General features: G+C 52.8%; 14 protein-coding genes across 19 annotated transcripts; 7 read left to right on the top strand and 7 right to left on the bottom strand.

Annotated features, from left to right (window-relative positions):
- The first annotated feature begins 3,854 nt into the window (after positions 1–3,854).
- ARL2 (ADP ribosylation factor like GTPase 2) lies at positions 3,855–9,946 on the top strand. Of its 2 annotated transcripts, XR_009404715.1 has the most exons (6): positions 3,855–3,991; positions 6,742–6,852; positions 6,955–7,117; positions 8,585–8,665; positions 9,146–9,299; positions 9,493–9,647. XR_009404715.1 is itself a non-coding variant. In XM_059401915.1 (5 exons), the coding sequence occupies exons 1-5, from the start codon at positions 3,927–3,929 to the stop codon at positions 9,625–9,627; spliced, it is 555 nt and encodes a 184-aa protein (XP_059257898.1). In that variant the 5' UTR covers positions 3,859–3,926; the 3' UTR covers positions 9,628–9,946. The 2 variants fall into 2 exon arrangements, 1 of the variants encoding a protein (XP_059257898.1); XM_059401915.1 differs by lacking the exon at positions 9,146–9,299 and having other exon boundaries at positions 3,859–3,991; positions 9,493–9,946.
- A 2,508-nt stretch (positions 9,947–12,454) lies between these two features.
- Positions 12,455–25,492, top strand: SNX15 (sorting nexin 15). 2 transcript variants are annotated; one of them, XM_059401892.1, is made up of 9 exons: positions 12,594–12,663; positions 16,020–16,089; positions 18,714–18,749; positions 19,003–19,123; positions 20,290–20,405; positions 20,524–20,671; positions 20,985–21,128; positions 24,358–24,609; positions 24,903–25,492. In XM_059401892.1, the coding sequence occupies exons 2-9, from the start codon at positions 16,042–16,044 to the stop codon at positions 25,007–25,009; spliced, it is 972 nt and encodes a 323-aa protein (XP_059257875.1). In that variant the 5' UTR covers positions 12,594–12,663; positions 16,020–16,041; the 3' UTR covers positions 25,010–25,492. The 2 variants fall into 2 exon arrangements, with proteins under 2 accessions (XP_059257866.1, XP_059257875.1); XM_059401883.1 differs by lacking the exon at positions 16,020–16,089 and having other exon boundaries at positions 12,455–12,663.
- A 429-nt stretch (positions 25,493–25,921) lies between these two features.
- On the top strand, positions 25,922–28,216 carry SAC3D1 (SAC3 domain containing 1). The gene is made up of 3 exons (XM_059401905.1): positions 25,922–26,015; positions 26,180–26,760; positions 27,610–28,216. The coding sequence occupies exons 2-3, from the start codon at positions 26,187–26,189 to the stop codon at positions 28,110–28,112; spliced, it is 1,077 nt and encodes a 358-aa protein (XP_059257888.1). The 5' UTR covers positions 25,922–26,015; positions 26,180–26,186; the 3' UTR covers positions 28,113–28,216.
- An 82-nt stretch (positions 28,217–28,298) lies between these two features.
- Positions 28,299–41,080, bottom strand: NAALADL1 (N-acetylated alpha-linked acidic dipeptidase like 1). Its single transcript, XM_059387025.1, has 18 exons — positions 40,887–41,080; positions 40,622–40,794; positions 40,411–40,532; positions 39,963–40,085; positions 37,941–38,224; positions 37,741–37,845; positions 35,788–35,873; positions 35,552–35,671; positions 32,572–32,657; positions 32,426–32,489; positions 32,274–32,341; positions 31,962–32,053; positions 31,790–31,880; positions 29,610–29,691; positions 29,350–29,523; positions 29,186–29,273; positions 28,985–29,077; positions 28,299–28,647 (listed from the first exon to the last, which is right to left on the bottom strand). Exons 1-18 carry the CDS (start codon positions 41,078–41,080, stop codon positions 28,461–28,463), a joined length of 2,232 nt encoding a protein of 743 aa, XP_059243008.1. The 3' UTR covers positions 28,299–28,460.
- A 5,907-nt stretch (positions 41,081–46,987) lies between these two features.
- Positions 46,988–49,108, bottom strand: LOC132008423 (glutamine synthetase-like). Its single transcript, XM_059387010.1, is given in 3 exon segments — positions 46,988–47,698; positions 47,701–48,573; positions 49,075–49,108. Coding segments are annotated over 3 exon segments (1,128 nt in total). The 3' UTR covers positions 46,988–47,477.
- A 6,986-nt stretch (positions 49,109–56,094) lies between these two features.
- Positions 56,095–62,591, bottom strand: CDCA5 (cell division cycle associated 5). The gene is made up of 6 exons (XM_059401858.1): positions 62,417–62,591; positions 62,117–62,211; positions 61,974–62,039; positions 61,859–61,894; positions 57,712–58,149; positions 56,095–57,542 (listed from the first exon to the last, which is right to left on the bottom strand). Exons 1-6 carry the CDS (start codon positions 62,460–62,462, stop codon positions 57,462–57,464), a joined length of 762 nt encoding a protein of 253 aa, XP_059257841.1. The 5' UTR covers positions 62,463–62,591; the 3' UTR covers positions 56,095–57,461.
- Positions 62,592–62,670: 79 nt separating this feature from the next.
- On the top strand, positions 62,671–66,750 carry ZFPL1 (zinc finger protein like 1). The gene is made up of 8 exons (XM_059401832.1): positions 62,671–62,834; positions 63,189–63,298; positions 63,590–63,701; positions 64,867–65,060; positions 65,177–65,249; positions 65,323–65,469; positions 65,674–65,797; positions 66,300–66,750. Exons 2-8 carry the CDS (start codon positions 63,197–63,199, stop codon positions 66,484–66,486), a joined length of 939 nt encoding a protein of 312 aa, XP_059257815.1. The 5' UTR covers positions 62,671–62,834; positions 63,189–63,196; the 3' UTR covers positions 66,487–66,750.
- A 45-nt stretch (positions 66,751–66,795) lies between these two features.
- Positions 66,796–70,067, bottom strand: TMEM262 (transmembrane protein 262). Its single transcript, XM_059401845.1, has 3 exons — positions 67,184–70,067; positions 66,979–67,078; positions 66,796–66,872 (listed from the first exon to the last, which is right to left on the bottom strand). The coding sequence occupies exons 1-3, from the start codon at positions 67,355–67,357 to the stop codon at positions 66,796–66,798; spliced, it is 351 nt and encodes a 116-aa protein (XP_059257828.1). The 5' UTR covers positions 67,358–70,067.
- Positions 70,068–70,933: 866 nt separating this feature from the next.
- On the top strand, positions 70,934–84,101 carry VPS51 (VPS51 subunit of GARP complex). The gene is made up of 10 exons (XM_059401730.1): positions 70,934–71,256; positions 71,738–71,867; positions 80,142–80,288; positions 80,410–80,629; positions 80,731–81,448; positions 81,835–82,050; positions 82,237–82,455; positions 82,810–82,931; positions 83,024–83,111; positions 83,714–84,101. The coding sequence occupies exons 1-10, from the start codon at positions 71,032–71,034 to the stop codon at positions 83,972–83,974; spliced, it is 2,346 nt and encodes a 781-aa protein (XP_059257713.1). The 5' UTR covers positions 70,934–71,031; the 3' UTR covers positions 83,975–84,101.
- A 131-nt stretch (positions 84,102–84,232) lies between these two features.
- On the top strand, positions 84,233–88,642 carry TM7SF2 (transmembrane 7 superfamily member 2). Its single transcript, XM_059401778.1, has 10 exons — positions 84,233–84,460; positions 84,844–85,040; positions 85,129–85,183; positions 85,619–85,813; positions 85,895–85,998; positions 87,212–87,331; positions 87,419–87,587; positions 87,826–87,906; positions 87,994–88,116; positions 88,394–88,642. The coding sequence occupies exons 1-10, from the start codon at positions 84,409–84,411 to the stop codon at positions 88,552–88,554; spliced, it is 1,257 nt and encodes a 418-aa protein (XP_059257761.1). The 5' UTR covers positions 84,233–84,408; the 3' UTR covers positions 88,555–88,642.
- Positions 88,643–88,926: 284 nt separating this feature from the next.
- On the bottom strand, positions 88,927–92,624 carry ZNHIT2 (zinc finger HIT-type containing 2). Its single transcript, XM_059401790.1, has one exon. It carries the CDS (start codon positions 90,167–90,169, stop codon positions 88,976–88,978), a length of 1,194 nt encoding a protein of 397 aa, XP_059257773.1. The 5' UTR covers positions 90,170–92,624; the 3' UTR covers positions 88,927–88,975.
- Positions 92,625–93,254: 630 nt separating this feature from the next.
- FAU (FAU ubiquitin like and ribosomal protein S30 fusion) lies at positions 93,255–94,784 on the bottom strand. The gene is made up of 5 exons (XM_059401818.1): positions 94,677–94,784; positions 94,332–94,414; positions 94,097–94,241; positions 93,603–93,658; positions 93,255–93,433 (listed from the first exon to the last, which is right to left on the bottom strand). The coding sequence occupies exons 2-5, from the start codon at positions 94,404–94,406 to the stop codon at positions 93,308–93,310; spliced, it is 402 nt and encodes a 133-aa protein (XP_059257801.1). The 5' UTR covers positions 94,407–94,414; positions 94,677–94,784; the 3' UTR covers positions 93,255–93,307.
- A 96-nt stretch (positions 94,785–94,880) lies between these two features.
- MRPL49 (mitochondrial ribosomal protein L49) lies at positions 94,881–99,136 on the top strand. The gene is made up of 4 exons (XM_059401805.1): positions 94,881–95,023; positions 96,626–96,776; positions 97,597–97,721; positions 97,840–99,136. The coding sequence occupies exons 1-4, from the start codon at positions 94,946–94,948 to the stop codon at positions 97,984–97,986; spliced, it is 501 nt and encodes a 166-aa protein (XP_059257788.1). The 5' UTR covers positions 94,881–94,945; the 3' UTR covers positions 97,987–99,136.
- SYVN1 (synoviolin 1) lies at positions 99,037–106,582 on the bottom strand. 4 transcript variants are annotated; one of them, XM_059401760.1, is made up of 16 exons: positions 106,260–106,574; positions 105,260–105,408; positions 104,932–105,024; positions 104,689–104,841; positions 104,498–104,546; positions 103,970–104,073; positions 103,031–103,157; positions 102,833–102,932; positions 102,683–102,748; positions 102,472–102,588; positions 102,197–102,360; positions 101,789–101,917; positions 101,543–101,695; positions 101,280–101,466; positions 100,364–100,515; positions 99,037–100,282 (listed from the first exon to the last, which is right to left on the bottom strand). In XM_059401760.1, exons 2-16 carry the CDS (start codon positions 105,389–105,391, stop codon positions 100,176–100,178), a joined length of 1,833 nt encoding a protein of 610 aa, XP_059257743.1. In that variant the 5' UTR covers positions 105,392–105,408; positions 106,260–106,574; the 3' UTR covers positions 99,037–100,175. The 4 variants fall into 4 exon arrangements, with proteins under 4 accessions (XP_059257743.1, XP_059257726.1, XP_059257736.1 ...); XM_059401743.1 differs by having other exon boundaries at positions 101,543–101,698; positions 106,260–106,572; XM_059401753.1 differs by lacking the exon at positions 106,260–106,574 and adding an exon at positions 106,064–106,253 and having other exon boundaries at positions 101,543–101,698.
- Positions 106,583–128,079: the final 21,497 nt, after the last annotated feature.

Here is a 128,079-nt window from a genome sequence, read left to right as displayed (position 1 = left end):
GTAGGACAAGACCTACACTTGGGTATGCTGCCACCAAGTGATAGTTGATGCTTCTGTCATTCGCCTGGGCTCAAAGATGACTCTCACCAGGGGAAAAAAAAATAGGCTTTCTCTTATCAAAACTATAGCTTTAAACAACGTCCATGAACGTTATACTTCATTATAGAAAATTCATCGAGGGCAAGCTTAAAAATAAATACTTATATACACAAATAAATAAATAAAATACTTAGGTACAGCTCTGGCCAGTGCTTCATGACTAGCAATTTAAGTAAGGCAGGATCTTTTCCCCCGGCTTGCTGTTGTTCCAGGATAAAAAGAGTTCTGTTACTTTTCTTTTATGATTCTAAAGGTGATACACGAAATGTATTGCCGACTCAGAAAGGGTGCACCTCTTACAATTAAAATAATACCAAAAATTTCCTCCCCAGACATTGGGTAAACACGTGTGCCTTTTTAAAAGGCATCTAGAGCTCCATCCTCAAGTTCTAATCCATTTACTGGGCCTCAAGAAACTCTCCCTCCAACAGCAGGTTTCACAGTTGTTAAGATTTGGTATTTCAGTTTCCCGATTCTCTCTTGTGAATATATATATATTCACAGTTTTATATATAGCGACAGCTATATAGATCTTTCCAGTTTTCTTCCAAAGGTATTCCCTAAAGATTTGACTTTCTTAAGAACACCCTTTCTTCCTTTCGATCAGGCAAATAAAAATACCGCCTGTCACTCTCGAGGCTCCTGACCTTGTCTTTAAAACCCGCTCTGCCCCTCCTCTCTACCCTCCCGTCTAGATCTCTAGCTACAGGTGATTGTTATTTTTCTAAGATTTATTATTTATTCCAGAGAGAGAGCGCGAGTGAGTGTGCATGTGCAGAATCTCAAGCAGACTCCATGCTGAGATCGGGACAGGAACCCAAACCAAGAATGCAATGCTTAACCCACTGAGCCCCCCAGGTGCCTCCCTAGGCAATTATTATTCAAAAGTTAAATATAGGACTGCCTGGGTGGCTCAGTGGGTTAAGCATCTGCCTTTGGCTCAGGTCATGATCCCGGGGTCTGGGGATGGAGTCCTGCATCGGGCTCTCTGCTCAGCGGGGAATCTGTTTCTTCCTCTGACCTCTCCCCTCTCCTGCTCGCTCTCTCTCTCTCAAAAAAATAAATAAAAGTAAAATCTTTCTTTTTTTTAAGAAAAATCTTTTAAAAAAAAGTTAAATACAGTTACATCCTGGACCACTATTTCACAGAGCCTTCAGATTTTTGTTTTTAAAGATTTATTTGACAGAAAGAGAGATCACAAGTAGGCAGAGCAACAGGCAGGCTGGGGGGTGGGGTGGGGTGGGTGGAGCAGGCTCCCTGCTGAGCAGAGCGCCTGATGGGCTTGATCCCAGCACCCTGGGATCATGACCTGAGTCAAAGGCAGAGGTTTAACCCACTGAGCCATCCAGGCGCCTGTTTTTTGTTTTGTTCTTTTTTTTTTTTGCTTTTTTAATTGCTATCCATTATAATCCTACCCTGTGGCCTGTGAGAGGCTACAACAGCTTGCACAGAGCACGGCTTTGATCCTGACATTTAAACAAGGGTTTGGATACTAGAGGTGGTCATAAAGTAAATCAATCCAGGTGTGCTTAAGGTAATTTTTTTTTTAGGATTTATTTATTTATTTGACAGACAGACAGAGGCTTTAATCCACTGAGCCACCCAGGCGCCCCTTAAGGTAATTTTTAAGTTTCCCTCAAACCCACTCGAGAGTTAACAGTTGAATGGCAGTGATTTTCAAACTTCCATGACTAGGACTCTCACTCAAAGAGATGTACGTACTCTCACGTACATATAAATATCCGGATTTTTCAACAAATGTGACTTACCTTTACTCCATGGGCAAAGGCAGCGATATGGTCTAGTCGGTTCATTCCACGTAATTTTTTTTAAAGATTTTATTTATTTATTTGACAGACACAGATCACAAGTAGGCAGAGAGGCAGGCAGAGAGAGAGAGAGCAGGAAGCAGGCTCCCAGCTGAGCAGAGAGCCTGACACCGGGCTCGATCCCAGAATCCCGAGACCATGACCCGAGCCAAAGGCAGAGGCTTTAACCCACTGAGCCACCCAGGTGCCCCCCCACATAATTTTTTTGCTAATGCTGCTGGGTTGAACCATACAAAACTGACATCTTTGTAGTCAAAACAGTCAGATCTGAGTGATTTCCTATGGTTCAACGAATTTGTGATCCTAAAGTAGTTTCTCATTCTGCTTAATGGGCTGCACCCCATAAGAAAACACTGTTTTGTGAGTCATTGTTATTACTGTTATTTTTTAAATTAAAATAGGATTGAAAATGGATTTTTCACTTAACGTGTCATAACATCTGCTCCATCTCATCCTTCTCAAAAGCTTCATGGGATCTACCACACCGGTACCCCAGCTTAGGTAACTGATTCCCCACTGGAGGCATTTTCTCCCCCGTTTCTTGTTGTTCCAAACCCTGTCACGGAGAACTTCCTTATCGTAACTGTTCACTCGCTGGTGCTGGAATTTCTGGAGCATAGACTCTCGGAGGCAGAGCGGTAGGCATCTTGTGATCTTAGTTGTGTGTCAAAGCCTTTGGATAAGAGTTAGGCTGCTGTCTCCCCTTTTGTGTGCCTGGTGGAGGGTACACAGTACTGACTGAGGGCACTCCCCCAGGCACCCTGTTCTGTCCAGCCCGCATCTGTCCACAACCTTCTTCTGCAGGACTGGAAGCTCGGGATTGCTCCAGACTTCTCCCTCTCTAGGCCAACACTATGGAGAGCCCCTGAAAAAACGGGGCATCTTCCTGTCAACCGGACCTGAGTTTCCCTGCTGCCCAAGCTCCTTCTAGATTCTCCCGAGGTCACTCTCACATGTACAATAAGGAAACAAAAAGGTTGCCAGGGGGATGAAGCAGAAAACGTAGAGTGCTTTATAAACAATTCACAGAAATCAGCCACTATCTTCAGCTCCGGTGGAACTGTTCTTTCCCAAGCAACAGAGAGCCTTCTACTTGCATTTTCCCTGCAGTGGGCTGGGGGAAGGGCTCAGCCTAAGACCACAAGCTTAGCTCCCCACTCTTGAGTTTACAATTTGCCTACTCCCTATCCTCGTTTTCTTCCCGTCTTCAGGACTTGAGAGCCGAGGTGAAGAACCAAACTCTTGAACAATTTCATTCGTTCAACAACTATTTATTGAGTACCTACTATATGCCAGTCAGGGTATAAGCATCATGTGAAAGGGCTTCTCAACGGAGAGACCACGGACGTCCTGGGCGGGACAGTGCTTCACGCGGGCCTGCTCCCCACCTTCAAAACGACAGGGGCTGTACCTTGCAATTGGGACACCCCCAAAATGCCCCCGCACATTTCGAAACGACCCCTAGGGGGCATTTTCGCCCGCGATGTAGAATCCTCCGCCCACCCTCGACAAACCCAGGAGACGGAGGAAGGGGGAAGCCCGCTAACTGGCAAGTGGAGGATGATGCCGAGGTCCAAGACGGGCAAGATCTGGACCTTGTTTCCGCGGAACGCGGCCAATAACGAGCTTGTCAACCTCCTTGGGGCTCTGAATTCCGACTCCTGGGTCACATCTCCTACTTCCTATGCAGCCAAGATACAACCCGGGTTTCCGTTCCCAACCGAGCCTGGGTTTCTGGGGAGGAGGATTGGCGGGGCCCTTGTACCCCAAGCCCTCGGGAAGCGAAGGGTTAACGCGGGCGGCCCCGCAGAAGCCCCCAGCGCCGCTAGAGGGACCAGCACTGCCCGGCGCCTTCGCGGTCACGTGGGAGCGAGGGCGGGACCAAACGAGAGGCCGACCAATAGACTGCGCTGTCGGTGGGCGTGATAGCCAATAGGAGCAGAGAGAGGAGTCCCGGGACTAGGAAGAAACGGCGGCCGGGAGGGGGCTACAGGGACCATGGGGCTCCTGACCATTCTGAAGAAGATGAAGCAGAAAGAGCGGGAGCTGCGACTGCTCATGCTGTATCCTCCCGGACGCCGGAGCCGCGAGGGTAGCGGGGTGGGGGAAGCCTCGCCGGGCGGGCGGGGCCAGGCGCCCCCTACCGGGCGCGGGGGGCGCGGCCGGCGCGCACCAACTGCCCATTGTGCGTCACGCACGTGGGCCCTACCAATCGCCCCGGCGGGGGGCCGGGAGGAGGCCGTACCACCGGCTCGGGGCGGGGGGGCTCCTTTCCCAAGGCCAAAGGTGAGGGCCTAAAGGCGCAGCGGCCGGGCCACATGTCCTTATGTAGGGGGGGAGGGGGGCTCGGAGGCGTCTCGGATGCCACCACCCGTTGGTCTGGCTCGAGCGTGAGGCCCCTGTCCCCCCTGGCTCTGACCTTCCTCCCCCCACGTCCGAGGGTGCCAGGCCCCGGCCCCGCCCTCAAGGTCGGAATCCCGGGGGTGTGCGGGCCCCGCCCTGCGCTCCTAGCGAGGTGGGTGTAGACCGCGAGGTTTGTTTTTTCCGTGTGGGCAGTATCTCGTCTTTGTGACCGCACGGCCGGTCAGTAACCACCCGCATCACTACCCCGACGTTTGTAGGCCCGAGGGCCCCGCCGACCTTCTGAGTCCGGTTAGCGGGCGCCTGCACTCGCGCCCTCTCCTCCGTTCCAGGCCCCGTTGCGAATCTGAAATCCCAGAGCTGGGCGGGTCTTACCCGGAGCTCCCCAATCCCGGCAGAGAAGACACTGAAGTGCGCAGATAACTTTATAATATTCACATCGTGTTTGTTATAAAGAGCTCAGAGAAAGGCACAGAGAATTCACTCATCCGATTATATTTATTGAGTGCCTACCCTGTGCTAGGCACTGTCGTAGGGCCTGGGGTAAAACAGCAAAACAAATCCTTAACGGCAGGGATGGTCTGTAATGCCGTGGGGAGAAAGATGTTGACAAAGAAAATAGGTAAAATGTCTAAGATGCGTGGAGACGAATGCAGTTTAAACAAGGTCAGCGAAGGCCACAGTGAGAAAATGACAGTAAAGACAGATGAGGGATGAACCATGTAGCTATCTGGGGAAATTTGTTTAAGCAAAAGGAACAACAAATGGAAGGTCTGGAAGGAGGCGCTCAGCTGGTGTGTCGAGGAGGGCCTGGTGGCTGGAGAGAGTGTGCAAGGAGATTAGGACAGAGGGGACAGAAGAGCCACTTCGTGTAAGGCCTTTTGGTTCTTGGCTTTTCCTTTAAATGAGAAGTGCCGGGGGAGTGTGATCTGAGCTAAAGTGTGAGCTTGCTGCACCACAGGCGCTGTAGCATGATGGCTTGGACCAATGGAATCTGTGAAGCGATGGGTGTTGGGGGACATTTTGACCGGAGGCCCTGCAGGCATTGCTACTGGATTGGACTCGGGTGTAAGCAGGGAGTGAAGTCAAATCCGACTTCTAGGTTTCTGGCCTGAGCAGTTCAGAGAATGAAGAACCACTCGCTGAGATGGGGAAGGGATAGGGAGCAGGTTCAGAAAGATGGGAACTCGGGGTGTGGCACTCCCGTGTAAGTGTCAGATGGGCAGCTGGATAGAGGGACTGAGTCCAGGGGAGGAGCTGGGTGGGATGTGTACATTTGGAAGCCATGAGCATAAAGATGGTATTTGAAGTCATGATCCTGGGTGAGAGCACTAAGGGATGAATGTGGACAGAGGAGCACTGAGGCATGCCTGGATTATAGGCTGGGGCAATGGGAACCAGGCAAGGGAATGGAGGTGGGAGATGGGGAGGAGGAGGGGGGCTGGGGACTGCCCAGCCGGAGAACAATGTGAGGTCTTCAGGGACTTTGGCCAGAGCAGTTTCAGGGAAGCAGTGGGAGCAAAAGTCTCACGGGTTCAAGAAAGAGCAGGGGGACAGAAATGGGAGAGGGTGAGTATGGACAGCATTTGGGGGGAGATTTGCTATAAAGGGAAAGAAATCAAGGAATAAGTAGAAGGAAGAGGGATCAAGAGCGGGTGTGGGGAGAGACTCCAGCTTGTCAGCTGATGGGAATGGTCCGGTGGAGGAAGGCGGTTCGGGGGGGCCGAAGGCTGAAGGCTGGGCCTCCAGACAGCTTTTCACACCGTCATTCTACTGGTTTGAGTCCCCTGGGCCCCCTCTTGGGTGCCAGCCCTCTTAAGTGTTGGAAGGATGGGATGGGGGGGTGGGGCTCCACTAGCTGCTGAACTCACCCATTCGTTTGCACACTCAACTTAGCAGCAAAGGGTTTGGAACAGTCTAGAAACAGGTGCAGGTGACTACCTTCAGATATTTGCTCGTGCCGTTCTCTCTGTATGGAAGGCTCTTCCCTAGTCCTCTGGAAAGCTGGCTCCTTGCAGTTTGGGCCTCAGGTCTAGAGGGGCCCCAGCTAAAGAAGGCTCCTGCGGTGGCCCTCTCTGAAAACTCCTTAGTTGTATTTCTTATGCTCCCCACGAGCTGACGGTGCCTCGTTTCTCATTTGTTTGCCCTCTGTCGACTGTCTCCATACTGGAGTAGGAGCTACCCAGGGTGGGGACTTTGGCTCTGGGGTACCCCCAGCACCGGAATAGGGCCCAGCACATAGTAAGCATTCATTAAATACTGTGGAGTAGCCTGAGCAGCCTTTGGTTAGGCGGAGGTGAGAAAGTCTTAAATGCTCCAACCTTTCCCACTTATCCTGGGCCAATTAATGTGTGTGTCAGGCATGGGCTCAACTAATATGCTACGTGGTGGGAAGCAGCATCTCCCCTAAAACAAGGGCCTGGGGACTTCTCCTTAACCTGCCGTGCCCCAGTGGCCTGGACAATGCTGGCAAAACAACCATCCTCAAGAAGTTCAATGGGGAAGACATTGACACCATCTCCCCGACGCTGGGCTTCAACATCAAGACCTTGGAACACCGAGGGTGAGCGGGGACCCTGCGGAGGGCTGGCCCTGGAGTGGGGCAGGGAGCATGGTTGAGGGGCCTGGCTGAGCCTTGCGCCACCACCACCCCCTTCCTGCCCAGGTTCAAGCTGAACATCTGGGACGTGGGTGGCCAGAAGTCCCTGCGGTCCTACTGGAGGAACTACTTCGAGAGCACGGATGGCCTCATCTGGGTGGTGGACAGCGCTGACCGCCAACGCATGCAGGACTGCCGGCGGGAGCTCCAGAGCCTGTTGGTGGAGGAGGTGGGCAGGGCACCTGCCAAGCCTGGGAAGCCAGGCTTCCAGTACCATCCAGCCCCCAAGACTCGGTGCCCAGGCGTGGATGCGCGAACCCCTTCCTCAGCGGATTCCCTGAGGGGCCCATGACCCCAGAGGAACACCTAGGGCGGGGTCTCTTTCTTCTCAGATCACCCTTTAGGAGACAGAGACCACCTGTATGCTTGGTCCCAGGAAGCCCCAAAGTGCTGTGGGCAGGACGTGCTATGAACTGAGACCTGGGTTCATGTCCCTTTGATGTCACTGCCCTGAGTTCAGGTTCTCCACCTGAATGGGGCTTTAAGGAGGATGACTCGAGGCCAGTGTGTGAAGCTTTGAGAGGCAGTGGAGCCTGGCTCAGGAGTTGGACTCTTTGCTGTGTGACCACAAGCAAGACACTTAGCCTCTCTGAACCTTCATGTCCTCATTTCTGAGATGGGCATTTGAATTAGGGGGATCATATAACTCATTATATGGCCCCATACACTTTTCTTTAAATAAAATTTTAGGTTTACAGAAAAGTTGCAAGGAGTTTGAAGAGATACCCTGTCTGCTGTTCACCCTGCTTCCCCTAGTGGTAATCTTGCACATAACAACCTGCATTTGGCAAAACAAAGAAATTAACATTGGCAAGTTAGTCTTGACTGTAGATTCTACTTAGATTTCACCAGTTTTTCTATTAAGCCCCTTTTTTCTGCCCCAGTACTTGATCCAGGTTACTGCACTGGCATTTAGTTGAAAACCAAGAGACTTTTAAGAATGAAAGAGGGACTTGTTCCTAATTATACAGGGACAACAGACATAAACAGGACCATTCTGGGCATACAGGGGCGCGGTCACCTGGTCTAGCACTAGCCACCTCCCGGGGGTGTCAGGCAGGTCCAGTGAGATCGTGGCTGTCCGTGCTCAGCCCTGGCCTGGCACCTTTTATCATGCCCAGATTCACCTACCTACCTGGAGGGACTCCCAGTCAGAAACACACGTGGAAGGAACTGGAAGCAGAGGCAGAGAGAGAGGCCCAGCAGGGTAGTGAACAGTGGAAGTGCTACATGACCTTGGAAGACAGAAAGGTCACTCCCAGCAGACCCCGTGGCCTTGGGATGATTGCATTCTTTGGGCAGCTCAGGTCATCACAGAGCAATCTAGAACAAAAGGCTCATTATCTTGTCCATCACCCCCTTCCCATTTATGGAGGAAGAAACGGAGGCATGGAGGAGAGAAGTGTCTGCTGGGCCCCCACCTAGGGCTCCTTCCTTCCCTGCCCCCTCCCCACACATGGCTGGACTCACAAGGCACCTCCACATTCATTACCCTGTTTGGGCCTCTCCAACCACCCTGAGGCATTACCCTAATTTTCCAGGTTGCTCTCTGACCCCGTCTGCTCTGGGTGATCAGAGGAGGGGGGGCTGCCCTCTGAGTCCCTACTCCCCACCCTCCCCATTTCTCTCCCCCCAGCGCCTGGCTGGAGCCACCCTCCTCATCTTTGCCAACAAGCAGGACCTGCCTGGAGCACTGTCCTCTAACGCCATCCGTGAGGTGAGTGTGGGCCTTGGCATAGGCCCATGGAGGAAAAGGGGCCTACATTTCTTGGTTAACTTATTTAAAAAGCATGTGTTAGCTCCTCTTCTGGGGCAGGATGTATGCAGGACACTAGAGATGGAGCGATTAACAAGAGTGAGCTGTTACACCCCAGGCTGGGGGAAGGCAGACATGCAAACCTTACCCTAAAGGGTAACAGCAGCTGGCCCAGTGGTGAATCCTCATTCTGTGCCAGATCTTGGCGTGGACGAACCCCTTCAGTCCTCACCCCCGGCTCGTGCAGGAGGAGCCATTACAATCCTTCTGCAGAGGGCGAAGCAGGTTTAGAGAAGCGAGGTCATGCAGAGCCAGGGTTTCCGTGCTGGCCCTTGGGACCCCAGATTGTATCCTGCCTTCTACTGTAGAACGTGAGCACCAGCATGAGAAAGAGTGAGGTTAGAATCTCGGTTCTGTCTCTTACGAGCTGTGTGACCTTAGGCAGGTTGCTTGACCTCTCTGAGGTGTTCTCCTCCATGAAATGGCCAGCAATCCCTGTGGCTCCTTGGGACTTGGAAGGAATGGATGGGAGGACGTTTGTGTGGCACAGAGCACAAGGCCTGGATCCTAGCAGGTGCTCCTGGAGCCGCAGCAGGTGCTGTGCTGTTACTGAGGGGTAGTGCTGGTCTGGGGGTGTACACAGGGGCCAGGGGGGTACTTCTGAGAGCCTTTGAGGGAGGCCCGGATTTCTCCTGGGCCAGGAGAGGGGAAGGGGCTGTGGGTGGCAGGGCCTGTGGTCACCGGGGGTCCCTCCCTGCTCTCTCCCTCCCCGACCCCCGCCTCTCCAGGCCCTGGAACTGGACTCCATCCACAGCCACCATTGGTGCATCCGGGGCTGTAGTGCCGTCACCGGCGAGAACCTCCTGCTCGGTGTTGACTGGCTCCTGGATGACATTTCCAGCCGCATATTCACAGCTGACTGAACCCCTCCGGATGCCCCCCACCTCACAATCCGGCCCTCCCCCACCCCCACCCCAGCCCTCCTCAGGCACCATCCGTGGGGGTATGGGAGTCAGCCAGCCTGACCAATGCCCTGACCCCCACCCTGTAACCTGCTGCTGCTGCTAATGCCGCCCACTGCTGCTCTGTGGCCCCAGGCTGTCACCCTGCCTCCCAACCCACCGCGGGCAGCTGCCACACTGAAGGGACAGGGCTGGGGCCGGGAGGGGGCTGCCTCTGCTGCTACCAAGGCTTGGGCCTCACCCTTAACTCCGCTGTGAGAATAAACTGTTCCTTGCCCCAGTTCCTCGTGGAGTCATTTGTTGCTTCCACAGCTCTGCAAGACCCCCAGGAGCCCACAGAGTAGCAGGGCACCGAAAGGAACAGGTCGTTCCAGTCAAAGGGTTCACTACTGCAGTGTCAGAGGGACACATGAAGAATTACAGGAGCACAGGCCGGGGGCCGAAACTAATTCCATTTGGAAGAGTCCAGGCAGGCTTCCTGGAGGAAGTGACATTAACGTTGGGCATGAAGGCCAAGTAGAAGTTCTCTATGTAGAGGAAGGGGAAGGGGCAGTTTACTGTAACAGTGAATAAGGAAAAGGGACACAGCCCCCCATCAGGGCTCAGCTGAATGGAATACGGGCTGAATTTCAGCTCCCAACTCCCCACCACAGCCAGGAACCCAGAGGCAGCAGACTGCCTGTACAGCTCTGCAGGCAGGTCTGGGTCAAGCACGTGACCGAGAAATGAAGCTCAAGGACTCTTGGAAGTGGGGAGGGGAGAGGACTCAGGTGTAAGAGGACAAGGTCAAACAGAGCTTGCTAAGCAAACAGAGCAGGGAAGGGTCTTCTGAAGACTAAGGCGCTCTCCGGAGCAGGGCTGCCCCACAGATGTCCGGACAGGTGGCTGTTTTCACAGGGCCCCCTGCCCTGGTCCTACCGGTGGCCGCTAACTCCACTGGGTTCTGTTCGAAGCTCTTCCCGGTATCATCACATTGAAGAACAGCCCTCAGCAGTACAGACTCTCCGGATCCCGTCTATAGGGCAACTGAGCCTCCAGGAGGGAGATAATGTGACTTGCTCAAAGCCACCCAGCGAGGAGGTGGGGGAGCTGGGATATGGACCCAGCACATTTAACGACTACACCATACTATTCCAGGTTTTTGTTTCTGCTCAAAGCTTAGTAAGCAGCATCCTTGGTTTAAAGCATGAATTCTGCATGGTTGGAGACAAGGAAATAACAAGGTTATACTCATTACCAAGGCCTGTGGAGGGGGGTGGGTGTCTGAGCCGTGGCAGCAAGTCTGCATCCTGTGGTCAGGCCCTCAAGGGTGGGGATGTGGGGAGCTAGGCTGGCAGCTGTGCCTTTGCAGCTTTCCTCTCTCCTGCCCAGGGAGAAAGCTCTTTTGTTTGCTTTTTCTGGTGATGGAAATGGTGGAGTTGGAGTCTGAAGGCGGGGTGGGGGGGGGTAGTGGGATTGGGGGGGACTGATCTAAATAGGAATGGGCTTGGAGGAGACAGAGCAAAAAAAGAGAAAAAGATGAGAATTGGGGAATTGGGAAATGCAATGCAGGGCCAGGAAGGGGAGAGAATAATGGGCAAGAAAGAGATTTGGGGCCAGTCCTGCTGGGAGAGCTTGAGAGAACAGAAGTGATGCTAAAAGGGGTTTCTAGAGGTGTGTGTTGTTCAAGGGGACACCACCCCATCTAAGCCTCCTCCCAAACAGCTCCTGGATAATCTACCCCATGTCCGAGTTTCCACGAGTCTCATTTGGGAGTTGGCTTTGTCTCTTTCTGGAAACTAGCCATACAGTGTCCCCTCTAAGAGTGGCCGTGAGCCTTAAATGCTTCACCCACACACTACCACTTTGAACCTTCACAACCTGGCTGTCCTGGTATTGGTCAGGGTCCCCAGCGACCTGCCCCAGACATGGATCACAACTGCCTTCCCCAGAAAGGATGGTTCCTGGAGGGATACTAAGAACTCACAGCATCCTGACGGCAGACTCCAGATGTCCAACATCAGGTTCAGAAAGCAGAGGGCCCAGAGGCTCAATCTGCACATGAGGAACACAGTGGTCCCTTGGCCCTGGTGTTGTGCCCTCTATCCCTCACTCAAGAAACTCAAGATTCAGACTTCAGAAGAGACCTGCCCCACACAAGACCTGGGGCAAGGACCTGGCACCTTTGGATTCTGGGGTAGGAAGCTGAAGGGCTACCTAGACAGAACCACCTCCAAACAAAGATACGGTTCTAATGGAGAGGTGGCAGTGAACGCTGGACAGACCAAGAAGGGGGAAAAAAAGTCATCCTCTGAAGTAGATTCTATTATAATATCTCCTATCATAAACACTATAAACATTCTAGAGATAAGAAACTTGGGCTCCAGTAGTTAAGGGAAACTCGCGCAGCCGGTAAGAAGTGTGACTTCGGAAACTGTGAAACCATTCTGCTGCTCTGGAGGTCAATTTTGCCCCCTCTACCCTTGCAGAAAACATGAGCTAGCGAATCCTATGGAAGGAGACAGGGAAATGATTGGCTACACCTCGCACGCACTGGACACGATAAAACTTCGGTGGGTAGCCAAAAGAAGGGAACCGGGAAGCAGAGGTGAAGTCTTTGGATACGTAGGCTTGGGCTGACTTAAACGTTGTTCGGAGCGGAGTGATCCAACCTTCCCAAGTCCTTAACTCTCAAATCACCTAGTTTACGCTTTACCAGCCACCGAGAACATTTTAGACGCTCCCTGGATGCACACCGCGGCCGAGAACTGCGCCGTCACTTGCGACCTGCTCCCTGGGACCGAGGAAGGCGGGCGCAGGCCCCGGAGCGGCGGCGGCTGGCGTAGACTGACCCGGAGGGGCGGGGGCGGCGTGGAGGAGGCAGAGGCCGGCGGTCAGCTCCACTCTCGCTCGGCTGCCATGTCCCGCCAGGCGAAGGACGACTTCCTGCGGCACTACACAGTCTCCGACCCCCGGACCCACCCCAAGGGCTACACCGAGTATAAAGTGACCGCGCAGGTGAGGTGGGGCCCGGAGGGGACCTTTACCCTTTTAACAAGGTGGGGGGCAGTGTTTTACTTTAAGGCAAGTCACTCCTGGACGCTCCCTTTCTAGATGGCAGAAATGCATTTCCCCTTTAAGAGGAGGCTGCGGTAGGAGCCTGCGTTTACTTCTTTAACGGGGTGGGAGGGGGTGCGGCTCTGGGAGGGCGCTGTCCTTTTAAAAGGGCGTGGACAGCAGCTCTTGGAGTGGGAGGGGTGGGTTCCCACGCCCGACGTGTGGTGTCTGCTCATCAGACTGTGAATTTCTTTAAATTAACGCCAAAACTCTGGCTCCGCCCAAATCTTCGTTATTTCTCCAGTCTCTTGGAGTAAGTTGTGTTAACTGGTTTGTTTGATATTTACATAAAAACCCCTTTGAAAAGAGTTTAATTAAAAAACAAAACAACAACAACAACAAAAAAAAAACAACCTATCTATGCCTAAAAATTCGTACAGCTCCGGAGAAATTTTCAAGTCTCTATCTTCACGGTCACAGCAGGAAGTCAATAAAGACTAAACTTGATTACGAAGCAGTAACAACGTTATAAGCAGATTTTATAGATACAGGGAGGAAACTATGAGGAATTTAAAAAAAGGAACGGTATAAAATTTATCTGCAGAATGATACCCGAGAACTGGTGGGGGGGGGGGGGGACTTTTCACTGTAAATTGTTTCGTACCTTTCAAAGTTTAAACTAGGCAACTATTAAACTGATGCATTAGTAACTATTAAAGGGAAGTGAAAACACAAAGACCCTCCTTCCAAAGCGATCTAAGTACAGAATCTTAGATGTTTAAAACAGCTTTCCCCATATTTTTTATGTCTCTCTTGCCTCTGCAAACACACACACACACACACACACACACAGTCCCTAGGAAGATCGGACTGGGGGTGGGAAAGGTGCGGCAAGGGACTTAAACCTTTTCCTATAAATCTTTCTGTTGGTTTTTAAGCAAGTAACATGCATTACATCGGTATGTTTTTATGACTTTGAAAGAGAAATAGTTTTCCCTCTTTTACTATCCCTGTTCGTCTGCCATTTTGGTGAGAACCAATGCTGCTAATTCCTTGTTTATCCTTGCACAGCAACCCTACATTTAAAAGCAGATATGAGTATCCAGTTTATCATTTACGCACAGCTCCGCAAGTCACATGCCGGTATTCCTCAGTGTCTTGTTGTTTCCCCTTGTAAAATTTTTAAAACGGAGACATAAGCTGTATACATAATGTGCATAAACCCTAAGTGTACAGCTCAGTAATTTTCTCATACCTATAGATCCGCGTAGGCAGTGCTCACATCAGGATACAAACATTTCCCTCACCCCAGAGACTTTCTTTGTATCTTTCCGTCTATAGTTCTTCTCCCACAGAGGTAACCGCTGTCCTGGCTTCTTTCACTATAAGAGTAGTTTTGTTGGTTCTTGAACCTCAACCGAATAAAATCAGCAAGTATTTGTATTTGGCATTTTACACTCTCTATATAATGTTTTTGGAATTCATCCATGTTGTTGCATGTGTAATTTTTTTTGCCATGTGATAGTAGTCCTTTCTAGAAATATACCACCATTTCTTTATTCATTCTCCTTTTGATGGACATTTGAGTTGTGTCTAAAAAATTTTTTAGTTGTTATGAGTAGAGTTGTGGGAATATTCATGTACAAGTCTTTTTAGGGACCTGTGCACCCATTTTTCCTTGGTGTGTACCTAGGAGTGGAATTGCTCAGTCATTTGATAGCTACGTATGTAGTTGTCCTAGAAATTACCAGTTTCCCATGTGCCCTTTGCTGTTCATCCTAGCTGAAACTGACAAAATATTTAAAAGAGTGTTTAAGTAGCTCTGTGGGTGGAAGTTGGCCAGATTAGTGGCTGATACTCAGAGCCTGATAAGAACTTGTTTCTTGTTGTCTTAGTTTTTGTTTTTTGGCCTTTACCCCTATGCTAAATGTACCCAAAGGGACAGAAGAACTTTCCAACAAAAATGGATCAGTCTTTTCATATCTTTTAATTCCCTGAAGAATTAAAAGCAGCTGTCCCTGTTTTACACCTTGAGTCTTTACAGAACCACAGGTGAGGCTCCGGAAAATTCAAAGCCAATTTTTTTTTTTTTTTTTTTACTGATCCCTAAACCTCCCCTGTTATCTCCAAAGGCTCCTCCTTGTGCCTCTGAGATGTTAAGTGTGCTACGATCTTCTCCAGGAGCTTTTATCTAGGTCATCTCTTTAAAGTACCAGCTTCTGGGGTGCCTGGCTGGCTCTGTTGGAGTGTGTGACTCTTTTTTTAAAAGATCTTATTTATTTATTTGACAGAGAGAAGGCACAAACGGGGAGTGGGAAGCAGAGGAAGGAGAAGCAGGCTTCCTACAGAGGAGGGAGAACCTGGTGGGGCTCAATCCCAGGACCCCAGGATCATGACCTGAGCCAAGGCAGTCGCTAAACCAACTGAGCCACCCAGGCGCCCTAGAGCATGCAACTCTTGATTTCAGGGTTGTGAGTTCAGGCCCCACATTGGATGTAGAGATTGCTTTAAAATCATTAAAAAATGAAGGAAGGGAAGGGAGTGGAGGAGAAGGAAGGGAAGGAAGGAAGGAATTTACCAGTTTTCCAAAGTGGTACAGTGCTTAAAGTACCGTTTTATACTCCCATTTCTCACGAATACTTCAGCATCTTCAATTTTAGGCATTTTAGGTGGGTGGGTATGTGATACCTCATTAGGGTATAATTTGCATTTCTCTGATGACTAATGATATCGAGCATATTCTCATCGTTTTTTCTTTTAAGATTTTATTTATTTATTTATTTGAGAGAGTGTGAAAGTGAGGGAGATCACAGAGGGGGAGAGGGAGAAGCAGGCTTCCTGCTGAGCAAGGAGCTCAAATCAGGGCTCAGTCCCAGGACCCTGGGATCATGACCTGAGCCAAAGACAGATGCTTAACTGACTGAGCCACCCAGGCACCCCCATATTTTCGTTATCTTACTGCCCATTCAAGCACCTTCTTTTGTGGGAGGTTCCTGCTCAAATATTTTGCCCAGTTTTTTTTTTTTTTTAAAGATTTTACTTATTTATTTGACAGACAGAGATCACAAGTAGGCAGAGAGGCAGGCAGAGAGAGAGAGGAGGAAGCAGGCTCCCTGAACCCTGGGATCATGACCTGAGCCGAAGGCAGAGGCTTTAACCCACTGAGCCACCCAGGCACCCCATATTTTGCCCAGTTTTGAAAGTCGAGTTGTTTGTCTTTAGTACTGATCTCTGGTTCTTTCTATATTCTAGATCTGACTCCTTTGTCAGGCATATATATTCCTGAGCAGTTTTTAAATCTAGTTTCTTTTACCCAGGATATTTCAGGCTGACTCGGGCATGAAAAGCAAAGGCCAGGGTTTTGATCCTAGCAGTCCCTCATACTTGGTATGTGATTTTTTTTCTTTCTAATTTTTATTTTCAACTGAGGTACAGTTGACATAGAATATTACAATATTATGTTAGTCTCAGGTGCACAACATAGTGATTCGACATTTATCGTCATTAGGAATTGCTCACCATGGTAAGTGTAGTTCACCATCAGTTGCCACACAAAGTTATTGCAGTATTATAAACTGTGTTCCCTGTGTTGTACTTTTCATCCCGATGACTTATTTATTGTCGAACTGGAAGTCTGTACCTCTTATCTGCTTCATCTATGTCACTGATTCCCTCCATCCGCATCCCCTCTGGCAACCACCAGTTCCTTGTCTGTATTTATGAGTCTGTTCCTGGTTTTGTTTATTTTGTTTTGTTTTTTAGATTCCACATATCCGTGAAATCCGTGAAATCCCGTAGTGTTTGTCTTTCTGGGTCTGACGTATTTCACGTAGTGTAGTATCTTCTCAGTCCATCCATGTTGGCACAAATGATAAGATTTTATTCTTTTTTATGGCTAAGTAATACTCCATTGTCTGTATCTACAACATTTTCTTTATCCATTCACCTATGGGTGGACACTTAGAGCGCTTCCATATCTTGGCTATTATAAATAATGCTGCAATAAACATAAGGGTGCATATATCTTTTCCAATTAGTGATTTCGTATTCTTTGGGTAAATACCCAGAAGTGGGATTACCAGCTCCAGTGGTATTTCTATTTTTTTTTAATTTTATTTATTTATTTGACAGAGAGAAATCACAAGTAGATGGAGAGGCAGGCAGAGAGAGAGAGAGAGAGAGAGAGGGAAGCAGGCTCCCTGCTGAGCAGAGAGCCCGATGCGGGACTCGATCCCAGGACCCTGAGATCATGACCTGAGCCGAAGGCAGCAGCTTAACCCACTGAGCCACCCAGGCGCCTGGTATTTCTATTTTTAATTTTTTGGGAAACGCCATACTGTTTTCCATAGTGGCGCACTGATTTACATCCCCACAGACAGTGCTTCAAAGTTTTTTTCTCTACATTTTCACCAACAGTTGTTATTTCTTACCTTTTTGTTCTGACTGGCATGAGGTGGTATCTCATTGTGACTTTGATTTGCATTTCCTTGGTGGTGAGTGATATGGATATCTTTTCATCTGTTTGTTGCTTATCTGTATATCTTCTTTGGAGAAACATCTATTCAGGTCCTCTGCCTCCCCCCCCCCTTTTTTTTAAAGATTTATTTATTTGGCAGACAGAGATCACACGTAGGCAGAGAGGCAGGCAGAGAGAGAGGAGGAAGCAAGCTCCCCGCTGAGCAGAGAGCCCCATGCAGGGCTCGATCCCAGGACCCTGAAATCTGACCCAAGCTGAAGGCAGCGGCTTTAACCCACTGAGCCACCCAGGCGCCCCTCTGCCCCCCCCTTTTGGGGATTGATTTAGTTACCTTTACTCGTGTCCTTCCTCTCTCTCTTCTTTACTTCCTTCCTTCCTTGACCCAGTGAGGGATACAGAAAGAGTGGGAGAGAGAGAGAGTCTTTAAGTAGGCTCCACACCCAGCACGGAGCCCTACATGAGACTCGATCTTACGACCCTGAGATCATGACCTAAGCCACCAGTCTCCTCTCTCTGCCCATTTTTAAATTGGATTGTTTTGGGTTTTTTGGTATTGAGTAGGAGTTCTTTATATATTTTGGATATCAGCTCATTATCAGATAGGTCATTTGCAAAATGTGCTGTGTAATCTTGCACTGGTAAATGGGCATGTTAATCCTATCTGCTGCCTCGGGATCTAGGATAATTAAAGGGGATTCTGGAAAACTATCAAATAGTCCACACTGTAGTGTTATTTTCTTTTTTTTTTTTTTTTAGATTTTATTTTTTATTTGAGAGACAGAGATCACAGGCAGGCAGAGAGAGAGAGGGAACCAAGCTCCCCGCTGAGCAGAGAGCCTGATGCAGGGCTAGATCCCAGGACCCTGGGATCATGACCTGAGCAAAAGGCAGAGGCTTTAACCCACTGAGCCACCCAGGCGCCCTTGGAGTGGTATTTTCTAATTATTATGAATATACCATAGTGAGTACAGAGTCTTCTCTCCAGCTCAGACCCCATTCTTCTCTTCCGGGGGTCACAACCCAGTGATGCTGTCTTCTGCATTCAGGAGTGTTTGCCCACAGAGACTTCCTCACTTAAGGAAGGAGTGGCTCCTGGGACAGAAGCTCACTTTTTAGAGAACTGGAGGGTCTCTAGTTTCAGAAGGAGATGCAGGGACTTGGGCCTTCAAAGGAAGGGCGATAGTGCTCGCTTCGGCAGCACACACAGAAGACGGGAACGATGCAGAGGTCAGCGTGGCCCCTTGTGCCAGGATGACATGCAGATTCGTGAAGGAACGGAGATGAAAGTTGGGCTGAGGACCAAGGGGTCTGGATGGGATTCTTCCATCAGGCAGATGAAGAAACTAGCACGTGATAGAAAAACTGCTTCAGGTGACACAAAGCCTTGAAGCCAGGATCCCTTGATACCAGTGGCCAACAGCCAAAGGCCACGATGAGGGCTGGGAGGTACCTGGGGCGTCGCTGGATTTTACTGGGAGATGGGGTGTCAGATGTCAGCCTCTGGTCTCATCTGCTTCTTGCCTTTCTTCCTCAGTTCATCTCAAAGAAGGATCCAGAGGATGTCAAAGAGGTGAGGCTCCTGGGAGGAAGGGGAACCGTTCCCCAGGTCCAGATGCAGGAGCAGCAAAGGAACAGCTGGTAACTCCTCAGCCCTGGGAGGAACTGGCCCTCTGCCCCAAGCCACACACGCATGCACACAGGCACACAGGCACGCACTCACACACGCACACAGGCACACATGTGCTGTTCCAGGCTGGGAATGGGGAAAGCCTCTTTCATCCGCCACCATTGCCAGCCTAGGTCAAGTCTTGCATCGTTGGCAGGTGGTGGTCTGGAAGCGGTACAGCGACTTCCGCAAGCTGCACGGGGACCTGGCCTACACCCACCGCAACCTCTTCCGCCGCCTGGAGGAGTTCCCGGCCTTCCCCCGCGCCCAAGTGTTTGGTGAGTGTTGATCTATGCATTCAGGCCAGAGATGGAGGAAGAGGTGGGCAGAGGGGACCCCTGCTGGTGGAGGGAGCCTGATGGGGGCCCAAAACCCCCAGCAGAAGCACTTCTTGGGGGGGGGGGGCTTAGAGACAGCCTCATTTCACACCTGGGGAAACTGAGGCAGGCTCAGAGCAGCCGAGCCTTCAGTGTGTGTGGAGCCCTTCAGCAGTCCATCTTCCTTAGCCCCATTTCCAGGACAAGGAAGCTGAGGCTCAGGGTCCTAAAGGGGCTTGGCCTGTCAGTGGCAGAACCAGAATTCCTCCCCAGGAGCTGGTCTCACCTCTAGACCCACACTGTCCAGAAGCAGCAGCTGTGAGCCAGATGTGGGGAGTCTGAGCCGAGGCTTGCCGTATGGGTCGAATGCCCACTGAAATGGACTGTAAACTGTGGCAATAATTTATATATCGATCACACGTGCAAATGAGACTATTTCGGATATACCGGGTTAAGTGGAATGTATTACTAAAGTTGAGTTAACCTGTTTCTTTTTAACGTGGCTAAGAGAAAATTAGTAATTGCACATGCCACTCGTGACGTATTTCTGGTGGACAGGAGTGAGCTGCTGTTTGGATCTCTAGACTCGCGGGAGATTCTCTTTCACAGCAAGGTGAAGGGTTGCTGCCGGAGGGTGGTGCCAGGCTGTGGGCACTGTAGCCGGCTGCTAGGTCCGAGGTAGCTAATTCCGCAGCATACCTAGAACAGAGCAGGGAGACTGGGAAAAAGCAGCTGCTAGCTGTGTGACCTTAGGCAAGTCACTTCTCCTCCCTGAGTCTTAACCTTCCTCTCTGTTGCATCAGAGCCATCCGAAATTATTTTGTTTCTTGTGGGTTGCCCGCCTCCCCCTGTCTGGGATGTGATCCTGTGACAGCGGACTCCGTGCCCTCCTCCCATTCACCTGCTGAACCTTGCACCATAGTAGGTGCTTGATAAACATCTGGTACATAGAGGACGAGGGAGCTTGGTCCCTGCCCCCTTGGGGGAGCCCCAGAAGGTTGCTCCCCCAGGAGCAAGGAGAATGGGCGGGAGAGCCATTGGCTGCTGGGATCCTCCGAGGCAGAAGAAGGAAAGCGACCCCTGTGGACCACTGCTTCTCTCCCCATTTCTCCTCCTGGGCGCTGCAGGCCGGTTCGAGGCCTCAGTGATTGAAGAGCGGCGGAAGGGGGCCGAGGACTTGCTTCGCTTCACTGTGCACATCCCTGCGCTCAACAACAGCCCGCAGCTCCAGGCCTTCTTCCGGGTATGTGTCGCTGCCTGTCCCTCCTCCCCAGTGCCTGAGAGAGCTCCCTGCCCCCTGGGCTGCACCCTGAGGCCACCCCCCCATCCCCGCTGCCCGTCCCTGTCTTTCTCTCCTGCAGGGTGGGGAGGTGACCCGGCCCTCCGACATGTCCAGAGACCTCCACATCCTGCCGCCCCCTCTGATCCCCACGCCGCCCCCTGAGGAGCCCTGGTTGCCCCAGCCGCTCCCTGCAGAGAGGCGAGGCCTGGAGGAACTGGAGGTGCCAGGTACATCTCTGTGTCGGGGTGGGAGCCAGGGCTGGAGGGTGTTGGAGAGGACACACTCCCTCCTTGGTGAGCTTAGAAAAAATTCTGGGGTCTGTCCCAGCTTCTCTGCTGCTAACGTGCTGAGAAGCTCTAGCCAGGCCATTTTCCTTCTCTTGGCTCTAGTTTCTTCATCTGTAAAAGCAGTACAACCCATATGAAGAGTGGGCTTGTCGATGCCCTTGGGCACCACAAGGCGTTAGTGAGAGGGTAATTGTATTTGAAAGCTGGGAATGTCAAGGACGGGCATGAATGTCCCCAATGATTGGTTCCACAGCGGATCCCCCACCGTCCAGCCCTGCCCAGGAGGCCCTGGATCTCCTCTTTAACTGCGGGAGCACCGAGGAGGCGTCCAGTTCCCCTGCCCGAGGCCCCCTCACAGAGGCCGAGCTCGCCCTCTTCGACCCCTTCTCCAGGGAAGGTAACAAGCTGGGACAAGCCGAGGGGGGGCTGCGGTAGGGGCAAGGAGAGGGGGGCAGCCGCTGACCAACATGCGTAGCACCTGTAAATCCTAGAAACACGCGGCAGTGGGCAGCCTCAGTGAGCAGTGGAAGCAGGCACCCTGCTGCCAGGGCCCATGAGTTAGATGCCCCTGGACAGTGAGCAACCACAGGGGAAAGGGAGGTCTGCTCAGGGAGAGCTGGCTCTTCTAAGAAAGCTTTGGAACAGTCAGGGGTCACACTGTCTTGGTAGTATTTGAGTTCCTTCCGTTGGAAGCCCAAGGTCAGGGTGTCCTGGCCGGCTGGGGGGTCTCACACCGCAGATCCGGAAGGCAGGACAGGCTTCTGGTCAGGGGGGTGAGGCTCGGACTCAGAGAACAGCACAGGATGCCCTCTTGCAGGAGGCGTAGGCATGGCGGGGGCACCCCAGACCTGCCGTGGAAGGAGAAGCCTCCCCACTTCCCGTGGAGGTCTGGGTCCTGGAGCTGAGAGTCCCCGGCTCCGAGACCCTGGACCTTTTCATTCTCAAAGTCTCCGACTCTGTGCGGTTCCTCCAGCTGGGGTGTGGAAGCGGCTCTTCTGCTTCGGGATCATTGTGAAAGGGTTTCAGTTTGGAATCCTGCCGTATTCTGAAGCCTGCTTTGTTGGTTTTTCTTCTTTGGCCTTTGGTGACCTGGGCAGACTGTCAGCTTTGTGATTGGTTTCAGGCATCTGGGTTCGCTCCCCGCCCCGGCTCCGATCCACATGGGGACCTCAGTCTTCCGCCCGGTTATTCAGCTCCATACCGCCGCCCCACTCACCTGGGAGGGGTGTCCTTTTACTCCTCTCGTTCTGCCCCCTCCAGGGGCTCCTTCAGCCCCTCCATAGCTGAGATAGGAGAGAAGGGGTTAGGGGGGAAGGAGGGATTGGTGTCACCGGGGCCTGCCTCCCTGCCCCAGTTGAACCCCCACGGGTGCCCGGTGGCCAGATGCTCTGACTGGAACTGTCAAGACTCCTGTCAGTAGCTCCCATCAGACATTCCCTTGCCCCATAAGAAAACTCCCGAACTCTGGAATGCCAGGGTTGTCTGCCAGAGGTGGGGATGGCAAAGGACTGTCCCCAGACAATTTCATACTCTTTCATTCCACTTTGTAAAGTGCTAGAATTTTTCCAGTTTGAAATTTTGCTTTTTATGCTGGCATTGGCAGAAAGAACGGTAGGAGGGAGGTTTTATGGAGCTGACTGGAATGCCAGGGTTGCTCAGTTGATTAAGCATCAGGGTCCTGGAATCGAGTCTCGGTAGGGCTCCTTTCTCAGTGGGGAACCTACTTCTCCCTCTTCCTCTGCCTACCGCTCCCCCTGCTTTTGCTCGCTCTCTCTCTCGCTCTCTCTCTCTCTCACAAATCAATAAAATCTTGGGGCGCCTGGGTGACTCAGTGGGTTAAGCTGCTGCCTTCGGCTCCGGTTGTGATCCCAGGGTCCTGGGATCGAGTCCCGTGTCGGGCTCTCTGCTCAGCGGGGAGCCTGCTTCCTCCTCTCTCTCTCTCTCTGCCTGCCTCTCTGCTTACTTGTGATCTCTCTGTCAAATTTTTTTTAAAGATTTTATTTATTTGTCAGACAGAGATCACAAGCAGGCAGAGGCAGGCAGAGAGAGGGGAGGGGAAGCAGACTCTCTGCTGAGCAGAGAGCCCGACAACACGGGGCTTGAACCCAGGACCCTGGGATCATGACCCGAGCTGAAAGCAGAGGCTTTAACCCACTGAGCCACCCAGACGCCCCAATAAAACCTTTAAAAAGAAGAGAAAACTTGGGGCGCCTGGGTGGCTCAGTGGGTTAAAGCCTCTGCCTTCGGTTCAGGTCATGATCTCAGGGTTCTGGAATCAAGCCCCGCATCGGGCTCTCTGCTCAGAAGGGAGCCTGCTCCCCGCCCTGCCCCACCTCCCCCAACCCCTGCCTGCTGCTTGTGATCTCTCTCTCTCTGTCAAATAAATAAATAAAATCCTAAAGAAAAAAAAAAAAAAAGGAAAGAAAATTTTAACTCCCCAACTCCTGCCCCGCAAAAGCCTGGAAGTACCGTTCCCTCAGATGGTGCGTTGCCTCCTTGTCCCGCTGTTGTGGGCACCTCTAGCCAGTCCCTCACCATCAGAATCGTCCAAGCAAGGAGCTGGCACTTGTCTCTCTCTTCAGCACGTGCATCATCAGACTCTTGAACTCACGTTAGGGCATCCCCAGAACTTCTCTGCCTTCTGCTCCATGAGCAGCATAGGGAGGCCTGTATGTACAGCTGGGAAGTGAGAGGTCATCTTCACTTCCTTCAGGAGGTCCTCCAGTCTCCTCCTGGGGTCACTGGGTTGGAGCTAAAAGAAATGCCCGCCCCTCCCCCTCCAGGCCAGTGGTGCGCCCTGGTGCTTCTGTTTCTGGCACCTTCCCTCTAAAGGCCTTTTCACCAAAGATGGGCCATATCACTAGCCTTACCTTTTGTTTCTTTTTTTTAAGGAAACTTTTTTTTAAAAAAGATTTTATTTATCTAACAGACAGAGGTCACAAGTAGGCAGAGAGGCAGGCAGAGAGAAAGGAGGAAGCAGGCTCCATGCTGAGCAGAGATCCCAATGAGGGCCTCGATCTCAGGACCCTGAACTGAAGGCAGAGACTTTAACCCACTGAGCCACCCAGGCACCCCTAGCCTTCTCTTGTATAAGCTGCAGAGGGGATGTTTGGCCTCCTTTTTGCCAGTCCTGGGGTCTATAAGGAGCCCTCTCTGGAATTGGAGGATACCCACCACCCACTGTCTTCCTGTTTGGGTCCTCAGCTAAAGTTGTAAGATGTGAGATTCTCTGCATCTGTTACTCTGACATTCCAGGGTTTGGAGCATTTCTGCCCTGGTCTGCGTCCTTCAGTTAAACTTTGTGGTGGGAATTCTTAGATTTGTAGATCAACTGTAATCAGGAGGGAAGTAGGTCCAGTGACCCAGACCCTGCAAACTAATGTTAATACAGACCTAAAGAAAGAATTAGGAAGGTAATATTGTCTTTACAAAAGCATAGGAACTCCACCAATTAAATCGATCGTGGCAAGTCTGTTATATATGAATGGCTTTTGACTTCCTTGGGCAATGCTTCCCTCCATCTGCGGCAGGTTGGTACCCTGATGGGCAAGAGAGGTCTGGGGAGGGGCTTCAGGCCCTGGGAAATGGAGGGCAGCCTGGCCTGAGCCCTTCATATCTGATTGTAGAAGGTGCAGGCCCCAGTCCAACCCACATGGGTGAGCTGGCAGCGATGGAGGCAGAGACTGAAAGGCTGGACCAGGAACCCTGGGAGCCTGGAGGGCAGGAGGAGGACGAGGAAGGCCGGCCGGCCCCTGCCTACCTGAGCCAAGCCACAGAGCTCATCACCCAGGCTCTGCGGGATGAGAAGGCAGGTGCCTACGCTGCAGCTCTGCAGGGCTACCGGGACGGCGTGCACATCCTGCTGCAGGGTGTTCCTGGTGAGTACGACTGGAAGGTGGAAGGTCAGGCCTGGAGTCTCGGGTGTGAAGGGAACTGAAAGTGAGAGACAAACCAGTCAAGGATCAGAATTGCCACCACTGACCAACTGCATAACCTCCGACAGTTTCTTTACCTCTTGTGGCCTCAGTTTTCTTATTTGTAAAATGGGGCAAATAGATGGGGTTTCCAGGGAGGTGGGGAAAGACACATGTTGATGCTCTGTGAGCCGTTAAGGGGCTTGGCCAAGGGTTTTGAACCCAGGGATCTCAGCCGAGCCATTCTCTCTCCACAGGTGACCCATCACCTGCCCGCCGGGAGGGTGTGAAGAAGAAGGCAGCTGAGTACTTGAAGAGAGCAGAAGAAATCTTGCACATGCACCTGTCCCAGCTCCCCTCCTGAGGAGGAGTGAACCCCAGCCCAGGACTCTAGCTCCAGCACTGCCAGCCACCACTCCCTTTCACACTCCCTGGGGCCTGGCCCAGGGTCCTGGTCTTGTAACTCTAGGGGTCATTTCTGTATGTAACTGGACCAACAGTGAGACAAATACGAATTCAGAGCTCATTGACCGAACTGCCACTTTGGAATCAGGACAAAACATTTCTGATCCCACCTGTGTATCTTGTGGGGGCCGCACCCCTGGTCCTGAGCTAGACGTTCACCCATCTAGAACAGGGTTCTGCTGACCATGGCCTGCAGCTGCATCCTGCCCAAGGCCTTTTTTTTTTTTTTTTTTTTTTTTTGGTAAGGCTCATGAGCTGGAATGGTTTTTACATTTTTTAACAGTTGAAAAAAAAGATCAAAAGCATAGTATTCTGTGACAGATGGAAATTAATGAAATTTAAGTATTGAAAATAAAATTCTGTTGGAACACAGATTCGTTCACTTGATACTGTCTGTGGCTGCTTTCCCGCTGCACCAGCAGAGGTGAATAGTTGCCGAGTTGCCCAGTTGCGACCTGCCAATCCCAAAGCATTTACTATCTGGGCCTTTGCAGGAAAAGTCTGCTGACCCCTGATCTAGAAAATGGGGAGAACAGTCTCCAGGGAAACGAGTAGAAAATGACAGTGAGGCCCATTGAGCCAGGTTACTGGGTGAAGGGGATGACGAAGAGGAACCGAAACTGGGGTTACCCATCTTGGGAGGTGCCCAAAAGCTAAGCGCGAGGTTTCACGGTTTGGCTAGCTGAAGCCCGGAGGGCGTGGCTCCACGGCTTTCCCCGCCTCTCCGGCAAAGCGGTTGGTTGCGGAAGGGACTACAGGCTGGTGCATCATGGGAGTGGGCTGGGCTGGGTGCGGTGCATCCTGGGCGCTTTGGCCGCGCTTGAGTCGGAAGTGGCGGCGCTGAACTACAACGCAGTGTGTCTCGGGAGGCCTACTCCAGGCCTTGTGGGAGGGGACAAGACTCGGTGAGAGGACGGCGGGAGCCGGGTAGGGCGGGTAGGCGGGGCCCAGCTGGGATCCGCCCGCCCCGGCGCTCGAGCTCCGGCCGCCCTCCGCCTGCCTTCGCGTAGAACGGGGCGAGCGGCCGCCGTCGTCTCCGGGATGTTGAGACCCTATCCTTTCCCCTCAGCGCCGCCATGGCCGGCTGCGAGCTGCCCATGGGCACCTGCCCAGACATGTGTCCGGCCGCCGAGCGCGCCGAGCGCGAAAAGGAGCGCCGCCTCCACCGCTTCGAGGTGGCGCCGGGGTGCGGTAGCGACCCGCCCCGCGCGGACCCGCAGCGCGCCGTGAAGGAGTACCAGCGGCCGGCCGCCGGCAAGGCGCGGCCCCCGCCGAGCCAGCTGCGTCCGCCGTCCGTGCTGCTGGCCACCGTGCGCTACCTGGCCGGCGAGGTGGCCGAGCGCGCCGACGCATCCTGCGCCGAGGTGGCCAGCTTCGTGGCGGACCGGCTGCGCGCCGTACGGCTGGACCTGGCCCTGCAGGGCGCGGGCGACGCCGAGGCGGCGGCGGTGCTGGAGGCCGCGCTGGCCGTGCAGCTGGCCGTGGCGGCGCAGCTGGGGCCGGACGGGGCGCGCGGGCCGGCGGACCCGGTGCTGCTGCAGGCCCAGGTGCAGGAGGGCTTCGGTTCCCTGCGGCGCTGCTACGCGCAGGGTGCCGGGCCGCATCCCCGCCAGGCCGCCTTCCAGGGTCTCTTTCTGCTCTATAATCTGGGTGAGTCGGGGTCTCCGCGGCGGTACGGGGTAGAGGTGGTGCCTCCGTGGGGACAGTGGAGGCCGGGGAAGGAAAGAGAAGCTTTGCAATCTCACCTTTAGCTCCCTCCCCACCCCTGCCTTCTAAATGTGTGTCAAGTCAATGCACAGGATCCACTGAACCCTCACGTGGTGACACACAAGTTTCAAAACATTAGATCCTTCCCATGAACGGACGGTGCATTCTAATAAATTCTGTCGTGTTTAATTGTAATAAAATGCTCTTGGTTTCAAACCCCACTAATGGGTCAGAAGCCTCAGTTTACAAAAGTGGTCCAAGGTTCCAGTGTCCATGATTCTCCTGCAGGGGAAGCAGAGGCAGAATGTCCTCTAAAGAAAAGGCCTTAACCGGGTGGACACCTGAGCCAGCTTTTTAGGGCAATTGGAGAAAGGGCTGTGGATTTGAAGTCAGGAAACTTGGGTTTTGTTGTGTCAAATTCTGCTACATTGGAACTCTGAGACAGCCCTCGGGCAAGTCGTGAACTTATCTGGGCCTGTCTCCCTCATCCAAAAACAATGCCTCCCTTCGTTACGAGGATCCGGACTGAAGGGGCTCTGGCAACACATTCAGATAAGGCTCTGGAGGGGGCTGATGGAAAAAAGCCCGCGGGAAGGTGAGCTTGGCCCAGGGGAGGGGCGCGGCCAAAGTGGAAAGTAGGCGGGCCAAGGTCGCAGGTGCGCTTGGCGGTAGGCGGGGAGGTGGGCGGGGCTGAGGACCGAGCCTTTGGGAGGGAGGCCTAACGGGACGGGATGGAGGGGGGCCCGGTATGGGAAAGACAAGTTCTCCTCACCCTGGCTTCCGCCCTTACAGGCTCCGTGGAGGCCCTGCATGAGGTCCTGCAGCTGCCTGACGCCCTTCGTTCCTGCCCGGCCCTGCGCCGGGCCCTGGCTGTGGACTCGGCCTTTCGCGAAGGCAACACCGCCCGCCTGTTCCGCCTGCTCCGCGTCCTGCCTTACCTGCAGAGCTGCGCTGTCCGGTGTCACGTAGGCCGTGCTCGCCGGGGAGCCCTGGCCCGCCTCGCTCGTGCCCTGAGCACCCCCAAAGGCCAGACCTTGCCTCTGGCCTTCATGGTCCACCTCCTGGCCCTGGATGGGCCCGAAGAGGCGCGGGACCTGTGCCAGGCCCACGGACTGCCCTTGGATGGACAGGAAAGAGTTGTGTTTCTCAGAGGTCGCTACACTGAGGAAGGGCTGCCACCTGCTGGCACCTGCCAAGTGTTGGTGGGGAGCAAACTTGCAGGGCGCACCCTGGAGGAGGTGGTCATGGCTGAGGAGGAAGAGGAGGGTGTGGACAGACCCAAGTCCCCCGCATGAGGAGGAGCCGGACACTCTCCCAGAGCCCAGGACTGGCTCTGAGCCCTCAGGTTTCTTTTTTCATAGTTCCTACACAATAAAAGTGTTTTATTTGTTTTGTAGGAGCAATAACTCTGCTTGGTTGATTTGGGGGAGGGCAGGGAGGAGTTGAGACAGGGTAGGGGTATACCCTGAGGAAAGCATCTCATTCCCCTCCGGTGTCCCCAACTGGTGGGACCCTAAGCTGTTGTCTCAGAAGCTTGATAGGGTCCCGTGATTGGCCTCAGGTTGGCATCAAGGAAGACTGGGACACACTCAAAGAAAACTGGAGTGGGAGAACGTCAGGTTGAAGGCCGTGAGGAGCTGGGGTCAGAGGTCAGCCACAGGCCTTAGGGTGGCCGCTGCACCCTCCAGGGCCACCACCAAGATGCTGAGCTGCCTCCGCACTTCAGCCCAGGCTTCCGATCCAAGGCTGGTGTTCATGGCCCTGGAGCAGGCATTGGCCAGGCCGGGGAATGTGGCTACGGAGCTGGTGCGGGGTGCCCAGAGCACATGGCTGACGGGAGAGATGGGGGAAGCATAGTCACTCAGGGACCAGGAAAGAGAGGGGCTTCAGCCTGGAACGGGCTCATCTGTACATAGCAAGGCACAGAGGCGCCTCCCCACTGCCTCTGAAATCTGGGACCCTTAAAGCAGTGGTGGTGAGAGACCACTTATAGTCCCAAGGTGACCTTGATGGGTTTGCGCCCATCCTTTGAGCCCAATTCCCCAACTGTTTGAAGGGGCTGGGCTGTGCTCTAAAGACCAGGAAATCTCTTAGCTCCTCCCTCCAGTGGCTGCCCCTGCCCAGCCTCCCCCCACTGTACTTCCCAAGAGCTTTGGAACAGGCTCACCTGTAGTAGCGTTCCTCTGGGAAGGCTCGCGGGTTTAGGAAGGTCCGCTCCAAAAGCATCAGCTGGTCGTTGAGCATCCGGACCTGCAGGGGGCTGGAAGCGGCGGGACCTTTGTTACCCCGGAACCAGCAGCCCAGTGGGCAGCCTGCCTCCTGGCCCCGATGCCGCCCTCCCAGACACCTGCTTAGTGCCCTCGCTCACTCAGGGGAGCCTTTCTGCAGCGCGGATCGGTGCTGCTCCAAGGCCTTGGCTGCGGCCTCAAATTTCTCCACTGCAGTCACCAGACGGCCTGTGGGGAACAGCCAGCATCTTAGCCCTGGAGGGCAGAGCGCTCCCCACACCTCCATGTCAAGGGGGCTCCATACCCAGGCTGATGCTGTGCTGCTCCAGTAGGCCCCCCAGGTGCTGCTGTGCAGCCTGCAGAAAACTTCGGAGGGTCTCTCCATAGTCACTGACATTCAGAGGAAGGAAGAGGCTGTCGCTGAGCCTAAGAAGCACGCTCCCTGCTGTCTGGGCCACAGCCTGGTGGCTGCTGAAGCCTGCGGGGAGGGTGACCAGGCCAGGGCTCAGTCTTCAGTCCCTCCTCCCCCAACCTCAGGATTCCCCTTGCCCGCCCCCTCCTCACCAGGGTCCACAAATTTGTCCACGTAACCAAAGGTGTCGAAGGCTGTGTGGTAAGTGGGGTAGATCCTGGCTGACGTCTTGCTCTAGGGGAACAATGCCAAGGTGACAGGCTTGGGATGAGAAGAGAGGGGCATGTACCAACAGTGAGCTACAGCAGAAGGATATTATCTCAAATCATCGCTACAGCCACGAGGTGGGTTCTAGAATTCCACTTAAAGAGGAGGAAACTGAGGGCTGAGATTACATTACCTGCCTGACCTCACAGCTAATAGTGGCCCAGCTGAGTCCGCTGCCAGTTTCCTATTTCATATGAAGGAGAAAGCTCGGGACTCAAATCAGAGGATTCCAATCCCAACTCTACCACCCAGGAGCGGTAGGGCCATGAGGGGGAGAAGCTTTTGGAGCATCAGGCAGGGAGACACAGCTGGGCACTCCGTATGCCTCACCTTCTTTGATCCCCGCACACCAGTGCTACCAATCCATCCCTGTTCATGTCGCGGCCGGTGCGACACATCGACCAGGGTCGAGAGGGTAAGAGGATGGTGAAAAGAAATTAAGAGACAAAGAGATGGGGACAGGAGGAGCACGGAGGAGGATGTCCAACAGTGCCGATTTTATCCAAGGCTGTGAGGCATTATAGAGCTAACAGAAACAATCATAAGAAAGTATTTATTTTTAGCTGATTACTAAAGAGTTTGCAACATGCACAGAAAATCCTTCAAGCTTTCCTATTATCTATTTCCCAAGCACCAATAGCAGACCCTCTAGCGCCAGATGTACTGACTTCAAGGCCACTCAAGACATAGTTTGTGTAAGCACAGCACAGTCTTAAAAACGGTGTACAAACCGTAAGTGACTCTTAATCTCACGAAACAAACTGAGGGTTGCTGGGGGGAGGGGGTTTGGGAGAAGGGGGTGGGATTATGGACATTGGGGAGGGTATGTGCTTTCTTGAGTGCTGTGAAGTGTGTAAACCTGGCGATTCACAGACCTGTACCCCTGGGGATAAAAATATATGTTTATTTAAAAAAAATAAAAAATAAAAAATAAACAACAACAACAAAAAAAAACGGTGTAGTCTATAGCCCTTGCAAGGACCAGCCAAGAATTTCTGACCCCAGGGGCGCCTGGGTGGCTCAGTGGGTTAAGCCGCTGCCTTCGGCTCAGGTCATGATCCCAGGGTCCTGGGATCGAGCCCCGCATCGGGCTCTCTGCTCAGCGGGGAGCCTGCTTCCTCCTCTCTCTCTGCCTGCCTCTCTGCCTGTTTGTGATCTCTCTCTGTCAAATAAATAAATAAAATCTTTAAAAAAAAAAAAAAAGAATTTCTGACCCCAGCCAAATCGTTTCTATCTGACTAGCAAATGTGTGGGAAGTCACGTAGGCGAGCAGACCCTTTCTCAGTGCTACTCGACTTTATCAACCTAAGCCTTTTGTTCAGCTATTCGGCCTTTCAAGGAGGCACAGGTCAGGGCCTGGACCAGGGCCTGGTTCTCGTCTCAAGCCTTCCCGTGGCCTTCCACAGTTTCATACCGTTCTTTAATTATTCTGGGGTAAACATGTTTTCATTTTTTAAGATCTTGAATCAGGATGCCTCTTTAGTTTTAAGATTTTATTATATATATATTTTAAGATTTTATTTATTTATTTGACAGAGAAAGACAGTGAGAGAGAACACGAGCAGGGGAAGTGGGAGAGGGAAGGAGCAGACTTTCCACTGAGCAGGGGCCTGATGTGGAACTCAATCCCAGGACCCTGGGATCATGACCTGAAGGTTAATGACTGAGCCACGCAGGCGCCCTAAGATTTTATTTTTTTAAGTAACCTCTACATCCAACATGGGGCTTGAACTCATGACCCCAAGATCAAGAGTTGCAAGCTCCTTGAAGAGCTGAAAAGCCAGGATGCTTTTCAAGTCAATGTCATCCTACAACTAACTGGCAGTGTGTCCCTGCGCCCCCCAACTCCGCCAATGGTGCATACCACAGTGTTGCATCTTAAAATCAGTAGTAGCTTAAATTGGATAAAATAACATAGGTGAGTGTAAACAGATGCTCAGAGAGGCTAAGTTTCTTAAGCTACTGAGTGAGTGAGCCAGACTCGGCTGCACTAGAGAGGCTCTAAGAGAGGAAGGGGCTGGGGGAGCAACTTACGGAGCTGGGGGACAGAGGGGTACGCACTCACCCGGTCATAGGTGTAGGCGATGTCCATGGAGGAGATGCCCAGGAAGTGAATGAAAGGTGCATAGTCGCTGCCAGCGCCCAGAGAGCCCAGGCTGCGAAAAGAAAGTCGGTTGGGCTGGAGGGTACTGGGCCAGGCTGCCCACCTAGGGCCCCTGTCCTGGCCCTGCGCTCACCTGGGAACCACGCCGTAGGCTGGGCTGCTACGGTTGGAATACCGGATCCAGTTGTCGTAGATGCTGAGGCCAACCGGGCTTGGTGCGGGGATCTGAACCAGATGGGAACCTAGTCTGGGGCCGGCCCCTCCCCAGGCCCAACAGGTGGCCCTCCGCCGGGCCCACCCGAGTATCCATCCTAAGCACAGGCCTGAGGGTCCCACAAGGCCTCTCCCCGGCCTCAGTATCCCCGCCAGGCCCCTGCGATCAGGACCGGCTCCAGCCCCGCCCGCCCCACCCGCCCCGCCCTCCTCCCTGCCCCGCCCCTTTCACCTGTTTGGCGGCAGCAAAGATGACGCTCTGGACCGGGGGCGTCCCCTGCGCCCTCAAAGTGGCATTGGCTGTGGGCGGACCGCAGAAAGACTATTCGGGCCGCCGCCCCTTGTTCTCCCTGTCCCCGTCAGCCCAGCCGCCGGCCCCCATACCAAACACCGAGATGTCCACGTTGATGTAGGCCACGGTGCGCTCCTGCAGCTTGCTGAAGAATTCCTGCGGGTCGGGAGCCCACGTGAGCCCGGCCAGCCTCCGCCTCGGGAACCCGGCCACCGCCCGCCTCGCCGGGCTCACTCACCTCGGTGAATTCTGTGGAGCCAATGAGCCCAAACTCCTCTGCGCCCCAGCTCGCGAACACTATAGATCTGCGGGGACGCCAGGTTCCTGGGGAGCGGGATAAAGGGCTGGAGGACAGGGTCGCCGGATCTTCGGGGTGGCTTGGGGGGAACGCCGGGGACGCGGAGAGGAGGAAGGGCCGGCCGTGGCGGGGCAGCCAGTGACAGGAGGTCTAGGTCCCCCGGCCTCTCCAGGCCATCCTTCGAGTTTCCGTCCCCTTCTCCCAGGCTCCCTCGAGGGCTGGGACCCTGCCCCAACACTGCCCTCTGTGCCAATCCCAGGTGGTCCCTTCTGCCAGAATGCCCTGCCTCCCCCTTCCTTAGAGGGGAGTAGAGACCTCCGGACACTCCATCCCCCACTGTCTCCTTCCGGCACCCCGTGCCAAACTCTCCCGCAACCTTCACTCGGTGATAATAAAGTGAGGCTCTCCTTAGGGACTTAAGAGACAGAGGCTTACTGTCTCCATTTTGCAGATGAAACTGAGCCACACAAAAGTTAAATGACTTGCCCAGCATTACACAGCTGGTAGGCATGAAGTCAGGGTTCAAGTCCAGGGTCTGGCTCCAGAGTCCAGGGGCTTAAGGAATTGGCAACCCTGCCTCCCACAGCCCCTGGCAGCCTACAGCACCACACGTCCCTGTGTGTGCTTCCATCTTGAGCTCCATCTCAGTGCCCTTTGATCCTTTCTCAGCTTTCTGTTTTAATTTTATCTTTTTAAGTAGACTCCATGCCCAGCGTGGAACCCAATGCAGAGCCCAACTTGGGGCTTGAACCCACGACCCTGAGTTCTAGACCTGAGCTGAGATCAAGTGTTAGATGCTTAACCAACTGAGCCACCCAGGCGCCCCTCTCAGCTTTTTATTTTAAATCCAAATCGTTAAAATATAAAAGGATTATGTGCTTGCCATGACTAATTCTCACACTCTTTCCTACCCAAAATGTATAACCTGACTCTAATCAGATGAATCCAAATTAAGGGACCCTCAACAAAGTAACATGAGGATCATAAAAGAATTATGGAACTCTTACAGATGACACGTGTCACTACCACACATACAATGTGTGACCCTGCATTGACACCTTGGGTCAGAAATTTCTTTTGCTCTTTAAAGGTCATCATAAGAACAGGTAGCAACATTGTTATTTTGCTGATTCTGATCATTATATTGTGGCCCTGAAAGAAAATGTCCATATTTTTAGGAAATACACCATGATAAGTTTGTGGGTAAAGGTGCCGCGTTTCTGCAACTTTCAAACACTCCAGAAAACAACAGAGAGAGAAAGAGCTAACATGGTAAAATCTTAGTATCAGGAGTATCTGGGTGAATGGTGTCCAAGGCTCCTTTGTACAGTTTTGGCAAGTCTCATGTAAGTCTGAAATTATTTCAAAATAAAATACTTGTGGGGCGCCTGGGTGACTCAGTTAGTTAAGCGACCGCCTTTGGCTCATGTCATGATCCCAGGGCCCTGGGATGGAGCCCCTGCATCCGGCTCCTTGCTCAGCAGGGAGCCTGCTTTTCCCCCTCCCACTCTCTACTACTCCACCTGCTTGTGCTCTCTCTCTGTCAAATAAATAAATAAATAAATAAATAATATTTAAAAAAAAAAATTAAACACTTGAACAGAGACAGAAATTCCTACACTATCAAAGGGAGTAAAGCCACACTCCCAGTCTCTCTCCACAAGCCCCTCCCTCCGCTATCAGTTGATCTCAACCACACCTGTGGTTTTACCAGTCATGGATGCCAGGAACTCCTCAGTGGATGTCTGGAGTCTCTTTTCTGAGCTTGGAGATCGGCACCTTCAACTGCCTGCTTGCCCTCCCCCCAGGAATGTCTCTTAGGCACCTCAAAATCAATGTGAAGGGGGACACATGCATAAAGATGTAATTTGTGACATCAGTACCGTAACGGGGAAGGACAGAGCTCTATAGGAGTGAGCTTTTTTATGAGATTCAGTTGGTACCAATTCAAATTATATAGTTAGAACTTTAGAATGGTGATGAAAAGTTCTAGAGATGAATAGTGGTGATGGGTGTACAACACGGAACATACTTAATGCCACTGATCTGTACACTTAAACATGGTTAAGGGCATGTGGGTGACTCAGTCATTTGGGCGTCTGCCTTCAGCTCAGGTCATGATCTCAGGATCCTGGGATTGAGTCCCGCATGGGGCTCCCTGCTCAGCGTGGAGCCTGCTTCTCCCTCTCCCTCTGCCTCTCTGCCTCTGCTCCTTCCCATATCCCCCCTCACCCGCCCACTTGTGCGTTCTCTCTCTCTCTCAAATAAATAAATAAATATATTTTTTAAAAACTTAAAAAAAAAAAATCCCATGCCATCTTCCCCCCAACCTTGGACTGAACCCCAAACTCCCCAGCTGGGTGGCCCCTGGTCCAGGCCCTCCTTTTCACATGCTATGCCCTCCACCTGGATCCCCACCCCACCCCAAACTGCCACTTCCACAGGGAGGCGTTCCTGAGCTCAGGCGTGTGCCCGGAAAGCCCCTTGGATAGTCCTCCTTACGGCGACAAGCGACGTCTTTGCATGCAGCAATTGGGGTGTTTACTGTGGAGTGTGCTGTGCCTGGAACTGGCTTGGCATACAGCAGGCACAGGGGACATATTTGTTAGCGACTGTCTGTTATCGCTGCCTCAACTGTGCTGAAGCTCCCTGAAAGCAGAGGCTGGGGACCGCCTTGCTCCTGGCGGCACCCGGCCTCACCACTGCACGAGTTCCCCACATCCCACCGGGCGACTTGAGCTAGGCCAGGGCTGGCGTCCATGCAGGTCGGCCCCCGGGGCCCTCGAACTTGGCACAAGTGAGCGCTGGAGCGGGAGACAGAGGAGGTGGGGCAGGACTCCCGCGAGCGTAGGGAGGCGCGGGCTGGAGGTGACCGCCTGCGGGGACGGTCCCTAGACCAGAGAGACCGGGGCTGCCTCACCCTTCTTCAGCAGGGTCCCCAGGACTCGGGAGAGCTCCAGGAGGACGGCAGTGCCACTGCTGGGGTCCACGGCCCCATGTACCCAGCTGTCGCGGTGGTTTCCGTAAAGCACGTAGCGGTCTGGCGAGAGGAGTGGACACTCAGATTCCCCGGGGAGTGTGGGCGGGGCCAGCCAGGCCGGGCGCAGGGGGCGTGGCTAGAGACGCCCGGGGCGGGGCCCAGCCCGAGGGACTCACCTGGCTCCACAGCGCCGCGGATGATCCCCAGGACGTTGGAGGAGTTCCGCAGCTCCCGGCGGTTGTGGACACTCACGTTCACCTGGCTTGGGGAGCCCCGGGGGCGACCAGAGGCTTGGCCCTGCCCATTCCCGCTCCCAACCCGATGCAGGGGAAACTGAGACCCAGAACGAGAAAGGGACACCACCAAGTCTCTGGCCCGCAGGTAAGTAGAGAGGCAGCAAGGACCTCCGCACCATCCTTCCCTCCCCCTCCCACCACCCCCAGTAAATCCTAAGACCAGGATCCAAAAACAAAATCGTTCTTATGCCGGAAGCAAAACCCAAAACTTCTTGTTCGCTTTTTCCTCGGCCGCTTCGCACTCCCGCTCCAGCTCCTCCTCCTCGCTCCCACCCTGACCCCAGGCTGGAAGCCCCCCCTCCACTTCAGTTACAGGTGTTGTTTTGTTTTTGTTTTTATTTTTGTTTTTGTTTTTAAGATTTTATTTATTTGTCAGAGAAGGAGAGTGCTGAGCCCAGGCAGAGGGAGAAGCAGGCTCCCCACTGAGCCAAGACCCAGGCATCCCTTAAGGTACAGTTTTAAACTGGTGGTGTCAGCTGGTGGCCCAGACCCTGTCTCCACCTTTCCTCCACCCCACCCTCTGAGGACCCTGGGACTCAGTAGAGGCTGGGGGCCCTGCTCACCGCCACTCTGCTCTTGGCCAGCCTGGAGGAAGGAATGGGGGCAGAGGGAAAGACGGTGCACAGCCCTAGGGGTTCTCATCTCCTCGGGCAGTGGGCCCTGAGCCCTAGTCCCAACCCTGGCCTGCTTCCTGGACGCCCTCCCGACCCCTCGCAAGGACCAAGTCCCCTATCACGCCGGGAGTGTGGATTCCAGCAAAGGAGCTGGAAAAAAGGTGAGACTCCACAGACACCCTGTGGGGGGGCCCAACTTAGGCCAAGGACTGGGTGCCTTGGATGCACATCATACCCAAAGGCCAGACCCCTTTGCTCAGGAGACTCCAGGGACTACTTTCCAAGAACCCCTCCCCCCACACACACACCCCTGCACAAGCTACCCCTCGCCTATGAACTCTCCACTTGTGTTCTGTTTGATCAGCACTTAATATTAAATGTCCTCTAGGGCACCTGGGTGGCTCATTGGGTTAAGCCTCTGCCTTTGGCTCAGGTCATGGTCTCAGGGTCATGGGATCGAGCCCCGCATTGGGCTCTCTGCTCAGCCGGGAGACTGTTTCCCCCTCTCTCTCTGCCTGCCTGTCTACTTGGGATTTCTCTCTCTCTGTGTCAAATAAATAAATAAAATATTTAAAAAAAAAATGTCCTCTATTTACAGGAAAAAAAAAAAAAAAAGAGGAAGCAAGCCCCAGTCTTCTGATTCCAGTTCTTTCCATGGACTCATTCAGTTAAGTACTTATTGGATATTTAGCAGGCACTGGGCAGTAACTGAGACAGACACAGCCCCGCCTTTGTGGGATGTCCCATCCCCCCTCCCCCAGCAAGACGAAGCCTGAGGAACTGAGCGACTGCAGAGGAGAACTGGCTGAAGGGAAATGGGGAGGACACTAAGGGGTCCACCCCTGAGAGGTTACCTGGTGGCAGGTGGGAAGGTTAGTGTTGGCCAGGAATGGCAGGAGTATGGGGAAGGGTGTTCCAGGCAGAGGGAACAGCGAGTGCGGAAGTCTTGGTTTGGGAATGAGCTTGGTAGTTCAAGAGAGGGGGTGGCCGAAGTGTGGAGGTCAGAGGTGAAGTGGGCGTGAAACTCCACGGGGCCTTGTGGGCCGCACAGCTGTTTCCCTGGCTTTCCCCAAGACAGGACAGGTAGGTGTTCTGGAGTCAGGGGACCGTTGGGAGAGAGAAGAAAGGGAAAGGCTAGGCCTTGAGGTGGACCGGCAAGCATGACCAGGGGAGAGGAGGCAGAGGAGAGGAGCCGTGAGGAGGAGGGGCCCGAGCTCACCTGTCTGCTGGGAAGTCGCCATCAGACCGGAAGCCGGGCCCCAACCTGTAGTCACAACCCAGTGCTCCCTGCCAGGCAGCTGGGGCCACAGGTCCCTGGAGGTTACTGGGGAGGAGGTGAATGGTGTGGGCATCGATGGTTGGGGCCACTGGAGGGTGGGTAGGGGTCCCCCCCCGGGGGTGGCGGGCACAAGAGCTTACCAGAGAAGGCTTTTGGCATCGTCGAAGCCAATGGGTTGAGCGGGAATCGGAGGAAATCCAGGGGCAGCATCAGGATCCAGGCGAAAGGAAGAGGGATTGGCTGGAAGGTAGGGAGTCAGGGGATCCCCAAAATACTCATAATAGGAGCCTCGCTCCACCCCAGACGGAGGCAGGCGCCAGGAGTTTGGGAAGGTCTCGTTGGCGGAGCTCTGCCCGTCGTTGATGTCTGCGGGGTCCGTGTACACCAGCACCCCAGCGACCCCGTACTTGGCAGCGTTCACAGCCTGCGGGAGGTGAATGAGACTGTGTTTAGGGCAAGGGGGAGGCGGGCTCAGGTCCCTTTCCCACTTCCTTCCTTGCTGTGGAAGATCTGTCTTCCCACAGGCAAGCGGATGTTGGCACCAGTCCTTGACTGCAGTGCGGCTGGTGGCAGCAACGGACCAGGGGCACAGCTGGGCCAATGCTGATCAGGGTGGAGGGCACAGAAATGGAGTGTTGAGCCGCGGCCGCCAGGCAGCTGCCTAGGGGAGCAGGGTATGGTGCGGCCACGGGCACAGTGGCCCTGTTCATAGGAGCCATTAGCGGAGATCGGCCCAAGTGCCCACTGGGAGGAGTGGACGAACCAGTGGCCCCCCGCGTGCAAGAGAATATAATTCAGCCTTTGGAAGCAATGATGCTCGGGCTCTGCATCCATGTGACTTGAAAACATGACGATCGGTGAGAAGCCAGACACAAAAAGACAGATAGTGCGGGATTCCTCTTATGTGAGGTTTCTAGAACAGGCAAATTCATACGTTTCTAGAACGTATGAGTGAGAGGTTCCCCGGAGCTGGGGAGGAATGGGGGGAGCTTGAGTGTTTAAGGGGCACAGAGTTTCATTGGGAATGATCAAGAGTTCTGGAAATGGATGGGGGCGACAGTTGTCCAACACTGTAAAGGTGCTTAAGGGCCAGCATTAAACACTGGAGATTTATTTTATAATTTGATTCCATTTAATTTTATGCTGGCGTGTTTTAGTACCATAAAAACAAAACAGGACCTCAGAAAAAGAAAAAGAACAAGGTCACAATTTATGTACCAGTCAAGAATGATCTCCAGGAGGTATTAAGGTAAACAAACAAACAAACAAAAGCACTGTTTGAAACAGTGGGTATACTACGCTGCTTTTATAGAAGAAGGGGGAAATAAAAAATCATATTCATATGCACCTCTTCCAAAAGAAACTGTGGGTTGATCTCCCGAAAACTAAAACAAATAAACAAATCAGCAGGTTACCTCTTTGGAGGATGGCATTACAGGAGAACTTTCCCACTCGACTTTTTTTTTTTAAAGGGAAATTCTGTGATCTGTATAATTAGACCATGCCTCTTCCCTTTTTTTTTTTTTTTTTTTTTTTTTGCAGCTTTTATTATGGGCACCTCTTTCAACTACAGATAAAATAAAATTTACTGCCCTCTCCACTTTATAGCACAAAGTTCAGCGGGATGAAGGACATACTACATTACTATACTGCCACTGCCACCACCCACTGAGTTCCTCATCTTGCCAACCTGAAACTCTGAAGTCACCAAACACTAATCCGTACCTAGTCTTTTCCCTCACTCTATACCTTTTTTAATTAAACAAAAAAAAAAACTAAACTAAATTTTAAAAAACCACAGACATGACATAATTAGTCAAAATTTTTAGTTGAAAAGATGCAGGCTGAGAGGCAACCAACCAGAGGGATTTAAGCTAAATATTCAGAACTCCTTGGCAGGAAAACTTGGACTCCAGAATAACAAAGGTGAACACTTTGCCTGATCCACTGATTTCCCAAGGCTCAGAGGGGTAAGAGGAAGCCCCCAGGGTCACACAGCACATCATGAGTGCCAACAGTAAAAATGGAGCCCGCTGCTTCTGTCCCAACCCAGGGCTCGGTGCACCACCCAACACCGCTCCATCCCGTCAGAGGCTGGCTCCTGGCCCACCCAGTTCCCTGCCTTGTTCTCAGCCCCCAGTTCCCTGGCGCTGGCTGCTCACCTTGGCCCCCCGTCCTGCACCCCCATAGCGGGTCAGCGCAATGGTGCCTTCCAGTTTGATGCCCTGAGTCTGTAGATTCATAAAGTCTTCTTCCGTTCCGCGGTTGGCATAGATGAGGAGGCCCTGGTAGCAAGAGGAGGTGATTCTCAGAACCCGCCCCAGGAAAGAGGGGGTGAGGACAGGAGAGCGTGGCTGCTGCGTGGCAGGGTGATGACATTGGATTCGATTTTCCTCCTCAGTCAGAGCTTGTAAGCTCCCCAGGATCAGAGTTACCCCTGGTCTGGTCTTGAGTAAGGGCCACTAGGGTTCGCAGAATGACTCGGTGATGGTAAAGGAGCAGCAATGGAATATGGGGGAGGGCCCCGGGTCAGGAAGGGAGAAGCTGGGCTGGAGCCAGAGGGGAGGGGGGGGCCTGGCGCTGGGCGTGGAGGGGATGTCCCAGACCCACCTGTGGGGTTCCTGGGGGAGCGTAGGCGGCATATGGGGGCACCACGTCGGGCCCCGCCTGCTCCCCAGTCAGGTTCTGCTCGCTCTGGCGACAGGAGAACACGACGCTCCCGGTGGTACTCACTGTGGACGGGAGGAGGCCTCAGGACTGGGCCTGGCAGCTCCCCCCGCCCCGCCCGCACAGGTGCCTCCCGGCCTGAGCGGCACCTCACCAACGGCCACACGGTTGGGCTGCTCCTGGCTGGGGAAGGACAGCAGCACTTCATAGGCGGGCGCCTCAGCTGCGTCAAGGCCCGACTCTGGGTCCTGCCATCGCTGCAGCAGCAGCTGCACCAGGGCCTCATCCCGGGGGCTGGAGGCCAAGTGAGGCTCTCTGGAGAGCTCTCTGTAGGGTGGGCAGAGGCATGGGCAGACGCAGATGCAGGGGGAGGGGGGTGGCTCTGGCAAGCAGGCGGGGAGGGAAGCCAGCCCTCTCACCTGAGGTTCTCTCGGATCCTGCTGGCTTCCAGCTGCTGCATGACGGTCTCAAGGATCTCCAGGTCCAGGTCCTGGGAGACGCTGGGCGCTGGGACATTGGCCCCTTTAGGGATGGCGAAGTGGCCCAGGATGATCCCCAGCCCCAAGAGGGCAGCGGCCCCCACCACCCCACCAAGCACCTTCACCCACTGCATCCTGCAGTGTCTTGGCAAGATGGGGTCACTCTTTATAGATGGGTGCAGGTCTAGTTAACCATTACCTGGTGGGTGGCCCTGTCCTTTGGCCTCCAGCCCTAGGGAGAGTCCCGGAGCATCCTGCAGGGAGGGCCAGGAGTGGTTCACAGCCATCTCGGTTCTGGCATCAGTCACCTGGAAGGGACCCCCAGGGATGTCAAGTCCACACAGGCACACTGAGACCCAGACAGGGACAAGGGCTCAGCCAGATCTCCCAGTAAAACAGAGGGCCAAGCCCGAATGGGAACTCAGAGCCCCGGTTAGAGCAAGACTGGGCCAACTCCCTGCCATCCCTACCTATCTCCTCAGTGTCATTTCTAATATATATAAATATATATATATATTTAAAGATTTTATTTATGTATTTATTTGACAAAGAGAGAGATCACAAGTAGGCAGAGAGACAGGCAGAGAGAGAGAGAGGGGGAAGCAGGCTCCCTATGGAGCAGAGAGCCCAATGTGGGGCTCCATCCCAGGACTCTGGGATCATGACCTGAGCCAAAGGCAGAGGCTATAATCCAATCAGTCACCCATTAGAGGTGCCCCTCTAATATATATTTTTAAAGACTTTATTTATTTGAGAGAGAGAGAGTGAGCAGGAAGAGGGGGAGATGGAGAAGCAGACTCCCTACTAAGCAGGGAGTCCCTTGCATGGCTCCATCCCAGGAGCCATGGATCCCAGGATCATGACCTGAGCCAAAGGCAGACCCTTAACCAACTGAGCCACCCAGGGGCCCCTCCTCAGTGTCATTTGATTTCCAGCATTTCCAGCCCTGGCTGCTGGAAGAGGTTTTGAGTTCAAATTGCCATCCTTGCTAGACATGGGCTGTGTGATGTTGGGCAATTCACTTAGCTTCTCTAAACCTGTTTTCTTAGCTGTGAAATAGGGATAATAGGCTTATTTCACAAAACTAATGCTATTTCCATTTCAGAAGACTGCATCCATGGAAACATCTAGCCAGTGTCGGGCACCTAGTGGGAGCTCAATAAGTTTTAGCCACTCCTGCCTCATCTGGATCCCTAAAATGTGAAGAGGGATTTACAAGAATTCTCTTTATGTATCCTGTAGGGGTCCCAGCTTATGGGAGGACATCGAATTCTAAGAGAGGGAGGCCATTCTAGAGGTCAGAGCCAAGGAAGGCCACTGTTCCTTGGCTAGGTGACCTCCATCCCCTGACCTGATCTGGAATCCATTCGTCTCTTCAACCATCCGTCCATCCTACTTACCCACCCATCCCCCAACCCACTCTTCCATCCATCCATTGAGCCATCTGTCAGTCCACCGCTCCAGCCAGCCGGCCAGCCAGCTACCTGCCCCCCATCCATCCACCTACCCACCCACCCATCTAGCCATTCGTTTATCCACTCCTTCACTCCTGCAAACTTCATTCATTCATTTGGCTCTGTGCAAGACCCATGCCAGCCCCTGAGGAGGAGAAAGTGCCCAGATCCAGGTCCTGGGAGACCCAGGAATTCAAGTCTAGTAGGGAGACAGGCAGGCTTTGGGCTCAACCATGTGGTAAGCGCCCCTATAAAGGGAGGACCAGTGTGTTTCCCCTGGGGAGGATGAGGACTTCTAAGAGGGAACATTTGAGGGGATCCTCCAAGGTTGAGAAGGCAAGGGGCAAAAGGGCCAATGCAAATGGCCCAGCATGTGCACAGGGAGAGGGAGAGTACTTCCTCCGCACAAATGCTGAGCCTCCTCTGGGCCTCAGAGAGCTGGGCAGGGTTGAGGAGCTCCCTGGGCTGTGACTCCTCCTACCCGCCATCATCTATCCTGCCTTGGGCCTTTGGCAGCCATTGATTGTCCCAAAGATGCCCGAAGAGCTGGGGGAGCCAGGCCATGGAAAATGTGTGTGTGTGTGTGTGTGGTGTGTTTGTGTGTGTGTGAGATATTTCACTGCCCAGTCTCAGATCAGCCTCCTTCCTGCTCACAACCCTGTTTCGTGGGCACCACCTGCCCCTCACTCTCCATGTCCATCTCCCTGCATGCTGCCCGGTCGGGAGGATTAGCATGTTAGTGTGGCAGGACTACGGAGGGGGCCTAGCGTGATCAGTGACTTCAGGGAGGCACACCAGGAAGCCACAGTTTCTGGCTGGGTGATTATCAGCGCTCCACATATGACCTTGGATCTTATCAGAAGCCCATCTGGGTAGGGAGCAGATGCATTCGTGAGGACACAGGAGGGAGGCAGCCAGTACAGGAGGCCTACTATAAGAGCTGTAAGGGACTGAATATGATTGGCTGTTCATTTAGGTCCACTCACGCGGGAGGTGCTTGAGCACTGCGGTGATTGGCTAGGCGGGCTAAGCTGCCGGTGTATATATGCTTGAATGGACTTGTAGAGGGGCGGGCCCCGGGAGCCAGGCCGGGCGGAGCCTCGCCCGCCCAAGGGGGCCGCACCCCGGACTGTGGCAGCGGCGGGGGGCGCCGAGGGGCGGCGCGCGGCCCTGGAGGCGGCGGCGGCACCGACTGGGGCCGCGGGAGCTGCGTGCTGTGCTGCGCCAGAGGGGGAAGATAAAAAGAAGCCATTAAAGAAGTTTGCCTCCACGCGTGTCTCCGTGTCGTTCTTGCGGGCCGAGAGCGACAGGCAGGCAGTGGGAGGGACACCAAGATCCACTGATAAGCTAAAGAACAGACATGGTGAGGACACGAGGAAGCAGCTGCTGCATGTTCTACACCGCCTGCTCGTGGAAGAATTTTGCCTTTTAAACATGGGATGTTCCAGACAGGATATGTGGACAAGAGCGTGTGACAGCTGTGTGTGAGATCTGAGATCTCCAGCTCTGGCTGTTGGAGTCAGCTGGTGTCCGCACAGCTGTAGACACCCATCTTGGCTGGGTGGGAGGTGTGACCCCTCCCTGAACATTACCTTTTTTGAGACAGTGTTCTAGCATTATAAGTCAAAGCCAAGGTCTGGAGCGCAGGGAGGGGAGGGCTACAAACCTGTAGCTCCGGGGAATGCCTTCATCCTGAGATTCCAAACACCCGAAGTGCAGCGAAGAGCTCTTTGGCAGCAGGACTCAAAACAGATTTCTCAAAATTCCTTGAACAAGTAAACTTGAGCTTCCTTTGTCTTTTAAAAATTTTCCTTTTTTTTTTTTTTTTTTTTGGTAGGAAAGAAAAGAATGAAAAGGCACATAGGAATTTAAAAGAAACACAAAGAATTGATCTTAGGAATGTTTGGTTGATTTATAGGAGCTTCTCTAGGGGGTAAACAATTTGTTTACCACGAGGAGCTGTCCAGCTCTGAACTTACTGCACGTGACAGTGAAAAGTCATTGTGGCAGGCAAAAACCACGGGCGGCCTGGTGTAACCAACATTAAAAACAGCCAGACACAGCCGGGAAAGTGTAGGGACGAAGGTGGGGTTTGTTTTTTTATTGTAAAAGAAAAAGTAATTCTCAGGAATCTTAAGAGAGAAAAGGTGTATCTCACACCCAGAGAATAGACACGAAGACACAAAATGACATGGGTTCTGACACCGGGGCTGTCCCATCTCCTCACAGAGCAGAGATGGGAAGGGGACAGTTGAAGCCTACAAGGGCTTCTGCAAAGACAAAGGCTCAGAAGCACTACAGATAGGATTAAAAGCTAAGCTTCTCTCTTTTGCTTCTTGAAAAATGTTAATGTATCAGAAGACCCGCGTTAGCGACGTGCTAGAATACATTCCCAGGAGCTCCTTGTCAGTACCACGCTCAGGTCGACCAGCTAACTCTTCTCTCTAAACCGCCACATGTACGTGTGTGTCTTTTAAACCAAAGCCACAGGACTCTGGTGACTGCCCCTTCTACAACGCGCTTCCACCTGTTACCTGACCGGTATCCACCTCCCTGCCCCCCACCAAGGGTGGGCAGAACACAGAGGACCCTGCAGTGACAAGGAGGGAATAACAGAGAGCCCCAGATCGCCAGCTTTGCCAGCCCTGCCTCGCTCACCCTTATGTCCAACCGGACTATTATTCACCCCGTATCTGACTCCCAGTAACCGCTGTGTTTTTCCTCCTTTAGGAGAAAAAAACAAAAAACACAAATCTGCACACCCATATATATCATTTTCTACATTTAAATATGGAAATACTACCCTGCTTTGTGCTATAAATGGAGGACCAAGCAGTAAGGACTTTTTCTTCCAAGAATGGGGTCATCCCTTCATGATGCTCTTGTCTCCAGGGAAGGGCCATTTTGCCCCCGTGAGGGAAGCTGCACCAGGAGGATGGGGGGAGGGGCATTTCCTGCTTGGTTCTCTCCTAAGTCTCACTTTGATTTTTTTTAAGTTTTATTTATTTATTTGAGAGAAAGAGAGAGAGCAGGATCGGGGGAGAGAGAGAAGGAGCAGGGAGCCCGATGTGGGGCTCAATTCCAGGACCCTGGGATCAGGATTTGAGCTGAAAGCAGATGCTTAACTCACTGACCCACCCAGGTGCCCCTCATAAGTCTCCGTTTTATTTTTAATTTTTAATTTTTTATTAAAATAATGTATTATTAGCCCCAGGGGTACAGGTCTGTGAATCGCCAGGTTTATACACTTCACAGCACTCACCATAGCACATACCTTCCCCAGTGTCCATAACCCAACCACCCTCTTCCTACCCCCTGCCCCCTGGCAACCCTCAGTTTGTTTTGTGAGATTAAGAGTCTCCCTCCTGATCCCATCTTGTTTCATTTATTCTTTTCCTATGCCCCCAACCCCCCACGTTGCCTCTCAACTTCCTCATATCAGGGAGATCATATTGATGAGGGAGCAGGAGGCCGGCTGGGGACAAAGCAAAAGCTGGTACCTTGCACCCCCTCTCCACCCGCTCCCCTCGGTAATCTGTGTGACATTCCTCAGGCACCCCGGGCTGCCCTAAAGGAAAAACAAATAGTTAACCTGCAGAGATCACAACCCTGCAAGGCAGGAGTCTCCCTTGGTTTACAAATGTCCTTGAGATTTACAAAAAAGAAATTACCTTATCAATAGCCCAGTTTCCAGAGGCACAGAACTCAGTTCCTCAAGCCCTAATGTCGCCCTCCCCTCCATAAACAAAACTGAAGGAGGCTGAGGTAGAAGGAAAAGTAAATAGAGTTAAATTTCTTCTAAACCTAAATCTCACTAACAAGGACGCTGGATAGCAGGAATGTGACATTTTACCGGGAGACTCCCAATTGTCTTTATGTTAGCGCCTCATTAGAGGGAAAGTGGCCTTGGCTTGATAGTGACCAGGCCTTCCATATCCTGACAGTCTTCTTTACCCTGATAGCCCTTCTGAACACCCTCTTTGTCCTCACCTACCCAACTCCTGTGTATATAACCAGCCACTCCTCACATCCCCGGGGCAGCATCTCCGTCTGCCCACGGGTCCTGTCCTCGCGCTCTAATAAACCACCTTTTTGCACCAAAGACATCTTAAGAATTCTTTCTTAGCCTTTGGCTCCGAACCTCACCTAGGTTCAAGAACTTCATCAATATGATAATTGTCTTTCTCCAATTGACTTACTTTGCTCAGCATAATACCCTCTAGTTCCATCCACCTCGTCGCAGATGGCAAGATTTCATTTCTTTTGATGGCTGCATAGTATTCCATTATATATATATATATAAATATATATAATATATATTATATATTATATATATACCTCTTCTTCTTTATCCATTCATCTATTGATGGACAACTAGGTTCTTTCCATAGTTTGGCTATTGTGGACATTGCTGCTATAAACATTCGGGTGCACGTGCCCCTTCGGATCACTACATTTGTATCTTTAGGGTAAATACCCAGTAGTGCAATTGCTGGGTCATAGGGTAGCTCTACTTTCAACTTTTTGAGGAAACTCCATGCTGTTTTCTTTTTTAATATTTTACTTATTTATTTGACAGACAGAGATCAGTAGTAGGCAGAGAAGTAGCCAGAGAGAGAGAGAGAAGGAAGCAGGCTCCCTGCTGAGCAGAGAGCCTGAGATCATGACCTGAGCTGAAGGCAGAGGCTTTAACCCACTAAGCCACCCAGGCGCCCCATCCATGCTGTTTTCTAGAGTGGTTGCTCCAGCTCGCATTCCCACCAACAGTGTAGGAGGGTTCCCCTTTCTCTGCATCCTCTCCAGCATCTGTCATTTCCTGACTTGTTAATTTTAGCCATTCTGATAAATCTCCCTTTTAATAGAAAGTTGGTTATAGGGGCCCCTGACTGAATGGAAACAGTGGTGTGTCTCCCTACCCCTCCCTGCTAACGTATTAGACGCTTCAGTGACAGGGGAGGAAAGGGGTGGGGGCTGTAAGAAGATTAAGAACTTGACCCTGGCCAAAGAAAGCAAGAGATATTACCTGGGCATGAGGGATAAAAGTGACCTTGATATTCTGCCCTTTAAGTTACAGCTATTAGGAGAGCCAAGAAGGGGCAAACATGGAGGCAGGATGGAGGGCTGGGAGGGGTTTGATGGCGGCAAGTCTAGTCCCCTTCGTTTTTGTTCTGGAAGGTTCGTCGCCAGTTTCACTGAGAAGACTCGTGTGGATGAGGGCTCTTGTCACCAGAAAGGGCTCGCGGTTGGCAGGGGTCTTCTCCTGACTGACAGTCCAGGTAACGCTGATGCTAACCCCCAGCTGGCCACACTGGCGGAGAAGTCAGTGATGTTGGACATTTCACGAAATCCATTTCGGTGCCCGGCGTTATCCAGGCTCCCCTCGAGTCTGTAGGCTCTGATGTTGTACTGGTGTCGCTTGCTCGGTTTCCCGATGGACTCCTCAATGTACTTCCGATCATTCTCTTCTCACGTGGCCTTGGCACTGAAGTTGGCATAGACATCCCGGTTCCTGGGAATGGGCCCAGGATCCAAGGTTGCTATCGCTGCAGAGTCTTCACATACATGACGCAAGATGAAAGAGGCCACCCAGAGATGATCTCCCGCGCCGATTCCTTCTCTTGGTCCTGTCCGGACTTCCCACTGGACGGGCGTGACCTCAGCATTTGTCCCAGCAATCCTGATGCTGGCGTACAAGCAGGCCTGGTAGTGAGTCCCCAAGATATCCCTGTCACAGGCTTTTTCTGCTCCCACGCCACAGCAGTGTGGCCTTGGGGCCCTCCCTGAACATGTTGGTTTGTGGGGCTGATGGAAACCACTTAAGGTAGCAAACTCATCTTTTCTTTTCCCACTTCGCTCATCGATCCCACTGATGGCAGTGTTCTCAGGTCCCTCCAGGACCCCTGACGTATGGTGCCAGCTCTTCCCACTTTCCCTGTCCTTCCTCCGGCCCAGCCCTTTGCAAAGCCTCTCCACTCGCCTATTCCTCTCTGTCTTGGCTACCTCCACTGGGGAAAAAACCTGACTCTCTGCCCACCCTGCACCTGTACCCTTGACCCTGAATGGGCCTGCCGACTCACAGGACCTCACTGGTCTCGCTTTAAGTTTAGGATCCCAAACCTCAAGCCATTCCTCACCACTGGCCAGCAACCCCACTGTCTTCGCCTGGTCCCGGCCTTCTCACTCTTCCTTGCTCCTAGAGGGCAATTTCACCATCAGTCTGCTGTTCTGGCTTTCTGGAACACTGTTCCCCCAGCCATCTTTGGGGCTCCTCCCTCAGGTCCCCCGCATCTTTGCTGCAGTGTTGCTTCTCCATGAGACCTTCCCTGGTCCCTGGGTTCCCACTGACATCCACCCTGCCTTGGTTCTCTGGTCCTGAACTCCCACCACCCCAGAAGAGGTTCCAGGTCTGGTTGGTGTTAGCCACAAGGGCAACGTTCCAGTGATAAGCAGTTCAATCCCCCGTGGAATTACGGGGCTTTGAGAAAAACTTTTCCAGAAGGTATTGACCAATTTTTATCTAACTTTGTGATCTTATTTCAGGATTCCTTCTGTTTTCTCAGATCTCTATCTAATATACATATATATATAGATAGATAGAGAGAGAGAGAGAGAGAGATATTTCTTGATTGGATTGCTTTCTTGTAACCTCCTTAAAACTGGTTCTGTCATCTTACTGTCGCCATCAACTTCCTCACAGAACTGAAGCATGCTCCCTGTCTAGTTGTACGGAAATTTTTTCTCTCTCTCCTTCTCTCTCTCTCTCTCTCTGCTTCAGTGGGAAGTCAGGAAGCCAGTTGCTGCCAAGGGTGGGATGGTCCCACTGGGGAAGTGTGTGAGGACTCAGGAGTGTGGCGGGTGTTGGGTGTTGGACCCTCAGGGAGCTCCCACTAGGAGTCCCCATCCCTGCCCTTGACTTGACTTACAAAGGGGAAGAGATTTATCCAAAGTCTCAAGGCAGGCATAGCTCTGACTGCCGCTCCCTAGTCTCTTTCTGCCCTTTGGAGTTAGAGCAGGGGCCTCCATCCCTGGGGGAGAGGGGCATGGCCCCCTTCCAGTCCTACCCCAGCGCTTATCCCTGGGACACTGCCCTTGAGGCTGACACCGACCAGACCTGGAACCCCCTCTGAGGTGGTGGGTGTTCAGGACCAGAGGAGTAAGGTGTGGGGGGGAATGTCTGAGGGGGCCCAGGGACCAAGCTCATTTTGGAGAGGTTGACTTCCCACCTCTCTGATTTCCAAGGGCCCACAAACAGGCGGCTCAGCTTCAGACAAGTTTATTACTGTGACCTGGAGAGGAGCTGCTGGCATGGCTCCCCGGGGAAGTGTCTAGTCTCCAGCCTTGGGCCTGGCCAGGGCTGATATTGGTGTGTGGGACATGGGAGCCTCAGGCTACAGGACGAACAGTGCTACCTTCCGGGCACTGGGCTGCTACAGGCTCGGGGAGCTGAGGGAGCGGCCGGGGAAGGCGTGCCCTTCCTCCCTACGGGCAGCAGTGGGGCTGCCCCTGCACCTGGAACAGTGCCACCCCCTGGATGGCCTGGGCACCCTCCTGGACAGCCTGGGCTCCGTCCGCGACAGCCTTCGCCTCCTCCTGGAGGGCCTTTGCTTCCTTCCTTAGGCTCTCATATGACAAGGTTGGCTGGAACAGAAGGTTGCAGTGCCCAGAGGTGGGTAGCGACGCCAGGCAGGACTGCGGGAGGTGCCCTAGCAGGGCTGGGAGGGAGGGAGGAGGCGGCCTGGGCAGAGCACCTTACCAGGTTTTGCAGCTTTTCCCCCAGGGCCCGGTTGTCTGCTTGGATAGTGCTCAGTGACTCCCAGAGTCTAGAATTGAAAAATATCCGTTCAGCCCACAGGTTCTTGTCCAAAGCAGCGTCCTCCGGCCCCGGCTCCCATCTCCTGCGTGAGCTGTGTGGCCTGGAGCAGCCGCCCGGGAACAGGGTTTCACTGGAGCCCAGTCTTCTCGTCGTGGCAAAGCCACAGGCAGGGACGGAACTGTTCTTCCCAAGTGGCTGGCAGCAGCAGGCGCAGACGGGGATGACGTGTCTTTTTTCTCCTCTTTAGCAAGCGAAGGACCGGCCGCTCCAGGGAGCAGGCTAGCCATCCCACCCTGTCGGGCTCCAGCGGGGACGCTGACCGAATTCTCTGAGGTTCCAGGCTAGCAAGAGGGTCAAGCCTGGAACCAGCCCTGCTTGAGTGCTCTGGGTATGAACGAAAGTGCTGACCACCCAGATCCACGCTCTGGGATTCCCCGTGCAGCCCCGAGGGACTGGCTCCCACTGCCCCACCCTGAGACCAGACCGCCCCACGCCTGCTGCTTCACAGACCAAACTTCCCCATCTGGTTCTTGGGCAATGAAAGGAGGGGCGGGGGGTCCCTTAGAGGCCGCCAGAGACTGCTTGCAGACCAGGTGTGCGGGCACACAGTCGACTGATGGTGAAAAGCTGTGGCCCCCAAGGCCGAGGGGCAGGTCCCGCTCACACAGAAGGACACTGATGCTCGGAGGGGAAGGGTCACCCAGAGCAGAACAGGTGAGAAGGCAAGGGAAGGAGGGGAGGAGGGTGAATGGAAGATGCAAACCCAGGACCTGACCTCAGTGGGGAAAAACTCTGTAAGCCCTATCTGCCCCAACCTGTCCCCAGCCAGCTCACCTCCTGCAATCACTCTGCAAATGGCTGATTTCCTTTGAGGTCCGCTGGGGGCCCCAGTCTTCCTTGTCCAGGAACTGGCACTCTTGGTTCTCTAGGACCCTGGGACGAGTACACAGAGAGGGTGGGACCAGGGAGTCTAGAGGTTGGGGGAGGGTGGGCTAGGCAGATTGGGGAGGGGGCGGAGGCAGCCCCAGGCCCAGGGCCTGTACATGGGTCTTCCCTCTGCCCACCCCAGGCTGAGTCCTGGCCTGGCTCTGAATGTTAGCAGAGGGAAGTCCCCTCTGCCTCCCTCCCCTGCGCGCGCGCGCGCGCGCGCGCGCGCGCACACACACACACACACACACACACACACACACACACACAGCCTTACTCTTCAGGCTTGTTGGACTCAGTGGGCTCCGCTGTGCTCAGGAGGGTAAACAGGAAGGTCGCGGTGGGTTCTGGCTGCAGGTCTAACTTTTGCTCTGAAGAGGGTGGCTTTGGCAGAGAAGGTGCCATGGTGATGGCACAGCATGAGGCTGGTAGCATCGGGGATGTCCCCTTCCCTGCCGCCCCTGCTCTCTGACTTGGGGAGCCCCGGGGCTTCCTATCACCTCTAAGCCTGGCTCCCCGGAGACCTGAGGGTCTTCTGGCTTAGGCTTCTCCGGAGGCTGTACTTCTGGCTTTACCACGGGGTTAGAGAAGGCTTTTTGTCTTCCCCTGGGAAACTGAAGGACACAGACGCGCAGTTGGCAAGCCGCGTCCACCAGTCCTGCCGGTTTCCCTCTTGCCAGCCCTGTCTGGTTTCCTTGGGGCAGCCTCCACAACCAGTTCTGTCCAGCAAACCAGACCCCTCAAAATTGGGGCTACCACATTTAGCAAATACAAGGACATGGTGCGATCTGAATTTCAGACGAAAAGCAAGAACTTTTTAAAACTTTAAGTGTGGGACACCTGGGTGGTTCAGTGGGTTAAGGTTCTGCCTTTGGCTCGGGTCATGATCTCGGGGTCCTGGGACCGAGCCCTGCATCAGGCTTTCTGCTCATCAGGGAACCTGCTTCCCCTCCCTCTCTGCCTGCCTCTCTGCCTACTTTACTTGTTATATCTCTGTCTCTCTCTGTCAAATAAATAAATAAAATCTTTAAAAAAAAAAAAGGTTGGGGCGCCTGGGTGGCTCAGTGGGTTAAGCCGCTGCCTTTGGCTCAGGTCATGATCTCAGGGTCCTGGGATCAAGTCCCGCATCGGGCTCTCTGCTCGGCAGGGAGCCTGCTTCCCTCTCTCTCTCTCTGCCTGCCTCTCAAATAAATAAATAAAATCTTAAAAAAAAAAAAAAAAAGGTTTAACTATGCCATGCCATGTTTGGGCAGTACTTATACTAAACAAAAGATTCATTGTTTGTGTGAAATTCAAATTTCGCTAGGTGGCCTGTGTGTTAGGTGGCAACATACCACATGTTGACAATATTTCATGAACTGAATCCCTGCAAATGCAAATTATCGGGCGTGGAGGCACGAGGGGCACCCTATTGAAAGGAATCCTATAGTAGCCTGTAAAAAGGTAGAGAATCCCTCCCATTTTGGGTGTAGAAATGATCAATGGGACGGGGAGAGGCAAAGAGTGTGCCATTCCAGCCCCACGTTGCGAGCAGCCTCATTCACCCTCATTCCCAATCCCCTTAATATTTCGCTGTCCCTGAACAACGGTGCAGGACCGCCCAGGAGCCTCACTTCCCAGCACCAGCTCGAACTTGACCCACCTCCACGCTCTCGCCTATGCCGTTCTTCCCTCTCCTGTTCCCTCCCCGCTCTGCAATCTGAATGGCACCGGCTCTTTTCTCTGCTGAGCAAATGTGCCTCCCCTGGGACCCCCTTCCCCTGGGACCCCCTTGGATAGGTCCTTGTGGAGCCAGAGCTGGGTTGAGCCCGAGGATGCGTCTGTCTCTACGAGGCGGTGTTAGATGTTCCCCTGGAGCAGGCTTGAAATAGCAGCTTCTCCCCAAGTGAAAGAAGGTCGCGAGTCAAGAGATGGAATCATCACCATTTTTCACTTCCAGATCTTCCAGAAGAATCTTGTACATCTGCGGGCCTTGCGACGGAGGACAATCCAATCCCATGGCAAATAGTGACCTCAGATGTGGCCTTCACACAGAGCTTCCATCTGGGCTTTTGATAGGCCCGCGGGCTGGGGCGGGGATCCCACATCATGTGCTCTCCGCAGTACATCGAGCCTTTCCAGATGGCCTAAAATTTTTAAATTCTTGTCCACATGATGATAACAGGATCTTCTTTTAAAAAAAGATTTTATTTATTTACTTGACAGAGATCACAAGTAGGCAGAGAGAGAGTTAGAAGCAGGCTCCCTCCTGAGCAGAGAGCCTGATGTGGGGCTTGATCCCTGGGATCATGACCTAAGCTGAAGACAGAAACTTTAACTCACTGAGCCACCCAGGCGCCCCAACAGTAACAGGATCTTAGTGGCCAGCAATACCCTGCTGGGAAAGGGGTGTTGTCTAATTCTGGGGACTCACTGAGCTCCAAGGTAATACCAGGACTCGCATCGCCATGTTTGACTTGTCCCAAGGGCAAGCTGCCGGCGTGTAACGAGATCCACGAAACTAACCAGGCCCTTTGTCCCTGGTAATATCACTTTGGTAACTAGGTCTAAAGACACAACTCTAAAGGCGCCTGGGTGGCTCAGTCGGTTAAGTGCCTGTCTGCAGGGAGCCTGCTTTCCCGTCTCTCTCTGCCTGCCTCTCTGCCTACTTGTGATCTCTCCCTCTGTCAAAAAAATAAACAAAATCTTAAAAAAAAAAAAAAAAAATTTACACAGAGGCCAATTTACACCAAGAGGAAAAACCGGAAGCAGCCCGAAGGGGCCAATATATAAAAGACAAGACCAGTAAAGAATGGCTTGAACACAATTGAACACCATTCACTCTGTGGTAAAAGGTTGACCAAATGCCGTCCAGGGGACACACCTCAGCAGGGTCCTGAGAATACACAGACACGTGATCGGGACCCAGTTCTGCCCAGGAGAAGCTCCCGGGGCTGGGGGAGACCCCAGGTTCCCAGGTGACCGCAGCTCAGGGAGATGGGCCCTAACAGACGTCGGTACAGACAGCCCTGGCCACGAAAGAAGGGAACCACACATTCGGCTCAGAGCTCTGGAGACCACCACGAAGGGGCTCCTTGAGCATCAAGAAGTAGGGGAGCAATTTGGGGCAGGCTCGTGCCCAAGGGCACTCCCGCTGGGACAGCGTGAGGGGGCCTGGGCTGTAGCCCCCAAGTGACAAGGCGGCACGGGAAACCTTTGTGTGTCTCTGTGTGGGTTGTTTGGGCCGTAACTGGGACAAGAAGACACTGGGGCCGGGAAGCTGAAGGTCGTGCAAATGGAGAGAGGCAAGTACAAGCTACCCCACGTGACCAGAGTCGGCATGGTGATACCAGGGGACGTGTGCAGGAGATGCCAACGCCACAAAAGGAAGCCTCACGATGATCTGTACGAATATGTCTTCAAGATCCTGCTTTCCATTCTTCTGGGTGTTACACCCTGAAGTAGAATGGTATCGAAGGATTTTACGTTGGAAAAGCGGGATCACATTTTGTCTTCTAGGAGACGCAGTCTGCCTGCCGTATAGACAGTTTGGAGAGGGGAGAGGTTAAAAGGAGAGATCTGCTAGGAAGCCGGTGCTGTCCGGTGGCTGTGGGGGAGAGATTGAAGTTAGGGCTGACAGGACGGAGCGGGGAGAGGGTAGGGCTGCCCACGAGGATGCCCGGGCTCCTGGCATGTATGGCGAGGTCAGCTGGGGGAACGCGGAAGTCATAGGGAGCACAGGGAGAGGAGAGCTCGTGGATGATCTGAGTTTGAGAGGAATTCTGAGTCAAAGGGTAGTTTTAGATTCTGGTTCAGAGCTCGGGAAGAAGGTATGGGATGGAGATCAAGACTGGCCATGAATGAAAAGAAGGCGGCCCAGAGAGCCTGTCCTCATCTGGGGAGAGCCAGCAGGCTGGAAAGAGGGCCCCGGATTGAACCTGGGTGCCCTGAAATTTTAGGGGAAGTCAAGATAGAGGGCCCAGTGATGCCATGGCACCGAAAGGGGTGAAAGGGGTGTTCTCAGCCTGGAGACCGGAGCCTGTCGCTTGGGTCATCACGGGGTTGCTGGTTGCTTCTGCCTGAGAAGGGAACAGGGCGGCGATGTGGGACACATCACAGTAAGTGGGACAGAAGCAGAGAGCCCCCGAACATTCTTTCAAAGAGCTTAGCCCTAAAAGGACTAATGGTAGTAGTTAAAAACAGACGCTCGTCGACTTTTTGGTGGTTGTTTTTTACCGTAATGAACAGAAGACTGTTCGGGACTGAGCAAGGTCCGAGAGATGAGAACTGAATCAAAAGACCAAGTGGGAAGTTGGCCTTGAAAGGAGAGGACTGCTCTCCTGGGGGCCGGGGTAGAAGCGGGGCTTGGGGAGGCCGTAGGGAGAATGTGAAGCTTTCAAGAACTTACTGCGTTCTGAGGACCAGGAGGCAAGGTCGAGGGTAAGGAGGTGGAGGGAGGCCAGCTTGTGCCGCCTGCCGCAAGCTGCACGCTCGTCTCTGGGCCTCCTCGAGCCCCTCCGTGGGCCGACGCGGAGAATTCCCAGGAACCCGGATCTCTGACTAGCTCCCTGGGAGGCTCCGGGAGCCAGCGCCGTAGAGCACACAGGGGCTGGGCCAGGGGAGGAGCTGGCTTGCAGGGGAAGAGGGCTGGACCTTGTGGGGTTGGGGTCTCCAGGCTCTGAGTGAGGCTCTCAGCAGCCCCACCCCAGGACCAGCGGCTTTCCTCCTGGGACAGGACGGGCTGGGGCTCCCTGGAGGCCTCCTTTGCAAGCAGCCCTACTTTGGAGGAGCAGCTGGGACTACACGGAAAAAGCCCGATGTGAAGGCCAAGCAGTGACCACGGGGCTACTGGAGGCCAGGTTGGCGGTCTCCCGTACCAGGGGACAACCCTGGTGACACAGCCCAAATGAGGCTTGGCTTCCTGCACCTCCCACCTTCGCCTCTGCCTCCATAAAACAACAGTCTCAAATAGGCAGAAACTTTTTAATCAGGGTTTTGTTTTTTAATTCAAACAACAACAGCAACACAGTTTTTCCCTACACCCCACAGTCCTAATTTCTTAGGGACAGAAACAATTAGCCATGATGACATCAACTCCACACCACCTGGTGACTCCCTACTCTGCAGGACTAAGGCTCTTCCCAGGAGCTCTGCCCCGGCAGCAGGGGAGGACAAGAATTCGTCAGCTGTCCGGCTCAGGGGCATCTGGGCTGCCTGGCAGTGGGGCTTGCTTGGGGCAGGGCAGTCTGACAAATCACGAAGTGTCGAACAGGTAGCCCAGGGCTCCCAGGCCCTGCAAGGGCTTTTGTTAGCACCCTCCAGGCGTGGCCCGGGGTCTCAGGTCCCCTAACCAAGCATGAGCGCATCCTCCCCGGAATTCTGCTCCCCACCAGCCCTGACACGCTCCTCTCAGCCTCTACTGCTATGACCCTGGAAATGTCAAAACATGCACCAGCGAGCTGCAACTGCAAAGCTAGCAGGTCTAGCACAAGGGGGCGGAGCATACAACCCCGTTTTCCCCTCTAGGGGGGAGGAGCCTCTGTGCACCTTGTTTTGTAATAGGTGTGTGTGGCAACTGGGGCACCTCCCGCCACCACCCCTTTCCTGGCCCTGTGCAGGTGTCTGGTCCAGAAGCCTGGGCCTCAGTTTCCGGGACCTGACGGCCACACCGGGAAACGCACCCTCTTTACCCCAAGCAGCCTGTGCTCCTCCTGCCTGGCATTTAACCGAACATGTCAGCAGCAGGGCAGAGCGATTAAACACAGCATCTCCGAGCAAATACTTTTGGTCTCAGACCCAACCAAGGCTTCCCCACCTCCTTCAAAATGTAAAATTCTACAGTGTCCAGTGTCTTCTTCTCACAGGTTAAACTCCTCCCAACCCATGAATTCTCTCCTGGACCATCTACAGAATCTGAGAGCCTCTTTACGTAGATGGGCTTGTGGCTGGGAACGAGGCCTCTGGGGCGGCGCAGAGCAGCTGCGCTTCCCAACCACAGCCCCGGTCCCCGCTCACCTGCAGTCCCAGGCCTTTCCCCTCCTCTCGCTGGGCCAGCAGCTCCTACTCCCTAGTGTGCGGCCCAGCTGTCAAACGGCGAGACTCCACTGGGAGGCAGGGGGAGGCCAGACCAGACACAGGACAGCAGAGCGTGGCCAGGCCCAGCGAGCCCCATTTCCTGAGACGGCTGTTGTCACCGCCCCAGCCCCCTGAGGAACACAGGCCTCGCATAGTAGCTGCTTATGTACATGGAACAAGGCCAGAGGAGGGGCCCCAAGTGTCTTCTCCACAGGGAGGAGCTATGTACAGGGGAGGGGAGAGGATGGCCAGGGACTCCCCGACATCTCATTCAACCAGGAGATCAAACTGCTCAGCAGCTTCAAACTCCGCGTTCATGGCCGCGGCCCATTCATCCAGCTCCGATTTCTAGGGGGAGAGAAAAGGGGGCAGGTGAGGAGGACGGGGGCCAGGGGGTGCTGGCCAGAGCACACGTACCCAGAACCCTGCAGGCACTGAGCCCCAGGCCGGCCCAAGTCCTGGCAGCCTCCCGGCACATCTGGGGCAACAGTGGGGGAAAGCCCTGGCCCTCACTCACCAGGACCTCGGGCACCTTTCTCTTCTTGCGTTTCTCCTTCACGGCTGGCGGCGAAATTCCGGGCAGAGTTGTATCTGGGGCCCAGGGCTTCACAGGGACCCTGGGGGCTTCGGTTGACTTGGAACACACCACAGGCGAGACCTGGGCCAGGTCTTCTGACCCCAGCAGCCCCTCGAAACCAAAGCAAGACCGGCGGCCCGGGGTGGAGGTAGAGGCGGAGCCGAAGGTATCCAGGCGGCTGTAGGATCGCCTGACCTTCTTAGACATTTCCAAGTCTCTGGCATCCAGCTCTCCTTCCTTGGAGCTAGACTCAGCATTCAGGGGGCAGAGCACGGGGGTGGTGGTGGGCGTGACAGGAACTCCACATGCCTTGAAGCGGTCCTCCTTCGCAGGCTCCTTGCTGGGAGGGTTGTTTTCCTTCTCCAAGAAAAAAGCAATCTGCACCGGGCCAGAAGAGAGAACACCTCCTTGTTAGTTAGCTGTATTACTTACTTCCAGAAAGGTCCGAGGAGATTCAGGGTGAAAAAACCCATAGGACATTTTCAAAAGGAAAACAGAAGACAGGTCAGGCACCAAGTCAGACCTTGAGACAGATTTGGGGAGGGGAAGAAAAGAAGAATCTGTCCTCACTTCTGAGTCCACTTTGGTAAGGCAAGACTTCTCACCACCAGATGTTACCAGCTCTGCCTCCCATCAAAAACCGACCAGAATCTAGCCACCCCTACTGACCGCAAGCCCCTTCATGTTATCTAGACCAGTTCGACAAGCTCCCGATGCCTCTGCCTGCTTCCACCTGGGCCCTCTGGTCCATGTGTCACACAGCTGGCAATGGTTTTCCTAACACATCCATCTGGTCAACGAGTACCTCCCGGTCACCTGCCCAGTTCCAGGTACTTTCTCGGCACCGAGAGAATGACCAGGAATAAAACAGAGAAAGCCCTGTCTCCATGGAGTTTCCATTCTGGGGGGGGCAAAACGGGTAACGAACAGGTAAAAGTCATGCAGCACGTTAGAAGTGTTAAGTGCTTTGGAAAAAAACAGAACAGGATAGCACCAGGGGTGAGCTGGGATTTTAAGTAGGTGAAGGTCAATGTAGGCCCCACTGGGGAGCCGTCTGAGTTAGAACTTCAGGGAGGTGAGGGAGTGAGTCACATGGAGGCCAAGTGTTGTAGACAGAGGGAACAGAGGTGCCAAAGTCCTGAGGTACAGGTGCGCAGGGAAAGGTAAAGGAACAAGGCCAGGGTCGCTGAGAGAAAGTGAGGAGAGAAACTGAAGATGGGGTTCGAGAGGTGATGGGGGCCACTACAGAGCCATCTGTAGGACATTGGAAGGGGAGGGCCATGGAGACCCTTGCTCTGAGAACCAGGGAGTCACGACAAGATTATGAACGGGAAAAAGCCCAATCTCATATGCATATTAATCTCATAAGGGTGCCTGGGAGGCTCAGTTGTTAAGTGTCTGCCTTTGGCTCAGGTCATGATTCTGGGGTCCTGGGATCAAGCCCTGCCTCGGGCCGGAAGCCTGCTTCTCGCTCTTCCGCTCTCCCTGCTTGAGTTCCCTCTCTTGCTGTGTTTCCCTCTGTCAAATCAATAAATAGAATCTTAAGCAAAAAAAACAACCAAACAAAAAAAGAGGTTCACGTGTTTGCTCCTTAAAATTCCACTCTCGGCTCAAATACTGCTTCCTCAGAGAAGCCGTTTCTTACCACAGAATAGGGACCAGCCCCGCTACCCCTGCTCTTTACTCCTGGCCCAACAACCTCTCTTATACACTGGTCACCTATCACCCCAACGAGAACACGAACTTCCTGGGAGCAGGGGTCTTTATCTGTCCGGCGGACCCGGCCTCTAGCCAGCACCTTCCGCAGAGCCCTGCGTGGAACAGGTGTTTGATACCTTAATGGACCCCAAACGCGGCACTGAGCTTTCTGGCAGCCGGACCCGGTAGGAAACAGGACAAATGCAGTTACTCTTGGGGGCTAACACAAGGAATGGCGTTGATTATCCAGAGAGACTCTTCCTGGCTACAAGCACAGGCAATTGGAGTCTTAGTAACGAGTCTGAGTAAAAGGGATGCTGCCCAAAATGAGGGTTAGCCCCGAAGACCCCTTCCTCATGCCCGACAGTAAGCGCTCGCACAAGTCCTCGTCGCTTCTCTTGCTCCATCTCAGCAATCTATCGTTCGACCCACAAGAATGAATGATTACAAGGGAGGCACAAGTCACTGCCCGTAGGACAACACGCAGACATTCAGACGTGGAGAAGGCCTAAGGAGAACTACATAGAGAAACAGGACACCAGTGGTGCGTGTGACGGGGCACAAGTGGAAAGGAAAGCCTTCTGGAAGGTGTCCTTTCAGCGCCGTACTGTGTGATGGGAAGGTCACGTGATGAGAGGAGGGACAGAGCAGCACTCTGCCCTCACCTTACTTCAGGCCTCCGCCATCTCGCTGCAGGATTCCTGGCAAGCCTTCCTACCTGGTCTTGGGGTCCCCGGCAGGCTGTTTGCACCTCAGTCACCACCCAGACCCCAGAGAGATTTTTTTCCCCAAAACACTCAAGCATACCTTAGTGACTACCTGGCCCCAGGGCAAGCTGGTCTGGGTTAGGTGCCTTCGTAACATCTAGTACTTTTCTCACTGTAGTCCTCGGCACGCAGCTGTTATCACTTGTTCACCTTTTCCCCCACCCCTAAAAGGTAGCTAGCATTTCTCACTTATATTTTCAGGCACAGGTTTTCTATTCACAAAACATCCTTAATTACTTCTGCTAAAACAGTAAAAATGCTGTTCACGTATCTTACAACAACCTGTTCTCACAAATTGAGGAGATGGGACTAGAGAGAAGGAATACTAGGGACACAGCTCAGCTCTCATAGGAAAACACTGGGGGAACATCAGGACATCGAGACCTAAACGTATGAAATCCACAAGGAAGTGAGCAAGACTGGTGATGCATGAGAGTCTCCAGAGGCAAACTGTTTCAAAATACAGATGCTGGGGCACCTGGGTGGCTCAGTGGGTTAAAGCCTCTGCCTTCGGCTCAGGTCATGGTCCCAGGGTCCTGGAATTGAGCCCTGCATCGGGTTCTCTGCCCGGCAGGGAGCCTGCTTCCACCTCTCTCTCTGCCTGCCTCTCTGCCTGCTTGTGATTTCTGTCTGTCAAATAAATAAATAAAATCTTTAAAAACAACAACAAAAAAACCCACAGATGCTTCCCGACCCAGTGACGGTTTCACTTAAGAAGTTTTCCAATGTCATAGTGAAGCAAAACTGATAGGCATTCACTAGAAATCATACTTCGAATTTTGATCTTTTCCCAGGCTGGTGATACGTATGTGGTAAGATCCTCTTGTGATGCTAGCAATGGCAGGAAGCTGTGGCTCCCGGTCAGCCACGCTATCACGTGGGTAAACAACTGATAAATTTATACCCATTCCATTGCTTACTTTCAGTACAGTTTTCAAGAAAATAAAAGATACTCAACTCTTCATTATGAATAGGCTTTGTATTAGATAATTTGCCCATCTGCATGCGAACGTTGGTGTTCTGAACACATTAAAGGCATGCTAAGCTAAATTAAGATGTTTGATAGATTCGGCGTATTAAACAGATTTTTGTTTTGTAATAGTTTCAACTTATGTTAGGTTTATCCAATCCTAACTGGAGAAAGAGCTTTTTTTTTTTTTTAATGTTATGTTAGTCACCATACAGTACATCATTAGTTTCCGATGTTGTGTTCCATGATTTACTGTTTGCGTTTGACACCCAGTGCTGTATGCCACAGGTGCCCTCCTTAATACCCATCACTGGGCTAACCCATCCCCTCAGCCCCTTTCCCTCAATTAGTTTCTCGGAGTCCATAGTCTCTCACGGATCGTTTCCCCCTCTGATTCCCGTCCCCCCCCACCCGCCTTCATTTCCCCTTCCTTCTCCTAGTGTCCTCTGTGCTATTTCCTATGTTCCATAAATGAGTGAAACCATATGATAACTGACTTTCTCTGCTTGACTTATTTCATTCAGTATAATCTCTGGACGAAGATCTGTACCTCAAAACTGCTCCCTAGGCAGATGTGAGCAGCCAGTATGTCCTGCCCCATCTCTAGGGTGCCCTGGATTCCATTCCGCTAAGCAGATAAAAATGAACTCACCCTTGGGCTCCTTCGAGGTGTGTGGACAGGCGGCACCTGTGGAGAAAATAATAACTGACAACATAGCCAACCCCAATTTTGGCTCCCAACCCACAAGGCTTCCCTCAGTCCTCACCTCTACAGAATGCGCTACGATCTTCTTTAAAACGATGGGCTTTCTGCCTGGAGCCGCATGGGGTGCCTAGAAAAGAGGAGTGAGTGTGAGTTCCACATTAGCCCAGCGGCCTCCGGGGCAGAAACGAGCAAGCAGGGGCTCACCTTGGGCCAGATTTCAGGGAGGGTGCTCTGGAGATCAGGGCCTGATTTCCGCTGGGACCTCCGCAGAGACTGAGTAGGAGATGGGGCCCCCGGCCCTGGGAAGGGAAAAAAAGTTAGGAGGTCGGGGCAGACTCTAGGCCTCAGAGTCTGGAGAACAGGATCAGGAGTGAGCGAGAGAAGGCTCCCAAACAAGCTGCTTCCCGGGGAGTGAGCCTCCTAGAGCGGTGGGGGGAGGGACTCCTCGCGGGACTCCGTCCCTCAAACGGCTCGGCCCCACGCTCCCGCGCGCCTTCCGCTCACCGGAGCGCTGGGCGGCTCCTCCGGACCGCGTTCGCCTCTCGGACATGTTAGCCTTGGTCTCAACCCTCGCCGCGGTCTCCGCCGCCGGGGCTCGCGCCAACCCGGAGGGTCGACGGAGACCTAAACGTTCGAATTACCCGCCCTGCCTGGAGGAAGCGGAAGTGGCGTAAGGCGGGCGGGCCGCTGTATTCCTCTCACCGCTCCTCGGTCTTCCCTTCTAGCGTCAGCAGGGGCGGGGCCAGCGACACGCTGGCGTCATCAGCACGCGCCGCACCCGGAAGAGACGTGGCAGCGGAGGGATAATCGGAGCGGCTCGAGGCAGAGAGCGCAGAGCGGGAGGTCGGCTGAGCGCGGTGTCTCTCCTTCCGCGCCTCGGGCCAGCGCTCGCGCCCGTCGGCACCGGTGCGGCGGTCAATCGGTAAACACGGGGCGGGGGTGGGGGGGAGAAACCTGTCTTGAAGGTGGGGGCGGAGCTTGGAGGGGGTGGGGCTCAGGCCGAGCCCCTGGGGGCGGGGCCGGTGGTATCGGAGGCTCGCCGGTGGAGGGACCTGGCCGGGGGCGGGAGCGAGGAGGAATGAGGAGGGGTCACCGCAGGCGGGATTCGTTCGGGGGGCGTGGCCCGGAATGTAGAGGGGCAGTAGGCAGGAATTGGGGGTTGGGGCGATTATGAGAGATGTTTAGGGGAGTTAAGAGTGGAAACGATCTGGGCTTGTGAGTTCGTCGTGGCGAACATCGGAACCTGGCTCTTTGTCAACTCAGACCCCTTTCTCAGGGTCGAATATGGGACTTTGCAAGTGCCCCAAGAGGAAGGTCACCAATCTGTTTTGCTTCGAACACCGGGTCAACGTCTGCGAGCACTGCCTGGTAGCCAATCACGCCAAGGTGGGGCCTTCAGGGGAGGGGCTGAGCAGGGCAGTGGGTGGGCCGGCCGGATTGGTTTCCTCCAACTCCCATGAAGGGCCAGGGGTTGGCATGAAGCTCCAGGAGGGCAGGAACTTTGTATCTTTTGTGCTCGGCTCTATCTCCAGCCCATAAGACAGACTCTGGCACAGTGTGTGCTCAATAAATGTTTACTGATGGAACAAACGAAAGGATGATTCTCCTCTGTGATGAGACAAGCAGCTGGGCCTTGAGGAGATGGGCCCCCGTTGTGACCTCTCTCTCCCACTCCAGTGCATCGTCCAGTCCTATCTGCAGTGGCTCCAAGATAGTGACTACAATCCGAATTGCCGCCTGTGCAACATACCTCTCGCCAACCGGGAGACGACCCGCCTTGTCTGTTATGGTGAGGCCTGCCCAGCTTGATGACCAGTTTCTGGGTCCTCTCTAAGCAGCAGGGCAATGAGATCTTCCCAAGCTTGGGAGGCTGGAGCCCCAAATTCTAGTCCTATGTTATTTACCTGCTGTGTGAGCTCATGCAAGTCATTTTCCCTTCCTAGGCCTCCGTGTTTTTCCCTAAAAATTAAAGCTCTTAATTTATTTCTTTCCCATTTTGAGGCTTGAGTGAGAGCCAGTCCAACTTGTTGGTATCATTTTGGCTGTAAGCAGTAGCTGGCTGGACCAGCAGGGAGCTGAAGGCAGGAGGCTTTTGGACATTTGGGATCTGCTATTCATTTCAATTAAACAGGAAGGGAGTTTCTCACAGTACATTCAGCCAAAAGAAGTTGGCACTCACATGTTCCATGACCTTGACTTGACGCTGGTGTAAGAAGCTTAACTCCACTTTTTGAAGGAGCTAGTGCAAAAGAGCTCCATGTGTGTGTTTCTCAGTGTGATGAGTGTGTGGGCATACGCACATGAATTTAATGTTATGACTTTACGTGTGGTAGTGTCTTCGTACCTGCGGATGAATGAATGGGGAAATGCATGTGCACGTATGAACAAAAGTATGTTGGAAGGTTGCAGGAGAATGTGTGGGTGACAGTGCTAGTTTTCAGCAAACGTGAATGTATAGGTGTGTACATGTGGGAAGCAGTGTGCCCCCAAGTATAGATGCAGGGGATGGTATTTGTGTTTGATTGTAGGTGTATAGGCACGTGTGCGTATGCGCTCGTGGGCATACGTGTGCCTCTGTGTGTCTAGAAACTTTTTCTGAAACTGTTCTTGATTAGCTGTTAACCCAAGGAGCTTGTGATGAGTGTGTGTTCAGAGAGGACTCACTTTAAGGGTCGCTGACGTCTTCTTCACACCCTAGTGGGCTTCTCCCTTCTATTGCGCTGGAGATCTTGCTAGCATCTGGTTGACTGGGTCAAGTAATGGTGGCCAAGAAGGCCACATGCTTAGGGAACACTGTTGAAACGGACCTGAGCGAGGACAGGAAGGAGAAAGCTGTGGGCTTATGTGCGTGGGTGTGCATACATCTGTGTAGCAGGGTAGGGGCTGTTGCTGGGCTAGATGTCCTAAGTGTCTTCTTCTTCATGCCTCTCTTCCCCTGTTTCATGGGCCCTAAGACCTCTTCCACTGGGCCTGCCTCAATGAACGTGCTGCCCAGCTACCCCGAAACACAGCGCCTGCTGGCTACCAGTGTCCCACCTGCAGTGGGCCCATCTTCCCCTCAAACAACCTGGCTGGCCCTGTGGCTTCCGCACTGAGAGAGAAGCTGGCCACGGTCAACTGGGCCCGGGCAGGACTGGGCCTTCCTCTGGTGAGAACCTGTGTGTCTGTCTGTCTGACTGAGCATCTGCCCTGGGTCCCACCTGGGACAGATGGGTGGGGAGGGACAGCCCCGGGCCTGCTGGTGACACAGGTTCCTTCCTGCAGATTGATGAGGTGGTGAGCCCGGAACCCGAGCCCCTCAACACCTCTGACTTCTCTGACTGGTCTAGCTTTAATGGTAAGTGGCGGTCCGCACTGCCTTTGGGGGCCCTAGCCCCCCTGCTCTGCTGACCGCTCCCTTCTTGCCACAGCCAGTGGTACTGCTGAACAGGAGGAGATAACCAGCGCTTCCGCTGCCCCATCGTTCTACAGCCAAGTCCCCCGGCCCCCCGCTTCCCCGAGCCGGCCCGAGCAGCACACAGTGATTCACATGGGCAATCCTGAGCCCTTGACTCACGGTGAGCCAGATAATTGTACGGTCTGGGGGAGGATAGGAAGGGAATGGGCCACCCCGGGGGGCCCCCCTCCTCTCTCTGACAAAGGCATTCCTTCCCCACAATTCTGAGGTGCTCTGGTGGGCTGAGAGGGCGAGGACTTCCTGCCCACCCTGCTGCGGGCCAGTTTCACTGAGCCTGTGGATACCGGTGGCTCTGCTCCTGCAGCCTCAGCCCCGAGGAAGGTGTATGACACGCGGGATGATGACCGTTCACCAGGCCTCCACGGGGATTGTGATGACGACAAGTACCGTCGCCGGCCTGCCCTCGGCTGGCTGGCCCAGCTGCTCAGGTACGCAGGGGCAGGGGGGCCCGGCTGCCAGAAAGGGGTAGGGGAGGAAATGAGAGCCAGAGGCCCCAGGCGTGATCATTGTGGTATAGAGAAGATGGGCTTTAGTTTGGGTAACCACAGTACCTGGTGTCTGGCTACTCAGGCCCCCGCTCAGCCCTGGGAGTCTTGAGTCTGGTCCGCCATAGGGCTCTTTCCTCACCTGCTAGGTATCTGAGGCTTGAGGTGGGGCTCTTTGAGGCCTGTTCCTGCTCTGACAACCCCTGAGCCTAGCGACTCTGATGTGCCTGACACGTTCTGGTTTGCAGAACGGTGGTTGCTTCCACCGGTTGGAGCTGCACTGTCTGCTGTGTAACAAGCAGGCGTGGGGATTAGCTTGCACACTGAAGCAGCAAGCCTTGGGGACAGTGGCACCGGGGCCAGAAGGCAGGCATCATGTCTGGGGTTCCTCTCTGGGCCGAGGGGCCCCTGACCTGACTTCCCCCTCGTCCCCCCCCCCCCCCAGGAGCCGGGCTGGGTCTCGTAAGCGGCCGCTGACCCTGCTGCAGCGGGCAGGGCTGCTGCTGCTCCTGGGGCTGTTGGGCTTTCTGGCCCTCCTCGCGCTCATGTCTCGCCTGGGCCGAGCCGCAGCTGACAGCGATCCCAACCTGGACCCCCTCATGAACCCTCACATCCGTGTGGGTCCCTCCTGAGCCCTCGCTGGGAGCCGGGCCAGCCTAGGACATGGGGGCCTGAGGTAGGGCGGTCTAGGGACTTTCCTTCTGCTCCTCTTTTTCAAGCCTGAGACACTAAGATCCCAGGCCCAGTCCAGTCCATGAGAGGGGCTGCTGGCTGGGCCTGGGGCCCCCGCAGGGCAAACGTTTGTCTTGACCTGCTTACCCTGAGTCTCCAGCCCCCCCGCCCTCCCCACAAAGGAGATGACAGGTGGAAATAAATGACAGACTTTATTAAAACACCGAAGCCGCCTTTTCCTTCCCCCTTCTCAGCCCAGTCCTCAGGCCTCAGTGGTTCTCCTGCCGGTACTGGATGGCCAGAAACTCAAGGGACAGGCGGTTGAAGAACATGACTCCGTTTAGGACTGGGCAGACAAGAGAGCCCCTATCAGCATTCCCTGCCTGCTCTCTGCCATGTCTGGGGATCCAGAGTTCCCCCTCCCCTTCAGCACGACCCCCTCCCCCACTCACTCAGGATGGTCAGGGCAAAGCACCGAAGAAACTTGTCATCTGTCATCTCAGCGTAGAGTGATCCCATGGCAGCCCAGCAGATGCTGATCACCTGGGAGAACTGTAGGCCCCGTCCAGTGGGGGAGTGGCCCCTGAGACAACAGTGGGGCTTCCATCAGCCCCTGGGCCTCCCCCGACCAGCCCTTGAGCCCTGGCCCCAGGCTACCATCAGGACCACCGTGTATTGAAAGCTCATGCGGTCGTAGCGGTGGGTGACGTAGAAGTTGTGCACGTCGCTGGCAAGGACGCCGAGGTGTATAAAGAAGATCATCAGGGCAGCGGCGGTGAGCACCATGCCTTGCGGGAAGAAGAGCACAGCTAGCCGGTCTACCCACCGCATTGTGGCGGCCGCATAGACGCGAGGCTGACAGCGGAACCTGAGCAAACCGGCCCCGTTCGGGAGCAGCAGCTGACCCTTCCAGGTCCCGAGTGCGTGGTCTGGAATTGTGGTGGGATGCTAGAACCACGAGGACATAGGAGAGGGACAAGATTCTAGAATACAGGCTGATTCCAGCCAGTATGGGAGTGGTTCACGGGTGGCTGGGGGAGCTCCGGGTTATGGAAGGTCAGACGGAGGGCTGACGGTACAGACCAGCAGGAGCGTCGAGGAAGGAACGGCGTCCCTCACCATCCTGCCTGCACGCACGCTTCGTGTGCTCATGCCTATCTGCTTACCGAGTCCCTCGATGGTTCTACACAGGGGGCACTGTGGGCACATGTCTACAGAGCTGGGGCTCAGAATGTGGAAGGGCATGTCCTAGGTACGTGCAAGTCTAGACTTGGCCCTGGATGTGTAGCTGGAGGGGACCCCCAGGTGAGGGGAGGCCTGGGCCGAATGGCTCCCAAGTTTTTGCTCCATTCCCGAATGGGGAGGAACAAGGCGAAGGGAAGAGACAAGAGCTTGCCCACAGCTGTCCTGGGGCCTTCGCCATTCTCTCCCTTGGCACGGCCCAGAGAGCACCTGGCTTTTCCATCCTGCCTCAAAGGTCCGGGGACCTGATGCCGACCAGCTTAACCATCTGCCACCTTCCAGCACTCAGCACTTTCACAGCCACCAGCCCCGTCCTTTCCAAGAGTCCCAGGTGAGGCAGGTGGCATAAATCCTATTTTGCGCCCAAATCCGAGGTACAGAGAGGGAGTGTCAGCCCGGGCGCTTCTGGCCAATGAGTGAGGGATGCACTGAGGACTGAAATGAAGGTCCAGTTCTACCCAAGGCTGTGACTGACTGGGTAGGGACCCTTCCAAGCAACAAGAAAACATTTCCTCCATACATGGAAGAGAGGAAAACTCTAGAACTCACAAGTATCATCCAGAAAAATGGGCAGAAATGGTGTGGAGGGACATAAAACTCCCAGGGACTAGAGTAGAAGAAGGGTGCTTGAATTCTGCCCCACCGCGGCCGCCTTCCTCTCTGCCAGCCACAGAAGTTAGATTCTCCGTCAAGACCCAAAATGCCCTGCCATCTCCATGCTTGCTTCCCAGTGTCATTAATCACCACAGTCCCTCAGACCCCACATTCTGACGTAGGGGTGACTCACCCAATGCTCAGCCATTGGCCCACTGTTGAAATCACTGCACCTCTAGTCTCATGTGACTACAAGTAAACTTTCATACGTTAGGGCTTCTGGCTCAATGCCATTTAAAAGTTTAAGTAGCGTATGACTATGTTCTTGTAATTACAAGATTTGGGTAACACACAAGCATACAGAGGAGAAGGCAATGACCTCCCTCCCACCACTCCTACCTACCTAACAGAGGTAATCCCCTCAACAGTTTGGTGAGTGGGCATCTTTTGGGTCCCTCTTTTTTTTTTTTTTTTAAAGATTTTATTTGATAGGGACACAAGCAGGGGAATGGGAGAGGGAGAACTAGGCTTCCTGCTGAGCAGGGAGCCTGATGTGGGGCTTGATCCCAGGACCCTGGGATCATGACCTGAGTCAAAGGCAGACGCTTAACCAACTGAGCCACCCAGTTGCCCCTCAAGTTATTTTTTCTACCGGTTATAAATGTTTTGTATCTCTCCTGGACAATACCTACTTGTAATATCAGCATCTGAACATGTAATGGTAAATAGCAACATCAAATATTCGTTCCTATGAGTAACTAAACAAGGCCCTAGGAGTGGCACCAGCTAGACATGCTATACTCTTGGTCTTATTCATTTATTTGACAGATCACAAGTAGGCAGAGAGGCAGGTAGAGAGAGAGGGGGAAGCAGGCTCCCCGCTGAGCAGAGATCCTGGGGCTCGATCCCAGGACCCTGAGATCATGACCTGAGCCTAAGTCAGAGGCTTAACCCCCTGAGCCACCCAGGTGCCCTCTGACACCGTATTTTTTAAACCGCCTCTGATCATCCTTTGGAACATGAACATTTCTGAACACAGATTGCAGGGGTCAGCAAACTTTTCCTGTAACGGACCGGACAGTAAATCATTTAGGTTTTGGCTCCCATAAGGTTGGTCGGTCTCACTCTTTTCTAAGATTTTACTTATTTATTTGACAGAGACACAGCTTGAGAGGGAACACAAGCAGGGGAAGTGGGAGGGGGAGAAGCAGGCTTCCTGCTGAGCAGGGAGCCTGATGAGGGGCTCCATCCCAGGACCCTGACCTTCTGCCTAACAACTGAGCTACCCAGGAGCCCCCATAAAGTTTCTCTCACAACAACTCAACACCTCTTTTGTAATGCAAAACCAGGCATAGAAAATATGTAAACAAGGAGGCCTGACTGTGTTCAAATAAAATTATAGACACTGCCAGAACTCATATACTTTCACATGATTTTCGTATTTTATGAAAATTGTCTTAAACTGAGATAGACATATTACATTATTTTTAAGTGTACAATGTAATGATTTGATATTTGTATATATTTTTAAAGGATCACAAATCTGGTTAACATCTGTCACCCTACAAGTTACAACTGTTTTTCTCCTGTTGAGAACTTTAAAGATCTACTCTGATTATAAGAATGTTACAAAATTTTCAGCTCATGAAATGTCATTTATATATATTTTTCTAACCATTAAAAACAAACAAAAAAAGCAACACACTAGTCCTAGCTCACAGGCCAAATGAAAACAGGTGGTGGGATGTGTTTGGCCTGTGGGACCCCTGCCAAGGAATGATTAAACAAGGTGGATACCATTCCAACACCCCCCCGCCCCCACCCCTGTCCCCGCCCCCGCCGCCAGCCAATCACAAGAAATGTTCCAAGGACCACCTCGATAAAGTCGCTTTCTCTATTAAAACTCATCCTTTCTCAATCTGAACTTCATTGCTGTCCGACTGAGCGCTGCACCTTGGTGGACACCTGCATTCTGATGAAATTGGATGCCTGAGAATGATCCTCGACATCTCCACCAGCCCCTCACTTGTATGGCCCACCAGTCCCTGGCATCTCAAGAAATGGGCTTCTAAGCATGTATGTTGCGCTTGGGGGCTTCAAAAAAAAAAAAAAAAAAAAAAAAAGCAGCAGCAGCGGCAGCAGCATTAGCAGCTAGAGGCACTGCACGCCCTGTACCGCCATCTAACCCTCTCAGCCTTCTCGCAGACTCCTGTGAAGTCGCCCCCCACCCCGGATTAGGAATGGGGGAAACTGAGCCTCCCCCCCCCCACCCCCCCCGGTAACGAGCCAATGCCAGGATGTCAGGCACACGCTCTCTGGCTCCACGGTCGGCGCTGCGTCCGCGGCATCCAGGGACGTATTCCGGGGGCTTTTGCGTGCGGGGCTGCGGGACTGGGAGCCACGACTCGCTTTCCTTCTGGGAGGGAAGCACCCCACAAGTTCCAGTCACTCCTTCCGCTCGAGAGGCTCGTGGGAACCTAGGGCTCTCCCGGAACCTCTTCGCTCGCGGAGGAAAGGGACGGGGGAACGCTAGTCTCGAAGGACCCAGGGTTGCAGGGGGACGTTTCAGCTAAAGGACTGCCTCGTTGCAACAAGAACTTTATGGCTCCCGGAAGTGCTTCCTCCCGGTTCTTTTCCCAGCCTCACGCCTGTGGGCTGCAGTTGGAGCGATGGCGGCGGCAGCCGCTGGGCCCGGTACGGGGTCTGGACCTGGGGACTCTCCCGAGGGGCCTGAGGCAGAGGCCCCGGAGCGTCGGCGGAAGGCGCACGGGATGCTGAAGCTTTACTACGGTCTCTCGGAGGGGGAGACGGCGGGGCGCCCCCCAGGGTCGGACCCCCTGGACCCGACGGATCTCAACGGGGCGCACTTCGACCCGGAAGTGTACCTGGACAAGGTGTGTTTTTGTGTGTTGGGGGAACCAAACCCCTGATACATTGCACCCCCAGGTCATGACTTCGACTTTGTTGCGGGGGTGAGGGAAGCAGGGGCTCCTAAAAACAAGACGACCCTCGGGGAGGAAGCGGGGGCAGAGCTGGAGTGTAAGGGGGGCATGGGCAGGCTTGCCCTGGCCTACGGAGGTGTGGAGTGTGAGGTGTCCGAGGCTGGTGTTCTGGTAGGCCGGCGGCAGGGGGCGTGGCCCGGGCGCTAATGGGCTCTGGACTGGGCCCTGGCTGGGTCTGAGCATTTCAAAGGCTGACAAACCCCAAACAGGGTCGAATCCAGTAACGACCTATGCCACCGATAGGCCCCATGTCTAGGATTCCTGACAGGGGTCGGATGAGGGTTTTCTTGCACCGAAAAACCGACCAGGTAGGGGTTAGCCGAGGGCCATGGGGGTCCCCGGACCTGAGCACTAACACCCCGATTTCCTCCAGCTGCGTAGAGAGTGCCCCCTGGCCCAGCTGATGGACAGTGAGACAGACATGGTGCGGCAGATCCGGGCTCTGGACAGCGACATGCAGACCCTGGTCTATGAGAACTACAACAAGTTCATCTCCGCCACAGGTGATTCCCGCTGGGACACACAGTCCCGCTGCTTACCTGTTGTCCTGTGTTGGGGAAACCAGCAGGGGATTCAGGGGGAGGAGACCCAGACTGTAGGTTTTCCCTGACATTAAACCCATGTCACCTCTCTCTGAGAGCTTTGGTGGTCGAATGACTAGCGAGGTCATAGCTGCTCTCAGAGGGTTGCTCTAAGGATCAAAGGGGGGAAAAACCAAAATGAAATTTTAGACTGACGTGGGTTACCTGAACCACTTGGAGTCCCTGACACCAAGGATGTTTCGGGATGAGTTTGTTTCTCTTACTCGTGGTAGCTTTCTTCTCTTGTCCAGGTCTGTCTTGTGGCTGGGCTTGTCTCTCTTTCTCTCCCTTCCTCTATCCTTTGCCCCCTTTTATTATTTTTAAAAATTTTATTTTTTTGACACACAGAGATCACAAGCAGAGCAGGGAGGCAGGCGGGGGGGGGCAGGCTCCCTGCTGAGCAGAGAGCCCAATGCGGGACTCGATCCCAGGACCCTGAGATCATGACCTGAGCTGAAGGCAGAGGCTTAACTCACTGAGCCACCCAAGCACCCCCTTTTTCCCCTTTTAAATCGAGCAAAGAAACAGAAAACTTAGGACATTAAGGGACACAAAGATCATGTAAAGGTGGTTCCCCCCCTTCCTGCCCCCTTTATTCTCAGTCTAGGGACAGTGCTAGACAATGTTCAGCTATCAGTCACAGTAACTACTCTTCTTATGTTGGTGAAATGACTTTCATGATAATTTTGGATCCCTGTGTACTTAGTCCTAGAAGCGGGTCTTCAGGGTCTGTCTGTGGTTTCTGAGAATGTTGGGTGAACCTTTGTGAGGTTCATTCTGACATCTCTTACCCTACTACTGTCACAATGCTGGGTGTGGTCATTGTTCTTTTGTCTGATGTGAAGCAGGTTCAATGAGTAGGCATCTTTTATTTGCTAATAGCATCCACCAAAAAGAATTTCTAGGGAGCCCTGGGCATCTCAGCTGGCTAACAATCCAGCTCTTGATTTTGGTTCAGGCTGTGATCTCAGGGTCACAAGATGGAGATTGAGCCTGGTTGTTGGGGCTCCAAGCTCCGTGGGTGGTCTGCTTCTCTCTCCCACTCTTCCTCTCCCTCTGACCCTCCCCCACCATGGTCTCTCTAAAATAAATAAATCGTTTTTAAGAAAAGAAATCATCGTAATCTCTGAGCTACGAAATTTCCCACCAGAATTTTGCAAGCATTGCATTTTCCCTGTGTTAGAATTTGTATAGTTTTGACATTGAGCTCTTAATGAGGATGGCTTGTTATTTTATCTTTTTCCTAAGAAAGGGAGAAAATTATAAAGTGAGTGTTGGAATCAGGGGTTCTAAATCTATAAATACTTTAAAGTCTTACATCCATTCAAGAAGTATTCATTGAATGCCTCTCCCCCCCCTCTTTTTTTTTTTTTTTTTTTTTTTTGCCAAGAGCTGTTCTGCATATTGAGGGTATAGTAATGAACCAGCTAGGTCGAGGTCCTTCCTGCAGCCCGTATCCTTGTTGGGGAGACAGTCAATAAATGAATGCACCAAGGCAGTAGTAAGTGCTAGAGGAAGAAAATAGAGTAGGGAGAAAAGAGTGATGTATGTGTGGGTCTGTTTTTAGCTAGAGTAAGTGTAAGACCCCTTGGAGGTCGTGACATTTGAGCAGGGCTTTCAGGAGAGCGAACCAGCCCTGGTTGGGGAGGAAGCAGCAGGGGCAGAGGCTCTGAAGAAAGGTCATGTCAGGCGAATTCAGGGTATGGCAGGAAGTTAAGGGGGAGCGAGGGAGGAGGAGAGGGGTGGGTGGTGGTAGAGGCTTTTGTAGAAGACCAGATTTTGTAGGGCCATGAAAGTGTTTATGAGGATCCCGCTCTCTACTTGGAATGAGTTGAAATGAGGAGAATGGGGTAACCTAACTTTTATTTCAAAAGGACCCGTCTGTCCACTCTGTGGGGAAGGGACTAGAGGGAGGCACAGGTGGCCGAGCCCCCCATTAGGTGGCTGTTGCAGCAGTTCAGGCGAGATGCTGGTGGCATGGACCAAGATGGCAGCAGGGGAAAGTGGAAGGATCTGAAATTGGTTTTGAATTGCTTACTTGAAGGGTGTGGAGTTCAGAGAAGGCTGGAACTCGAGGTACGGGGGAGTAGGAGGGGCTCTGATGGAGAAAGTGTGCAGAGAGAAGAAGTCTAAGGACTGAGCCCTGGGGCATCCTGACATTCAGAAGTATTGAAGAGAAGGAGGATCTCATTTGCAGAGGTTTGAGGACAGTCAGGGGCCTGGGTATCTGAGCAGCCACAGGAGGGAAGCATTCCAAAAAATAGAATTGATCCGCTTGGCTGAAACATTAGCATTTGGAGTGCTGATGGATGGTGCAGAGAGAGGGGAATGGCAGGGGCAGAGTCTTTGGGAAAGGGGGAGGAGATAGAGCAGTGCAGGGGCAGGGGGTTGGCCTTCACCAAGGGTCAGGAGCGCCTCTGCTGGAGCAGGGAGAGCTGCGTGTGGGCAGGGCCAGTCAGGCGGGCAGCTGTTGGAGAGCATAAGTACATAGTAAGGAAGTTTGCCTTTATCCGTACTAAGCACTAAGCTAAGCAAGGAGTTCAGACACAAGAGTGATACGGCAGATTTCTGTTCTGAAAAGATCCCTCCAGCTGCTCTGGGAGGAGTGGGTTGGAGAGGTGGCTGGAGGGAGGCCTTTTCGCTTGTCCAAGCTAGAGATCTGGGGAGCTTACATCAGGTTGGTAGCGGTGGAGATGGACGGTAATGGACAAACAGAAATATCTGCGGCAGTATCGATGCGCCATGGTGTTGAGGAGCTTTGGGCATAAAGAATGACCCCGAGGTTTCAGCTTGATGGTCGGGTGGTGGGTGTGGTGCTCAAGAAACCGCAAGAAAATCAGGTTGGGAAGAGGGTCATGATGAGCTAGAGTTTTGGTTTAGTTTGGTTGGATTATTACCTCTAAAGGGGAGCCAGGCGTGAAATGAACCTGGGAGATCCTATGGGGCGAAGCATGTCAGATAATCACAGCATCTGCTGTCAGACTGTCAGAAGAAACCTTTTTTTTTTTTTTTTTTTTAAGATTTTTATTTATTTGACAGAGAGATCACAAGTAGGCAGAGAGAGAAAGGGGAAGCAGGCTCCCTGCTGAGCAGAGAGCCCGACACGGGACTCGGTCCCAGGACCCCAAGATCATGACCTGAGCCAAAGGCAGAGGCTTAACCCACTGAGCCACCCAGTTGCCCCAAATAAAATCTTAAAAAAACAAAAACAGTGAGATACTACTGCACACCACTGGGATTTCCAGAAAATGGAATATGACAGATGTTGATGAAGATGTGGAGGGTTTGGTACTCTCATATTACTGGCAGGAAGACAGAATGGTGCACCTGGAAATACTTTGGCTGTTCCTCAAAGAGCTAAGCACAGAGTTAGCATACACCCCAGAAATTCCGCTGAAGAGAACTGAAAACACGTTCACGCAAAAGCACGTACGTGAATGCACTCATAGCAGCATTATTCATAGTAGCCCATAGGAGCAATCCAGATGGCCACCAGTTGGTGGATGGGGAGACAGATGTGGATCCACACAATAGAACATACCTCGGCCATAATAAACCACGACATACGGATTCACGCTGTAATGTAGAGAACGTTGCAGATGTGCCTAATGAAAGAAGCCAGGTGCAAAAGGCCACATTTTGTATAATTCCATTTGAGTTAAATGTACAGAACAGACAAATGCATAGAAATAGAAAACAGATGAGTGGTTGGCAGGGCCTGAGGCAAGGGAGAAATAAGGAGTGACTGCCAAGGGTTACGGGGCTTCTCTTTGGGGTGATAAGTGTTCTGGAACTAGATGATGATATCAGTTATATGATTTTTTTCTTTTTTTTGGAAGATTTAGCTTAGTGTTTTTTTTTTTTTTTTAATTTATTTCCAGTTAATTACCATAGAATGTATTGTTTGTTTTGGGATATAGGTCTGTGCTTCCTTGGTCTTCTATAAGACTTAGTGTTTATTACAACAGTTAAACAATTTTGTGACTATACTAAAGATATTAAAAAGCACTGAATTTTTTTTTTTAAAGATTTTATTTATTTATTTGTCAGAGAGAGAGCAAGCGAGAGCGAGCACAGGCAGACAGAGTGGAAGGCAGAGTCAGAGGAAGAAGCAGGCTCCCTGCGGAGCAAGGAGCCCGATGTGGGACTCGATCCCAGGACGCTGGGATCATGACCTGAGCCGAAGGCAGCTGCTTAACCAACTGAGCCACCCAGGCGTCCAAAAAGCACTGAATTTTTTAAAAAAGATTTTGAGAGAGAGAGAGAGCATGTGAGTGGGGGCAGAGGGGCAGAGGAAGAAGGAGCCTGACATGGGGCTCGATCCCAGGACCCTGGGATCATGACCTGAGTGGAAGACAGATGCTCAATTGACTGAGCCACCCAGGGTGCCCCCAAAACCACTGAATTTTATGGTATCCCGATCATATCCCAGTTAAAAACCAAAATGCTAAACAGGGATCAAGTCAGGTTTGTCCTCCAGGCTGCACTTTGCCAACCTCTGGCCTCGATATTTAGGTTTTGTAATAATTGCATTTATCTGTTTCAAAACTGAAAAGGTCTCAAAGGTTGTACCGAGAAAAGCCTCTTCCCATTCCTTTCCCCAGGCAGTGACAGAGCAACCTTTAACAGTAAACGTTATTGAAGACGCGCAGACATAGAGAAAAGTGCACAGGTCACAGGAGGACAGCTGCGGGAGTTTCCTGAATGGAACCCACCCGCAGTCAGCACCCAGGCTGGCAGGGCCCCTGCAGCCTCCTACCAGCCACCACCCACTCCTCTCCCAAGCTAGGATCTGGGTGTCCAAACATTTGCCCTGGTGCAAGCTGCTTTTCTTAACAGGCTGCAAATAGTTCAAGGATGTGCAGTGTAGTCTTTATTGCTCAGTGGTGTGGGATTTTGTGTTGTTGTTTTTTCACATGGTAACAACTTTTGTTTCCATTTCAATGGCTCTGTGCCTGTGCATTCAGCAACAGTGACACCAGCAGTAGGTTTTCTTTTACTCTGTTTCAGTGACAACTTAGTGTTTGGATTCTTTTTTTTTTTCCCCCTTTGGAAGTCAGACTCAAGGACCCAAATACCTACTCCAAAAAGGAATCTGCTCTTTTGATGGTATCATTTGACAGACCTGGAAGGAGGTTATGTCAACAAGTTACACTGTTTATAAGCAAAACAGAATTTGGGGGAGGATGAAATGCCTCTTGGGCTTCCAGGCTTCTCCATGACCATTAGCCCATGATCCTTCTGGTGCCTCAGCTTCCCTCTTTTGCCTTTGCTCTCCATTTATTCAGGTTTTAAAAAAAAATATTATTTATTTTTTTATTTGACAGAGAGAGAGAGAGAGAGAGAGAGAAATCACAAGTAGGCAGAGAGGCAGGCAGAGAGAGAGAGAGAGAGAGGAGAAAGCAGGCTCCCTCCTGAACAGAGAGCCCAATGCGGGGCTCAATCCCAGGACCCTGAGGTCACGACCTGAGCCGAAGGCAGAGGCTTAACCCACTGAGCCACCCAGGCGCCCCCTTTTCTTCAGTTTTTAACTGCGCAGCACTGTGTGTGCTGTGTTCTTTAATTCACTGTCAGTGGTTGGCAATGCAATCATCCTTTTCTAACAAAATACAAACACCTCCAGAGTAGGGCCCCAACGAGTAGTATAGTCATTTCATTTATGTGAGTTTACTTTTTAGCAACTTTCCTCTCTAGAGAATCATCTCTAAGAATAAGGATGAGTGGGTCTTGTGCCGTAGACCGCGTTGCTAACATGAACAGCTCGTTTTGCTGATTCATGGCTTCCTTGTATAAATTTTTAGAACCTCTCAGTTGCTCCATAGATTTTCGCTCTGTGGGTTCTTTCTTATCTTCCCTGTTTTTTTTCCCTGCAACTTCTGTGTCTGTTCCCTTTGATTTCCCTAGTCCTTGTCATTGATGTTTCTTTCCTTACCTTGCTTCTCTTGCTGTCTCCCCAAGTTGGTTTGCTGCCCCAGGCCTGCTCAGAGAATATTCCCATGGTCCAGGAGCCACACACAAACCAGGTATGGGTGGGAAGACTCACGGATGACTGTAGGTAGACGTTGCCGGGCTCCTTTCCATAAACATTCATCAGTTTGCACGACCACCGGCAGCTAAGAGCATAGCTCTTCGTAAATACCGTGGTCGATACCCTGGTCGTTTTTCATCTTTGACAATCCCATAGGTGAAAAGTGAAAATCTCTGTAGTTGCCATTTTTCTGTGAGGGAGGTGGAACATCTTTTGCCTGTTTAAGAGCTGTTGGATATCCTTGTCTCTGAACTGCCTGTTCATGTCTTTTTCCTATTTTTCTATAGGGCTGTTCTTTTTCATATTGATTTAGAAGAATTCTTTATATACTAAGGAAAAATAGCCCTCTATGAAATGACCTGCAGCTCTTCTTAAATTTTATTTATTATTTTTAAGGGGCGCCTGGGTGGCTCAGTGGTTAAGCCGCTGCCTTCGGCTCGGGTCATGATCTCAGGGTCTTGGGATCCAGCCCTGCATCGGGCTCTCTGCTCAGCAGGGAGCCTGCTTCCTCCTCTCTCTCTGCCTGCCTCTCTGCCTGCTTGTGATCTCTCTCTCTGTCAAATAAATAAATAAATAAATCTTTATTATTTTTAAAAAGATTTTATTTATTTGACAGCGAGAGAGCATGAGAGAGAGCGAGCGGATCATGACCTGAGCTGAAGGCAGACATTCACTGACTGAACCACCCAGGTGCCCCTTTTTAAAAATTTTCATCTTTGGGGCACCTGGGTGGCTCAGTCATTAAGCATCTGCTTTTGGCTCAGGTCATGATCCCAGAGTCCGGGGATAGAGCCCCGCATCTGGCTCCCTACTCGGCAGGGAGTCTGCTGCTCCCTCTCCCTGTCTCTCAAATAAATAGATAAAATCTTTTTTAAAAATTTCGTCTTGATTTAGCTCATGGTGGTTTTTGCAGATCAAACAATTGTATTAATCTGCTCTTTGTTGACTTCTGAGTTTGAGGTGTTGTAGAGTGACCTTTCCATCCCTAATATTATTTAAAATTCTCCCTGATTTTCTTCACATACTTTTGTGATTACATTTTAAAATCACACTTAAACTTGGATTCATCTGTTCTGTGTGTGATTGTGTGTGTGTCAGGTGTGAGGTCTGAATCCAGCTATACTTTTGTTTCAAATGGCTCTCCATTTGTCCCAACACTATTTGTAGAATAATTCATCTTTTGCCCACTGATTTGGAATGGTACCCTTATCCCAATAATACATTTCTTTTTTTATGGATTTTTATTTTATTTTATTTTATTTTATTTTATTTTAAGGTTTATTTATTTATTAGAGAGAGCAGAGGATGTGAGAGAGAATAGGATTGGGGGGAGGGGCAGAGGGAGAAGCAGACTTCCTGCTGAGCAGGGAGCCTGATGCGGGGGCTTGATCTCAGGACCCTGGAACCATGACCTGAGCAGAAGGCAGACGCTTAACTGACTGAGCCACCCAGCATCCCCATATAGATGGATGTTGTTGTCCACAAGGAGGTGACAGTGATCAGCAATGTAGAGGTGTGGCACCGAGGACAATAGGGATGGCAGCAAGAAGGGTGTAGTTTGATGGCATGGTCTTCCAAGAAGATGGGGTGTCTTAAAGGGAGGAAGAGTAGAAACTATCTAGACATGTCAAGGGGCCAGGCTCTGAGGCACTGGGTATGAAAAGAACTGTCTCCTTAGGCAGGTTTCCCTTAAGACAAAAGGGAAAGGACCCTTCAGAGAGGGTTGGCTGTGTTCCAGAAGGTGAAGTGAAAGGGCTTGGGCGTTCTGGGAAGGACATGAAGGTGTCTCCTCCGTGCCAGGCAGTGGGTTGGACACAGAGGATGCCCCTCAGCAGGAGCAGACAGACAGCTTCCTGCCACGTGCTCTGTGCTCTCCTTTGGCATCTTGTGTGCAGGGACTGTGGGTCCGTAAGCCTCTCCACACTGCACCAGGGCACACCAGGGGTGCTCCCTTCCATTTACTGTGACCAAGCACCATGTCAGACCCTTTTGCACTGAATCATCAATGTGACCCTTGAGCTGGCTCAGGAGCATCTGGGAAAGAGGCGCGCAGGCACACAGGTGCATGAGTGTGTGTTTGGGGGGAGCATTTGGATCCTGCCTCAAGCTGAGCACTGCCCTTGTGCCAAGTATCCCCCTTGCCCTCTCCCGCTCCCTTGCCCGCCCAGACACCATCCGGAAGATGAAGAACGACTTCCGGAAGATGGAGGACGAGATGGACCGGCTGGCCACCAACATGGCGGTGATCACGGACTTCAGCGCGCGCATCAGCGCCACCCTGCAGGACCGCCACGAGCGCATCACCAAGCTAGCAGGTGGGCTGGGCCCCGGAGCCGGAGCGGGAGCCGGAGCCGGAGCGGGAGCCGGAGCCGGAGCCGGAGCCAGAGCGGGTCGCCCGGAGCCCTGGGGCTCACACCACCTGTCCCCGTCCCCCAGGCGTCCACGCGCTGCTGCGGAAGCTGCAGTTCCTCTTCGAGCTGCCCTCGCGCCTCACCAAGTGCGTGGAGCTGGGCGCCTACGGGCAGGCGGTGCGCTACCAGGGCCGCGCGCGGGCCGTGCTGCAGCAGTACCAGCACCTGCCCTCGTTCCGCGCCATCCAGGACGACTGCCAGGTCATCACGGCTCGTCTGGCTCAGCAGCTGCGGCAGCGCTTCAGGTGTGGCCCCCGGGGCGCTGACCCACCCCACCGAGAGTCTACCCCACACCCCACCCCGACCTGTGTCAGCCTGTCCTTCACCGCCACCTCGCACCTCGCAGGGAGGGCGGCTCTGGCGCCCCGGAGCAGGCAGAGTGCGTGGAGCTGCTGCTGGCCCTGGGCGAGCCCGCGGAGGAGCTGTGTGACGAGTTCCTGGCGCATGCCCGCGGGCGGCTGGAGGCCGAGCTGCAGAGCCTGGAGGCAGAGCTGGGGCCCTCCCCTCCCGCTCCCGACGTCTTAGAATTCACCGATCTCGGAGGAAGTGGCTTCGTGGGTGGCCTCTGCCAGGTGGCCTCGGCCTACCAGGAGCTGTTTGCGGCCCAGGGCCCGGCGGGTGCCGAGAAGCTGGCGGCCTTCGCCCGGGAGCTGGGTGGCCGCTACTTCGCGCTGGTGGAGCGGCGGCTGGCACAGGAGCAGGGCAGCGGCGACAACTCGCTGCTGGTGCGGGCGCTGGACCGCTTCCATCGGCGCCTGCGCGCGCCTGGGGCCTTGCTGGCCGCTGCAGGGCTGGCGGAAGCCGCCACGGAGATCGTGGAGCGGGTGGCCAGGGAGCGCCTGGGCCACCACCTGCAGGGCCTGCGCGCCGCCTTCCTGGGTTGCCTGACCGACGTGCGGCAGGCTTTGGCTGCACCTCGCCTGGCTGGAAAGGAAGGCCCCGGCCTGGCCGAGTTGCTGGCCAACGTGGCCAGCTCCATCCTGAGCCACATCAAGGCCTCCCTGGCAGCTGTGCACCTCTTCACGGCCAAGGAGGTGTCCTTCTCCAACAAGCCCTACTTCCGGGTATGGCCTGCCTTTGGGCATATTCCCCCCCACCCCCATTCTGGGCATTCTTTTATTCATCCTAGAGTTTGGCAGTTTGCAGGGCACCAGTCCTTGCCCAGGAGCTCTGGATGTGGTTTCAGACAGTCAGGAGGAAGGCTGGCACAGCCTGGAGGGGAGGGGAAGGCTGGAGGGCATCCGCAAGCAGGGTCCCCAGCACTGGCTTTGTCCCTTTGCAGCCCCCCCACCCCCCACCAAGCAGGGGAGCTGCTCTTGGGTCCTGGAATGCAGGAGGAAGCTGTCCCTTGGAGAGGGGCCAGGGCATTTAGAGTCCCAGACAAGGGTCGCTAGCAGCCCCTGCCTGGGAGAGGGAACCTGCTATGTATCCGGGGCCCTCCTTCTCACAGGGCGAGTTCTGCAGCCAGGGTGTTCGCGAGGGCCTCATCGTGGGCTTCATCCGCTCCATGTGCCAGACAGCGCAGAGCTTCTGTGACAGCCCTGGGGAGAAGGGGGGTGCCACACCGCCAGCTCTGCTCCTGCTGCTCTCCCGCCTCTGCCTGGACTATGAGACAGCCACCATCTCCTACATCCTCACCCTCACTGATGAACAGTTTCTCGTGCAGGTGAACCACTAGCTCGCAGCAGGGTCAGGGATGGTGGTCCCCCACGGGCAGGGCTGTCGTGGTCAGACTCAGGCCAGCTGCCTAGGCCCTGCCCCAGCCCAGCCTGTGCCCTGCTCCTGCCTGGCAGGGGCCCCTGAGCTGCCCCCAGCACTCACTGTCTCTCTGTCCTCTGCGCCCCTGGCTCAGGACCAGTCTCCGGTGACGCCCGTGAGCACGCTGTGTGCGGAAGCGAGAGAGACGGCACGGAGGCTACTGACCCACTATGTGAAGGTGCAGGGCCTGGTCATCTCGCAGATGCTGCGCAAGAGCGTGGAGACCCGGGACTGGCTCAGCACCCTGGAGCCCCGGAACGTGCGCGCCGTCATGAAGCGGGTGGTAGAGGACACCACGGCGATTGACGTGCAGGTGCTTACCCCCAGGCTGGCCGGGGGCTCCTGATGCAGGCTGTGGGTGTGGGGGTAGCAGCCTTCGGAAGATCAAGACATCAGTGCCTGTGTCTGTGGCCTTGTTCCTCCTCAGTCCTGGCTCCGGGTATCTTTGCCCCGCTTCATCCAGGGAATCAGGGCGGGCAGGGCTAGCACGGAAGATGGAGCCTCAGCACCAAGTCTTATGTCCCACCTTTGCCCCACTCCCCTGGTTCTCTAAACAATGACCAGGTACCAACTAGATACCAGGTCCCCACTACCCTGTGATTCATTTAGGGTGTCCTGGAGGCTCCGTTTGCTCTGGCCTCCTTGCAATGCGTCCTTTCACCACCAGGTGGGGCTTCTGTATGAAGAGGGTGTCCGCAAGGCCCAGAGCAGCGACTCCAGCAAAAGGACCTTCTCTGTGTACAGCAGCTCTCGGCAGCAGGGCCGCTATGCACCTAGCTACACGCCCAGGTCTGGCTGGCCAGGGTAACCCCAGGGGGAATGGACAGAGGAGGATGGGGGTGCAGGGTGGGCTCTGATTGCTTGTCTTCCCCACCATCCAGCGCCCCAATGGACACTAATCTCTTGAGCAACATCCAGAAGCTGTTTTCTGAGCGTATTGACGTGTTCAGCCCTGTGGAGTTCAACAAGGTCTGAGTCCGCAGTGACCCCACCTTCCAGGGCCCCTTGGGAAGGTTGGCTGAAGCAGTCCCATACTGAGTCAGGGAACCTCGGACTCTGTCCCTACCCAGGCTCCATCTCTGGGCTGTTTCTAGGAGTGAACGGTCATTCAGAGCCCCACTGTCACCATATCCCTTGGCCCTCTGCCCTGACTTTGGTATGCTCCCAGCCTGGGTCTGGATGTGCATTAGAATGCTTCTTTGACTCTTGTCCTTTTTGTTAAAGTAGTCCCGGTCCTCCCCAGGAATTCCTGTCCACACCTTCCTCTCCGCAAACCAGCCCACATTCTGGCACTTGGTGTTCTTTTAACTCAGCAAGCCTCTCGGCTCCCCATGTTAGTGCTGACTCCCTCCTCTGCTTCTGATCGTTGGGCCATCCCTGTCTGTTCTCCAGAAGATGGTGCCAACATTGTATCTGTCCCTCCCTCTTAGGGGGTCCTGGGACTTTTACACCCTGGCCTCTTGCTGTCTCTCTGGCCCCTGCCCAGAACGCGCGCGGGTGCCCTTAGGAACCCAGTGCCCCTTCCCAACGCGGGCTGTCCCAGGGCTGCATTCCTGTATCCTTGCCCGCAGGTATCCGTGCTAACCGGCATCATCAAGATCAGCCTGAAGACGCTGCTCGAATGCGTGCGGCTGCGCACCTTTGGGCGCTTCGGCCTGCAGCAGGTGCAGGTGGACTGTCACTTCCTGCAGCTCTACCTGTGGCGTTTCGTGGCCGATGAGGAGCTTGTGCACCTGCTGCTGGATGAAGTGGTGGCCTCGGCCGCCCTGCGCTGCCCGGACCCAGTGCCCATGGAACCCAGTGTCGTCGAGGTCATCTGTGAGCGAGGCTAGGCGGGGCCGCTGCCATGCGCGGGCTTGCGCTATCGCCCCAGCCTCCCCATCCCCCGGTCTCCAGTGCGTCCTCGGCCAGCTCCCCTCCTGGCCTCCAGACCCCGCAATAAAGACGTGTTGTCTCCTCCCCTCTCTGGCTTGCGGGGGCGGGGCCGGCTGGGGGTGGAGTTGTGGGGTGGCTCGGGAGGCGCCCGTGGCCGACCCGCCCCCCGAGCCGATTGGCTGGATTGCTGGGCCCAGGATGAGCCGGGGGTGGGGCCATTTAAAGATCTCGGGGCCGTGGGTGGTGGTAGTCCGAGCGTGGGGACCAAGTAGGTTCCAGTATAGCGGTCTGATACCCCGCGTCACCAGGCTCAGGTCCTCGGGATGAGACGGACTGTGTTTCTCTGACGGACTCTTGTGTACCCCCTCCCCCCCTCGGTGGAGCGGAGACCATGGCCTCTCCTCAGGGCTCCCGGCCTCCGCTGGAATTCGGGGGACCCCTGGGTAATGGGGCAAGGGTGGAATCTGGGGTCAGGCTCAGCGAAGTAGGGTGAACTGCAAACGGCTGCGGGGGAGTGGGGCAGAGGAGCAGGATCTGAGAATGGAAAGCTTTGAAGGGTGTCCAGAGGCAGAGGGATCTGGGGGTTGCGGGGGACTGGGGAGGGGGCTGCAGAGCACCGGATCTGTGGGGGGTTGCACCGAGAGCGGGGGGAGCAAGGGGGCCGGGCTCAAGATGGGGCCGGGCTGAGGGCTGAGAACGGAGTAGGGAAGAGGGCAGTGGGAATGTAGGTGGGGGGCCCTGAGGGGTCCTGGGCAGGGAATGCGGAGGGGGCGGTGGCGGACAGCTGCGGAGCGCACGCCCGACGCGATCGCCCCCGCGTCTCCAGGCGCCGCGGCGCTGATGCTGCTGCTTCCTGCCACCATGTTCCACCTGCTCCTGGTGGCCCGCTCGGGCCCGGCGCGCCTCCTGGGCCCACCCCCCTACCTTCCGGGGCCCGAAGTGCTGTGGAGCCCGCAGATGCTGCTGCTGTGGCTCACTTGGCTAGGCCTTCAGGCGGCTCTCTACCTATTGCCGGCGCGCAAGGTGTGGACTGGGCGGGGGATGGCGGGGGAGGCGGGCTGAGGGAGGGGGTTCACTCTCACCCCTTATCAGAGCCTCTTTGTGCTCACAGGTGGCGGAGGGACAGGAACTGAAGGACAAGAGTCGCCTGCGCTACCCCATTAACGGTGCATGGTCGCGGGGGTGGGGGATGGATCCCCGCGCTGGAGTTGTGCCTGTGGGGGTGGAGCTCTAGACCCAATGGAGAGTAGCCCCCAACCCCGAGCTCCGTTAGATGCCTGTGTTAGGATTTGTGCCCGGGGTAGCCTTGGGGGATTCAGTGTCCCTCTCCACGTCCCTTGTTCTTCCACACCTACCCGCAGCATTTGCTCTTACTCTGCACCAGAGCAGTGGTTGGGGAGACCCCCTGAAAGCTAAGGGCAAGGTCATTGACCTCCTTGGGCTTTGGACTGTGTCTGTGTGTTGCCGGGGCGCGCGCGCGCGCGCGCGCGTGTGTGTGTGTGTGTGTGTGTGTGTGTGTTTGTGAGGGAGGGAGTGGAGGGGAGGGGAAGGGCGCAGGTGTAGAGGCGCAGCCCCCAGGACTCATTGTGTACTGGTTTCAGGCTTCCAGGCCCTGGTGCTGACAGCCCTGTTGGTGGGCTTGGCTGTGTGTGCCGGGCTGCCTCTGGGGGAGCTCCCAGAAATGCTCCTGCCCTTGGCCTTTGCAGCCACCCTCACAGCCTTCATCTTCAGCCTCCTTCTCTATCTGAAGGCTCTGGTGGCCCCTGCCTCAGCCCTGGCGCCTGGGGGGAACTCAGGTGAGAGGGGTCCCAGTAGGGTGCAGATAAAGGCAGATGGGGGGGTGCTCGCTCGCGACTTCAGGCTCCGCTGTTCTCCAGGCAATCCCATCTACGACTTCTTCCTGGGACGGGAGCTCAACCCGCGCATCTGGTCCTTCGACTTCAAATATTTCTGTGAACTGCGGCCTGGCCTCATCGGCTGGGTATGCTGGGCATGGCTATGTGTGCCAGGAGGAGGGGGTGGGGTGGGGAAGCAGTGCTTGGGCAGGGCAGGGCCGGGCCACTATTGCACAGATGAAAACCATTAGTCATTCATCCCACAAATACTGGTTGAGTGCCCTGGACACTACTCTAGGTACAAGGAGACAAAAGAGAAAGAAAGTTATAGGAAAGCAAAACAAAAACAAAACAAAACCCAAAAAACAAAACTCTGTCCTCACGGAGCCTACACTCTAGGAAAAACACACGAAACATAAGTGAAATCTGTACAGCACGGCAGGGGTGCTATGTGCTGGGGAGAAAAAGCACGGAGGGAGTTAGGTGAGCAGGTGCGACTTTAAATAAATCAAGCTCAAACTCTACTTCGAGGACAGGAGAGGCTGAGGCTATGCCACCTGCTGGTCCTAGTGGTGTAGAACTTGAGACTGATCATTGAGACTGATGGATAGCAAGCTGTCCATCACTAGTGGCCTTGAGGACATGCCAACTGTGGTTATGGGTTATAATCACCCATGCTGGACTGTGGTCACAGCTTCCCCAAGGGTCTCTTGGGCAGCGTCCCTCATGTCACCCTGGAGATCAGAGGTGAGATGAGGCCAGGGCCCGCCGTGGATCCGCGCCATGGCCGCTGAGGCCACTTCCCCACGTGCAAGGTGGGATAAAGTGAGAACTTGCTGCGAAGGTTCTGGTGAGGGTTAGAAGTGGTAATGTTAGTGACAGCGCCAACCCAGCGCTACCAGATGGGTTTACTCATGTGTATTTGCTGTGAGCTAAGAACATGCCTCGTGTCAACAAGTCCAACAGCAACGTGAGGCAGGTCCATGATTAACTCCATTTACCACATGGTGTTGCGGGGAAGGAGCCTTTGGAGAGGGAAAGCAACTTGCCCAAATGGGAAAGCGGAGATTTAAAACCAAGCCTGACGTGTCCAGTGGCTTTCTATGTTGCTCTCCCCAAAGGAACATTACAGGTCAAGGCGAGAGCCCATGGGCAGGGAGCCCCTCTGGACGCATCCGTGGCAGTTTTTGCCCCTGGGTAGAGGGGTTGGATTCATTCAGCAAAGGGCCAAGGACTTAGTGGCCGAGAGCCGAGAGAGAGATAAGGGGAAAGGCTGGCCACTACCCCGCTAGGTGCTGCCACCTCCGTGGGGGCGGGCTGGAGACAGACTGCCCTGTCCTCCCTCTCCCACGTCCCCAGGTCCTCATCAACCTGGCCCTGCTGATGCAGGAAGCGGAGCTTCGGGGGACTCCCTCACTGGCCATGTGGCTGGTCAATGGCTTCCAGCTACTCTATGTGGCTGATGCTCTCTGGCACGAGGTGAGGCGGGAGCGGGCGAAGAGGCAGGGAGGGCATTTGAGGACCGCATGGGGACTAAGCGGGTGTGTCGGGGTCCCATCCCTGCAGGAGGCCGTCCTCACCACCATGGACATCACACATGACGGGTTTGGCTTCATGCTGGCCTTTGGGGACCTGGCGTGGGTCCCCTTCACTTACAGCCTGCAGGCCCAGTTCCTGCTCCACCACCCGCGGGCCCTGGGGCTGCCCATGGCCTCCGTCATCTGCCTCATGAATGGTCAGTCAGGACGGGACTCCTCCCCCTTTCATTCATTCCTGCCTTTTCTTCAGCACCCTGTAGATACTAACCCTCAGGTGCTCCTCTAACACAGGGGTGGCGATGGGGGGGGGCGGTGTGGGGGAAGGGCTGGGTCCTAGGTCTCCAGGCGAACGGAGTCTGGGCTGCGGGTGAATGGTCAGGGTCACCTAGAAGGCTCTAAACCTCGACCCTGACCACCTGCCCATGCCTTCCCCAGCTGTTGGTTACTACATCTTCCGGGGAGCCAATTCCCAGAAGAACACCTTCCGGAAGAACCCTTCTGACCCCAGAGTGGCTGGTGAGCTGGGCTGCCAGGAAGCCATGAGCGAAGCAGTGCAGCTGGGCTCCTGCCGGTTCCCCCATCCCACTCCCTGTCTTCCCCCAGGCCTTGAGACCATCCCCACAGCCACGGGGCGACAGCTGCTGGTGTCTGGGTGGTGGGGTATGGTCCGCCATCCCAACTACCTTGGAGACCTCATCATGGCTCTGGCCTGGTCCTTGCCCTGTGGTGAGTGGCTTGGGGGGGGGCACGGAATGGGGACCACACATGAGGGGGACAAAGGTGGTGACCACAGGATGACCCATCTGGGTGTGGAGGTGAGAACAGGGATGTCCCATCCCCTGGCAGAGGGAGGCGTCAGGGAGCTGGGCCTCTATGCCTGGTTGCGAGCCAGCACCGCACTGCAGACCTTCCAAAGGAGCCTGTGTCCCTGTGAGCCATTTGATGGGGAAACCTTTGTGAACTGGGGGGCTGCTGGGCGGTCACAGCCTCCACTTCCCCACAGGAGTGTCCCACCTGCTGCCCTACTTCTACGTCCTCTACTTCACGGCACTGCTGGTGCACCGCGAGGCCCGGGACGAGCAGCAGTGCCTGCGGAAGTACGGCCTGGCCTGGCGTGAGTACTGCCGGCGCGTGCCTTACCGAATCCTGCCCTACGTCTACTGAAGCGGCTCTGCTCACCCGGGCAGGGCAGGTGCCCACCCGTCTGTCAGTGCAGCCAGCACCAGGAGCCTGGGCCCTGTGCCGCTCTGAGCTCCAGCAAGCAGGGACGAACAGTCTCGGACAAGGGCTCTGGAGCAAGAAGAAATGCAGCCAGTGCCCAACAATGGGAGTGGAGGGGCTACTCTTCCTCCTGGATAAACATCTGGAAGCCATGGTACCACTTCCCTCCCTTTCTGGGGCCAGGGTGTTTAAAAATTCGCTGGGTCAGCTCGGATCCAGGACAAGCTGAGAGGTGGCTTTGGGCTGGAGAGTCTAGGGATGCCAGGGGTGGGGGGGTGGGGTGGACAGCAGCTGTGGGTCAGAAGCAGGCACTGCTCACAGGGCAGACCAGTCACAGCTTTATTAAAGACAGGGAGATCCCAGATCAGCCCGGGAGTTCCTCGATGAGAATTCTTGGAGCAGGTGGCAGGGGGCCTCCCCAAAGCCGCTCCAACTCCTCAGTGAGGGCTGCCACCTCCTCTGCCGCCACAGCATGGGCTCGATGGGCCCTGGCACAGTCCAGAGCCAGCGGCATGAGGGCCGTCTCATTTTCATTGGTCCAAGCCAATAGGAACTGGCACTTCTTCCGCGCCCGGTAGAGGCGATCTTGCTCCTCCGTGGCCACGGCCTGCTTCCGGGCCCGGCCTAGGGTCTGTGCCAGGTGCCCCAGTGCTGCCAGCGTGTAGCCCTTCTGGTCTGCTGGGCCTTCGCCCATCAGGATGCGGGCAGCTTCGCGCATGGCGCCCCGTGTGCCCAGGGGCCCGGGAGGATGCTCGCCTGCTTCGAGCACCTGGGCTGCGGCCTGCAGGGCTTCCTCGGCAGAGGCAAAGACCTGCTGCGCACCCAGTGCTCCCGACACGCCGAGCAGCGTGGCACAGAAGTCGGAGACCAGTGCATCGTCGCCGCCGTGATACAAGGCAAGAGTGTGCGCGTAGGCAAACAGCACGTTGGGCAGCTGGAAGCGCACGAGTGGCGAGGGCGGGCTGCGGCTCAGGCTGGCCAGCGTGGGGATCCGGGAGGGCACAGTGGGCGAGCGGGCTTCGGGAGCGTCTTCGAGAAACGGCTCGGCGGCGGCCTCCTTCGCGGGTTCCGGTGGGCTCCTCGCGGGCGTGGGCTCCAGCTCCGCAGGGTCACGGCCCGCGGCATCATCCACCTCTTCCAGAAGCCGCGGCCCGGCCCCGCGGCCCCACCACCACGGCCGCCACGGGGGCAGCAGCCGCCCGGCCTCGCCACGGCTCAGCAGCCGCTCAAAGGCCGCCTTCTCGGCCGGCGCCAGCAGCTCCCAGAGCCTGGTGAGGCCACCTGGCGCCGGGCCAGACTTGAGGCCCGCGTCCTCGGGGTCATCCTCGGTCTCGCGTTGCTGCCGCAGCCGCCGTAGGGCGCCGGCCAGGCGGCTGGGTGAGGCGCTGCGGCCGCGGAGCTCTCCCAGCACCTGGTCCCGGTAGAAGTCTTCGGCGCAGGTGCCGTGCGCCCGGTAGCAGCTCAGCGAGCAGTAGGGCACGTTACAGCGAGGGCAGGTGTAGCGCGCGGGCTGGGCCTCCCCGGCCGGGCAGAAACCGCAAGGCCCGGCCGGCTCCATGGCAACTGGCGCCCCGCGTACTAGCGAACACGCGCAGGCGGCTTCGGACAACTTCCGGTGCTAATCGGTTACTTCCGCCTCCTTGCGAGGCCAACGGAGCGTAAAGCCCCCGAAGCCTTTCGGCAACTTCCGCCCACCCTCGGAAGCCGAGCCCCGCCCCCACTGCCAAATAGCTCTTGAGCAGGCGCAGGAGTGGGTCGGGACGCACGGGTCCCGCCCTGCGCGGGAGGGAGCGAGGGCCGGTGCCCGAGGCCGGTGCTTCGCTGGTACCTGCTCGCCCCCTAGTGGTTCCTTGAAGCACGGTAAAGCGACCTGGCGGAAAAGGATCTTCTCGAAGCACCTCCTCAAAGGCCCCTAAATGCCCCAGGCCTATGGGGGATGTGATGCCTCCCTCCACTGGAAGGGCAGCTATTCTACTAGAGGACACAGACACATAAAGGGGAGTGCAGAAAAAGGGTGAAGATGGACTCCTTGGTCTAGACTCTGTATGTGTGTGTTGGAGGTATTTCCCCTCTTGAGAAGAGAGAAACTTTAACAGGTATCTGAACTCCTGTATGATTTCCCTCCAAATCTATGGTTCGTCCAACTTTAAAGTGCAGAATCCATACTGGGTGCCAGAAACACACTGAGCAGCAAAGAGATGGGGTCTCTGCCCTAATGAAGCTTAGTTTGTAGAGTGGGGGGGCGATAACCCACACAAACCATGCTAGGGCCCCCAGGACTTGGTCCATCACACCCATGAAAAGAGAGCTGTTTCTTTAGTCCCACCCCCAGTAAGTTCTGCCTTCACAATCCCTTGTATTTATCTCCTTATGGATCATCTATTTCCCTCTCAAGATCTGGATGGATTTGAAGACCATCAAGTCCGCTTGTTTTCCACATCCCATTACTACTGGTGGTTTCAGTTACGAGTCCCTTATCTGGTTCCCTTTCTTGCCAGCCATCCAGAGAAACCAGCCAGAGGAAGCACTGGATTGATCACAAGTCAGAACGCATCAGGCCCTTACTTAAACCCTTCCCTATACTTGGTGACTCTCCGTTGCCCTTGGACTCAAAACCGAACTCCTGTTCAGGTCTGACAAAACCACACAGCTTTGCACAGTCTATTCCCAACCTCCCCTCTTTCTTTGCAACACCCTCCTTACCTTGAGACTCTACCGCTTACTTGTTAACTACCTTCCTCACTTAACCCACAAGAATCAAATGTCTAGAAGGGAGGTGACTGACTTTTCCTAAAGATTACTAGAGATAAAAAGAGCCTGTAGGCTTGCACACTTCCTATGTGGCAGGTGACCTAAGACCTTCACATCCTGTATATTCTTCACAACTCTCAAGACATGAGAGCAGAAATTAAGTCATTTTAAGGTTGGAGAGTTGGGAAATAAATGAAGCAAGGACTCAAACTTAAGGCAGTCCAAGTCTAGATACAAGGTCTTCACCTCATGTCATACTGTATTTTAGAGAACCAGCAGGTTTGAAAACCTTCACAAAATGGGTGGGTGCGCGTGTTGCTAGGGGAACTTTGAATGAAGCCCAGAGAATCCACTCCCAGGAACACTACCAACAACCCACCAACCTGAGCTGTGATTTCATGAACGAAGTTAGCTGGACAGGTGGAGCTACAAACAAGGTCACCGTCATGCCAAGGTCATCAGGCAAGGCTTTCTGTGGCAGCCACTTTCAGGGAACAGGCATGGGCAATGAAGTCCCAGTTAAGGTAAAATAAAAGGGCCTACAGCCACCACTGGGCTGACTGCAAACAGATCCACCTCAAAATAGTCTTAAGTCCTAGCTGAGCAACAGGCTGCTTACAACCAGGCACAGGTACTAAAAAAAGTAAAAGTTCCACAAGGTCTCTTAACTCTTCTCCCCTCCCCCTTAACCTCAGGCCCCCCACCACTGCCTCCTGGCAGTCTCTCCTTTACTGTCCTGCCCCCTGCTCTTTTGCTGTATATTCAATAAATTTCATCTCCTTCTGCTTTGGGTGAATTCTCTTTCAGGGCCTGCACCACTGACTTCCCCCCCAATAGGGGTGGCCCAGATTTTCTCAAGTAGGGACATACTGGACCTGTGCCCTGGACTCCACTAAGGCCATAGCTGGTTCTAAGTTTAGGAAAAGTCAGATTGCCCTTCCCTGATATATTTTCTACCCAAATTTCTCTGCTGATGCCTCCATAATCCTCCCACAAGGATTCTTATCTCCTCTGTTCGAAGAACAAGAACAGGGTGCCTGGATGGGTTATTCAGTTAATGTCTTAACTTGGTTTCAGCTCAGATCTTGAGATGGAGCTCTGTGTAGAACCCCATGCTTGGGATGGGGCTGTGTGTGTGTGTGTTTGAGCAAAGATTCTCTACCTCTGCCCTCCCCTGCTCCATTTCAAATAAACCTTAAAAAACAGGGACGCCTGGGTGGCTCAGTTGGTTAAGTTGCTGCCTTGGGCTCAGGTCATGATCCCAGGGTCCTAGGATAAAGTCCTACATCAGGCTCCTTGCTCAGTGGGGAGCCTGCTTCTCTCTCTTCCTCTGCTTGCCGCTCTGCCTGCTTGTGTTCTCTCTGACAAATAAATCTTAAAAAAAACAAAAACAAAAAACCAAACCTTAACAAACAAAAAACAAGGGCGCCTGGGTGGCTCAGTGGGTTAAGCTGCTGCCTTGAGCTCAGGTCATGATCTCAGTGTCCTGCGATCAAGTCCTGCACTGAGCTTTCTGCTCATCGGGGAGCCTGCTTCCTCCTCTCTCTCTGCCTACTTGTGATCTCTGTCAAATAAATAAGTAAAATAAATATTAAAAACAAAAAACCAAAACAGTAAAAAATGATTTGGCAGACTTGTCAAGTTATTTGGATTAGAAAATCTCCAATTTCCATCCAAAGAGTTGCCATCTGGAGTTACCAATTTTCATGGTAACCCTTTTCCTACAGTTTACCACTGCTTCCCCAACCCGAGGCCCGTCTCTTCCAACCTGACAGTGCCAAGAAACCAGAACCAAGCCTCACTGTTCTAATCAACACACCACCAGCCCCAGAAGATACCCGAACAAGTATCTTCCCGAGGCCCTCCCTGTACATTAAGATGAAACAATGAAATAATTGAACTACGTAAGAGGCTTTATTGGGGGAGAGCCAGGATTACAATGGACTTAAGAGTTGGCATTGGGGCCCTTCTTCTTGCCAAAAGTGGGCACAACGTTGACAAAGCGCCGGTTGTACTGCATCCGCCGCTTGGCTCGGCCTGTCTTCTTCTTCTTTTTCTCCTGTTTGGCCACCTGGGAAAAGGGAAGGATCATCAGACCTCCCGGACCATCCCTCAGTCTTACCTCCAGGGAGGGAGAGGGCAAACAGAGGAAAGACCAAAGGTCTTGGCTTAGCTGAAAAACAAACAAACAAAACAAAACCTGCACACAAAACCCAAAAACCCAGAATACGGTCACCTACCTTGGGAGTCTGCCCTCTTACTTTCCCAGCACGGGCCAGAGAACCGTGGACTTTACCTGTGGTGGCAAAGAAGTCAGAACGCAGTTAGGAGAGCAAGAAGGCCCCACCCAGCAGAATCCTTTCTTCCTCAACTCAAGCCTTTAAAAATAAACAGGGACCAACAGGGGCTGCAAAGAAAGGTGCAGAGATATGACCTCTGACCAGGAGTGTTTAGTACAGTACGTTCCAGGGTTTCACTTCAGTATCTTCCAGCCCAACTTTAAACAAGAGCTGAAAAGTACCTTGAGGGATCCAGTCGGACTTGATTTCAGTGAGCGAACAAGGGGCTAATAAGTAATTGAAACAGAACTAGGCTCTAGCTCCGTCTCCCATAGACCTCTTAATGAGGAAGGTAAACAGGAACCACCACCCTGGGGTTAGGACACTGAACCCCACACCCCACACTCCTATTATGAGTTTACCGACATTTCAAAGTACAATGCTCCCCAACTCACCTCCAAGCATGCGGCCGGCTACTTCCAGGGTGGTCAGTGCCTCCACTCCACACTGACCTAGGGTAGCCTCATCCTCCAGGGGCGTGCCCGCCAGGAGCACGACTTGATCTTCAGGAGCGATGCCCTCCAGCGAGGCTACATGAGCCTATGGTAAAATAAGGCTCATCAGCGTCCCCGCGGAGCGAGACTGAAGAACACAAAAGGACGGTGCCCAGGCAGCACCACGCAGCCTTACCTTGATCTGGGCGACCGTCTCCTGGCCGGTCACCTCGAGGGTGTGTAGCTCCTGGGCGCGGACGAAGAGCTGCATGTCGGCGACTGACGAAAGAAAGGCTCGTAAGAGAAGAATGCTCTGGGAGAAAGGGGGTCGGGGGGAGGCAGCGGGCCGGCACCGATCGCGCTGAGATATAGGTGGTCGCGGGATCTCACGTGGGTAAGGCCGGGCCTGCCAGGGAGGTCGGGTGGGGACCGGGAGCTGGCCCTCAGGACACACCCTCTCCCTCTGTCTTTCCCGCGCCCTCTGACTTCGCGGCCCACCTGCTACTAGGCCCTCCAGATCCAGCGGTGGCCCAAATCTTACCTGAACCGCGGGCACCGCAGCCGCTACCGCGAAGATGGAGTCGAGAAAGAGGAAGGAGCAGGGGCGCGCACGTCTACACTGCCTGCTGCGTGTCACGTCACTGCTGGGCGACCGCTAGAGCCTTTGGTTGTTGTACCGCCCACTGCAGTTCTAGCTCCGCCTCTTTACGCTTTGCGCAAGCGTTCTTCCGGTCCCGGGAGCGCGCCCCTGAAGGGGCGGGACCTGGCCGGTTGCGCGCGCAGAAGACCGGTGTACGGGAGAAGTTCAAGATGGCAGCGGCCATGTTCCGCGCTACGCTGAGAGGATGGAGAACCGGCGTCCAGCGGGGCTGTGGGCTACGGCAGCTGGTGAGAACGCTGAGCCTGGAGATGGGGAGGACAGGGCTCTTACTCCTGTAACAGTTACAGGAGTAACACTGTTACTCCTGTAACCCTGGAGCTGAGATACAAGATAGAGACAAGGTGCAAGGCCTGTAGTGCGCCTCGGTGTTTGGGGCTTAGAACCTGATTGGTGGACCATTTGGGTGAGTCAGAACTGGGAGGGGCTGCCCATCGACTCCGGCTAATTTTTTAAAAGGGATACGGTTCCACAGGGTAGTGGTCGGCCCTAGATCATTGACGACAGTAATGAGAACCTAGAGTTCATGATACACAGTCCACTCCAATCTGCTTCCCTTTTCTCGTAACCCCGGGCCTATCAGGACTCCAGGGTATCTTTTGGGAAAAGTGTCCAAAAAGAATCTTCAGGCTGGAGAATGGGAGGACAGTTTGCGGAGAGTTACCTTAGGTAGATGGTTTGTTGATGTCTTAATTTTTCCTACATAGTAAAAGGGGGTAGTAAAATACCTAACTTGTGTCATTGTAAGAATTCAGTCAAAATACCCGTAACACATTTAGTCCATCCATTGCCTGGGGGTGTTTATATGAAGCCAGAATGTTCCAGGTAAGCGAGGGTCACAACGGGTGATTGTGAGTGGGATTATCACGATTGCTGAATGTGCCTAATCCTGAACTAGAATATTTCAGTAGAACGTTTAGAGGAAGCTTTAAAACACTGAAAAAATTCAGTCGGTCAGACTTAGAGTAAATTGCCTTTTTTTTTTTTTTTAAAGATTTTATTTATTTATTTGGGGCGCCTGGGTGGCTCAGTGGGCTAAAGCCTCTGCCTTGGCTCAGGTCATGATCCCAGGGTCCTGAGATCGAGCCTGGCATCGGGTTCTCTGCTCAGTGGGGAGCCTGCATCCCTCCCTCCCTCTCTGCCTACTTGTGATCTCTGTCGAATAAATAAATAAAATCTTTTTTTTTTTTTTAAAGATTTTATTTATTTATTTGACAGAGAGAAATCACAAGTAGTCGGAGAGGCAGGCAGAGAGAGAGAGACACGGAAGCAGGCTCCCTGCTGAGCAGAGAGCCCGATGCGGGACTCGATCCCAGGACCCTGAGATCATGACCTGAGCCGAAGGCAGCGGCTTAACCCACTGAGCCACCCAGGCGCCCCTAAATAAATAAAATCTTAAAAAATAAGATTTTATTTATTTATTTGACAGAGAGAGACACAGCGAGAGAGGGAACACAAGCAGGGGGAGTGGGAGAGGGAGAGGGAGAAACAGACTTCCCGCAGAGCAGGGAGCCTGATGAGGACCCTGGGGTCATGACCTGAGCCAAAGGCAGATGCTTAACGACTGAGCCACCCTGGTGCCTTGACTATGGTTTTTGAGTCACACAGAAATCCTAAGGGGGCAAGTCCTTCAGAGTGCCTGAATTTCTTTTCTACTCTCACCTCTATCCTGGCCGACTGAAGTCTGGGGCTTTTCTGTCTCCAGGCTTTTATTTATGCCGTTTTTTGTACCTGTAGTGCTTCCTTTTTTAACAAGTTCTGCCTCTCCTTTGATGGGTGGGTGTGTAGTGGGTGGGCTCATAGTTGTTTGTTTTTTTTGTTTTTGGCCTCAGAGCCAAACCCAGGAGCCTCCTGATTACCCCAGCTTTGTGGAGTCTGTAGATGAATACCATTTTGTGGAGCGCCTGATACCCCCTACCAGCATCCCAAAGCCACCGAAGCATGAACACTATCCCACTCCCAGTGGTTGGCAGCCACCCAGAGGTGAGCTGGGCGATCGGGATGGCTTGAGGTTTATAGGGGGAAAACTTCCTCTCCCTACTGGTCTACCTCCCCAGTTGAGGCTCTGGATTCCCCAGTGGGTTCAGGACTCGTGTTGAGGTGTCTCAGGGCTTAGCATCTGCCTCGTGTTCAAGGAAGGGCCTGGGAAAGCAGCGCTGTTTTACTAGTACCCATCCATCCACACTGTCGGGATGAAGTCTTCCCATTCTGGAGAAGTGAAGCATAGAGAGAAGACCTGAAAGCTGGAACCCCCACTCCCACCCCAGTGGGCCTCGTACCATCTTTGAGAACACAGCTTGGTTGTTGGGCATTTCTGGGTTCAGATTTGACTTTGCTGTTCATTGCCAGTGTGGTCACGAGTTAGTCACTTAGCTTCTCCCATATGGAGTTTCAGCAAGATGGCGATAATCTGCTTGGTACATAAAACACTTAATACAGAGCCCAGCATGTGGTAGGTAGGTGTTCAGTGCTGTAAATCCCCGTTTCTTTGTGTCAGAGATTGCTACTAACCTCCCTGACCCAGGGGAGAAGTGCAAGGATTGGCCCCAGATGGGGATCTAAAGATATAGGGAGGCATGGCCCTAATTTTGTTTCTTCTTGAGCATCTTCTACTGCCACGCCCTGTGCTAGGCCTAGGAGGTTATCAGGGTGAAGCAGCTGGTCTTGGCTTCAATTTAGGGAAAGAGCAGGTGTTCTGACCTGAAATCGAGGTGGCTTTACCATCGGGTGCACTGAAGGGCATGAGCTGAGGGGGCATAAAGCCTGGGGAGGTCTGGCTTCTCACTGTTCTTGCATGTAATAGACCCCCCACCCGACCTGCCCTACTTGGTGCGGCGCTCTCGAATGCACAACATCCCTGTCTACAAGGACATCACACATGGCAACCGCCAGATGACTGTCATCCGGAAGGTGGAGGGGGACATCTGGGTAAGTGAGGACATGGGTCAGGGGCTGATACTAACCCTTTCGGGACCGGAGGGATGGGAGTCTTATAAGGGGATGGTCTGACCAGGCTTGATGTGTGGTCTTCCCTCTCCCTCCTCAGGCCCTGCAGAAAGATGTGGAAGATTTTCTGAGTCCACTGCTGGGGAAGACACCGGTCACCCAGGTCAATGAGGTGACAGGTACCCTGCGCATCAAGGGCTACTTTGACCAGCAGCTCAAAGCCTGGCTCCTGGAGAAGGGCTTCTGAGGGCCAGCTGAGCAGCCTGCATGATAGCATTCCCCCAAGACTAGAGTCTGGGGGGTCTCGGGAGGAGTGGGGTGACTGTTGGAGCAACTAGGACAGGAGGTATAAATGCCAGGGCTAAGAGCTTGGGCAGGGCGCAGTCAGGGCTAAAGGGCTTCAGAGCAGGCCTCGCTCACTTTAGGGGGAATGTGACCCTCTCCACAGATGCCCGGGCGGGGAGGGCTGCCTGCCAGTGGGGACCCTGCCTCCGGTGGAGCTCACTGGGCTCACTGTTCAGATTCTGGAGGTTGTTGACCGGTGGAAGTAACAGCCCAACCCAGTTGAGGGGCGGGTAGTGCAGAGCAGACCCACTGAGTATGTGTCTTCCTTGGCCTTCACACGCTCACTGCTGCAGACGTTCTCAAGCCCTTGCTCTGGGCCAGACTTGGTTTGGTGGCGGCTGTGGAGAACACACAGGACTCGGGCGTGGTTCCTGGAGGTCTTCAGTTCCACGGGGCATAGGCATAGAGGGCCCTGGTCAGCCCCTGAACTCGTTCCTTTCACCCACGGAGAAGTAGAAGGCCCCTCGCCTGGGCTCCATTCTTGGGAGAGTTGGGCCTGACTGCATCTCCAGCTCCGCGATGCTGAGTGATTAGCTTGAATTGGTGCCTCCACAAGGGGGTGCTCGGGAGCTCCCAGCAGTCGGGCAGAGCCAGCCTGCCTTCCCTGGGGGCCTGGTATCGAGGCTAGACAGAGGCTTCGCAGGAAGATGCTGGCCTTTTGCCCCTGCCATCCTGACCCACGCCCCCAGCCCGTGAACCTTCACAGTTGCCCCATCTAGGGACCTACAAAGGTCATAGGCCTGAGTTCCCACCCTCAAAGCCTGGCTCCCCTACTTAGCCTCGAAGGCAGGGAACTGAACTTCTTGGGGGCTCAGTTTCTTCATATGGCAAATGGGGGTAGCTCCAGAACAGTGAATGTCTTGTCTGACGAAACCCACGGCCCTGGGGATTCTCAAGTCGACAGCCCGAGCAAGCAGCAGCAGCCTGGCTTGCTGTTCCTGTGACACCCAGCTCCACCAGTCACTAAGGCGAGTCTTTATTTGGCTGTATATACAATTTAAGCTATTAAAATTTGTACAATATTTACAAATTAAATAATCATCTGAAACGGTCTCCAGCAACTCTTGTAACACAGAACCGAGGGGAAAATAAAGACAAGGGCAGGTGGGCCTCAGCTCCTGTGGTCCCTACCTGGCCCAGTGCCTTTTCTAAACTGGAAAGACCAGGAGCCAGACACTCCTGCTCCTCTTTCCTAGGGTCAAGCATTCAAGTTCAAAGACAAAATTTAAGCCAAAAGACAACAGCAAGGAAGTAGTTCCAATTCTTCTGAACCCGAGACATTCTGTAAGTCAAGAAGTGGCCTTCCACAGATTCTGGGGCTCGCAGTGGTTCAGGAGCAGACGCACGGGCCCTCAGCCTGGCGCAAGGCTGGGCAGTGGTTGCTGGGTGAGACCAGGAATGGTCTCACTTGATAGACAGACCTCAGGGAGAAAGGGCCCTGGGGAGAGGGGCAGGGCACCTCAGTGCTGCCCCCCTGCTCCTCCAGCCCAAGGCAGGCCTCTCCCTGAGCTGGGCGGTTGCCAGTAAGACACGGAAACACCACAGGGCACGAGTGACACAGCCACCATCACAAAGGGCCTCTAGGGAGTTTAGCGTAAGAAAAGGGACAGCAGTACCAATCTTGGTGGGTGGCCCAGGGAGCAAGTTCCTGGCCTGCCTCCAGGCCCTTAAGTTCACACATGGGATCGGGGCGCTAATACTGTTTAGCACGAAAGCGACTTCACAAACACACACACACACACACACACACACACACACAGGTGGGCCTTGGAGGGGCTGCCCCTTCTCCCAGAGAGAGCTTCTCTGAGACTGCCTTCCTGCCTTCACGGCCCCAGCAGAACAGGCTGAAGGGTGGGGGAGGGAGGCTGGAATGGACCCGAGATCCCCAAGGCTGCCCGGGACTGGAAGGGCTGGAGTCAACTGGGGCCTCAGGCGTCTTTCCACTTGGCCTAGGGGATGCCTCCTCCTTTCTCTCAGAGCTGGGGGTCGGTACTCCCTGGTGCACACGGAGAGGGAGCGGGCACTTGGTGGCGGGACGTGTTACATTAGGGCCGCCCGAGAGAGGGGAGGCAGGGGAGGGCCGGGGTAATGTCAGTGGGCGACGGGGGACTCCAGCTTCTGCAGGCGGCGGCGGCGGAGCTCTGCTGCATCAGGCTCCCCGTCCTCAGGCAGCTCCTCCGTGCCCAGTGACTCAGGAGCTGCGGACAGAGTTCAGAAGTGGAACCCAGAGAAGTTCCTTCCCCACTCCCCAGCCCAACCCCCAGGCTGACCGAGACTACCTGGAGGCTTTTCAGGCTCAGGGGCTGGTGGGGAGGCCCCAGGGGAGGGGGTGGTGGTCTCAGAGCTGGGGATGCTGGTGGGGGAGGCAGCAGTGACCACCGCAGGGGCCGTCTCCTCAGTGGGGCTGACTGAGGCAGCAGGTCGGGGGGGCCTGGGAAGAGAAGGAGGAAGGGGCAGGTGAGGCCTTGACATCCTGGCACGACTGGGCAGATTTGTCTGCCCCTTATGAGCCCTGCAGGGTAGCATCAGCGCTGAGGGACGTCTGAGGCCCAAGGGAACAGCAGACACAGGCGAGCACATGCTGTGGGAGTCCTCGTGGGCCCACACCGCAGATGTGCCATAAGCCACCTGCCGGCGAGCACTGGTGGTAGCCTTGTTCGCTCTGAGACTGCGGGGTGCCAGGCTCCAAGGGACACCCGCAGACTTTCCCCTGAATAAAACCCCACTCAAATCTCTGACTCCAGTGCCCCGCCAGGCCTGTGCCATCACCCCCACGTGCTGGGCTCTCTGCACGTGACCTGTGGGTGGGACTTATTCAAATAAGGCGAGAGTGGTCTCGGGGCAAGCGAGTGGTGGGACCAGGACCTGAACTTAGGACAGGCTGGTTCTAGGGGCCTTTATATTTGCTGACTCAGATCAGGGCCACTGGTTCTCAGGCACAGGGTCACCACTTGGGAGAAGGGCCCCGTGATGAACGAAAGCACTGAGAATTAGGAGTCGTCCGATTTTAGAAAAACCTGAAGGAGCGGGATTTGAAGTCCACGCTCTACTAACCGTCAGCCCTCCTGAGACCCAGGCAGGCCTTCTGCAGCAAGAGGACAGAGGCCTCGAGAACCTGGAGCTCCTGGTCTGCCTACAGATAGGTGGGCCGAGGCAACCCCGGCCGGGGGCCCTCCGTGGGGACCGCAGACGTACCCCAGGGAGGCGAGCACGGTGAGGTACTGGTTGATCTGCAGCATCGCGGCGTCCAGCAGCGTGTGGATGTTGCGCAGGCTCTGCAGCCGGGCCTCCAGGTGCTGCCGCTCGTGGCCTTCCAGGGCCCGCAGCTCCTCCGGGGTCAGCCCGGCAAAGCCCGCGGGGGGCACGGGCATGGGGGGGAAGGCTGGAGAGAGGCCGAGGCTCAGCCTGGGTCCCACCGACACCTCCTCCCCATCAACCCCGCCAGCGGCTCGGCTTACCAAAAGGTGGAGGCAGCGGCACGCCCATCCAGGGGGGAGGGAAGGGGAAGCCTGGGGCGGGGCCGGCTTCAGGGGCGGGGGCGGAGCCAGGGGCTGGGGCCGGGGCCGCAGCAGCCCCTGTGGTTGTGGCGGCTCCACTGGGCCGAGGAAGGGCTGCTGAAGGGTAAGAACAGTTTGGAGAGTGTTAAGAGGCCTCCGCTTCCATTCCTCCCACCCCTTGGCTGTCGCAGTCCCGGAGAAACTCACCTGCACTGGTGGATGGAGGGGCCCCGGCCTCTCCCGAGCTGGGGGGAGGTGGGACAGGTGGGAAGGGGCCCATCGGGGGCCACAGCGGGAACATGCCTGGAGGAAAGGGAGGCAGGAGGCCCTGGGGGACTGCAGAGAGAGAACAGGGTAGTGGGAAAAGATCCAAGTGAGACAGATGCAAGTCACACCCAAGGGGCTGGGTGTTAGGAACCCCGTCTTTGCTCCCAAGGGCCCGTCTGAACTCAGCACTGATGATCCATGACTACCAGCCATTTGATGTCTCTTCCTATGACCCCCTTCCCTGCCCAGACTGAGCTCCTCGAGGACAGGGAGTCTGATTCACCTCGTGTTTCCCATACCCAGCTCAGAACAGGGTGTGCTGAATGGCCAGATGAGGGGGCCACTCACAGTTGGGGGGCTGCGGCAGGAGTGGTGGGGGGTGAGCGGCCGGCTGTGGCCCCTGCTCAGCAGGCTCCGGGGGCGCAGGTGACTGGGTCGGCAGTGATGCGCGGAGAACGTCCATGCGGCAGGTGGGGCAGGTCTGCTGCCGCTGGAACCAGGAGCGCAGGCAGCTAAGGGCATGAAGACAAGGCGATGGTCTGCAGATCCCCGGGGGGGCAGCCTTCCAGAGCCTTCCAGAGCCTCTCCCCCAATGTCCGGCTCCCTGGGCACCGCCCCCCCACCTGGTGTGGAAAATGTGGTTGCAGGGCAATCTCTTGGCCCCCGTCACCATCTCTTCTCGGCAGATGATGCAGACGTTGTCCATTGCCTGGAGTTCCTCTGGGGTGGCATCTGGATACCTAGTGAGGACAGGCCAAGGCTAGGTCAAGACCAGAGGGGGAGTCGGGGGAACCAGGGGCAGAGCTCGGGACGGCAGCCGTCCAGCCCACTTACAGTGTGTTCATGTTACGGATGGCGCGGCGGGACATGATGGCATCCGTCACAGCCTTCTTGAACTGCCTGCAAGACCACGTGCGGTGAGCGCTGGGTGAAGGGGGGAGGATCAGGTGTGGGACCGGTAGGGGAGGGCTGGGCTGGGCTTACCTCATGGCCAGGTACATGGGCCGGATGGCAAAGAGAGGGAAGGTGTGCACCTTGATCATGATAGTCATGAAAGCCATGTACAGCAAAACCTTGATGAAGCCTGGGGGCAAGGAGAAGTGCAGAGAGCAGCAGTCACAGGGCCTGGGAGGCAGGGCCGGGGACGCTGGTTCCGGTCCAGGAGGCCCAGGCTCTTCTCACCTGTGAACAGCTCCGTGTAGAGCATGTACACGGCCTTATTGTCCCAGGGGTTCTCGCTCTGGAGGTCCACGGAGTGCAGGACGTACTTGATGAAGATGGTGAGGACCATAGTCATCAGGATGGCGTACTGCGGGAGGAGGGGGCGGGGACGTCAGCACACGGCGCCCCCTGGCGGCAGCCACACACGGCTGGGGCCGGGCGTCTGCAGGGCAGAGCGCAGCGATGGGCAGGGACGCGTCACCCGTCAGCTCCTCCACTCCCCGGCTGCTGGGACTTCTGGTGACTCACCAGACCTCTCCAACCCTGGCAGCCTGTCTGTTCAATGACAGAATTAACTGTCCCTTTCTTTTCTTTTCTTTCCTAAGATTTTATTCATTTATTTGGCAGAGATCACAAGTAGACAGAGAAGCGGGCAGAGAGAGAGGGGGAAGCAGGCTCTCCACTGAGCAGAGAGGCCGAAGCGATGCGGGGCTCGTTCCCAGCAGCCTGGGACCATGACCCGAGCCGAAGGCAAAGGCTTTAACCCACTGAGCCACCCAGGCGCCCCCTTAACTGTCTCTTTCTAACGACATTCCTTTGCCGACGAAAAGCCACAGGTTGAGTGCTCGGCACAGGGTCTAGCGTCCAAGTGAGCGCTCAACCAGTGGGAATGTTGGCACCGAGCACCCCTCCTCACCCCGCTGTTCGTCAAGCTCATTCCTGCGGTGGGCAGTAGCCCACTCCTCGGGCCACAACGTCCAGAAGGCCCTCCCAGGGCGCCAGGTTGGAGCTGCTCCTCCCCATGCGCCTCCCTCCACGCTTTCCTGCTCTCCTGGGTGTGCGTGTGTACAAGGCAAGAGCTGATGCTGACTGACGGCAAGCCCGGCCCCAGAACAGGTGCTCGGGAGGGGTCTGTTGGGTTATTCGAGGCACGTTCGGTGCTACCTCCGGCAGTTTTACCTCAAAGCCAAACACCAGCTGCACAGAGGCCCCGCGGGTCAGGATGCTGTGATAGGCGTGGCTGACGAAGAGGAAGTCCAGGGTACCAAGGAGGAACATGAGGGCTGTGGGGACCCCCCCAAATGGGGGATTGGTGGGGTCAGCACCGGGCCTGATGGCCACCTCCTCCTTCAACACCCCACCCTCCGGCCCACCATGGCCCTAGCCATCTAGTCAGGCGCCACACTCCACTGACCCCAGCCCCCTGGGAACTGCAGTTTTGCCTAGGAGGGTATTAGAGCGGCCCGAGCTCCAGGTGAGGAGGCCAAGGGCTTCGGGGCTGGGCAGCTGAGGAGCCCTGGGGTGGAACAGGACAGAGGTGATGCAAATTAACTTCCAAATTTATCTTTCCTGTACAGCTGTGGGTCAAGGGGGATGCCTGTGCTCTAGGGTACACGACCACGGTTAGTGACTTGTCGTGTTCCGATCGTCCACAGAGCCTCTCGTCCCTCCAGCTCCCTCCTCGTCCCTCCCAGGGATCTCACTCACAGACAATGCGGCAGTGAAAGAGCCAGGAGATGTTGGGGCTGCGTTCCATCTGAGGCAGAGCAGAAAAGGGGCCCATCAGGAAGGCCGGGGCTTACCCCACATCCCCAAGCCGGACTTCACTGCCCAAGCCCACCCACCAAGCCAATCCCTGGCTCCCATCTGCTCCGGAGAACGCCCTCAACCCAACTCACAAAGTCCACACGGTCCTCAGCCAGCCAGTGAAAACACTTGAGGAAGAGAAGGAGGGTGAAGAGTGCAACAAAGCGGGGGCTGAAGTCGTCCCGAAACACGGTGAAGGCCAGACAAGTCTCAGTGACAGCATACCAGGAACGTTCCAGAAGGTGCTGGGGGGTGGACAAGGAATGATGAGGACCTCAAGACACTCTGCTTGTCCAGCTCCCTGCCCCTCGCTTTTGGAGTCAAGAACATCTTACCTCCATCTCTGCTGCCCTCAGCTGTCCAAAGAACACCTTGCCCATCACTTTGCCCAAGAGAAAGACAAGGACAAAGGCCTGGATGTAGAGGACCTAGGAGTGAGAATAAGCTATGGTTTGAGGTCACTTTCTGCTCTGCTATGTCTGGGGCTCCTCATTTGGGAACCTCCCCCAATGTCCCCATCCCAATTAATTAAAAGGCAGGCAGCTAGTGGGCTACTTGGCCTTTCTCCCACTTACCTGACCTCTAACTCCGCCCCCCGCCCCCTCAAGCGGACTCCGCCTCCCCGCCCAGGGAGATTCCCCCTACCCTGAGCCCTGAACTCACTGCCATACTGGGGCTGGACTTGGTCAAGTACACCACAGTGGGGTAGAACTGGTGCTTGAGGTAGTAGGCATGAGCCACCACGGCCCCGGTCAGCGCCAGGCTGGCCGCCATCATCACTGCGGTGCGGAACATTGCCCTGGCCTGGAGACCTGCGTGGGGAAAGGGAAGGAATCACCTGTGTGATGCGTACACCGTGCAAACCCAGCCCCCCGCCCGACACGCAGTGTCACCAAATAGGAGTGGGGAAAAAAAAACCCCAAACCCGCCTCGCCTCACCCTCACAATCATGACGCCAAGAACAGCATACGCGCCCCTATTTTACAAATAAGAAAATGGAGGCTCAAGGGGGGTTAAGCGAGCCCACTGACGCAAGGTCTGGAGCCTGGGTCAGTCTTGTTTCAAATCTAGGGTTTTCCACGCCGCCTGCCAAGCCGCCGCCTCTAGGGAGGCACGAGGAAAAGCAAACGTGCTGCAGGAGAGGGAACCGCTACCACGGCCTCTAAAGTGAAGATGATGGGGAGGATGCACACGCAGAAACCTCCAGAAGCAGGAAAGTGCCGCCTGGATCGGGAGAAGCCAGGCGCTGGGGGGCGCAGGTGGGCAGGCGACAGCGCCGGTGACAGCTCGGGCAGGGTGGGCAGCGGCCACGCGCGCCCCGCGGGAGCGGGCAGGATACGTCAGCCTGGAACCCTGGCGTCCCCCCCCCCCAACCCCCGGGGCAGTGTCCACTCGGGGGCAGCGGAGAAACGGCCGATCGCCGGGATGCAGCGGCGACACGGAGAGGGACCCGGGACGCCCCCGCACCTGTGATCGCCAGGAGCAGCGAGCGTCGCAGGCGGGGCCCGGCCTCTGAAGAGCGGCCGCGCGGGCGCCTGAGGTCCACCACCAGCTGACAAGCCGCGAGCGGGGCTCAGGGGGCGCGCCGACCCCGGAGCCCTCAAGGGGAGGGCCCAGGTCCCGACTCCCAACCACAACCCGGGCCCGACCCCGGCCGACTCACCAGGAGCCCAGCGCCGCGAGCCCGCTCGATCCCCGCAACTGCGGAGGCGGCTCCCGTTAACAACACTGCCCACCCCCTGCGAGCCGGAACTTCGGGAGTGAGACACCTCACTTCCGGCGTGGCGCCGAGTGGGTCGTACCAAGTGCACCCTTCCGTTGGCCGCACCGCGCACCCTCCGTGGGGCCGACAGCGGTGGCCCCACCACTGTACCCAGGCGTCGCGCCCACGGCCGGAGCAAGAGGTGCGAGAGGTGGTCGCAGCGGAATAGGGTAGCCCGGCAGGTGGCTGGAGTCCCCCCGACTATTAGTCCCAGATGGTATCGTCTCCGTCTCTGAGCGGACTCAGCCTAGAGGAGGACTCGGGCTCTCAGGGAGGGGAGGAAGGTGGGGCTTTGTGCGGGCCGTACCATTTTGTGGGGGGGGAGTGTGCCAGGGACCGACATTACGGGATTAAGAGAAATAAAATGTCTTAGAGAAATAAAATGTCTTAGAGTCTCACTCCAGAAGATTTCACAGCAAATCAGATGCTTTCCTGGAGAACTAGGTTCAGAAAAGAAAAATTTGCTCCTTCATGATCACCCCCAAATTGTGTGGGAGTGTGTTGGGTCCCCGTGGCTGCTGCTAATTGGCCGAGATAGAGTTACGCGGACCAATAAGAAAAAGGAAAGAGACTGGCCGGCCTATGGAGAGAGCGTAGCAGGTGAGCGGTTGCTAGGCGCTAAAGGCAGCGTTGCCTAGGTCTAGGTCCGAGCCCCGTGGGCGGACAGCTGGCTGGGAGGGGTGGGGTGCAGGGGGGTACAGTCCGTGGGCGGGTGATCTGTGTCTGCCCAAGGGGAACGTTTGCTGCGCCACAAAAGAGAGGCGCAAGCTGTTGTCTCTAGGACTAAGAAGGCAGATCTTTAACACCGGCTGATTTGGAATAGTGTTCTATGCAAAGGGCTCGACTTCAGTTTCCCTGTGCCTACAGCTCTGCCTTGTATTGTCCGCTCCCCGGCCATAACCGCAGCTACAACAGGTCTTGAGCTGCGCATTATTTCAGTTTGTGTCTCAATCGCAGCCAAACCAGTCTGCTCATTGACAGAATGAAGCCAGTACACCCAATTTGTATCTTGCATTTCTTCCGTCTTGGGTAGCAATCAGTCACCAAAGCGTATGGGCTACGAGGTGCCATTCTCATTTTGTACGTGGATTAATGGAGGTTCAGAGGTTTAACAAGACCTGTTCCTGGATTGGCGTTGGGTCTGTCTGACGCTAAATTCCCATCCTGTTGGCCTCAGCCACCTTCATCACCTCCTGAATTGGCCTGACAAGTTTAGCCTGTAATCTGTTACAGAGTTGGCTCCCCGACAAGGCCATGTGTTACTTTCTAGTGACTGCATCCAGCGGTCAACTTTCCCTTCTTGCCTGACTCGACCTCTCTCCCAAGAAGTCTCATACCTGAGATTCTGTGATCCCACAGGCCTCTGCTTTTCTTCCTGGCTGTGCATCCTCTCCTCTGTCTGTCCTATCTCGTCTGTCCTAGATATTGGTGTCCATATTGGTCCCTTCTGTTTGTTTTCTCTGCATAATGCCCTCTGCTCCTGTGGACTCCATACTCCCACCCAGGTGCTGATGACTCCCAGGTCTGGTCTCCAGCTGAAATATCTTTTTTTTTTTTTTTTTTTTAATTTTAGTGTTCGTAGTCCTCCACCCCTGCCCTGGCTTCAGAAACCTGGGCATCTTGTTCATCCTCTCCCTTTCCCATCTGTCCCCACACCCAAACTGGTAATTAAATCATTTATTCAGTTGTCTGCAAACCTGTCAGATGCAGCCTGTTCTAGGAACTCAGGATATCAGTGAACATAATGACAATCTCTGCCTTTGTGAAGTTTTACCTTGGTGGGTGTGATGGATGATAAACCAGATACATGATATAAGGGAATTTGCTACTGTGCTGGGAGGTAATAAGTAGGTAATAAGCTGTAGGCAAAACAAGAGGGGAATGAAGGAGATCAGGAGTGTGGTGGGGCTCCTTGAAGCAGGTTGCAGTGTAAGTGAGAAGCTAAACAAAGACTTGAAGGAGGAAGGGGCATGAGCCAAAGGGACCCCTGGGTAAAGAGTCACCGTTGGTGAAGAGTGGACCTGTCCTGGGTTGTTGGGAGGAGGTGAGTATGGCTGGAGTGGAAATAGCAAAAGGGTAAGTGGGAGGAGGAGGAAGAACCAGATGGCATTAGCCATTATAAGGACTTTGGCTTTTACTTTGAATGACAGGAGGAGCCATTGGGGGTGCTGAATGGAGGTGGCGGGCCCTCTTCTTAGGTCTAAAAGGATCACCCTAGCACCTCTGTTATTGAATGAGCTAGGGGGAGGGGAGGAGGGAGAGGGAAAAGCAGACTCCCTACTGAGCAGGGAGCCCAATGGAGGGCACCTCAGTGGCTCAGTTGGTTAAGCATCTGACCTCGGCTCAAGTCATGATCTCAGAGTCCTGGGATAGAGACTGGAGTCATGCTCCCAGCTCAGCAGGGAGGCTGCTTCTCCCTCTCCCTCTGCCCCTCCGCCATCCGCACTCTGTCTCTCACTCAAATAAATAAAATCTTTAAAAATTTTTTTTAAAAAAATTTATTTATTTGACACACACACACAGAGAACAAGTAGGCAGAGAGGCAGGTGGGGGTGGGAGGAAGCAGGCTCCCTGCTAAGCAGAGGGCCAGATGCGGGGCTCCATCCCATGGCCTTGAGATTATAACCTGAGCTGAAGGCAGAGGCTTAACCCACTGAGCTATCCAGGTGTCCTTCAAATAAATAAAATCTTAAAAAACAAACAAACAAACAAACAAACAGATTCCAAAGCCAGGAATCTGTTAGGACTTCCTGAACCGTATAAATGGCATGTATGAAAAATGCAAGCTAACATTACAATAATGGTAAAAGACTGAGCACTTTCCCTCTAAGACTGGATACAAGAAAAAAATGTCCACACTTGTCGCTTCTATTTAGTATTATACTGAAAGTTTTAGTCAGGGTATTTAGGCAAGAAAATAAATAAAAACCATCTAGTTGGAAAAGAAGAAATAAAAGTATCTCTATTTGCAAATGACAGGATCTTGTATGTAGAAAATCCTAAGGAATCCATCAAAAAATAGTAAATGAGTTCCCCAAGGTTACAGGATAGAAACCAATGTGTAAAAATCAATTGTAGTTTTATTCACTAGCAATGAACAATCCACAAATGAGATCAAGAAAATTCCATTCACAATGCACCAAAAAGAATAAAATCCTTATAAATAAATTGAACAAGAGAAGTGTAAGGCTGGTACACTGAATATTACAAAATATTGTTGATAGAAATTAAACATCTAAATAAATTGAGAAACATCTCATATGTATGGATTATAGGACTTAATATTGGTAGATGGCATCGTCCTCAAAATTGATCTAAATTAAATTCATCTAGTCCCTGTCAAAATCCCTGTTGCCTTCAGTGCAAAAATTGACAAGATGATCTTCAAATTCATCTGCAAATGCATGAGACCCAGAATAGAGAAAATGCTCTTGAAGAGGAAGAAGAAGGCTGGAGTGCTCATACCTCCTGATTTTAAAACTTAGTACCAAGCCACAATAATCAAGATTATGTAGTACTGATAAGAGGATAGACAAAGAAAGCAATGGAGTAGAATTAAAAGTCCAGAAATAAACACAAATATTTATAGTCAATTGAATATCAACAAGGGTGCCAACACGATGCAGTGGGAGAGAATTAGTCTTGTCAGCAAATGGTGCTGGGAACCCTACCTCACGCCATACACCAAAAATTAGCTCAAAATGGATCAAAGGCCTAAATGTAAGACCTAAAACTATGAAAGTCTTAGGAAAAAAAACAGGCATAAATCTTCATGACCTTGGGTTAGATAATGGTTTTTTGGATATGACAACAAAAGCACAGCAATGTAAGGAAAACTAGATAAATTGGACATCATGAAAATTTAGAACTTCTGTGCTTCAAAAGAAACCATCAGGAAATTGAAGAGACAACTCATAGAATAAGAAAAAAATTTTTCAGATCATATATTTGATAAAAGACTTGTATCTAGCATATAAAAAGAATTCTTAAAACTCAATTCAAAAGACAACACAATTCAAAAATGGCAAAGGAATTGAACAGAAATTTCTTCAGAGAAGAAAAGGCCAATAGATACATGAAGGAGATGCAAATCCAAACCACAAGGAGATCACTTCACATCCGTTAGGATGGTTACAATAAAAAAGACACAAAAAGAACAACCATGACAACTATAAGCAAGGATGTGGAGATACTGGTACCTCGTGCGTTTCTGGCAGGAAATCTCAGCTCTCCTGCAAATTGACCTAAAATTTCAATCTAAATCAAAAGACTTTTTCATGGAACTTAAGAGTTTATTTTAAAATGTACATATATGTGGGGATGACTGGATGGCTCAGTTGGAAGAGTGTGTGACTCTTGACCTTGGGGTTGTGAGTTCGAGCCCCACATTGGGTGTAAAGATTACGATAGAAAACAAACAAACAGGGGTGCCTGCGTGGCTCAGTGGGTTAAGCCTCTGCCTTCGGCTCAGGTCATGATCTCAGGGTCCTGGAATCAAACCCCGCGTCAGGCTCCAGACTCAGCGAGGAGTCTGCTTGAGATTTCTTTCTCTCCGCTCTCTTTGCCCCTCCCTCCTGCTCTCTCTCTCTCCAAATAAATAAAATATTTAAAAAAAGAAGAAAAAACCCCTCTTCCTTTCCTAAGCTGGTGGAGGATACATAGATGGGTCTACATTTTTTTTTTTAAGATTTTATTTTTCAGCAATCTCTACACCACACATGGGGCTCGAAACCACAACCTTGACATCAAGAGTTACGTGTCCCACTGACTAAGTCATCCAGGCACTCCTACATTTTTCTCTTTTTGTAGTCTGTAATAGTTCTTTACATAGTAAGAATGAGGTAAGTCTCCATATCCTGATGCAGAAAAATTTCTCATTTTATTAGGTTAAAAAGTAACTCCCAGAATAATGTTAGAAGTATGGCCTCATTGATATAAAGAAAAAATAAACCCTCTGTGTGTATTTATAAACACATTATATATTACATGCACCTATTGACAAAGAATACACTTTTAAAAGGGACACCGAGGGGTGCCTGGGAGGCTCAGTCTATTAAGCATCCGGCTCTTGATCTCAGCTCAGGCCTTGATTTCAGGGTCGTGAGTTCAAGCCCCATGTTGGGCTCCATGCTGGGCATGGAGCCTACTTAAAGAAAAAAAGAAAAATAAATAAAGGGCACATCTCTAGGGAAAAGAGGAGGAGGTGGGATGGGGGGAGGAGTGTTGCAATGAGAGATGGCTGTTTTGCCCTGCAGGCTTATGAGCAGCTTAAAACCATATGAAAGAATATATTCATCTATTACTTGTATAACTATTTATAAAATGATTTTGAGGATTTCAATGAGTCAAAAAAAAAAATGTAGATACCCCATGACCCAGCAATTTCAATTCTAGGAATCATCTTGACAAAGAATTCCCCAAAGTGCAGTTTATAATAGAGAAAATTTAGAAACAACCTACATGCCCATCAATAGGCCAATGATGAAATTTATATAACCAAAGAGCAGAACAGTTACGGTAGCAACTAAAATTCATCTAACCCATCCTGGCAAGGTAGACGACATTACTTCTCTCATTTTATAGGTGAGGAAACCGAGGCTCAGAGAACTTGGGCCACTGGACCAGTCACTTAGTATCAAAGTAGTAGGACACAGGGTTTGAACGCAGGTCTATCTGATTCTATAATCATTCACCTTGACCACCGTGTCTCCTAAATGCAGGCATTAAGAAGGATGAGTTTACATCAATGTAAAAGTGGTCTATTCTATGTTATTGTGAAAAAAGATTGTAAAATGGTTATACAGTAAGATTTCAATTTTGTGAACTGAAAAAAAAAAATTACTCTGAAAATATCTGCAAGAATATTCACCAACTGTGACGGGTGGTTGCGTGGGTGGAAGGTGGAGAGAGGATTAGATCTGTGTTATGGGATGTGTTTGGAATTTCTGTAAGGTTTGAGTTTTTCACCAAGAAAGGGGATTCCTTTCATAAGCAGAAAAAGATTTTAAAAATAAGGGCAGCAGCAATCCTGGGTTGCTGGGAGCTGCGTGGCAGGGTTAGCCTGAAACTTCGTCGAGGAGGGCACCATTGGCATTCTGGAGGGCAAACAGCCTTCAGACCAGAGATCTGAGCTGCCTGCCCATAGGCACATCTGGCCTGTGGTTGAGTTTCATTTGCCCAATACGGCACTGACAATTTTTTATCAATTAGTTGTCATTGCTTAAAACGTGTAAGATTTCGCATAAGAAGTAAGGATGTCTGGCTCCTCCAGGAAACTTGACCCGTCGGGCCCACTTCCGGGTTACAGCTGCTTGGATGGGGCCAGCGGCCAAGGTCACTGAAGCCATGCCCACTCCTCCGTTCAGCTGGGTATTGGCTCCAGAGGCACATTTCAGGAATTTGTCCCATCATTTATCTGACATACGTTTATGACATTCTGTTTCTTCTCTAGACTAAGTCCATGCCGGTGTGAAAATTAAGAAAAGGAAACTTCGCTGAGAATGGAGCCAGGAGGCCGGCAGGGGGCGCTCTTGGGCCCGGCGCTAGCTGTCCACCGCAGACCCAACCGGAAAAGGCAGACTGCGCAAGTGGTTACCCCTGTACTCTCCAAGCGAGGGTCAGGGAAATTTCTTCTTGCCCCAGCAACAGCCCAGCCAACGACAGACAGAGCTCAGCCATTGAGAAGCGACTGCACTTCAAGCTCCCAATTTACTCCAATGGACTTTGAGTTTGTAACCCCCAACTCCCCCCTTGCCTCTATAAAAGAGTGGTCCTCTCCTGGGGTCAGGGACTTGCTGGTGGTTTGCTGGAGGTTGCTTGTCCCCTGTTGTAATTCTCAGTGATTGCTGAATAAACCCGTCCTCTGCTGGGAAAATATCGGGCCGCCCTAGATGATGCCACGTGCCAGAGGAAAGAGCTTTCCACCCTTGCCCAAATGGCAAAATTGTAAGGAAACACATGATGATTATTGTTACAAACCTTCCAGTTTGAGGGGGGTCTGTTCCACAGCAACAGATAACCAAAACCAAAGTGGGCATGATATCTGGTTTGTCTCGCCGTTCCCAGCCCCAGGTCCAGGGCCTGGGACACAACACGAGTTCAGTAGATATTGAAGGAGTGACTAGACATTGGTTTGGATGGATACACAGATGGGTGGGCACATTCACTGACTTGGAGCTGACCGCCCGGGACATGGGGCTGCAGTTTCATGGAGGATTGAGGGGACAGTTTCTATTGAAATTGTTTTTATGTTTGTGTGTTTTTTTTCTCTTTTGGGTTTTTTTTTTGTTTGTTTGTTTCTTTTGTTTTGTTTTGTTTTTGTTGTTATTGCTCGGATTCTCCTACCTCATTTCCTGGGCTGGGTTCCAGTCAGTGCTTACACCGCTGTCCCTGTGAGGTGTCCCTGCCATCCAGGGACTTGGAAGCCTCCACAGTGCAGGGGTTCCAGAGTCACACGTCTGTGCTGGAGCCACACCAGGAGAAGGAATGCCTGGGGCTGGCAGGGGGGGTGGGGGTGGGGCTCCATTTCACTCCGTTCCAAAGTTAAGTTCCAGAGTTAAGTCTCACGTGATTCCAGCTTGCAGCTAAACAGCTGGAACTTTTTTTTTTTTTTTTTTTTTTCCTTCATTCCAACCTCTGCAAGTCCAAGAAGGCAGCTGGGAGGAGGCTGGGACGGATGCCACGGGAGCCAGATGGCTACACCCCCGTCTGCTCCCTGCTCTGCCGAAGGCCTTCCACCCTGGGCATTCGGATTCCCCGGTGATCTGCCTCAGCCTGCCGCCCCCACTGTCGCTCATGCACTTTGTGTCGTGGCCAGACTTAACTTGTCCTCATTCCTCATGCTCTGCTTTGTCTCTTCAGTGTAGCCTTCTTCTCTTTCGTTTCCCCTTTGTATGAGATGCTTTCCTCCTCCTGTTTGCGCAGAAAATGCTTAGTGCACCTCCAAAGATACTTTCAAGCATCGGCTGTAAACCCAAGTGACTCTCTCCCTTTTCTTGGTGCCCATGGCCCTGAGCCAATGGGAGGGCAATCTCATCTGACCCTATATTGTCATTGCTCCTGTGTCTGGGACCTCTGTCAGGGCAGAGTGTTGTGTGTGTGTGTGTGTGTTGTAAATTGTCAGGATTATCACACAGCCCACGTATGCTGAGCTCTGACTGTATACTTGGCTCATTGCAATCCTATGAGCCAGGCACTATTATCCTGCCTCTGTCATGGATGGGGAAACTGAGGTACAGAAAGATTAGGTAACTTGCCTGAGGTTTGTGCAGCTAATAGGGAAAGACAAAGTCAGGATTTAAACCCAGGTTGGCCTCACCATCTCTTTACTTTGCAACATATCCATTTTCTCAATCCCCGTGACAAATTGCCATTTTTTTTCTGAAGTAAACTCTTAGCCCAAAGTGGGGCTTGAACTCATGATCCCGAGTTCAAGAGTTGCATGCTGTAGTGACTGAGCCAGCCAGGTGCCCCAAGTTACCATTTTATTGATGAGAAAGCTGAAGCTCAGAGTGGCTAGAGAACTTAGTCAGAGCCACCCTGCTGGAGAGTGGCCGAGCTAGGACACTAAGGATACCATTGGGACATTGTCTGGTTTCCCAACACTCCCCAGCACTTCTTGTGATCCAAGAGCCCCCACTGTCTGCACCCAACTCTCCCCATGAACTGTGGTGAGTTCCACCCACCCTTTCAAGCAGTGTCTGGGGTTCACTCATTACCCACAGTCTTTGGACAAAACCAGGGAGCAGTCACCGCTGGGCTACACAACCTGAGTGTCCTTGGAGGGCAGAGCAGGGCCAGGGAGCTCAAGTCTCTGCCCGTTGCAGGGGGCAGGTGGCCAGGTGTGAGGCCATGTCATAACTCTGAATTGAGACCCTGAGGGCATCTATGAAAGGGACATAGTATAGGACTGGGCTAAGGACAGGTCCAGGGATAGCAACTGTTATGAAAGTGTTTTATAGACAAAGAAAGGTATTAGGGGCAATAAATTGCTAGCTTGGGCAATCAGCACACATTTGTAGGGCCCGTTACATGCCAGGCACAGGGCTGTGTGCTGGGGACTCAGTAGGGAGCAAAAGCACACTTTCTGCCCTCATGAACCTTCTTGCACAGTGCAAGAAATTTGGGACCCATAATTTTCCTCCTACCTCTTTACCATGAGAATGGAGTCCCCCTGCTCCCCCGATTCAGTCATTTCTTTATCCAGCAAGTATTTTTTTAAACTGAAATTCAGTTAGCCAACATAGAGTACCTTGTTAGTTTCAGATGTAGTGTTCAATAATTCATCAGTTGCGTATGACACCCAGGACTCATCAGATCATGTGCCTCCTTAATGCTCATCAACCAGTTACCCAGCAAGTATTCACCAAGTGCCCACTATGAGCCAGCCCTGTGCTCAGTGTAGAGAACGCATTCATGAACAAAACCTCTCCTCCTGGAGCTTCCAGACCACGGACAACTAATAAACAAGGAAACACACAGGGAAGTGTTGACTTTGGAAAATCAAGAGCGGAGGGGAGGTGGAACAGATGAGGGGGACCCCGCATGGCTGAAGGGAGGAGAGTCCGTCTTTCTGTCCCTGTGGGAAGTGTGCACGGATATGGGTTCAGGGAGATATGGGAACAGGACAAGGGAATGTGTGTGGAGGTGGGAGCAGGGAGGAGAAGTTGGCGACCAGTTCTCTCAGAGGGAAGGACCAGGATCTGAATAGAGAAACAAGAAGAACTCCAGGAGGTGTGTGCCCAGGGACTCCTGCATCCCAAGGTCACAGTGAGACCAGAGACAGCCCTCGGGTTATCTGACTTGCTTCTCCTCAGGTGCAGGAACCACGTAGATGGACGAATGGGTTCAGCCAGGGTGTGGCCTTTCTAGGATACATCCATGCATTCTTGATACCCCTCTTTTCAAGAGGTGTCCCCAATTCCCCTCTCCTTGAGTGCGAACTGGGCTCAGTAATTCGCTTTTAATGAGTAGATTCAAACAAAAGTGATGGCTTGACTTGTGAGACTTGGCTTCCAGTGTGCTCTCTGTCTTGGGTCAACTCACTCTGGGGGAAGCCAGATGCCATGGCAGGAAGACAAGCAAGCAGCACTCTGGACAGGACCATGTGGTGTGCAATGGAGGCCCTGCAGCCCCCAGCCATGTGAATGAGCCCACAAAGAGGGGGACCCCCTGCAAACCTCCGGCCTCTACCAAACCTTCCAATGATGGTAGTTCTGGCTGACATCTTGACTGCAAACCTCACGAGACACAGTGAGTTGAACTTCCTAGCTCTGTTTCTCCTGAACTGCCTAATGCATGGAACAGCAAGGTAGTAGATTCTTTTTTGAAAGTTCTGGGATAACTTTTATACAACAGCAGATAACAAATACATCTGTATCTTCAATAGAGAGAGGAACAATTGGAGGGCAGGCTTCCACCCGGTTACTCAAGAGCCCAGGCTCCTTCCATCTTGTGGCTCTGCCATCCCCTGGGCAGCCTTGGAGCTCCCTGGAGATCTGCACTGGGCTGGAAGTCTGGGATATAGGAAGTGAGGGAGATGGTTAGGACAGTTTTCAAAGACCACAGCTGGTAATGAGTAATAAAAAATAATGAAAAATGGGATGAGAAAATGACATTTAGGATAGAACTGGAAGAGAATTAGAGCATGTGGTGGGGGGAAGGGGAAGAGGAACAGGGATCAGTAGGAAGACCCTCTGGTCCAAAAGTGTGGTTGAATTATAGGAAACAAGGAAAATCCCTGAGTGATGAGCTTGCGGAGTGAGGCACAGAACGGCTGAAAATGAGTCTGAAGAGGGGAGTGGGGACTGAGCACGCTTGGCCTTGTAAACAGCCAGAAGAGGGGCGCCTGGGTGGCTCAGTGGGTTAAAGTCTCTGCCTTCAGCTCAGGTTATGATCCCGGGGTCTTGGGATCGAGCCCCGCATCGGGCTCTCTGCTCGGCAGAGAGCCTGCTTCTTCCTCTCTCTCTGCCTGCCTCTCTGCCTACTTGTGATCTCTGTCTTTCAAATAAATAAATAAAATCTTAAAAAAAAATAAAATAAACAGCCAGAAGAGGGTCAGTGGGGAGATGCTGCAGGGTTTAAGCTGGAGGAGGAGGAGCAGGTCTGCTCTGGGAAATGTCATCATGGCCGCAGCAGAGGGAGGGACTGGCGGAGGGAAGGGGGTGGCCGCTGGAGCAGGAAGAGTGGTCAGGAAGCTGATGCAGCATTCAGACGGAGATAAAAACAGCCTGGTCTGGTCTAGGGAGGGTGGACAGACACCCCGAAGGCAAGAGAGGGCCAGGAGGTGGTATCTGAGTAACTGGGGGAGAGAGAAAAAAGGAAGAGCCAAGCAGCCCCAGGCTTCTGGGTGGAAGATAGAATTATTCTCTAAGATGGGGAATCCCAGAGACTACAAGTTGAGAAGAAGCCTGAGTTCACTTTTTAAAATTATGAAATATTTGGTATGTACGAAATAATTGATGTCAGATATACATAAGCAATGGAGTGAAATAACAAACACCCGGCTCGAAAACCAGAACAGTGACATCGCTGTTTACCCATTTCCTCTTCCCAGCACATCTCCCCGACCCCCACAACCCTAATTTATATTATTTTTAAAGTCATTCCCTCGCTATCATGTTTCTCATAAACTTGAGTGGCTGTTTTATTTTAAAGATGCTTGTCAAAATATTCCAGTTAAGAATTGAAAGGATTTTCTTTTTTTTTTTTTTAAAGATTTTATTTATTTATTTGACAGACAGAGATCACAAGTAGGCAGAGAGGCAGGCAGAGAGAGAGAGGGGGAAGCAGGCTCCCCGAGGAGCAAAGAGTCCAACATGGGGCTTGATCCTAAGACCCTGGGATCATGACCTGAGCTGAAGGCAGAGGCTTTAACCCACTGAGCCACCCAGGCACCCCATGGATTTTCTTTTTCAGTATGAAGCTGACTGCATGCCCAATAAAGCTCCCAGGATTTAGATCCTGTTTCAACAACTGGCTCAGACTTTCTGCCCAGACCCTGCCTCTTCCATTACTCTTGGCCACATGTCCGCTACTGCTGCAATGTGCCCTGTGGGGTGGGTTTCACTGGGCATGGGAAGATGCACTCTGTGCCTTCATTAAAGGGCTGCAATTTTTCCTCTCTAAGTTAAATGGCTAAATTGCATTCATTAAATTTCTCATCTCTAACCTGGCCTCTTGATTGATTGATTGATTGATTTTAAGAAGGCTCCATGCCCAGCTTGGAGCCCAATGTCGGGGCCTGAACTCAAGACCCTGAGATCAAGACCTGAGCTGAGATCAAGAGTTAGATGCTTAAACCATTGAGCCACCCAGGTGCCCCTAACCTGGCCTTTTTAGAATAAATCTAATTTGCGCACAATATGTTATCTTTTCTATATATTATTAGATTCAGTTTACTATTGATTTGCTTGAGGTTTTTATGTCTATGTTCTGAAACTGAAGAATTTCTTATGTAGTCTTTATTGACTTTTTGGTATCAAGTATGGTACCCTGATGATGTGTGGAGGAAGGGCCCTCTTTTTTTTCCCTATATCCTGGAAAGATTTGTGTGAGATGCAATTATTTATTTTTTGAATTGTAGTTAATAAATAATTGTAATTATTTATTTTTTGAATTGTAGTTACTGGTGGAACCATATAGGCCTGGAGTTTTCTTTATAAGATTTTGTCTAATGATTCAATTTGTTTACTGTTATAGGACTAAGCAGGATTTCTATTTCCATCTGTTTTAGTTTTGGTGAATTCTATTTTTCTATAGGGACTTGTCTACTTTCATGTAAACAAAGCTAAGTATATAAAATAAATATATTTCTTTTTAAGATTTTATTTATTCAGTTATTTATTTATTTGAGAGAGAAAGAGAGAGAATGCAAGTGGAGGGAGAGTCAGAGGGAGAGGATCTCAAGCCGACTCTAAGCTGAGTTCAGAGCCCAATGTGGGGCTTAATCTCACAACAGTGAGATCATGACCTGAGCTGAAACCAAATCAGAGGCTTAACTGACTGAGCCACCCAGGCACTCCAGTATATGTTTCGTATATAAAATATAAATATAAAAGTTGTCATAATGTTGTTTATAATATCCTCATATATTTATTTTCTAATACCCGTAGTTATTAGCTCCCTTTTCATTCCTATTATTGTTAATATGTGCCTTCTCTCTCTCTCTTTGTTTTTTTAAGTTTTACTTATTTATTTGACAGAGAGAGACACAGCGAGAGAGGGAACACAAGCAGGGGAGTGGGAGAGGGAGAAGCAGACTTCTTGCTGAGCAGGGAGCCCTATGCAGGGCCTGATCTGAGGACACTGGGATCATGACCTGAGCCAAAGGCAGATGCTTAATGACTGAGCCACCCGCCCCCCTGTGCCTTCTCTTTTAAAAATTTCTCTGAATCAGTCTTGCCAGAGGTTTGTTGATCTTATGGGTATTATCAAAGAACCCAATTTTGACTTTAAAATTTTTCCTCTTTTATTAATTTCTGCTCTTTATTATTATACTCCTTCAACTTTCATTAGGCATATTTTGGTTCTTTTTAAAAAAACTCTTTATTTTGAAATAATTTCAGCCTTACAAAAAAATGCAAAAACAGTGCAAAGAGTTCCTGTATACCCGTCACCTAACCACTCTTTTTTTTTTTTTTTTTTAAAGATTTTATTTATTTATTTGACAGAGAGAAATCACAAGTAGATGGAGAAGCAGGCAGAGAGAGAGAGAGAGAGGGAAGCAGGCTCCCTGCTGAGCAGAAAGCCCGATGCGGGACTCGATCCCAGGACCCTGAGATCATGACCTGAGCCGAAGGCAGCGGCTTAACCCACTGAGCCACCCAGGCGCCCACCTAACCACTCTTAATGCTGACATCTTACACAACCACAGGACTGTTCTTGAAACCGGAAATGAACAGCACCACAATACTATTAGCTAATCTGTAAATCTTGTTTTAATTGTGCCAATGGTCCCATTAATGTCTTTTTCTGTCCACAGAAAAAGAATTCTGTCCACAATCCAATCCAGGATTCCAAATTGCATATCATTGGCACATTATTCATTGTTATGTAACAGTTATACTAAAACTTTGTAGCTTAAAACAACAAATATTTATTGTCTCATAGTTTCTGTGGGTCAGGAATTTCGGAGCTGCTTAGGTGGGTCATTCTTGGTCAGGGTCTCCGATGATGTTGAATTCATGATGTCAACCAGGACTGCCCTAGCCTGGAAACGAACCATTTCTCCAAAGAGCCCGGAATACGTTTACTGGAGAATGGAACTGAAGAACTATGATCTGGATATTGGCCATGCTCACGGCCGCTGGAGGCCATTTTCTCTAGGCCTTGTCAGTGTGTAGAGTAGGGATATAATTATGCCTGCATACATCTCTTTGTTTCTAGATCTATTCCTCTGTGTGCGTGTGTGTTTACATATATCACATGCATGTTTTACATGTGTCATGTTATATATGTGTTTAACATATATGCAGATCACGACTTTATACTAATGCTTTTGATTCCAATCCAAGACACCCTTTTCCTTATTCTAACAGTGAGAAACCCACAGGATGTTACTTAATGCTTAATACAAGTATATACATTAGATAGTTTCAGAATTCTAACCCATACCAGTCTAAAAAACAAATACTGTAATTCGAGTATAATACCTGTGTTGTTCAGTACCTCTGTCTTTTGCCTTACAGTATGTGGTCAAAATACTGATATCTAAAGTGACTTAGGGGAATTTTTTGTCTTCCCCACTCCTTTCATTGTGGTTATGCTACTTATTTTATTTTATTTTATTTTTTTTAAAGATTTTATTTATTTATTTGACAGAGAGAGATCACAAGTAGGCAGAGAGGCAGGCAGAGAGAGAGAGAGGAGGAAGCAGGCTCCCTGCTGAGCAGAGAGCCCAATGCGGGACTCGATCCCAGGACCCTGAGATCATGACCTGAGCCGAAGGCAGCGGCTTAACCCACTGAGCCACCCAGACGCCCCTGCTACTTATTTTTTTAAGATTTATTTATTTATTTATTTGACTATTTATTTATTTATTTGTGTGACAGAGATCACAAGTAGGCAGAGAGGCAGGCGGGTTGGGGGTGGGGAAGCAGGCTCCCTGCTAGCAGAGTCTAATGCGGGGCTCGATCCCAGGACCCTTGGATCATAACCAGAGGCTTGACCCACTGAGCCACCCAGGTGCCCCATGTTACTTATTTTTCATGCAGTGAAGTTCATGCTTTCTATTTATTTTCCTTTTTGGGCACCCCCCCCCCCCCATAGTCCAGTTGGTTTTATTTATTTATTGTTTTGGGGGTAGGGAGACATTAACATGGATCTAAGTGTCAACGCTATACAAAAACACACTCAGGGAAGGGTCATTCCTCCCTAATCCCTTCTATGCTATTTCCATTCCTGGCTTCTTTCTAACCTGTTCCCACCTACTCCATAAAGGTAATAAATGTCATCAGTTCTGGTTTTATCTGTCTTGTTTTTTTTTCTTTTTTGCACAAATATCCCATTTTTTGCACAAATGGATAGATACAGGTATATTTCCTTATAGCCCCTCCTTCTTGCATAAAGGATAACATCCTATATGGTGGAAATTACTCCCTTGTGGTTCATAGAGATTTTCTTCATTCTTTTTGTTTTTAAATTTTATTTATTTATTTGTTTGAGAGAGCAGGGAGGGGCAGCGGGGGAGAGAGAGAGAATCTCAAACAGACTCCACGCTGAGCTCAGAGTCTGATGCAGGGCTCGATCTCATGAGCCTGAGATCATGACAAGCTGAAAAATCAAGTTGGTCACTCAACCAACTGACTATTCAGGTGCCCCCCATTTCCCCCTTTTATAGCTGCATAGTATTCCATTGTCTGGATGTACCAAATCCCCTCACTTATCTCCCATGTACGACATAGTATGTAAAGTGTGTTTCAATTATTTGCAATGACAAACAATGCTTCAATAAATAACCTCATGCATATATATTTTCATTTTGTTGGAGGTGTACATCAGGGGAAATTCCTGGAAGTGACATTACTGGGCCACAAAGTAAGTACACACGTAGCTTTGTTAGATGTGCCAAATTTCCCTACAGAAGGGTCACACAGTTCCCGTTTCCACTGGCAACATGGGAAGGTCTGTTTCACCACAGCCTCACCAACAAAATATGTTGTCATATTGTTTACTTTTTACCAATCTGGTAGGTGTTTTGGTGTTGATTTAATTTGATTTATTTGAGTTTGGAGATTTTTTCATACGTTTGAAAATGATTTTTATTTCTTTTATTCAGTGAATTTTCTGTTGCGATCTCTTCCCCATTTTTAAAAATCTGGGTTTTAGTCTTTTGCCTCACAATTTGTAATAGTTCTTTCTATACTAAGGACATGGGTTGAAAAGTTTTCTCTTAATTTGTCCGGTGTCTTCCTTTGTTCAGAAGCTTTTGTTTTCTAGTTTGTATACAATGTTCCTTTTGCTGGGATGTTTTATGTGAATCAAGGATTAGCATGAGATCATTTCAACCCAAGCAAAAGTCTCCTCTTCTGAAGGCTTTAAAATAAAGGACGTTTATTATTTCATACGATGAGAAGCCCGAGTAGGTGGTAAATGCCTCTGGTAATTAAATGGCTCAATGATGTCATCAGAGATCCAGGATTTTCTTATCTTTCTCCCCTGACATTCTCAGCGTGTTGATTTTTGTCTCCTGACCTGTCCTCTCAGGATCCCAAGATGGCCGTCACAGCTTCTTCATGTTTTCACCGGGCAAAGCTCTTTTCTTCACATGAGGTGGTAGAATTTATTAATCTTCTCCTTTACTATCTCTGGATTTTGAATCAGAGTTAGAAAAGCCGTCTCTACTCAGAGGGGAATAAGGAAATCATTCATATTTTCTTCTAGTACTCCTATGGTTTTATATTTGACGTTTCGATTCCTGATACACCCGAAGTATATTCTCAGCTAGAGTGTAAAGAATGGGTCTTTTTTCTCTTCTTTGTCCAGAGAGCTGGTGGTGGTCCCACACCATTTATTATAAAGGCCACCTTTTCTCCGGTGGATTTGAGATCCTGCCTGTGCCTCCTGTTCCGCTCCAGATTTCCCCTGTACTGCGGTTAGATTTTCTCTTCTATTCTGCTGGTCTGTCTTTTCCTGTACCCCTACCACATTGTGTTACTTGCAGAGGCTTTATACTTGTTTTAATGACTGCTAGGACTGGTCCTCTGTTTAGCAATCTATTGTCATGAAGCTATCTATCTCCTGTGTTCTAGCAACTTCTGTGGGCGCCTGGAATCTGGGTGCGGCCTCATTGAGGGCTCTGGCTCGTGGTCTCTCTCATGAGCTCATCTTAATCAGTTAACTTAATGAGTTAAGCAAGGCTGCGGTCAACTCGAGGCTCCGCGGAGGCCGAAGCTTAAGAAAGTTCCATTCTAAGCTCCCTCACGCGGCTATGGGCAGGCCTCAGCTCCTCCCCAGCTGGAGAACAAGGTTCCACGCCACGTGGGCCTCTCGGTGGGACTGCTTACAGCACGGCTTCCCTCAGAATAACTGATCCAAGAGAGAGGAAGTGAGAAAGGCCAAAGATGGAAACACTGTTTCCCTCAGGATTAACTGGTCCAAGAGAGAAGAAGCGAGAAAGGCCCAAGATGGAAAACTCAACTTTTTATTACCTAGGAACTGGGAATGAGAAGACAAGCCACAGGCTGCCATTGTGCCAGATAAAATCAGTTCCTTCCGGTAGAACCATGGAGCTCTTCCTCCTTATGGCCTGCCTTTCCACCCACCGGGGCTGGAACCCCTGTCTTACCCTGTGGGATTTAGGGGTGGGGAGAGCAGCCATTATCATGAGTAAAGTCTCTTCTCTGTAAGCTGGTGGGGGAGGGGGACAGTAGCCTGAGGTCTTCTGGACTTTTCCTTCCGGCACGCAACACCTGTCCTAGGAGACGGCTGGGGTGTGAAGCCTGGGGATCCAGTATTTTAGGTCTGTCATGCCTGGAGTAGAGCTTCTTCCCTGCAAGTGTGGGTTGTGTCGGGGGAGAAGATGCTTGGTTCTTTTTTGTTGCACCTTCCTGGACTAGAGAGAGTTTCCGTGACAAGGGGGTGACACCATTGAGCGTTTGCCCCTCCTGGAGTGAAAATACTCACTCTATACTTGGAAATAGGGATTGGAATGGGAGGGGAGGGGCCCTGTTTTCTCAGCTGCACAGCCCCAGAAGACAGCTTTTGGAAGACAGAAGGGGGGGGGAGGGGAAGAGAAAGAAGTGTGTGGTGGCCCAAATGCCACAAGCTCTCACTGTTCTTACTGAGATTTTCCTTAATGAATTCTTCTACGTTTGTTGGATATGCCTGTAGGATAACTTCCAGACACTGAATAGCTGAGTTGTCAAAATTATTTTTTCCCAGTTAAATGGTTGTTTCGTTGGGGAGAGAGTTTACTGCACTCCTCACTCTGAGATTTGGAAATGAACCTTAAGATGGAAACATTTCTTTGTCCACAGTTTTTCCCCTGGTCATTTCTTACTTATTATACATGTGCTCTACTGCCCTTTTCTTTTCTTTATTTTAAAGATTTTATTTATTTATTTGACAGAGAGAGAGAGATCACAAGTAGGCAGAGAGGCAGGCAGATGGTGGGGGGAAGCAGGCTCTCTGCAGAGAGCCTGATATGGGGCTCAATCCCAGGACCCTGGGATCATGACCTGAGCTGAAGGCAGAGGCTTAACCCACTGAGCCACCCAGGCACCCCAATATAGTTACATATTTTTATTGCTTATGGACTTTACTTTTTTTAAAAGATTTTATTTATTGATTAGAGAGAGAGAGAGAGAGAGAGGACAAGCAGCAGGAGGAGCAGAGGGAGGAGCAGACTCCTTGCTGATTGGGGAGCCCATTGCCGGACTTGATCCTGGGCACTCCAAGATCATGACCTGAGCTGAAGGTAGACACTTAACTGACCGAGCCACCCAGGTGCCCCATGGACTTTATTTTTAAGAATAAATAAATTCTAAATTGCTATATATTTTAGAAATCATTACGGAAGCACCCTCTTTCTGCCTGGTAATGCTTTTAACCTGGAATTTGTTAACAGCTATACTAATGTAGCTATTTCAACTTTCTTTTAGTATTTGCCTAATTTTTTTCTCTATCCTTGTACTTCCAAATTCTTTATATCCTTTTTTTTTTTTTTTTCCTTTTGAAAGAGCATGAGCAATGTGGGGCAGGACAGATGGAGAGAGAGAGAATCCCAAGCAGGCTCCATGCCTGGCAAGGAGCCTGACACGGGGCTCGATCTCATGACCCTGAGATCATAGCCTGAGCTGAAATCAAGAGTCAGCCGCCCAACCGACTGAGCCACCCAGGTACCCCCATATCCTTGTGTTTCATGTGTATTTTTATAGATAGCACGCAGTGCTAATATACGATTTTATAAATAGGAAATTTGGTAGCAGTGCATAAATTATGCTGTAATATATATAGTGGGTAGAATAGCGGCCTCTCAAAGATGTCTGCCTCCCAGTTCCTGGAAACTGGGAATCTGACCTCAGAGCGAAAGGTACTTTGGAGAGGCGATTAAGTCTGGGATCTGGAGATGGAGAGATTATCGTGGATTATCTAGGTGAGCTCAATGTCATCATCAGGGTCCTTAAAAGTGGAAGTGGGGTCCGAGTTCGAGATTTGAAGACATGGGGCTGCTCTCTGTGAAGACAGAGGGTGAGGCCATGAACCAAGGAATGCAGGCCAGGTCCACATGGAACCTCCAGAACCTGCAATAGAATAGATTCATATAAAAGATAGTAAATTTGTTCTATTGCTGGCAGTTTGTCACAGCAGCAAATAGAGATCTGATACGACAATAAGCAATTCCCAAATCTCAGTGGCTTTCAAAAACAAACGTTTATCTCTTGTTCACAATCCATGCCCTTTACAGCTTGGCTCAGGATCCGTTCCATGGCTTCTTTCTTCCGGACTCCAGGCTAGAGAGGCTGTCCAGTGCAGCTGGAAAAGAGGAAGGGTAGAACCATCTTGGGACTCTGACAGCTTCTGCTCAGATACGGCATAAACCATTTCTATTCAAATTCCAGCAACTGAAGCAAGCCACCCGGTAAGTATAAAAGGGGGTAAGGGAGTAGAATTGTCCCAGAGAAAGGACACCTGTCTTATTTGGAGGAACTAGCATGCATAAAGGCCCTGGGGCAAGGAGTGGGGGACAGAGTTCAGAGAAGAACTAAAGAAGCTGGTCTGACTGGAAGGTGGGGGAAGGGCGGTGCCAGGGCCACAGTCAGGAGCAAGACCAGAGGGTGCAGGGCCTGGTAAGCCATCAGTTCATCCCGGGGAATGTGAGCAGAGGGCTACACAGTAGGCTCTGAGTCAGGGCTGGAAGCTTGGGGACAGACAAAGCTGACCAGGTCCCTGATCTAAAGGCATTGATGTACTGGGAGGTGACAGGGAAACAAGATGTGATCATATCTAAGTACCATGGTTAAGGAGGTTGTATTTTATTAAAAGGACTATTTTTATTTTTATTTTTATTTATTTATTTTTGAAGATTTTATTTATTTATTTGACAGACAGAGATCACAAGTAGGCAGAGAGGCAGACAGAGAGAGAGAGGAGGAAGCAGGCTCCCCGCTAAGCAGAGAGCCCGATGCGGGGCTCAATCCCAGGACCCTGGGATCATGACCTGAGCCGAAGGCAGAGGCTTTAACCCACTGAGCCACCCAGGTGCCCCCATAAAATCTTTTAAAAAACAAAACATGGTCATAAAAAGGAACGAACCTTTGATACATGCAGCAACCTGGGCAGATGAAACGCAGAGTGAAAAAGCCAGCCTCCAAGGTCACATCCAGTATGATTCTAATTGTGTAATGTTCTTACGGTGGTGACACAGGAATGGTTGCTGGAGGCGGGTGGGGCGGAGGGTGTGCCTCTGAAGGACTGGTAAGGGAGCTCCTCTGGGTGATGGAATTGTTTGTATCCTGCTTGGGGTTGCAGATACACCAGTCCAAGCGTGTGATAACATTTATAGAACCAGACACCATGCAAATAAATAAATGAGTGCTTGTCAAAACTGATGAAATCTGGATGAGGTGCAGTTTTGTTATACCAATGTCAATTTCCTGGTTCTCAGTGTTTTCTGGTTTGTAAGATGTTAGCATTGGGGGAAGCTGGGCAAAGAGGCCACAAACTTTTCCATACTTTTCCTTTTTTTTTAAGAGGCATGGGAGTGGGGGAGGGGCAGAGAGAGAGGAAGAGAGAATCGTAAGCAGGCATCACGTTCAGTGCAGAGCCCTGTGTGGGGCTCGATCTTATGACCCTGAGATTACCACCCGAGCCGAAATCAAGAGTTGGACGCTTAACCGACTGAGCCATCCAAGCATCCCTCCATACTTTTCAGGCAATATCTATGTGAGTCGAGAATTCTTTCAAAATGAAAAACGAAAACGTTCTCTCCAGTGTGGAGCGTGGAACCCAAGGCTGGCACTGAAGGGATTGGGCCGGAAACCCACCTGAGGCTTCTTTGTACCCACCTGCTGAGGGTGGGGGGCTGAAAACACAGCTGGTCTGGGGGACTCGTTATTCATTCATTCGCTCGTTTGTTCTGAACACCTTCTCTGTGTCAGGCTCTGTCTGGAAACAGCGCTAGACCAGACAGCCAGGCTCCGTGGCTTAGGCCAGACCACCAGGTTGAAATGTGGCCCTCCCCTCACTAGCTGAGTTGCATAACCTCCCAGGGACCATCCAA

This window comes from Mustela nigripes, chromosome 1 (genome assembly GCF_022355385.1).
Source record: "Mustela nigripes isolate SB6536 chromosome 1, MUSNIG.SB6536, whole genome shotgun sequence".
Classification (NCBI taxonomy): Eukaryota; Metazoa; Chordata; class Mammalia; order Carnivora; family Mustelidae; genus Mustela; species Mustela nigripes.
Note: the sequence above shows the minus strand (reverse complement) of the source record. Positions and strands in the feature narration are given on the sequence as shown.

Bases quoted from the DNA above. Each gene is read 5' to 3' on its own strand.
- ARL2 (XM_059401915.1), top strand. From the start codon at position 3,927: ATGGGGCTCCTGACCATTCTGAAGAAGATGAAGCAGAAAGAGCGGGAG. The intron at 7,118-8,584 runs GTGGGCAGGGCA...CTCTCCCCCCAG, and splicing joins AGAGCCTGTTGGTGGAGGAG to CGCCTGGCTGGAGCCACCCT. The intron at 8,666-9,492 runs GTGAGTGTGGGC...CCGCCTCTCCAG, and splicing joins CCTCTAACGCCATCCGTGAG to GCCCTGGAACTGGACTCCAT.
- CDCA5 (XM_059401858.1), bottom strand. From the start codon at position 62,462: ATGTCCGAGAGGCGAACGCGGTCCGGAGGAGCCGCCCAGCGCTCCG. The intron at 62,040-62,116 runs GTGAGCCCCTGC...CCTCTTTTCTAG, and splicing joins TCCCTGAAATCTGGCCCAAG to GCACCCCATGCGGCTCCAGG. The intron at 61,895-61,973 runs GTGAGGACTGAG...TTTTCTCCACAG, and splicing joins TCGTAGCGCATTCTGTAGAG to GTGCCGCCTGTCCACACACC.
- MRPL49 (XM_059401805.1), top strand. From the start codon at position 94,946: ATGGCAGCGGCCATGTTCCGCGCTACGCTGAGAGGATGGAGAACCGGC. The intron at 95,024-96,625 runs GTGAGAACGCTG...TTTTGGCCTCAG, and splicing joins GCTGTGGGCTACGGCAGCTG to AGCCAAACCCAGGAGCCTCC. The intron at 96,777-97,596 runs GTGAGCTGGGCG...TGCATGTAATAG, and splicing joins TGGTTGGCAGCCACCCAGAG to ACCCCCCACCCGACCTGCCC.
- ZNHIT2 (XM_059401790.1), bottom strand. From the start codon at position 90,169: ATGGAGCCGGCCGGGCCTTGCGGTTTCTGCCCGGCCGGGGAGGCCCAG.
- ZFPL1 (XM_059401832.1), top strand. From the start codon at position 63,197: ATGGGACTTTGCAAGTGCCCCAAGAGGAAGGTCACCAATCTGTTTTGC. The intron at 65,250-65,322 runs GTAAGTGGCGGT...TTCTTGCCACAG, and splicing joins TGACTGGTCTAGCTTTAATG to CCAGTGGTACTGCTGAACAG. The intron at 65,798-66,299 runs GTACGCAGGGGC...CCCCCCCCCCAG, and splicing joins TGGCTGGCCCAGCTGCTCAG to GAGCCGGGCTGGGTCTCGTA.
- VPS51 (XM_059401730.1), top strand. From the start codon at position 71,032: ATGGCGGCGGCAGCCGCTGGGCCCGGTACGGGGTCTGGACCTGGGGAC. The intron at 80,630-80,730 runs GTGTGGCCCCCG...CGCACCTCGCAG, and splicing joins CAGCTGCGGCAGCGCTTCAG to GGAGGGCGGCTCTGGCGCCC. The intron at 82,456-82,809 runs GTGCTTACCCCC...TTTCACCACCAG, and splicing joins CCACGGCGATTGACGTGCAG to GTGGGGCTTCTGTATGAAGA.
- TMEM262 (XM_059401845.1), bottom strand. From the start codon at position 67,357: ATGCGGTGGGTAGACCGGCTAGCTGTGCTCTTCTTCCCGCAAGGCATG. The intron at 67,079-67,183 runs GTAGCCTGGGGC...CGGGGCCTACAG, and splicing joins AATACACGGTGGTCCTGATG to TTCTCCCAGGTGATCAGCAT. The intron at 66,873-66,978 runs GTGAGTGGGGGA...TTGTCTGCCCAG, and splicing joins CTTTGCCCTGACCATCCTGA to TCCTAAACGGAGTCATGTTC.
- FAU (XM_059401818.1), bottom strand. From the start codon at position 94,406: ATGCAGCTCTTCGTCCGCGCCCAGGAGCTACACACCCTCGAGGTGACC. The intron at 94,242-94,331 runs GTAAGGCTGCGT...ATTTTACCATAG, and splicing joins AGACGGTCGCCCAGATCAAG to GCTCATGTAGCCTCGCTGGA. The intron at 93,434-93,602 runs GTAGGTGACCGT...CCCTTTTCCCAG, and splicing joins TAAGAGGGCAGACTCCCAAG to GTGGCCAAACAGGAGAAAAA.
- SNX15 (XM_059401883.1), top strand. From the start codon at position 12,565: ATGTCCCGCCAGGCGAAGGACGACTTCCTGCGGCACTACACAGTCTCC. The intron at 12,664-18,713 runs GTGAGGTGGGGC...TTTCTTCCTCAG, and splicing joins AGTATAAAGTGACCGCGCAG to TTCATCTCAAAGAAGGATCC. The intron at 20,672-20,984 runs GTACATCTCTGT...TTGGTTCCACAG, and splicing joins GGAGGAACTGGAGGTGCCAG to CGGATCCCCCACCGTCCAGC.
- NAALADL1 (XM_059387025.1), bottom strand. From the start codon at position 41,080: ATGCAGTGGGTGAAGGTGCTTGGTGGGGTGGTGGGGGCCGCTGCCCTC. The intron at 38,225-39,962 runs GTGAGCAGCCAG...CACCTCCCGCAG, and splicing joins GTGCAGGACGGGGGGCCAAG to GCTGTGAACGCTGCCAAGTA. The intron at 32,658-35,551 runs GTGAGGCAGCCC...CCCGCTCCCCAG, and splicing joins GGGGACCCTGCTGAAGAAGG to GAACCTGGCGTCCCCGCAGA.
- SAC3D1 (XM_059401905.1), top strand. From the start codon at position 26,187: ATGGCCGGCTGCGAGCTGCCCATGGGCACCTGCCCAGACATGTGTCCG. The intron at 26,761-27,609 runs GTGAGTCGGGGT...CCGCCCTTACAG, and splicing joins CTTTCTGCTCTATAATCTGG to GCTCCGTGGAGGCCCTGCAT.
- TM7SF2 (XM_059401778.1), top strand. From the start codon at position 84,409: ATGGCCTCTCCTCAGGGCTCCCGGCCTCCGCTGGAATTCGGGGGACCC. The intron at 85,999-87,211 runs GTATGCTGGGCA...CCACGTCCCCAG, and splicing joins GGCCTGGCCTCATCGGCTGG to GTCCTCATCAACCTGGCCCT. The intron at 87,332-87,418 runs GTGAGGCGGGAG...CCATCCCTGCAG, and splicing joins CTGATGCTCTCTGGCACGAG to GAGGCCGTCCTCACCACCAT.
- SYVN1 (XM_059401743.1), bottom strand. From the start codon at position 105,391: ATGTTCCGCACCGCAGTGATGATGGCGGCCAGCCTGGCGCTGACCGGG. The intron at 102,933-103,030 runs GTGAGAAGAGCC...CCTTGCCCCCAG, and splicing joins CTACACGGAGCTGTTCACAG to GCTTCATCAAGGTTTTGCTG. The intron at 102,361-102,471 runs GTGGGGGGGCGG...TCATGCCCTTAG, and splicing joins AACCACATTTTCCACACCAG to CTGCCTGCGCTCCTGGTTCC.